The sequence below is a fragment of the Hibiscus syriacus genome, unplaced genomic scaffold (genome assembly GCF_006381635.1).
Source record: "Hibiscus syriacus cultivar Baekdansim isolate YM2019G1 unplaced genomic scaffold, ASM638163v2 tig00000773_pilon, whole genome shotgun sequence".
NCBI classification, from domain to species: domain Eukaryota; kingdom Viridiplantae; phylum Streptophyta; class Magnoliopsida; order Malvales; family Malvaceae; genus Hibiscus; species Hibiscus syriacus.
The window spans coordinates 244,248-388,426 of NW_024061823.1; the positions used below are offsets into that span (position 1 = coordinate 244,248).

General features: G+C 34.7%; 5 protein-coding genes, 2 long non-coding RNA genes, 1 other non-coding gene and 3 pseudogenes across 8 annotated transcripts; 5 read left to right on the top strand and 6 right to left on the bottom strand.

The window, feature by feature from the left end:
• Positions 1–49,808: 49,808 nt before the first annotated feature.
• LOC120217933 lies at positions 49,809–53,822 on the top strand (annotated as a pseudogene).
• Positions 53,823–57,428: 3,606 nt separating this feature from the next.
• LOC120217951 lies at positions 57,429–103,852 on the top strand. The gene is made up of 7 exons (XR_005525205.1): positions 57,429–57,472; positions 57,528–57,598; positions 88,748–88,890; positions 88,996–89,067; positions 89,151–89,210; positions 103,562–103,635; positions 103,725–103,852. It is a non-coding gene; the product is annotated as an uncharacterized LOC120217951 (long non-coding RNA).
• LOC120217955 lies at positions 69,790–72,315 on the bottom strand. The gene is made up of 3 exons (XR_005525208.1): positions 71,032–72,315; positions 70,771–70,933; positions 69,790–70,347 (listed from the first exon to the last, which is right to left on the bottom strand). It is a non-coding gene; the product is annotated as an uncharacterized LOC120217955 (long non-coding RNA).
• LOC120217942 lies at positions 72,319–73,371 on the bottom strand (annotated as a pseudogene).
• A 16-nt stretch (positions 103,853–103,868) lies between the features above and the next one.
• On the top strand, positions 103,869–104,854 carry LOC120217273 (probable LRR receptor-like serine/threonine-protein kinase At5g45780). The gene is made up of 3 exons (XM_039214454.1): positions 103,869–103,937; positions 103,996–104,235; positions 104,515–104,854. Exons 1-3 carry the CDS (start codon positions 103,869–103,871, stop codon positions 104,827–104,829), a joined length of 624 nt encoding a protein of 207 aa, XP_039070385.1. The 3' UTR covers positions 104,830–104,854.
• Positions 104,855–105,355: 501 nt separating this feature from the next.
• LOC120217961 (60S ribosomal protein L11-like) lies at positions 105,356–107,092 on the top strand. Its single transcript, XM_039214992.1, has 5 exons — positions 105,356–105,466; positions 105,567–105,674; positions 105,767–105,809; positions 105,905–106,100; positions 106,731–107,092. The coding sequence occupies exons 1-5, from the start codon at positions 105,464–105,466 to the stop codon at positions 106,927–106,929; spliced, it is 549 nt and encodes a 182-aa protein (XP_039070923.1). The 5' UTR covers positions 105,356–105,463; the 3' UTR covers positions 106,930–107,092.
• On the bottom strand, positions 107,078–108,552 carry LOC120217285 (30S ribosomal protein S2-like). The gene is made up of 5 exons (XM_039214460.1): positions 108,430–108,552; positions 107,924–108,152; positions 107,828–107,891; positions 107,618–107,726; positions 107,078–107,419 (listed from the first exon to the last, which is right to left on the bottom strand). The coding sequence occupies exons 2-5, from the start codon at positions 108,134–108,136 to the stop codon at positions 107,182–107,184; spliced, it is 624 nt and encodes a 207-aa protein (XP_039070391.1). The 5' UTR covers positions 108,137–108,152; positions 108,430–108,552; the 3' UTR covers positions 107,078–107,181.
• Positions 108,553–111,070: 2,518 nt separating this feature from the next.
• On the bottom strand, positions 111,071–112,370 carry LOC120217296 (annotated as a pseudogene).
• A 522-nt stretch (positions 112,371–112,892) lies between these two features.
• On the top strand, positions 112,893–117,227 carry LOC120217307 (premnaspirodiene oxygenase-like). Its single transcript, XM_039214470.1, has 5 exons — positions 112,893–112,969; positions 113,885–114,037; positions 115,828–116,107; positions 116,246–116,524; positions 116,607–117,227. Exons 1-5 carry the CDS (start codon positions 112,893–112,895, stop codon positions 117,225–117,227), a joined length of 1,410 nt encoding a protein of 469 aa, XP_039070401.1.
• Positions 117,228–125,437: 8,210 nt separating this feature from the next.
• Positions 125,438–128,148, bottom strand: LOC120217317. Its single transcript, XM_039214476.1, has 3 exons — positions 126,861–128,148; positions 126,368–126,669; positions 125,438–126,268 (listed from the first exon to the last, which is right to left on the bottom strand). The coding sequence occupies exons 1-3, from the start codon at positions 128,146–128,148 to the stop codon at positions 125,438–125,440; spliced, it is 2,421 nt and encodes an 806-aa protein (XP_039070407.1).
• Positions 128,149–143,983: 15,835 nt separating this feature from the next.
• Positions 143,984–144,054, bottom strand: TRNAE-UUC. Its single transcript has one exon. It is a non-coding gene; the product is annotated as a tRNA-Glu (tRNA).
• Positions 144,055–144,179: the final 125 nt, after the last annotated feature.

Sequence of the window (144,179 nt, forward strand, 5' to 3'; positions counted from 1 at the left end):
TGCTTCCTATGAACTGTGATCTTCATGGTTTCTACTCGATGAACTACTAATGGAACCCCAGATTATCTTACAAACTGGAATATGTTTGATTCAATAAGGAAATTATGGCTTCACATTTATCTGCATGTCCTTTAGCATCACTTGGTAATTCTGTATTACTGAGCTTTCCGAAGCTCACTCTATTACTCACCATTGCAGGTTAAAAGAATTGTACTAGTGCAACCATTGACATCAATAAGGGAGTTCTTCCGGCGTTGCTTGCAGAGGATGGTATATGATTAGGGCATGTAATTGTATTTGTTTATATACGAGTCTGAAAATATGTTTTATTTCTGTATACTGATAAATCATTTTATGAGTTTACATGTTTTGATAAAAAGTTTTAAATTTTCTGCTATTTTTACAGTGGGTCGCTCCGGTGGCCCTAATATGACACTCCAGATCGAATCGGGTTATCTGCATCGGTCTGAGGGGGTTACATTTAGTATAATTAGGTAAAATTAGGCCAATAATCCAAGTTGGTCCAATAGACCGATCTAAATATTATCTTGAGAAATATGATATTTGTAATAGTGTATGACAAACTCGTCATGCCCATATGATGAGTTTGCTCATATATTATTTTTAATATACCCAGATCTATGGCTTCCGTGAGATCTAATTTTTTAATATATTTTTTGGAACTCGTCATGCCCATAAGGCGAGTTCCATTAAAATATATTAATTTTTTATAATTTGAAATGATATATATATATATATATATATATATAAATGGGACTGATCATGCCTGTAGCCATTAAGTGAATGTTGAGCAACGTGCATAATTTTTTTAAATCCAACAAGAACTCGCTATGTAGGCATGACGAGTCCCTTGAATTTTTAAAAAATAAATTTATTTTCTTTATATCATTTAAAAAATTACTTAAGTAATAATTAAAAATAAATACTAAAATTTGAATTTAATAATTTTATTTAGGGTAAACTACAGGGTGACCACCAAACTATTGCCTGAGTTCAATTTGACCATTGACGTTTGGATTCGATAAATCAGACTACTCAACTATTTAAAATGCTTCAATCAAATCACTGACCGTTAATTTTTAACGTAGGAGGTGAAGTGATAGTTAAAAATTTTGATATAATTGCATATTTGATCCTCAATATTTACACATTATATCATTTTAGTCATCATTTTGTTCAATTAAAATAAATTTGATCTCCAATTAAATTGTGACACATGTCATTACTTGATTAAAGAATAAGTCAAATAAGTTATAACTAATATCATAATTTGCACGTACCTTGAATGTCAATATGGGGGGAATGAAAAGGCACTGGTCTTCTCCAGCTCAGTTTTTCTCAAGGTTTTCGACAACTCGTAAATCATCGATCCGCTTAACAAGATTATCATCTGATTTTTTTCATTTCTGCTCTCCCGAGTTAAGGGGTTGAGACACATAGTCAATGTCGCCCCTTCTCTTGTCATCTCGTGGGAAGGGGACTATGTCCTATTGATGTCTTCGGCCAAGCAGTTGTCTGCTCGTGTTGACACATCTACTCAACATTGGAAGCCCATTATCCTCTCCTCTTCACGACCACTCCTTTGTTATTGGGAGATCAACAGTTATTGAATAGTGTTCTGAATTAATTCTTCTTGTTGTTGATTTTGTTGTTGTAAATATAGGTAAGCCTTCTTAAAGGCTTGAAATTGTGCTTGCAAGTTTCTCAACTTAACTTGCAAGCTATCACTACAGCAAAATAGGTTTTTAGCGGTACTTTTAGCGGAGTTTTGAGTTCAAACGCTGCTAATTTTTATACATCTCGTGGCGTTTATTAAAAAACGCCATAAATGTAAAAATTTACTTTTTTTTTATTAAAACGCCACTATAGATTGATTTATGGTAGCGGTTTTAAAAAAATACCGATATAAATCCGTACTTTAGTGGCGTTTATTTAACGTACACCGCAATAGTAATAAATTATAGTGGTGGTTTTTATAAATGCAGCGACTATACAGTATTTTAGTGGCGTTTTAGTTAAAACGTCGCAATTATTCAGTACTTTAGTGGCGTTTATTTAAGAAAACGCCACAATTGTTTAGACCCTTAGGGTTTCCTCTATTCGCTCCCTTCATTCTCTCTCTGTTTTTCATTTTTCTCTATTCCGACTCTTTATTCCTTCTCGCCTCTGCTCTACGTTGCCTTTTCTCTTTTCATTTCTTCCTTTCGCGTTATGGCCTGATTATGAAGCTTTTTCCAAATTGTCCTCATATCTTTTAAAATTTAAGAGATCGATTTAGAATGAAGTTTAGTTGAAGAGCCACTTGTATAATTACCTTTAAAATACATATGTCATAAGTTAGAGGGGTGTGAGTCCCGTGGTATGTGTGTGACCCCAAACTACATCATGATACCTACATATGTGTTGCAAATGGGTTCTCGAGCTTTTTGACATGAATCTCATCCTTGTTGTATTATGATCATGAATATGCATGCCATTTGTAGTAGTATTTCTCTGACTATACTTGTAGGCATGTTTATGTTATAAATGCATAAAGTATAGTAGATTTATTTGCATGGCATTAAGCATGTAGTTCAACCTTCGTAATGTGTTTTTATTCGTAGGTACCTAGGAGCAGTTCAAGGAGGACCATCACCGAGTTAAATTTTCAGTTGTTGATCTTTTAGAGTACACCTTTTGTTTATATTGAGGGAATTTATAGACCTTATGTTTCAGTCGTAACTTTATTTTGTAAAATTATATTTTATACTCGGTTTGTACTATTTTTAGCTTCATGTTTTGTGAACTTAAACCTACTATATTTTTATGTTTACGATTATGTCACTGTGGCTAGTTAGTTTTAAGGAAAATATTTTATAAAAAAGGGTTAGTTACTTCGGTGTTTCTATGTGATACTTGAATCCTTAGTTTGAGATGGGTCATATTAGAGTGTTACAATAAGTGAGGAGAAAGCTAGGGTTTAGGAAAAGGTTTTAGATGAAATAAAACATAATAAAAAGGGGATAAATAGAAAACTTATCCCTAAACTAATTTGGGTTTGCAAAAAGACCCATAATTTTCAAGTGTCATTATTTTTTAAAATAATATTAACAACTATGCTATAGATTTAGATTTCTTATATCCTTAATTTAAAAAAAAATATTAACAATAAATTTATTACTATAGTTTACTTTTAAAGGAAATCAAGGGTTATATATTGGATTTGAAGTTTGGAGGATTTTTTTTGATGAAACGAAAATTAGATTTATGTTTAGGAAAAAAAAACAAGTGGACTAAAAATTTTAGGGTCCAACGATCATCGAATTCAATAGCCGATGATGGTCGGCTATGATTGGTGATGGTGGTGAGTAGAGGCTGACAATGGAAGACTTTGATCGAATTCGTATGTTGAATTGATATTCTATCAAAAGTTTAGATGTAAAATATCTACTTTTCAAGGGTAAAATAAAAAACTAACCCCTTTTACTAACATGACATGCCATCAAACTAATAACATTCAACGTCTCAATGATCAAAACTTAATAAAACGGTAACGTAAGTGACCAAACGTAACTTTTTTGAAGTACAAATACGAAAGGTAAATGACCATTATGATAGTTTACCGTAATTGAAAGATTGAAATAGAATCTTTTAAAATTTAAGAGATCGATTTAGAATGAAGTTATAGTTGAAGAGCCACTTGTATAATTACCTTTAAACCTGTATTTGTTGGTTTAAATTAAAGAATTAGAAAATCAAAATTGGGTGGGTACTAGTCAAAGTCAACATGCAACGGAAGTTGTTGAACGCGTGGAGACAAAGCTCAGGCATTCCATTTTGGACCCTTAAAGCAGAGTGGACATCATTCCATAAAATAATTGAGAATAGAATAACTACAATAGAAGAAATACAACTAAGCAAAGGTCAAACAAGGGTTGTCAATAGGAAATGAGCAGCGAAGGGCTATAAAAGCAATAGTATCCCTTCCATCTTTTATCACCTAAACCCAAGTTTCCAGCACCACAATTTCTCTCTTCTTCATCTTCCATCCATTTCTTATTTGTTACCATTACAAACAGATACTTGAATGGGGAAATACATGGAGTTGTTAGATGCAGGAGTGAGAGTTGCTGCAAGGTTCCATTCTCACTGCCCACAGACTGGTCGCTTATACTATCATCCTCCTCCTAACTCTGAAGGCGACCGTCATCACTGTGACCACAGCACCACCGCTGGCTCCATCGGTCTTAATCGGAAGAACCAGGTTCAAGACGCTCATGTAAACCCCAAGGTCACTCTCGGTGTCAAGGCTACCATGTCGCTTGACTCCCTCTCACTTCATTTTTTATTTTGTTTCATGAAGAAATTGATTCCATTAACAAATTTTGACCTGAAAGTTCAACACCATCTTGATTATAACTTTTTCTTTTGTACGATCGAAAATCTAAAATTTTCACTTAATGATTTTCCTTTCTATATGCCATTCTCTCTTTTCGTCTATTTATAGCTAATTTTGTTTATTTTATTTTACCGTTGTTTGATTCACTTCAATAGAGCTTTGCCAATCAATTAATCCATATAGCCTCTGAGATCAAAAAATTGGATTTAATGCATCCTGAAGAACAAATCTGTTTTCGATGAAGTTATATTACAGTCGGTAATCACTAAACATACAAAACAGCATGCAGCTATTGTAACAACAACTTCAGATGCTGTAATTTTATCTGAAACCTGCTTTTCAGAAACTAAAGATGGCGAACTTGTTGGAAGTGAGAGCAAGAATACTCCCACTGTTCGTTAAGAAAACAAGACATTGGATAGGGACAATAATGGTGTTGAAGGTTCACAGGCTCGAACTATGTATCTTTACAACTGAAGTGATCTCTCTCTTAAAGGTTTCATTGCTCTGTTTAATCAACTCGTTTTGCACTCAACAGCAGCACAACACAAGCATTGATAAGGGATGATATCATAATTTGCACAAATCTTTAGGAGTTGCATGCCTACCACAGAAGCCATTGTAACCATCCAATAACTGGTTATACGCGCTACATTGAACCTCTCCCTGAAAACCACATATTTAATACATGCAGACAGAGTTAACAAGGCAGAGCTAATACCATCGACATGTTAACTCTAGGTATCCTTCTACAGTAACTGGTTTTTATTTTCTCCTAAGTTAATTTGAGCGCAAATTAAAAAAGAAAAGTTAAAATTTTATTTAATAGTAACAAAAAATATGTAAATTAACCGAACCAAATTAGTATATGTTATTTTAACTAACTACAATTAGAGTAATAAAACTATACAAATTGGTTGGGGGTTGCCCTCGCCTCTACAGTATTTGATCTGAATTAGTCGGATAATAGATCGGATTCTAATGATTAATTCATAAAAAAAAGCAATACAACTATGCAAAGTTCAAATAAGAGTCATCAATAGAAAATGCAGCAAAATAAAAGGTCGAAAGGCAGGAAAGGGAGTTGATATTATTACAAAGAAAGATTGGAATGGGGACATACAAGGAGTTGTTGGATGCAGGGGTGAGAGTAGCTGAAAGGTTTCATTCTCACTGCCCTCAAACTGGTCGCTTATACTACCATCCTCCTCATTCTGAAGGCCGCCACCACTCTGACCACAGCTCCACCGCTGGTTTTATCGTTGCTTAATTCATTTGAACAGAGCTTTGTCAATTAATTAATCCCTAATCCCTATTACCTACTGAGATAGAACAAGAATTGCACTCAATCATCAGCACAAGCATTGATAAGACGGCATCGATTCCTGACCAACTTCAATTGGAGTTAAAGAATAAGACAAATAAGTTAAAACTAATATCATAATTTGCACGTACCTTGAATGTCAATATGGGGGGCAGGAAAAGGCACTGGTATTCTCCAGCTCAGTTTCTTTCAAGGTTTTCGACAACTCGTAAATCATCGATCCGCTTAACAAGATTATCATCTGGTTTTTTTCATTTCTGCTCTCCCGAGTTAAGGGGTTGAGACACATAGTCAACGTCGCCCCTTCTCTTGTCATCTCGTGGGAAGGGGACTATGTCCTATGATGTCTTCGGGCAAGCAGTTGTCTGCTCGTGTTGACACATCTACTCAACATTGGAAGCCCATTATTCTCTTCTCTTCGCGACCACTCCTTTGTTATTGGGAGATCAACAGTTATTGAATAGTGTTCTGAATTAATTCTTGTTGTTGTAATTATAGGTAAGCCTTCTGAAAGGCTTGAAATTGTGCTTGCAAGTTTCTCAACTTAACTTGCAAGCTATCACTTCAGCAAAATAGGTTTTTAGCCGCACTTTTAGTGGAGTTTTGAGTTCAAACGCGCTAATTTTTATACATCTTGCGACGTTTATTAAAAATTGCCACATATGTGAAAAATTACGACATTTTTATTAAAAACGCCACCATAGACTGATTTATGTTGGTGCTTTTAGAAAAACACCGTTATAGATCTACTTTAGTGGCGTTTGCGCGTTAGTAATAAATTATAGTGGTGGTTTTAAGGAATTCTGTGACTGTACAGTACTTTAGTCCACTTTAGTAAAAACGCGAGGATGTTTAACTCGATATTCTGCCTTCTTTTGAAATGAGATTCTCAATTGCTTGCCAAGTACACATTCTTTACAAAATTTGCCCTCATAATCCATATCCGACAGCCCGTGTACCATGTTCTTCTTTGTTAACTCTTTTAGACCACCATAATATAAGTGACCAAAGCGGAGATGCCACAGCGATGCCTTGTCTTCTACGTCGATGCGCGAAAAGTTTCTTACACGCTTCTCAAATTTAGTTTGTACATCCGATTTTTGCCTATCTCGACTTGAGCAACCAGACGCCCTTGCTTGTCCTTCAAGTGTAGTATCCGGTCTTTCAAAAGTGCCGAGTAACCTTTCTCCGTGAGTTGCCCCATACTCAAAATGTTTGTCTTGAGATCAGGTACATAATAAACATCTTGGATTGACCCTATCAAGCCATCCTTTTGTAAGTAACAAATCTTACCTCGGCCTTTGACCTCCACTTTTGATGCATCTACAAAAGACACATGCCCATCTTCAATATTTTGCATCTCTTTGAATAGGTACTTGTGACCACACATATGGTTGCTTGCACCCGAGTCAAGGTACCACAGAGTGTCATTGTTGATGTTGAATTCATTTTGAGCCATCAAGAGAAAGCCTTCGTTCGCTTCGTCTTCCAAGGCTAGGTTGGTTGTTTCTTCCACCTTTTTATCGGCTCAACAATCTTTTGCAAAATGCCCCACTTTACCACAGTTAGAGTTGCAATCTTTTGCGTAGTGGCCATACTTGTAACACTTGTAGCACTCGATGTTGGAATAGTTTGATCTGTTGCCTCTTCCTCGACCGCGTCCTCTTCCACGCCAATTTGGTTGGCTTTACTGTCCCTTCTCCTTATAGTACCCTTCATGATTGTCGCCTTGACCACCGCGACCATATCCACGACCTCCACGGCCACGACCTCCACGGCCACGACCTTTACCTCGAAACTTTTGAGAATAGTGTACCTTTTCATCTTTGATTGATGCCTTGGTTTGAAGTTCTTGCTCAAGTGTCTCCTTCTTTTTTTTCTTTTTACGTTGTTCGTGTGCCTCGAGTGAACCGGCAAGCTCGTTGACTATGAGCGTTGCAAGGTCTTTTGATTCTTCTATTGTGCACATAACATTCTTAAAATTGTCGATTAATGATCTCAAAATCTTCTCCACAACTCGTGCATCGGTTAACGCTTCGCCATTACGAATGAGTTGGTTCACCACGGTTTGTACACGTGTGATGAAGTCGGATACATTTTCTGACTCCTTCATCTTCATGCTTTCCAACTCGCCACGAAGAGTTTGGAGACGTACTTGCTTGACTCGGTCGGCTCCTTTCAACACTTTTCCTAAAATGTCCCACGCTTCTTTTAAAGTAGCTGCACTAGCAATCTTCTCAAAGCCCCGACTCGTCAACGACTCTGAATAACATGTATAGTGTCGCCTTATCCTTCGATCGCGCCTCTTTCAACGCCTTGGTTTGAGCCGCCGTATATCTCGCGGTTGTTGTTGGTTCTTCGACCACCTCCTATGCATCTTGAGATCCGAGAAGAGCTTTCATTTGAATGCTCCAGTTCTCGTAGTTCGCCTTCGTTAGTCGTGGTAGCGGCATTTGACCCGTCACATTTGCCATTGGCTTTGATACCAATTTGTAAAATAGAAAACAAATTAACCCACAACTACAATACTATTTCCAAGTGATTTTGTATTTCTTTGAGTTGTATTCAAATGAAATCAACAAGGTCCTTTATATAGACACTAGGTACTACTATACCAAAAACAAAAAATAAATTCTATTAAAACTCATAAAAGACATTAACTCTTATATCTTTGGCCTTTCACCTACTAAAATTCATAGACCTTTTATTTTCTCATTAACTTCTAAATTTAAAGAAAAACATTAAGAATCACATTTAAGTTTAGTCAACAGTGGTGGCTAACACGTTGATTTGGTGAAGATGCTCTACTGCTGAGGATGGAGGAAGACTTAGGTTAAAAAGAAACTTATCTAAATTCGGGATTGCCAGGAGAAGGGTTAGAGATATATGCATCCTATGGCGGCGTTTTTGTAACAAACGCCACTAAGATATGCGTCTATTACGGCGTTTGTATAACAAACGCCACTAAAATATATGTATGTTGCGGCATTTCCTAAAAAATACCACTGTTGATCATTCTATAGTGACGTTTTCAGAAGAAAAAAAACCTCTAAAAGTATATAGCTATTGAAACGCTTTCCCACAAACACCGCTAATTGTGACATTTAGTGGCATTGTTCGTATAAACACTGTGATATGTAAAATGTTAATGGTATTTTTGTGATAATCGCCACTAAAAACGTCGCTATAGACCTATTTTATTGTAGTGAAACCCAAATGGACATTCAAGGTACATGCAAATTATGATATTAGTTATTTGTCTTATCCTTCAACTTCAAATGAAGTTGGTCAAAAACCGAAGTTGTCTTATCAATGCTTGTGTTGTTGTTGACTGCAAAGCTTTAATTCTATCTCACTAGGTAATAGGGATTAATTAATTGACAAAGCTGTATTCAAATGAATTAAGCAATCATAAAATATGATAAGCAAAATCTACTATAAATAGACGAAAAGAGAGAATGACAAATAAAAGGGAAATCATAAGTGAAAATTTAATAATATTTTAGATTTTGAATAGTACAAAAGAAAAGGTTTTAATCATAATCGTGTTGAACTTTGTGGTCAAAATTTGTTTATGGTACCAATCTCTTCATGAAACAGAATAAAAAATGAAGTGAGCGGGGTCAAGCGACATGGTAGCCTTGGCACTAGAAGTTGCCTTGGGGTTTTCATGAGGATCTTGAATCTCATTCTTCCGATTAAGGCTGGCGGAGCCACCGGTGGAGCTGTGGTCATAGTGGTGGCGGCCTTCCGAGTTAGGAGGAGGATGGTAGTACAAGCGACCAGTTTGAGGGCAGTGAGAATGAAACCTCGCAGCTACTCTCACCCCTGCATCCAACAACTCTTTGTATTTCCCCATTCCAGTAATTGTTTGTAAAGGTTTCGACTCTCTCTCCTTCTCTATCAATATAAAAAAAATATCAAATGAGAGAGGACGAAAGATGAAAAAGAGAGAAATTATGGTACTGGATTGCTCCAAAGAGGGAATGAGGAACTTATGGTTGCTGAGAGAATATTAAAAGGAGATTTGCTTTTATAGTCCCTTTCTTGTCTTTCTGACCTTTTTAGTTTGCTGATCATCTTCTATTTATGAATCTTATTTGACCTTTGCATAGTTGTATAACGATAATTGTAGTTAGTTGAAATAACAAAAAATAATTTTATTATTATTTAGTTCGATTAATTTATATATATTTTTTGTTACTATTATATAAAATTTTAACTTCTTTTTATTTGTACTCAAACAAATCATTTTTGTTACTATAAAATATTAGAATTATGCAATGATTAATTTTAGGTTACCAAAGTTCTTGTCTAGCAGGTTTCAAGAAAATTACAGCATCTAATTTTTTGCTCGGCAAATTTTATTTTTTAGAGATTTAAAGTTAAAAACCCGAAACTTAAGTCGTATGTCTCATTAAAAAGCTCTTTATTCGGAGGAAAATAATACAACACAACTAGAAAAAAAATACGACAACTAAACAGTTCAATATACATACAAACACTTTCGAAAACGAATGTTGATCAAATGGGTAAACTTCCAACATATCGCAACTACACACCCCACAAGTGCTTAAAGAAGACCATTACCACCTTTCAAATTTACCAAATCACCTTTCAAGATAAGTGACTCAACGATGAAACAACAAACCCCCAGCAAACACCAAAGTTCACACCAGCTTCTGGCAACAAACGCAAATGGACATGGAGAATGTTGCTCAAGCAAAGAAAGATCGACACCAACACAATGACTGGACATGCCCACAAGATCATATACTTGATAATTCTCAATACCAAAAAATTTCACTTGCCCGAGCTTAAAACCAGGAAGGTGCTGCAGAAAGGGAGCATTTACCATGAATTTCAGTTTATCTTAAATTTCCAGAACAAGAAATGTGAATATTGTATCCGTAAGAATAAACCAGCTTCCTCCTTCAAGATCTTCAATATTAGAAGACGATCAACAGTACAATAAGAAAACGAAAGCACTTTATCGGGCTTGGATCTGAATCGGAAGAAAAATCCCTCCTTCAGACAAAACGATCAACAACAAAAACAAATTCTCTCTATCCAACACCAAGAAAGAAGATAGACACCAGTCCTCAACAAAACACCTAGGTATGGACATATGCCAAACCAGCAAAACTACAGCTAACCCTTTTGATAACTTGTTCACAGACCCTCAACTGCTCTCACTGCAGAACCAAAATCCCATGGAAAGAAACTAGTGAGTAGTCATTTAACCTTGAAACATCATCAACCCCATCACCTCTTATGCGACAAAAAAACAGAAACCTACCCTTGATACTAGTTCCAGATCTGACAAAGACTCCAGCTCGGGCCAAGGCTAATTCGGGAGACATAATGCACAGTAGTAATAATCTGAAAGCATTGAGAAGCTTGCTCTTTCTGGAAATATGTTAAACTAAACGCCTGTCTTAACTAAAGGGAAAACCAATCCAATGGCTCCTCGGACAGAAGACAACATTCACGAGCAACTGGGGGGACACAAGAAACCAAATCCTTCAAACAAAACCCATCAGAAAAGAAGATCCCAAAAACGACTTAGACATCCAAAAACGCAATCTCTTGCTTTCGAAATTGAAGCAAAGAAGAACACCAATAAGATCAAAGAGAACTTACGCCATAACGAAGCACATAAAAAAACAAGATGACAAGATAAATCCTCAACTTTCACATGAACACCAAACCACACTAGAGAAGATGCAACCCAGATCAGAGAAGCACAAAGAGAGCAAAGAAAACTAAATGCAATTAAAATAACCAACTGGAGCGAGAAGTATTTGAAGATCCGCATTACCCCTAGATTTACAATAGTTGTTATGATATTTATAGGCTAAAATAGTTTGTACGATTTAAATTTTCAGATGATAACAACTGATTAATCAGTTGCTTTGATTTTTGAAAAATTAAATCTATCAGTTTCTGAAATTAAAATTCGAACAGTGCAACATTGGATGAACTTAGATGAGATTTCAACTCTGATCAAGTTGTTTATTGTGCCAGTTACAGAGTTAATTACAAGAGTTACAGAGTTAATTACATGGAGTTACAAAAGACTGAGGGTTAATGCACGAACCTGGACAAATTTGAGGCAAAATTCATCCATGATTCCAACAATTTCATACATAATTTTAATGCAAAAATTAAATCAGAATTATATCTGATTTTCATTGGACCATTTTACCCCTGGCGTACAACCTATAAATAGAGAAGCTTTGCATGTTTCTCAACTCTCATCTCTCTCAACACACTCAAAACATCCTAAGCTTTCAAAGTTCCTCTGATGATTCAGAAGAGTAGTATCACCAGCAGTCCACTCCGATTTCGGGTGTACAAAATTTCGGAGTGACCGTGTTAACCTCGGGGGACAATCCTACTGAAGTAGCGATTACACACATAAGGGCTAATTTGTTTCTAAGGTAGTGGTTTCCACCACGACACAGTTTCAGTTGATCTGATTGTTCATTATTATTTATTTATCCTGTCAATGCTAATGTGTGAATTTTGCAGTATACATTTCCAACAATTTAGAAACAAATTCATTACTGCAAAATATCGACACCACTAGGCAAGTTGATTCCTGATTTGTCGATGCACTCAATGGCTTCAATTATCGAAGGTGGTCCTAGCGAATTCTGATTTTCTTCGAGCAGCTTGATCTCGATTACGTGCTACTCAAACCGCCACCATATACTCCGAGGACTACTCCAACTACAATTGCTACTGTTGGTGATGACCTCCACCTGATACTTTTGCTACTACTGTCGAGAAGTATGAGAAAGATAATAAAACGGTGTGAGGCCATATCCTAAGTCACATGTAGAACAAGCTCTTCAACATGTTTCTCAAGGAAAAAAATCCAATGCCATATGGGGCATGCTAGACAAAAATACGGCGATGACGATGTAGTTATCAAAAAGTACGTCATTGATGAGTGGTTGCGATTCCAGATGACTGATGATAAGCCGATTATGGACCAAGTCCATGATTACGAGAATCTGTTCTCTGACATCATTGCTGAAAGAACGCATATGTGTGAAGTGTTGCAAGCCAACGTTCTGATCGAGAAGCTACCCAAGTCATGGTTTGATTACCTAAAAGAGGGACATTTCACTTGAGGTATTGGTCTAAAACAAAAAAATAGAGGAGGCTAATCAGTTAAAGGATAAGGTTACTAACTCTATTGGTAATTTATCCTTTAAAGCTAACTTGGTTGAATCTGGTGTTGCCTTAGGGTCTAAGTATAAAAGGATCGAGAAAAAGGAGAGTCAGAACAAGAAGACCAAGCCGCAAAAGGGCACCAACTTCAAGAAGCCAGAGAAGCCCAAAGCTGAAGAAAAATCAATCAAATGTTATGTATGATGTCAAGTCGGCCACAAAGCTTACCAATGCCAACACCATTCTGACTGCCAGAATGAGAACAAACCACAGCTGTATGTTGCAAAGACTAATGTTGGTGTCATCGTACTGGTGGTTTCAGAGATGAATATGGAGAACAATGTTGAGTGGGTCATTGACACCGTCGCTTCCAGATATTTCTGTGCAACAAGGGAGTTTTTCACCAAATTCGAGGATGGGAACAAAGGTGAACATATGTAATGGGGAACTCCAATAGCTATGAAGTGATGGGCAAAGGCAATGTTTTACTTGAGCTGACTTCTGGTAAAATTTTAGCCCTGAATAATGTCATGTATGTACCTGCCCTGCATAGAAATTTAATAAGTGACATACTTTTAAATAAGACGGGGTTTAAGTTAGTGTTTTAGACAGATAAACTTGTACTTTCCAAAAACGGTGATTATGTTGGGAAAGGTTTTTTAAACGGGGGTTTATTTTTAGAAACTTAACTTAATGAGAATAAAGCTACCACTTCTTTTTACACTATTTAATCTGTTGATATATAGCATGCTAGATTAGGACATGTGAATATTCACTCTTTAAATAAACTGATAAAGATGAATATTTTGTCTAAACTAGAAATAACTAGCTTTAACAAATGTGAAATTTGTGTAGAAGATAATCATGTTAAACCTCACTTTAAGACTATTTCTAAGAGGAAAATCGAATTGTTAGAACTTATACATACTGGTCTAGCAGACTTTAAAAACACTGAAAGTAGTTGAGGTAAACATTATTACATCACTTTTGTGGATGATTGCTCGAGATACACAGAAGCATATCTCCTTATAACTAAAGACGAAGCTGAAAACTTCTTTCTTATTTATAAGGCAGAAGTTCAGAATCAGTTAGATAGGAGAATTAAACGGGTTAAATCCAATATAGGTGTGAATACGTATCATATTTCTTAAAAAAATGTGTGAGAAAAATGGCATAATTCACAAAACTTTCACTCCCTATTTTCCTTAACAGAACAGTATAGCCGAGAGGAAAAATAGAACTTGAAAAGTGATGATAAACTCATTGTCGATAAGTTTTGGGTTGTCTGACAACATGTGGGGGGAAGCTATTCTATCGGTAAATCATATTTTGAATCAAATACCTCACAAGAAATTAGATTCTACCCCATTTGAGTTGTGAAAGGGATATTCTCCAAATCTGCAATATTTGAAAGTGTGGGGGAGTCTAACTAAAGTGGGCTTGCTGGACTTTAAGAAGTCCACCATCATACCTAAAACCATTGATGCAATGTTTATAGGGTATGCTACAAATAGTGTCACATACAGGTTCATGTGTTTACAAGACTACTCTATTTGTGAATCTAGGGATGTCATTTTATTTGAAGATTCTTTTCCATTAAAGAAGCCTAGATTAAATGAGGAACACAAATAAAAAAATTATTATCCACTTTTTCTAGTGTACCTACTAGGTCTTCTCAAGAAGTTGAATTTGAACCTAGAAGAAGTAAAAGACAAAGAACTAAAACATCGTTTGGACCAGATTTCATAACTTTATTTATTTCTGAGATAAATAATTTAGACTCTATTTCTAATCCTATAGGTCAAGTTTTTCTGTTAGATGAGGATCCTAAGACATATGAAGAAGCTATAAGATCGATTGATGCTAGTTTCTGGAAAAACATTATCAATGATGAACTAGAATCAATAATGTTTAATCATACTTAAGAATTGGTTTACTTACCTAGAGGGTTTAGAACTATCAGTAACAAATGGGTCTTCCGGAAGAAACTCAGACCAAATGGTTCTATCCAAAGGTACAAGGCAAGGCTAGTCGTCAAAGGGTTTACTCAAAAATTTGGTCTAGATTTATTCCATACCTACTATCCCGTAACAAAAATATCAATGATCCGTGCATTGTTTGCACTAAACTCCATTCAGAAGTTGCACATACATAAAATGATTGTAAATATTACATTTCTGAATAGAGATCTAGATGAGGAGATCTTGGTAGAGAAGGCAAAGTATGTAGACTCAAAACGTCTCTTTACGGCCTCAATCAAGATCCTAAACAGTGGTACGAGAAATTTTACAATACTATCCTTAGTTTTTGTTTTGTTGTAAATGGTTCGAATGCATGCATGTATTCGAGGTTGTTGGTGTTGATTGTATCATCATAAGCTTATATGTTGATGACATGTTGATTTTCAATACTATCATTGAGTCTATTAACAAAATAAAAGATTTCTTATCTACTAAATTTGAGATAATCGATCTAAAAGAAGTCGATGTAATCTTAGGAGTCAAAGTCATCAGAACTGAAAAAGGGTTTTCATTAAATCAAACACACTATATTGAGAAAGTGTTAAAGAATTTTGACAGTTTTGATGTCGTCCCTGTTCGAACTCCTTATGACCCTAGCATACATCTCTTTAAAAATAAAGGAAGTAACGTTTCCCAAACAAAATATGCTAAAATAATTGGGAGACTGGTGTTTTTAATGAACTATACTCTGCCTGATATTGCCTACGCTATGAGCAGACTTAGTAATATACTCACAACCCAAGTAGTGAACATTGGATCGCTCTTCGTCACATACTTAAGTACCTTAAGGGTACGATGGATTGGAGACTTGAGTTTGTTGGCTATTCTGCGGTGTTAGAAGAATATTGTGAGCCAACTGTGTTTATGATAATGACGAGGTAAGCTCGACGAGTGGGTATGTTTTTACTTTAGGTGGAGCAACAATTTCATGGAAATCTATAAAGCAAACTTGTATAGCTCGTTCCACTATGGAGTCAGAGTTTATAGCTCTGACTTAGCTGGGTAAAAAGTCGAGTGGCTCAGAAATTTATTAGCTGAAATTCTATTGTGGGGAAGATCGACTCATCTAGTTTTCTTACTATGTGATTCACAAGCTGGGATTAGTATGGCTATGAACCAAGCTTACAATGGTAAGAAGAGGCATATTCATATAAGACATGAATTTGTTAGACACTTGATAAGGAATGAAGTACTCTCTTGAGAGTATTTGAAGTCAGAAAGGAACCTAGCAGATCCACTTACCAAAAGGTTAAACCGGAAACTGATCCTAGATTTGTCGAGGGGGATGGGTTTAAATCTCATTGGTTGAGGAATTCATGGTGAATACCCAAATTAGTTATCTAAGTTCAATGTGGTTAAATGAAACCATGGAAATACTCATAGTGTACATTTACCTACCTATCCCTATGACGAGCAATGTACATGCCTAGGTTGAATATACTAACTTTGGCTGAATATTTATTTTTTATAAGTTCATAACCCAGAGTTGAGTGTATAGTCCTAATTGAGAATGACAAAATGAACTTACCGCTAAAAAGGTTGAGTTTTAGATAAACTCTTAATGAATTCAAATCCAAAAGTTTAGAAGATCCTAGTGAGAATGACATATCAAATTCACCAAATTAATAAGGTTGAATATTTATTCTTAATGATTTCTTATCCTAGAGTTTGGGTGGTTCATTTTATAATGAACTTGAAGAAAATCACCATAACCTATTGTGAGGTTGAGCTATTGTAAAAACTCTTAATTATTCCATAGTATGATTTAAGGGTGGTTTATGTTGAGATAAACTTGATGAAATAACCTACGTAAGTGAAAATGATTAGCCACCTTCTATGGAAAAACGTTGGGCCATTTTTCTAGTACACATACTAAAATCCTGAGGTAAGATGGCCAAATATACACTTGTGTATATATATCTTACACATCGATGACTTCGATGGATGAAGGGGTTAGTTGTCTGTTATGAGCTTACCCTTATCTTAGAAAGTTCAAGACTAGTTTCACTTATCTAATAGAAGAAACTAGTTCAAAATACGTTCATTAGTGCTTAAGAAACTAGCTCCGCTATTACTCTTCTCAGAAGATTATATTTTGAGTTTCATAAGAATTTTTTCGCATTAGTGGGAGAATGTTGGTAATGCGAAATACACTATCCCACATTGAGTGGGAATACCAGTAGCTTGGGTATTTATAGTGTGCAAATTTTCCTCCCTTGTTGAGTGATAGAGAATAAGGGGTATTCTCGTGTGCCGCCACTGCTGCCGTCCATCTGTCTCGATTCGGCTTAGCTTGTACATGTGGTCGAGGCCGAGATCGAGCTTGTGACTCGTGGCAATACGTGTATTTGACACGTCCGTGCAGATTCTATCTTTTTGGAGAAAATTCGTAAGGATTTTTCTCAAGCATAAAAGATTTTGAAAGAATTGTTGTTCTGATATTTATAGGCTGAAATAGTTTGTACGATTTAAATTTTCAGAGGATAATAGTTGATTAATTAACTAACGTTTTGATTTCTAAAAAAAATAAATCGGTCAGTTTTTGAAATTAAAATTCGAACAGTGCAACGACAGAGGGTTAATGCACGAACCTGGACAGATTTTAGGCCAGATTCATCTATGGATTGCAATAGTTTCAGATAGAATTTTAATGCAGAGACTAAATCAAAATTATATCTGATTTTAGTTAGACCATTTTTGTTGAAAGAATTTTGATGTTTCGATATAACAAATTAAATTAAAAGATTTTTAATTTTGAAAATGATTTTTCTAAGCATATTCGATATATTAAATCGAATATCAAAATATTACTCAAAGTATTTCAAAGTTCATTTTAAATCCTTACTCAAGTGTAAAATTAAGTTTTAATCTTAAAATAATTTCAAAACAATTTTACAAAATATTTTGAACCATTTCAAAGCCAAAAATTCCAGATTGCTCAGAGGGAATCGATTCCCCCCACGCTCCAATCAGAAATATTAATTGTTTTCACACTTAAACGGCTCCAAAAACTTCATTAATGATCCCCCAACGTTCAGAAGTGATTCAAGGTGTATTTAAGCAAGCTTAGAAGCCATTGATCAATAACAAGAAACATCAAGCAACTAGAATCAAGAGAGAATCAAAGAGAAAGTATCAAACCTCAAGTTTGAGCATTTCAAGCCTATCTTTCATTCAATATTCATTTTGCTTTCAAGAACACTTATTGTGATCAATTGTATTCATTCTTGAGTGTTCTTTTCTTTGTTCTAGAATTGTGCAAACAATCTACCTTGTGAGGATTTCCTTGTAAGTTTGCAAATTTGTATTGTTCTCTTTGGGAGAGAGTGTTCTCAAGAATTTGGGGTATAATTCTTGAGGGTTTGTAAGGTTACTCTTTGTCCTCAAAAGAAAGACAAAATAGTGAATTTGTGGAAAATCCTTAGTGTGGATAGCTAAGGTAGTGGACGTAGACTTTGGTTGAGAAAGTCGAACCACTCTAAATCGCTGTGCAAATTTCTTTCAATTTTCTGCAAAAGCTTCCACCAATATTTTAATTGCCAATTCACCCCCCTCTTGGACATATTCATCAATCGATTAACTCAACAATTGGAATCAAAGCCTAACTCATTTGAAGGTTTAATCTCCTCTTGAGTCGATTCGGGAAGAGTTACATCGATAATCAAAGTCATCAATGGCCTCTACTTTAAACTTCGACTCCGGTCTCGATTCGATGCCCGTCAACAAGCCTCCTTTCTTCAATGGGGTTAATTATGCCTATTGGAAAAATAGGATGATGTAGTTCATTCAAGCAAGTGACATGGGAGCATGGAATGTCGTAGAAGAAGGATACATCAAGCCTCTCACTCATCCACGATTGTGGAGCGAATGAGAGACAAAAATGTTCCAGCTCAACTCCAAAGCCATCCATATCATATTTTGTGCTCTTGGACCAGATGAATACGAAAGAGTTTCATCTTGTATAACCGCCAAAGAAATATGGGACAAACTTCAAGTCACTCATGAAGGTACCGATGAGGTAAAGAAATCTAAAATTAGTATTCTAACGCATAGCTATGAAAATTTCAGGATGAAACCAAATGAAGATATCAAAGCTATGACGGATAGATTTTCAACGATTGTCAATGGTCTCAAATCATATGTAGAGATCATTTCAAATGAAAAGCTTGTGAGGAAGTTAGTCTACTCCATTCCAAAATCGTGCCAATCAAAGAAGACGGCAATCATCGAGTCTAAGGACCTAACGTCCTTAACTCTTGAAGAGCTAATCGGTTCACTCCTCACTTATGAAATGATGCTTGAAGATGAGTTAGACCTTGATAAGATTGAAGAGACACCAAAGGAGAAAGAGAAGAAGAAAAACATTGGAGTTGCTCTCAAATCCATAAAAGATGAGAGTGATTCGGATGAAGATGACGATGATGAGGAAATGGCATTGTTTGCCAAACGGTTCAGAAAAATAATGAGACCTTACCGAGGGAGAAAATTCAAACGAAATGAAGGCCTCAAAAATGAACCAAAAGAGAATGACTCGATCATTTGCTATGAATGCAAAAAGTCGGGCCATGTAAAATATGATTGCCCATAATTGAAGAGAAATGGTCAATCAAAGAATAAGCACAAGGCTCATGTGGCTACATGGAGCGATGAAGAAGGTTCCGATGAAGAAGAACAAGAAGTAGCAAACTTGTGCTTGATGGTATTCAGGGAAGATTCTAAGGTAACCTCTAACTCATCTGATTTTGATGATATATCCTATGATGAGCTATTAGAGGAATATAATGGGTTGGCTTAGGATTATGAGAAATTGTTTTTAAAATATAAAAATGATGTTTCAAAATTGAAAAAAAATAACTCATATCCAAAACCAATAACGATCTTGAAAGTAAAATCAAAGATTTGCAAATCAAACTAGAAGAGTTTGAAAAGAAAAATTTGGATTTGCAAAATTTACTTTCAAATGTCAATGATGATCATCAAAAGAAAATTGATGATCTTAAAACTTCTTTTGATAAAGTTTGAACAAAAAGTTTTGAAAATGGAGAAAATTCAAAATCCAACTTTGTTAGAAAAAGTTTTAAAAACTACAATCATAGAGGTCCCCAAAGAACCTCTAATGGAAAAATCATTAGAAGTATATGGTTTCCTAAAGAGCTCATTACTACTAAACATAAGGATATCATACACAAATGGATACCTAAGGGGACTGGGATTTTGGAAACTAATGGATATGGACCCAAAAGAATTTGGCTACCAAAAATTAGAAATTAATCTATGTTTGTAGGAAAAGGAGCATTGCTACAAGTCATGGGAAACAAATCCAAATTCATGGTACATTGATAGTGGATGCTCAAGACACGTGACCGGAGACAAAAGCCGGTTCATTGAGCTTAACGCCAAAAATGGAGGAGAAGTGACTTTTGGTGATGATTCAAAAGGTCACATTGAAGATATTGGTACTATTGGTAATACCTCTTCCATACAAATTAAGAATGTTTTATATATGAATGGATTAAAGCATAATCTCTTGAGTATTAGTCAATTATGTGATAAGGGATTCAATGTCATATTTGAAACTAATGGTTGTAAAGTCATTGACATTGCATCTAATAGGATTATGCTTGTTGGTCATAGAATAGGAAACATATACATGGTGCATTTAGACTCTATAGAAATGATTATTTTATGCCTAGTTGCAAAGGATGAGCATGATAGTTGGTTATGTCATAGGAGACTAGGACATGCTAGCATGAGTGTTTTGCAACGGTTAGTTCAAGGAGAATTGGTTCGAGGGCTACCTAAACTAAAATTTGATAATGATAAAATTTGTGATGCTTGTGCTAAAGGAAAACAAAAGCGAGTTTCTTTTAAATCCATTAATGACGTATCAACTAGTAGAGTATTACAATTGATCCATATAGATCTTTTTGGGCCAACTAGGACTACTAGCTTGGGTGGAAAATAATATGCATTTGTCTTGGTAGATGACTATTCTAGATATACTTGGGTTTTATTTTTAAGCACTAAAGATGAAGCATTATAACATTCCATCACATTTTCAAAAATAATCCAAAATTAAAAAGGTTACTCTATAACTAGTGTTAGGAGTGATCATGGAATTGAATTTGAAAATCTTGGATTTATTGAGTTTTGTAATTCTAATGGTATTAGCCATAATTTTTCAACACCTAGAACCCCTCAACAAAATGGAGTTGTTGAGAGGAAAAATTGAATTTTAGAAGAAATGGCTAGAACCATGCTTTGTGAAAATAATTTGCCAAAATATTTTTGGGCGGAAGCCACAAATACCGCTTGTTATGTTGTAAATCGAGTAATGATTAGGCCAATTTTAAAGAAAACTCCATATGAAATTTTCAAAAATAAAAAGCCTAACATTAGCTATTTTCATCCTTTTGGATGTAAATGTTTGTTTTGAACAACGGTAAAGAAAACCTTGGCAAATTTGATGCTAAAAGTGATGAAGGAATGTTTCTGGGTTATTCCTTAAATTCTAAAGCTTATCGAGTATTTAATAAAAGAACTTTAGTTGTAGAAGAGTCTATACATGTTGTTTTCGATGATAATCCCCTTCCGAGGAAGGATTCTTGTGTGAATGATGATGTAGGTATTATAAATACAAATGAAGTTAGACATGACGTTGAAGAACCATCATCAAAGGAAGAAACAAAAGATGAGGTAACTCATGATCCTCTTGAGAATCCAACCATTGAAGAAAGGGAAGTATCTTATCCAAGAGAGTACAACTATGTCAAGGATGGTGAGATTATAGGTGATCCATCCAAAGGGGTAACAACTCGATCTTCTCTTAGAAATATTTGTAATTATGTTGCATTTATTTCATGCATAGAGCCTAAGAATATTAAAGAAGCATTAAAAGATGAACATTGGATTATGGCTATGCAAGAAGAATTAAATAAATTTGAGAGAAGTAAAGTATGAACATTAGTTGAAAGCCTAGTAATAAATCTAGTGTAGGTACTAGATGGTTATTTAGGAATAAGCTTGATGAGAGTGGTAATATAGTGAGAAACAAGGCTAGACTTGTTGCTCAAGGGTATACTCAAGAACAGGGCATAGACTATGATGAAACATGCGCTCCCGTTGCTAGGATGGAAGCAATTAGAATGTTATTAGCATTTGCATGTTTTCATGAATTTAAATTATATCAAATGGATGTTAAAAGTGCATTTTTAAATGGTTTTATAAAGGAAGAAGTGTATGTGGAACAACCTCCAGGTTTTGAAGATTCGAAATTTCCAAATCATGTTCTTAAATTGACAAAAACGCTTTATGGTTTGAAACAAGCTCCTAGAGCTTGGTATGAAAGATTGTCAAACTTTTTAATTGAAAAAGGATTTTCAAAAGGGAAGGTTGACACTACATTATTTTTAAAGCATAAAGGTAAAGATTTATTAGCAGTTCAAATTTATGTTGATGATATAATATTTGGTTCTACTAATGATGTTCTTTGCCAAGAATTTTCTAAGTTAATGCAATGTGAGTTTGAGATGACCATGATGGGGGAGCTCTCATTTTTATTGGGACTCCAAATCAAGCAAAGAAAAGATAACATCTTCATCAATCAAGCTAAGTACGTCAAAGATATGCCCAAAAAGTTTGGACTGGAAAATGGCAAACCTCACGACACTCCAATGAGCTCTTCAACAAAGCTTGACTTAGATGAATGAGGTAAATGTGTAGATGTTAAATTATATAGGTCAATGATTGGCTCTTTGCTTTATCTAACTGCAAGTAACCGGACATTATGTTTAGTGTTTGCTTATGTGCTAGATTTCAATCATGTCCAAAAGAATCACATTTACTAGCTGTTAAGAGAATCTTTAGATACCTTAAGGACACTCCTAGTTTAGGACTTTGGTATCCTAGAGACTCTAGCTTTAGCTTGCATGCCTTTTCTGATGCGGATTATGGAGGATGCAAATTAGATAGGAAAAGCACCTTCGGTACTTGTCAATTCCTTGGAAATATGCTGATTTCTTGGTTTTCAAAGAAACAAAATTGTGTTGCATTATCTACCACTGAAGCCGAATACATTTTAACTGGTAGTTGTTGTGCACAAGTTATATGGATGAAACAACAACTTTTTGATTATGGAATTGAAGTTGGTACCATTCCTATCAAGTGTGACAATACTAGTGCTATTTGTCTCACTAAAAATCCCATCCAACACTCTAGAACTAAGCACATTGAAATAAGACATCACTTTATTAAAGACCATGTCACTAAGGAAGATGTAGTTCTATAATTTCTTGATACTTTGCACCAATTAGCGGATATCTTTACAAAACTTTTAGACAAGGAAAGATTTTGGACACTTAGGAGAGAATTAGGTTTGACCAACCTATCTTCACTTAGTGTTTAAAATAATTTTAGCACTTTTAAGACTAAATGAAAAAATGCTTAGAATGGTAATTTTTGATTGCATTCATTGCTATTAGTTAAGGGTAGTTTATGATTCTTGATGAAAATTAATTTTATGTTCAAGTATAGTTTAAAGATTAATCTGATTGTTTGAACATGATTAATTTTCAATATATGAGTTGCCAATACCACTAGAGAAAATTAATTTAGCATTTTGTGTGTTTAAAATCGGATTTTAGCATTTTTGTGCAGAGGGAATCGATACCCTCATGAGGGAACCGATTCCCCCTAGGGGAATCGATACCCCCCTGGGGTTCTGGATTTTAACACGGGCAGAACTCCTAAAAATCTCAAACCCTCTTCTTCTCTCATTGTCGCATTTCTCCTCTTCTACTCTCTCCATATCTCCACTTTACCTCAAAACAATGTTTTTAATCGGAATTCTCTTCAAATATCATCTTCTAAACTTGCTAGCATCATTAAAATCGTGCAAACAACATCAAAATCCACTCAATCTCATCTTTCAAGGTAATTTTTTCTAAACTCTCTATTTCATTGATTTTGAACACATGACTAGTTTTAATTAGTGATCGGGCATTGATTGTTTAGTGATTAGTAACTAGATATTACAACTAATTTCATCAAAAACACAAGAATTTTCCAAAAATTTTGAAATTTTCAAAATAAAAAAATTGTTTTTCAAATTATTGTGTTTTAATTGAATTATGTTGTTGTTATGAAAACTATACATATATTGTTTTTCAAAACCTTATTTTTCAATAGTTTTCAAAAACTTTGCCCATTAGGATTGGTTTAGAGAACCTTGAAATATTGAGGACTCAATTGAGTTTTGGGATTAATTGAATTGCATACATGTGTTTTCTAAATTAAAGGTTATCCATTCTATTCTGATTTCCTAGACCATGTCCAATCCTAAACGTGCTAGTTCATCATCTAGTTGCTCAAACCGACAATCCAACCCACCTCCAAATCCTCATCCTATTCCTGAAATTCCAATTCCTAATCTTAATCCTATTGATCCTAATATGACTATCCAAAACTCGTGCTTCAATCATCCTGGTCCTAGAAATCATCGTTTTTGGTATTATCAATATTTTGACTATCCCTTCTTGTCAAGCTATGATAGATATCGATTTTAAATATCTTCCTCTTTTACAAGAGTGGAAATTTGATAAACTTTGTGACCTTGAACCTATAGTTTACCATCAACTTGTTCGCATCTTTTATTCTAATGCTATTTGTGTCAAAAATCGAGCTCAAACTGAAACCATAGGAGTTCGTTCCTACCTTCTAGGACAATTCTTACATATTGTCTCGGCTTACATAGCCAAAGCATTAGGATTAGATAATGATGGTATATCAAATGAAAAATAGGTTTTAGGTTCTCGTTATAAAAGAAGGGATAGTGCGAGTGTCTTAGACCTTCATGATCGTTTTCTTCATCTAATGATTTCTTGGTGGTTTCGACCATCCGGATGTCGTTACTCTACTCTTCGTGCTTTAGATCTTTGGTGGTTACATTGTTTCCAAAACAGTATTAAAATAAATCTTCCTGAGATTATTTTTGCTGAAATCGTTGAAACCGTAAACTTAGTGCCAAATAAGAAACTTTGTTCCTCTCTAGTTTATTGTTGCATTCTAAGTAATCTATTTTCTAAAGCCGGTCTTAGAGTAGGTCTAGATGCCGTCTTTCCTTTAAAGAAACAAATTAATCTTCTTTCCTTAACGAGAGCGGGATGGATAAAGGATAAGGAAACCGGTGAATGGGTTTGATCTTCTGAAAATACTTCGGGAGCTAGTTCTTCACGAGCTCCACCAGAAGCTGACGACGATCCCGAGCTTGAACAATTAATGCGAGACATCGATGAAGCCGAAGATGAGCCTGAGCAACCCGAGGAGCAAGCACAACAAACGAATCAAATGCCTCCATATTTTCAATCTTTTATGGAGACATTCGATTTCCGATATGCTACCATAGATTCGGCTTTACTTCTATAGAGTCTCATTTATCCACAATGGGAGCTCAACAATTGGAAATTCTTCAGGAGATGCGTGCAAACAATGAAGCAACCAACACTCGTATTAATGAACTCACTCATGAGATGGCCGCTATGCGAGCTCGTTTTCCTCCTCCCGATCCTCCTGCGGATGCTTGATTCTGTGTTTTGCTTTAGTACTTTGAACTTAAAGCTTATTGTTTAAACATTTTGAATGTTTTTGGATAGTTTTCCTTTTGTTATTGGATATTTGAACTTATTTGATGGATTATGGATGTTTGAACTTATATATTTGGTGTGGTTAAATTTCTTCATTCATGCATCATTTACATCATGTTAGATATATGACCAATTTTGCCATGTCACATTGTTTATGAATATTGATTATGAAACTAATTGCTAACGTTTCTCTTGATTGTGATCTTAGCAACTTAAACTATATATATAATCAATTGGCTAAATGATTTCAAAACCTTGTTTAAAATCTTTTACGGGTCTTTTTGATTTAACAAAAAGGGGGAGAAATGTTATTAAAATCTTTTTGAAGAGTTTTTGAAGAGGAGTAGTGTTAAAGTAAGGGGGAGTAGTATTTTTCAAAATCAAAATTCATTTTGAAATTAGAAAATCTTAAAATGTTTTGTTATATCAAAAAGGGGGAGATTGTTGAAAACATTTTGATGTTTCGATATAACAAATTAAATTAAAAGAATTTTAATTTTGAAAATGATTTTTCTAAGCATATTCGATATATTAAATCGAATATCAAAATATTACTCAAAGTATTTCAAAGTTTATTTTAAATCCTTACTCAAGTGTAAAATTAAGTTTTAATCTTAAAATAATTTCAAAACGATTTTACAAAATATTTTAAACCATTTCAAAGCCAAAAATTCCAGATTGCTCAGAGGGAACCGATTCCCCCCCAAGGGAGTACCGATTTCCCCAACGCTCCAAGCAGAAATATTAATTGTTTTCACACTTAAACGGCTCCAAAAACTTCATTAACGATCCCAACGTTTAGAAGTGATTCAAGGTGTATTTAAGCAAGCTTAGAAGCCATTGATCAATAACAAGAAACATCAAGCAACTAGAATCAAGAGAGAATTAAAGAGAAAGCATCAAACCTCAAGTTTGAGCATTTCAAGCCTATCTTTCATTCAATATTCATTTTGCTTTCAAGAACACTTATTGTGCTCAATTGTATTCATTCTTGAGTGTTCTTTTCTTTGTTCTAAAATTGTGCATACAATCTACCTTGTGAGGATTTCCTTGTAAGTTTGCAAATTTGTATTGTTCTATTTGGGAGAGAGTGTTCTCAAGAATTTGGGGTATAATTCTTGAGGGTTTGTAAGGTTACTCTTTGTCCTCAAAAGAAAGACAAATTAGTGAATTTGTGGAAAATCCTTAGTGTGGATAGCTAAGGTAGTGGACGTAGACTTTGGTTGAGAAAGTCGAACCACTCTAAATCGCTGTGCAAATTTCTTTCAATTTTCTGCAAAAGCTTCCACCAAAATTTTAATTGTCAATTCACCCCCTCTTGGTCATATTCGTCAATCGATTAACTCAACAATTTTACACCTAACGTACAGCCTATAATTACAGAAGCTTTGCATGATTTTCAACTCACTCTCAACTCTCACATCTCTCTCAGTACATTCAAAGCTTCTTGAGCTTTCAGAGTGCCTCCGGTGATTCAGAAGAGCAGTACCACCAGCAGTCCACTCTGATTTTGGGTGTACAAAATTTTAGAGCGACCGTGTTAATCTCGGGGGACAATCCTCCTGAAGAGGCAATTACACACATTGGGGCGAATTTGTTTCTAAGGAAATTGTTCCAACCACGACACAGTTTTAGTTCATTTGATTGTTCATTATTATTTATTTATCCTGTCAGTGTTAACGTGTGAATTTTGAAATATACATTTCCATCAACAACTCCCCTGAACAAAAGTGATCGACAACCCTAAACCAAAACTCACAACGCCCATGCTATGCTAGATCCTTATGTCGATTCTCAAGCAAACCACATCATCTAATTAAAGTAACAACTATAACTAGGAATGTGCACGGGTCGGGTTTCAGCCAACCCGACTCAAAAACTTTACACTTTCCACCTGACCTGACCCAAAAAATATACACTCTTCACCCAAACCGAACTTGACCAGACCCAAAATAATTAAAAAATATTATTTTTATTCAATAAAAATAGGGGTTTGATTTTAAAAATATATATGGTATATTATTATAATAATCCCTAAATATATAAGATAAAATTAATTTTTTGGGTTGGTCTGGTATTTTTACTCTAAACCCAAACCCGACCCGAACATCACCTTTAAAAAAACCCGACCCGACCCGATTAAGAACTTATAGATAGATGTTGTTACCTTCTGTTTCCTCAAGGCTAGTTCATTTTGTATTTCTTTTCTTGTCTTCGTGTATGTAACTAATTATTTTTTTGTCCTATAGTTCCAAGACTTCGCCTTGATTAATATGGACCGATCTAGGTTGCACACCTGGCTTTGGTGATTAAGTCTCCCAACGGGATTTTCTACGTACACAATGATTTAATTTGAGATTTTACTTAAAAATATCAAACTGCTTGCCACTTGAATCAACAGCGAAAAGCCTACATAAATAACATGACATGCATATGTTAAGGACATTATCATGCCTACATAAAATGTTGTTTTAGGTTAACTTCAAAATAGTACTTAATTTTTTTTATTAAATTAGTAGTTAAAAATTTTTAATTCTAAAAATTAAAACCTATCTTTTATCACATAGAATAAAAAGCATGCCCACGTGGTAACGTTTTTTGAAACGTTATTCTTTAATAAAGTGTCTTTGCTTATGTAACAGATTTAGAATAACGTTTACATTTGAAAAAATAACTCCTGTGATCAGTCACGTATGTTAAATCATTTTTTCAAAAAGAAATTTTCAAAAAGCGTTGTCAAGTAAACACACATTCATCTTATGTGACAGAAATAAGTGTTATTCTAAAAAAATAAAAGGTAAAATGTGATAGAAATAAGTGTTATTCTAAAAAAATAAAAGGTAAACTATTCATTTAGTACCTATGGTATTTTTTTTTTTTTTTTTTTATATTATTTATACTATCTTTTAATTATTTTATTCAACGCTGATAAATTTGTCACCATTTTATTAAAAACAAGAAGAGCAGTCACTAGGATTTGAACTTGGGCTAGAAGAGTGCTCTACCATCTGAGCTAGCCCATGGAATTAGTTTAAAATGGTAATGTATATATTTAACTTCTATCAACTATAAAATAAAAGAAATTTGTTAGATCTTCTATTCCAACTTAGAATATCTCACAAAATATTCAAGCATGTAATCACTAAATAAGATTAAAAATTCATTTAATACATACCAAAATTATTATTTAACATATAAAAATATTAAATTAAATTTAAATAATTTATCAATTAAATTATTATTTATAATTATTTATTTAATTGAATAATTAATTAATAATATTAAATTAAAATTGATATTCTATCCTGAAAGTTATTTAAGTAATTTTAAATATTATTTATTTTCATAAATAATTATAAATTAGAAGTTTATATTTAAATTTTAAACTAATTATGATACAATACATATAATTTTAAAATAAAACTAATATTGATTTTACAAAATATATAAATAATTATTTAACTATTTTTTATTTTAAATTAAAATTTCTTTCATGTTATAGTTATAGATTAATATAACTTAAATATATACTTTGGCATTTGTCACTATTTGCATGGTCAGCTCAGATGGTTGAGTGGCTATCTATCTCCACGGGAGACATTGGTTCGGGCTCTGGTGAGCGCACTCTCTTGGGGGAGTTTCTGGCTAGTTTTGTCGTCACCATCCTATTAGTGGAATAAAATAATTAAAAGATAATATAAATAATATAAAAAAATTAAAAAATAAAAAGTACTATATCCTTAAATATTTAACGGTGGGTATTAAAACAGAAAAAAATCAAAACGTTAGATATGAGTTTATAAATTTAAAAGTTTAGATATTAAAATGAATTAAAAATAAAACTTTAGGTACTAAATATGTTGTTTACCCAAAAATAATATCTTTTAGTACTATTTTAATAAAAGAAATGAAAAGATATCATTTTAATAATTTAGTCTCAAAACTGTGGAAGTCAACCAAAGAAATCCAAACACGCAACCAGTTTTATCAGTTTACAAGCTTCAGAATCAAGGCATGGACTTGACTCTGAACTACTGGTCAAATTATTAACAGTGAAGTGTGCTTTCGCGGAGTTCAATCCAAATTGGTGTCACGTTAAAAAGGACTCGATATTTTATCCGAGCTGGTAAAAGGCGCAAACTTTTATTTAAATTCAAACGTCTGTTATAAATACCGTCCAAACGTTCGTCCACGGCATGTGGGTTGCAACGTTTATATGAGAATCATATCTCGAGTTATTTTATTGATACAATCATAATTTTAAATTTTATTATTTTATTTATTATAAATGTTTTATTTAGTTAATTTTTTAGTATTAATTTATATTTTAATTTATATCATATTTATTTATTTAATTAGGTGAATGATCGCATATTAGATTCATTTATTCGTAACATTAAGTTAGAGATATCGAGTCTTGTGGAGGTGGGATGGTTAGTCATACATCTTCATGGTTCTTATTCTATAGAGATGTTACATCGTCATTCATCCCTCATCAACAAAATGTAGTTATTACTGCTGCTGTTGGTGATGATGATGAGAGGAAGGAGGAAGAGCAACTTATATGAAGAAATCCTCATCGAAATAGACAGTCACCGCCCTGTGAAATACATTCAAGACGCAGACATCGATAGACTTATTTTTATTTATTTTGTTTCTTAATATTTTTATTTAATTATGGATTTTTTATTTATTTTGTTTCTTAATATTTTATTTAATTATTGACTTTTTATTTATTTTATTATTTAATTGTTTGAATTGTAACTTTTGTATTTAATTTTTTTTATTTTTTTATTTAGTTTGTAATGTTTTTATTTAATTTTCACTTGAGTAACACAACACTTGAGTAGAACATTAATTAAAAGTAAACGAAAATGAAATAACACAGATTGAGATTCATAAACAACCATTACATCGTCACGACATCAACGGTTACGTGATGATAAAAGAGATGAACATTTTTTCTTATTGTGACCTAGATTTCTACAATGTCCACATCTTTTTGTTTTCTTTGGATGTCTCTCGAATATCTATATCACAATGAATTCTGTGGATTTTGGACGACATGCTTCCCTTAATAAGGACAGATCATGTACAATCGAAAGTTAATTCTGAACCCCATCTGAGTCTTTCTAATTACCTTTGGGGGTATTTATAGGGGAGGGAGATGGGTGAATAGTCGAGATTTAAGGCTCGAGTAATAATGGAGTGCACAATTAGGGGTGTAAAATTTTCAAACTCGGCTCGAACTCGAAATCCTGAAGTGAAGCTCGTGAGCAGCTCGAAAAGGCTCGAAATGAAAAAAAAAATTCTTAAACTTAACTCGATTAAAGCCTCAAACTCGAACTCGAACATGAACCTTAAATACATGAAATTTTACTATATTTTTTTAAAAAAATCAATACATAAATATTAATATTATTATTAATTTATTTTTTTAAATAAAATCTTAATATATTATATTTTCGAGCTGCTCACGAGCTTTTCGAGTCGAATATCGAGTAGCTCGTTTTAGCTCGTTAAGAACTCGAGTCGAGCTCGAGATCGAGTCGAGCTCGAGATCGAGTCGAGCTCGAGATCGAGTCGAGTCCATTCGATACGAGTATTTATCGAGCCTTGATCGAGTCGATCTCGAATAACTCGCGATCTGTCTCGTCTCATTTACAGCCCTATGCACAATAATTCAAGGTGAATAATGGAAGGCGCGCCTCATGATACGCGTCTTCCTATACGTATGAGATTTCTCCGCGGGAGGCACACTTCATGAATTGCGCCTTCCAATGTGGCGCCAGCACGGACAGAACCCAACGAAGGCGCGCCTCATGATCCGTGCCTTTCTACTGTGGCACCAGCTCGGATGGAACCCCGCAAAAGCGTGCTTCATGATTTGCGCTTTATCAGAAAGGGTGCTAATTCAGTAATATATGAAAAAATAATGTCTGACATTTAATATTTAGTTGTTAGGATAATTTTTGGGTAAAACGCTGAAGTCTTCGAATAATTAATGTTAGTTTTTTTTTTGTTAAATCTGACATATTTAATGAGTGGACTCATCCCGATAATGATAACACAAAATGGTGGTTATGACGGATTTTGATAGTTTATTCTCTTATTTAAATAGATAATCATAGTTAATAATTCGAACGAACTCAAGAAGATGATAAGCGGTATAGAGAGAGATTGGAACAGAGAATGAGAGTTTAAGATCTGATCTTATCCAACCAGGCATGGTGATTTATACATTCGCCTTTAATATTAATGTTAAACTTAAAGATCATACCTAAACTGACATGATAAATAGATATGATCATTGTCAAATAACAAATCACGTGGAATTTTTAGTGGTCATATCAAGATATTATAATTGGCCGGAGGAAGTGAAACTATAAATATTTTGATTACCGAAGAAGTTTTTTGAAAGACTTCAATCAACGAAAAAGTGATAATGAAGATACGGATATGGGTCAAAAAGCCTCTGCCACCCCTGCCAAGATGCACAACTCCCGAATCAGCACCATCATCGTTGCCAAGCCAACATTCAAGCACTTCACCATAGCACAAACACCGACAATAAAGCAATGGTTGATGGGGGTGATGGCACCATGTCCCAAGATTTGAGACCTGGATGGAAGTTGGATCAAAGGTCGGTTAACTCTCATCCCGTGGGATCAGGCGATACTAAGTAAGTTAGTCTAACATGTCACATTAGTCACATGTTATTGGAATGACGACTTTTAAAGGTCGAGTGATTGTTTTGTTATAATAATAATAATGACTATTCCTTTGTTTTTCAAAACTTCAGTGACGAAACAAGAAACTTACTCTTATTTCATTGACCATTCATGTAGTTCACCCAAATTATTATACTAGGTTTGAAAAGGATTTTAATGAGGCTTTATTTACCTTTAAAAAGGATATCATAGGTCTAAATACATTTAAGTACGCATTATTTTTTATTTATAAGTGGAATATGATCCGAATGGTCTAAATATTTTATTAAAAATATAAAATTATCTAAATAGATACTCAAATTTTAGAGCACTAATATTTTGGTCACCTAAAAACATTGTTTAAATTTAGTCATCCAACTTTTAGGCACTAACGTTTTGGTCACTCGAACAAGTTTTTAATATTTTAGCCAATTAAACCATTAAATTCCTGAATAAATACTAATATTTGAGACACATACGTATGTGTGAACAATATATATTCTATTAATATATTTTTTTTAAAATTATTATAAAATAGTTTACCCTATAATTTGTAGCGTATATTTGTAATTTATAACTTCATAATAAATTAAAAAAAAAGTGCACAATTAAAAGATGAATGTGTTGTAAAATTATATTCATGCAAAAAAAAATGGTACCCAAATTTAGGTGGTTTGAATTAGGGTGTGCAAATTCATATATCGGATTTGATTCGAAAATTTAGATATCAAAAATTTCGGATAGTTAAAATGGAGATCCGAATCCGATCCGAGAAAATCGGATACCCAAATTTTCGGATCGGATATCCGAATATCCAATCCGATTATATCCCTTATTTTATTTAGAATTCATCCCTTTTTAAGTAATGAGTTTCGATAATATATTCGAGAAAAAATCATTTAATAAAAGTAATTTCATTAAACTAATATGTAGATCTAATCAATTAATTGAATTAGAAATTAATTGATTTGATAGTTTAATCATATAATTTTAATAAAAAAATTAAAAAATCAGAAATTTATAAAATTATATATATATTTTTTTTATTAATTTTGGATTTTTAAGATAAAATTGATATTGTTCATATATTGTCTCCTTTTATTTTTAAAAAGAAAAGTATAATTTATCCAAATTTTTAAAATGAAGATTGAATTGCAACTTTCAATAATTATGTGTTAGGTTCGTTGATTATCGATTAAATCATAAAGTAAAAGTTGGACTAAATTTGAATTTTCTTTTCAATTTGATGGTTATATTCGTGATTATATTCGTGATTGATAAGCATGCATAAAATTTCACAGATAAGCATGCATGAAGGCCCATTTTGAAAGGCTGTGGAGGAAAGGCGCCTAAGGGCCTAAAGGGACATTAATTTTTTCGGATATTCGGATAATCCGAAATTTGATTTTTTTATCCGTATCCGATCAGATTATCTAATCCAAATTATAAAAAAAATGGATCGGATATCCAAAAATTCGGATTGAATCACCTGATAAACGGATCAAATCATTCGGATTGAATATTTTTGCACACCCCTAATTTGAATAGAATGAGAGAGAGCTGAATCATTCTTCTTAATTGGAGTCAAGTTGGCGTCTGTAGCTGGCCGCCGTTATGCCTTCTTGACCACACAAGCTGCACTTCACCACAACTCTTTTTTGGGTTAACTACACTGGTGATCACTTATGTTTATGTTTTATCTGTTTTTTGTCATTGATTTCAAAAACATAAGATATGTTTATTTTTATTTTTATTTAATTAATATGTGATCATCACGGGTTAATTGTTGTTAACAATTAACAGAATATGTGATGTTATAGTTGGTATAATCCACACATTTGGTCCTTGTTATTTACATATTCTCTCAATTTAGTCAACTTTTAAATAAATTTTAACATAATATATATATATATAATATTTAATTAAAATATATTTAATAAGCTAATATTTTTTAAGCTAATATATATAATATTACGAATTTAAGTTGAAGATACTAATTTTTCATCCATTTGTTATTATTATTATTTTATTTATTACTATTATTATTTTATAATTATATTATAATTATTTATTAATATTATTATTATTATTTACAGACCCAAAACTGGACCGGCCCAGTTACAAAAGACCAACCCAAATTGGCCCAACTATAAACCCTAAACCCATTTAGGGTTTATATCAATTTCTCTAGCCGACCTCAATCATCAGCCGTTGGATCTAATGAGATCCAACGGTCCCAGATGCACCAGATGAAAACCCTAGGGTATGATACCCTAGGGCAACCACGCGACCGCCGCTGTTTCTAGAAATCATGGCTAACGCTGCTGTCGACACCACTGCTTCAACCAACTGCTGCCAGGTGGTCCAACGCCTACAGTCGACACGCCGCCTCACCACTGAAGCCTCCAGTAGAGCCATTTGCCCCCCACGTCACAGCTGCAAGGTGAGTCACCACATAGTTTGGTGACTCACTGAAAAACCCTCTTAGGACTGGTCCGACGAGAGCCTCATTGAGGCTATATGACCACACCTACAAAGAAAAGAAAAACAGAAGCAAGACAGAGAGAACAAGAAAAAAAAAGGAAGAGATACGAGCAACCATAGACCAACAACAACCCACAACCATAAATAAAATAGAAAAGAGAATGAGCTTACCATCGGAGATCTCAAACGACGACGGAAATCGTAGGAAACCGAAGGTAAAACCCTTGGTTTATTGTAGATCTAGAGTTATCGAGGGATTTTTAGGGGAAATAGAGGCCATATCCGGCCTTAGGATAAGAAAATGGTGATTCGGGGTTATTTTCACAAATTCCAACCACCATGAACGGTAGTCGGCGGTAGAGATTTACGACGGAGCACGGCTGCCGGCTGGTGGCCGACTAACCTCCGGTGAGAGGTTTCTAGAGAGAAGCCAGAGAGAATTGCTTCTCTCAGTTTTAGAGAGAGAATGGAAAAGGAAAAATGAGAAAACCGGCCTAAAATGACCGGTTAAATGGGTTTAAATACCCCTCCCCGAACGACGTCATTTTGGGGAGGGGCCTGTGTGTAATTTACTAAATGTTAAACCCCGTCCGTAGTCCATCAATTTTATAACTTTATATTTTAGTCACTGAATCAAATTTTAGATCTTTTTAATTCGGTATATGAATTTTAATTCCTTTATAATTTGGTCACTGATTTAATTATAGGTAAAATAATCGAATTAGCCATTATGATTTTAATAATTATTATTTTAATTGAACAACATGTTTTAATTTGTTTTAATTTGATGTTCGAATTTTATATAATTTTATTTTAGTCCTTCAAGTAATAATTTGGTAAAATAACATGTTTAGTTCCTGTAATTTTAAATAATTAAATAAATAATTAGGATATCTAATTTTAAAATGTTATAATTTAGCCACTAATTTTAATACTTTTATTTAATTATAAGTCTTATTATTTTTTATATTTAATGTTAATTTTAGTTATTGATTATTTATATTTTAAATTTTATATGTTCATATATTTAATTATTATTATTATTATTATTATTATTATTATTATTAAGTCATGTAAATATATTCATCATAAATAATATTTATCTATTTATTTTATTAAAATCCTATTTATAAATTTAACAAATTACTTTTAAATCATTTTAATTATATTTTAATATTTATTTTTCAATATTAATAAATGACAGTCTTAAAACAATTTGATGTCCATTTTCGAATATTTTAAAATAAATAAATATATTACTTTTATAAATTATATCTATTTTAGATAAATGTTTTAATATTTATTTATTTTTTAATATTAATAAAATAGCTATCTTAAAGCACCCATAAGTCATTTTCTGATATTTCTAAATAAATAAATATCTTATTTATATATAAATTAATAGATTTTCTTAAAATTATATTAATAAGTTTGAAATGATAGGATTATAAATTAAATATATCTTTGAATTTTTAAATTTCTAATAATAGAGACAATTTATAATTAATGAGTACCAATTTTGGGCGTTATAGGGTGCTAATCCTTCCCTAAACGTAATCGACCACGAATCTTTTTTTTTACTAAAATTTTTGGTTATACACAGATCAATTTTATCTTTTAAATTATGTTTTATTCAAAACTATTTTAAAAGATTGTTTTTAGGTATTTGACCCACCTAACCCAAAAAGGTCAATGGCGACTCCCAAAATATTGTTTTTAATAAAAAGCATTTATTTATTCATTTTAGTTTTCCCGCCAAGTAAAATTTCGTGCCCGGGCGAAAACCGGTTACGACAGCTTGGCGACTCTACTGGGGATCTGGTCAAGCTTTAAAATTAATGATAAATCGTCTCTATTAATTATAAATTAAAAATTCATATATTTAAATTATAATTCTTTTTAAAAAATTATATATACTTATTATTTTCATATATTTATATATATTATTTTTTATCAATGTTTTTAGTTTTATTTTCAAAGTATTAAATTTCATTATTTATTTGTTTGTCAAAGGTTTGAACATTTCTCCTCACATACATCACTTGCATTGCATAACATAAGCTTTATAATCAAGTTTGTCCCTTTTAAGTGGGAGTGAAAGCGACGTCTTTGTGAGAATTTATTCTCCGTGTCAGATCTAGCAAGTAGCTTTCGGGGTTCATATGCTCTATATCTTCGTGAGAATTTATTCTCTGTGTCAGGCATAGAGAAGTGTATCCCCTCGAATTGAACTCGGTCCATTTTAGTCTGTGATGGACTAAGATTGAGGATTAGCAACCCATGGGGCACTAACAAGGACAATTCGGGTACCTTTACTCTTAGAACTGAAACTCTACATATAGTAAACCCTAGAAACTCTTCCGATCTGAAGCCATGTTGAAATTTTGTCCAAAATAGGTGTACACAAAGGAGAAATGAATAACTTTTTCCTTTTTATTTATTTATTTATTTATTTTTCTGTTAAATAAATTGTATATGAATTTATATTATTTAAATTATGCTATGTAAAAAGCATGATAAATAGAAATATTTGGGTAGACATTATTATTAAATTAAAATTTTCCTTTATTATGTGAACTAATTCATTTTTTTATGTTTTCTTTATTTTTGTTTGCATATCATCATGAAGGATTAAAGGTATTGATCTTCGAGTTAATCGTCTCATTGGAAAACCTTCATCTATGGATAAAAAGTGTTCAAATCAAATAGTTCCAAACTCAGAAGTAAGACAGTGGGCTGAGAACTTACAGAGACAAGGGGGAGACAGTCTGCAGGATGATTATGTACCCAAATTGGCAAGTTATGCCCCGGTTTTGCTAAAAAGAAATGATATGCAAGAATTGTGAGGCATTTGGGAGAGTTGGGATTAAAATTGAAAGCTGCAATTCTACCAGTCTTACGGGGACATCTCATATTTGCTCTATGTTGAAGTTGATGATGACTTGCTTCAAGCCCTAATTCAATTCTGGAATCCCGGTTATAATTGCTTCACTTTCAATAAAGAGGATTTGGTTCCTACTATAGAAGAGTACACAACTTTGCTATATATAGAAGGGGCTTTGGAAAATCGAATTTATTCAAGGTCAATTAAAACTCAACCTTTCCGAGTTAAATTAGCAAAGATTGCAGGAGTACGAGAGGAATGGGTAGTAGCCCGCACGAAACAAAAGGGCGAGGGCGAAGGCATTTCTTGGACCAACATCAAAGAAATTATTCAGAGTCATCCAGATGATAAAGTAAGATTTGATATTTTTGCTCTGGGTATATATGATATGGTCATCTTCCCAAAAGCATTGGATACATTGAGGCCGAAGTAGTAGATTTGTTCGACCAGCTACCAAATAGGGTCAATCCTGCTTCTGCAATTCTAGTAGAGACTTTTCGATCGTTAAGCGCTGGCAAAAGGCTAGGAGGTGGACGATTTTTGGGATGTGCACCATTATTATATGTATGGATCCGTAGCCATTTTTGGAGGACAGAAAAGGTTTCATACCATCACTTTAGTACGGACTACTCACCGTTGAAAGAGTTTCTAGAGCAAGAATGGCCGAAAGAAGTCACGAAAGATATGTTGATCAATGCCCTTCAAAATCTACAAAGTGACGATATCGTTTGGCGTGCCCTGTGGAAAATTCAAAGGGAATTCTTTTACAAATATGGTGATTACAACTGGGTGATGCTACTCGGTTTATGGGGAGAATTGGATATGCACCACTTCTGGTTATAAAGCAGTACGAGGGTCGTTAATTTGTTCCTGTTACTACTGGATTACATTCGTCTGAGTTCGCTTTTCATAGAAAAAATTACAAAAGAAACATCATCGATGTCGTTACAGCTTGGAAAATAACTTTATGTATTCGAGCCAAAGTAGCGAAGGTAATGTTAACTACTGATTATGAGGAATGAAAGTCTGTTAGGAAAAATGAAAATATTCCTCTACTAGATCAAAATGAGGATATCTCTATGGAAGATCGCATTCGGGTAGTTCCATCAAAGATAGAAATCCTAAAAGCTGAGTTTAAAGAGAAAGAGAAGGTTGGTCGAAAGAGTTAGAATAAATGAGACGAGACAAAGCTATGCTGGACGTCGACGTTGACTTTTATTCAGCACAATGTGCAATGCTGAGGGAAAACAAAGAAAAAGTTGATGGTGAGTTCATAACGTTAAAGAAGAATTACCATGAGCTATACAAATCCCAGAAAGCATCAGGATTGAACAGAGCCACAGTACAGATAACCAAAGAGTTGAATATCGAGAAATGTCGAGTTGAAGATTTGAAAGAAAGAATAGTTGTTTGCTCAAAAGCCTTGAGAAAGGAAAGAAGAAAGTGGAGGATCTTGAGGTTGATAAAAGGGAGTGAATTATGAAACACAAAGCTGAAAGTCATGAGATTATGAATGAAATGCAAAAAGAAAGGGATCGAGCCAAAGAATTAGAAGATATGAAGAATGAAATGCTTGAGGGATTTGAGGATGAGAAAAACACCATGTTCAAGGGATTTGAATCAAAAATGAACAATCTGATTGCCGAACTTGAAATCAGTGGCCAAAGAATTGAAGAGTTCGATGTTGAAAAGGAAAAATGGGAGTTGGAGAGGAAGAATTTCAACACCAGACTTGAAGTAGAGCAAGAAATAGCCAGTACTTAGATACAACGATGAAACAAGAATGTGCAAATCCAGAAAACCAGTCAAAGAACACAAGAAGCACGAACAAAACTTGAAGAGGATTTGGATAAGTCTAGAAACAAAAACTCAGAGTTTAATGCTTACATTTTGTAACTTGAAGAATCCTTATTCCAAGAGAAGGTTCGTCTAGGACCTAGTGATCTTAAAGAGAGTTATGAGGAGAAAGCTTCACTACGAAGACGAATCCAAGATCTTGAAAAAACTCTGCACAGTTGTCAAGTCAGAATCACTGAGTTAGAGCAGACTCTCGAAGGAACTAATGAACAATGGCAAAAATCTAATGATTTCTTTAAAGAAATAAGTGAATAAAAAGGCAGTATGGTATTCGAGGCCATGGTACAAATGAGCGAAGTTTCCAGATACGTTGGGGAGTTAGCTGTTGAAGCAAAGATTATTGAGCATCACGTTGATCCAGTTTCTAAGTATGGAAAGAATATGACCTGGCTGATGAAAGAAATCATAGAGCTTAATAGGAAAGCTATGCCCTATATGTAGTCATGAACTATTATAAAGAAACTTTTGTATGCCGATGGAAGTTGTTCTATGACAGTTAACTTTTTGGGATCAATACCTTTTGCATACATTCATTATTCATTGCATTATTTTCTTTATAGTTTTTTACATTAAGATAAACATTCATTAAATAAAATTCAATAAAATAATATTAAAAGGATTTTCAATCGTAGTTATTCTGGCCAAACGAGAAATTCAACATCACTACGGTACTAGACAAGCTACTAAGAAAATCATGGAGGATAAAATACAACGTCTCGAGGAACAACATAATAAAGAACATGTAGAAATGAGAATGAAGTTAGAGAAAATTGAATCTAGCATTGCAAATTCACAAGACAATATGATGCAGAAAATAGAGGATATGCTCAGGAAGTAATCTACCATTGGAAAAATTCATGAAAATCCTGTACCTTTCGACCAGGAACCTATGTATCCTTTAGGTTTCACACCGGAACCGGTTTATCATTCTGGCATCACACCTATACAAATCCATGCTCGCACATCGGCACTTTAAGAGACTAAACCACAGGAAAATCAACAAGTGGATCTGTGTCTTCAAGAAAAAATCCGTTTATATCAGATGTGAAGATAAGGGAATTTAATGCTGAGCATCTGATTCCAGATTTGAATGAGCTGAATGAGAAAGAAAAAGCCAATGAAGAATTGACCAGACAAATGAAGAGCTTAGAGGAACGAATAAAATTCGTGGAAGTAACTGAATCATTCTATGGGTTTGACGCCAGCGAATTGAGTTTGGTTCCGGACCTAATCCTCCCCATCAAGTTCAAAATTCCGGAATTTGATAGATATGACGGTACTACATGCCTTCGTCCCATATTACCATGTTTTGCCGCAGAATAGCAGGTCATGTGAAAGACGAGAAATTATTAATTCATTGTTTTCAAGATAGCTTGATAGGACCAGCCTTAAAATGGTATACTCAATTGACCAAAGCCAACATTAGATCATGGAAGGATCTGGCAAAAGCATTCCTAGAGCAGTACCGCCATGTTATAGATATGGTCCCTGATAGATGGACTCTCCAAAATCTGGAAAAAAAGAACAATGAAACATTCGGACAGTATTCCCATAGACGGCGTGACACAGCGGCCCAAGTTCAGCCACCTCTATCAGAAAAAGAAGCCACAGTGATATTCGTCCACACTTTAAAGGCTCCCTATTTAAGCCATTTAATGGGGAACGTAACCAGAAATTTTGCGGATCTGGTCATTTCTAGAGAACTCATTGAAAATGTCATGAAAAGTGGAAAAATTGAATCAAGTGAGGGGTCTAATTCCAAAAGACCCTTGTACTAGAAAATAGAATGAAATTAACAATACGAACGCTTACAACAAGATACCTCGAAAAATGTTATGATAACCCAGCCAAGGGTTAAGAAGGAGGAATCAAACACTAATCAAACGGAATCCAGAGGATCTCACAGGGAAAATGAGAGGCCTTCTTTTACACCATTACCAGTACCCTATGCAGAGATCTATAATTCATTGTTAAAGGCAGATGTCATAAGGCCCTATCCTTTGATTCCCATGCAGCCACTATTCCCTCCATGGTATGACGTGAAAGCACACTGTGTTTATCATGACGGAATTACAGGTCACTCTGTTGAAAACTGTTTGGCATTCAAAAGGGTGGTCCAAAATTTGATTAATACTGAAAAATTGAAATTCAATTCACCAGCTACATCAAATCATCCGTTGCCAAATCATGGAGATAAAAACGTGAACGCAATCCAGGAAGAGAATAGAAGGAAAGAAAAAACTGATGTTTCTAAGATTAAATCTCCATTTGATTGGATATTTCAACAACTCTCCCTATCTGGTATGATTCAGCAACAATTCAAGCCAAAGCATAATGAATACGAGAATTATTGTGAATATCATCAAGAAAAGGGACATGGAATTCAATTATGCACTGAATTCAGGGATTTGGTGCAAAAACTGATGAATGACAAAGAGATAGAGTTCTTTGAAGAAGAACCAAGAAAAGAGAAGATGACATTTGCGCATCAGAAGATTCTAGACCTAAACAGAGAACAAATGATCTGTGATCATCACTATGAAATCATCTGCAGTAAATCCTACACCATTAAAGTCAAAAGTGGTCATCACAACTCCTTTACCATTTCCATATAAGGATACCCGCACTGTACCTTGAAATTATACTACCAATATTTCAATGGTAGGAGGATCTGTGTTTCTGGAAAAGTAAAAGAGAATGTACAGAGTATAGATTCAACATCTGAAGCAGTAAGTGAAGTCGGATTCTTTACAAGAAGTGGGAGATGTTATTCTCCCGAGGTATCGAATGCATCAGAACAGGCAAAGGCAAAAGAAAAAGCTACAGTGATACCTCAAAAGGTATTTATCAAGAGACCCGTAACAGAAAAGCAAGTACAAGAATTCTTGAAATTTCTGAAACATAGAGAATATAGTGTGGTTGAACAACTACATAAACAACAAGCGTGAATTTCAATTCTTGATATGTTGATGAATTCAGAAGTACACAGTTTGATAAAAGTTCTTAAACAAACATTTATCCCTGAAGATATATCTTTCAACAAGCTTGATAGGATTGTAGGGCACATAGCCACTGATAATTACATAACGTTCACAGATGATGAAGTACCTGAAGGCGGAATGGGATCAGTGAAAGCTCTGAATATTACCACACATTGTCATGACTATGTGCTACCAGGAGTACTAATTGATAATGGATCTGCTCTTAACTTAATGCCTTTGGTTACATTGCAAAGGATGCCAGTAGATAAATCGTACATGAAGAGTTATCATAACATAGTGCGAGCTTTTGATGGCACTCAAAAAGAGGTGCTTGGAAAAATGGAAATACCACTGCTGATCGGACCAGTCGTATACAATATTGACTTTGTAGTAATGGATATCCACCCTACATATAATTGTTTATTAGGAAAGCCGTGGATTCATTCTGCAGGAGTTGTTCCTTGTCGTTATATCAAAAACTGAAATTCATTGTTGATGGTCAACTGATATGCGTAGGAGCTGAGGAAGAAATCATTGCCTCTGTAACGAGTGATGCTTCGTATATCAAAACCAATGATGATGCTCTCGAATGCTCTTTCCGAGCTTTGGAATTTGTCAATGCAACTTTTATTACTGAGGGAAGCAAAATTCCATATCCCAAATTGTCCGATTGCACCAAAATGACTGTACGACAGACTTTAGGCATTGGAACTAAAACTGGGAAAGGTTTGGGAAAGAATCTTCAAGAAAGTTCAAGTCCAGTAAATATGAAGATGAAGAAAGATCGTTTTGGGCTTGGATTTAAGCTCAACTTTAAACAAAGGAACAAAGAGATGAAGAGAAGAGGTGATGATAGAAGGGCCAGATTGAAAGGAGAAGAAATTCCATGGGAACACATGTTTTTCCCTCATTTGAAGATCACGTTCAAATCAGAATGAATGTTTAATGTAGAACAACAGCTTGTTGATGCTCTTAAAGAAGAAAAGGTTACAAAAGATCAAAACATGGTTGAAGAAGCCATGGGAGGATTATTTATCAACATTATCACAAATGACAACAAGACTGGAAAATACTTGGCTGGGATTCACCCTTGTCTCCCTCGAGAAACACTCAACAATTGGACTGCTGAAGATCTCCCTGTAGTTTTTAGTATTAACACAGAGTAATACTCAGAACTAATCTTTATGTTTTAGGCCAAGAATATAAAAAGTTTTTGTTACCTTGTAAGGGAAGTTGTTAAGTTCACTTAATATAAAATATAAGAAGTTTTCTTAAATTCTCAAATGGCAATCATTTTTTATAATTTACATTTTTACATTTATTATTTCTCATTCTTTATATTTATTTCATAAATTTACTATATCCTTTCGGAAATATGTCCGACTTAAATTTGCAGGTGTCACAATGTTAATAGCATGATTATGACATATGTCTGGAAGAAATCAATCAGTGTGAGGATGAAGTAGAATGTGATGTTCCTACTGAATTGTTAAGATTAGTAGAAAAAAAAGACAAACAAATTTTACCTCATAAAGAAGAAATTGAGACTGTAAGTCTGGGAACCGATTAAGAAATGAAAGAAGTGAAAAATGGTACTACTTTGTCAGCCCAGATAAAAAGAGAATTAATAGATCTCCTTCAAGAGTTCAAAGATATCTTCGCCTGGTCTTATCAAGATATGCCTGGTTTGAGTACAGATATAGTGGTGCACAAACTTTCAATCAGTCCAGCATATAAACCTATTCAACAAAAGCTAAGACGAATGAGGCCAGAAATGTTGTTACAAATCAAAGAAGAAGTAATGAAGCAGATTAATGCATACTTCCTACAGGCAGCAAAATACCCAGAATGGGTAGCAAACATTGTCCAGTACTGAATAAAATGGAAAAGTTTGAATGTGTGTGGATTACAGAGATCTTAATAAAGCTAGTCCGAAAGATAGCTTTCCATTACCTCACATAGACACATTGGTGGATAATACTGCAAGATATCCATGGTTTTCATTCATGGATGGCTTTTCAGGGTATAATCAGATAAAAATGAACCCTGATGACATGGAAAAAAACAACATTTGTAACCATGTGGGGCACATTCTGTTACAGAGTAATGCCGTTTGGATTGAAAAATGCAGGGGCAACGTATCAGAGAGCAATGATAACTCTGTTTCATGACATGATGCACAAAGAGATAGAGTATATGTGGATGACATGATTGCCAAATCCCGAACCGAAGAAGAACATATTCAAATTTTGAGAAAGCTTTTCCAAAGATTGAGAAAGTATCAATTAAAGCTCAACCCCGCTAAATGCACTTTTGGGGTGACATCAGGAAAGCTTTTGGGATTTGTAGTCAGCCAAAAAGGAATCGAGATTGATCCAGATAAAGTAAACACAATTCAAGATCTTCCACCACCCAATACAAAGAAAGAAGTTCGAGGCTTTTTGGGAAGATTAAATTATATATCTCGATTCATTTCTCAATTAACTAACAAATATGATCAGTGTTCAAGTTACTTCGAAAGAACAACCCTAAAATCTGGAATGATGCATATCAAGAAACTTTGGATATTATTAATAAATATTTATCCAATGCCCCTATTTTAGTATCACCAATGCCCGATAGACCGTTAATTCTCTATTTGACAGTCTTTCAAAATTCGATGGGATGTGTACTGGGACAACATAATGAATCTGGAAGAAAAGAGAAAGCCATTTATTATCTGAGTAAGAAATTTACTGATTATGAAATTCGATACCCACCGATACAAAAATTATGTTGTGCCTTGGTGTGGGTTACTCGAAGACTCAGACAATACATGTTATATCATACCACTTGGTTGATATCTAGACTTGATCCTTTAAAGTTTTAATGTAATCACCAACTTTGACAGGCAAAATGGCTAGATGGCAGATGTTATTATCCGAGTTTGATATTGTATATGTCAACCAAAAAGCAATAAAAGGAAGTGTCATAGCTGATTTTCTGGCCAGTCGTGTATCCGAGGATTATTAGTCTCTGAGTTTTAATTTTTCAGATGAAGATTTGTTATGCATATCCATGAATGAAGAAGTCAAAACAAATGATGAATCCTGGAAGCTTTATTTTGATGGAGCATCTAACGCCTTGGGAAGAGGAATTGGGGCAGTGTTAATTTCTCCAGAAAATATCTATTATCCTTTCACAAGCAGACTGGAGTTCTTTTGCACCAATAACATGGCGGAATATAAAGCTTGTTTCATGGGATTGAAGGCAACCATAGAAAGAAAAATTAAATGTCTCAAGATATACGAGATTCATCGTTAGTGATGTATCAATTACAAGGAGAATGGAAACGAAAGATCCCAAATTGTTGGAATACCGAGATTTTATTCTTGAATTAGTGAAAGAATTTGATAAAGTCACCTTCAATTATCTCCCTCGAGAGGAAAATCAAATGGCAGATGCTTTGGCTACATTAGTTGCTATGTTTCAAGCAACTAAAAAAGTTGATATGATGCCGATCAAAATGCAAGTATATGAAATTCCTGCACATTGTTACAGTGTAGAAGAAGAGGTAGATGTCAAGTCATGGTATTATGATATCTTGCAATATATCAAATATCAAAGCTATCCACAAAATGCATCTGAGATTGATAAAAGAACATTGAGAAGAATGGTTGTTAGATACTTTCTTGATGGTGATACTTTGTATAGAAGAAGCAATGATCAAATGGTATTGAGATGTTAAATATTAGCGAAGCCAGAAGCATCATTGAGGAAGTACACAGTGGGATATGTGGTACACATGCAAATGGTCTTTCCATGGCTAGAAAAATAACGAGATATGGATATTATTGGGCTACCATGCACACAGATTGCATTGATTATGCAAGAAGATGTCATAAATGCCAGGTATATGCAGATAAGATTCATGTACCTCCATCGCCTTTATATGTAATGACTGCACCTTGGCCATTTTCTATGTGGGGAATAGACGTCATTAGGGCAATCACACCGAAAGCATCAAATGGAATTGTTTCATCCTAGTGGGAATTGACTATTTTACCAAGTGGGTTGAAACTGCTTCATATGCCAATATTAAGAGGTCTACATTTTACAAATTTATAAAAAAAGAAATAATTTGTCGGTATGGGCTACCAGAGAGAATCATCACAGATAATGCTCTGAATTTGAACAACAAAATGATGACTGAACTTTGTGCACAGTTTAAGATCAAACATGCAAACTCAGTGGCATATCACCCAAAGATGAATAGGGGTGCTAATCATTCCCTAAACGTAATCGACCACAAATCTTTTTTTACTAAAATTTTTGGTTATACGCAGATCAGTTTTATCTTTTAAATTATGTTTTATTCAAAATTATTTTAAAAGATTGTTTTTAGGTATTTGACCTACCTAACCAAAAAGGTCAATGGCGACTCCCAAAATATTTTTTTTAATAAAAAGCATTTATTTATTCATTTTAGTTTTCCCGCTAAGTAAAATTTCGTGCCCGGGCGAAAACCGGTTACTACATAAGTATTTATACACTAAGATACAAAATATATACATCATGTTATCTACTTTAGATCAATCAATGATCTTGGTTTAATAGTTTGATACATGTTTAGTTTCCTAAGTGACCAATGTTTGAATCTTTTTTGCCCCAATTTGCTTTCATTTGTTTTCTTTCAACCAAATGGTGACACATGCCACTCTTTGATTGGTGGAAATTAACATATTAAATTAAAATAGAGTTAGTCCTCCAACATAATGACGACACAAGACATCATTCGATTGAATGATTAAATTTATTTAATTTATTAAAAGTATGACTAAATTGAGATAATATATAAATAACATGGACTAAATGTGTAATTATATCAAAATATTTAATTGCTATTAATGAAAGTTCAGGTGACTACATCTTAACTAAATAAAAACAAAAGTGATCATAATTTATGTTTTAAATAAGCAAAACATAAACATAAATGATCATATGTGTAGTTAATCCTTTTTATTCATTCACTAGTCCTAGTCGATTAGCCGTAGAAATCATATATTATATTATAATATATTAATATAAGAATCAATAGAATTTTGTTTGTTTTCTAACAGAGTTAAAATTATGTTAAGTGATTCATATTTAAAAAAAATGTATTTATCACTGTTATAATTTTAATTGTAGTAAAATTTCAGTAAACAATATAATTGATAAAAATATTTAATACAATGAAAATAAAAAAAAGTTCTATCTTCTTTTTTATTCTTCTTTACAACTTTTATTAGTTTTATTTATCAATCTAATTTTTTTCTTCTTTAATTTTATTTAACCGATGACGACACCGATTTTGATGCTGGTTGTTATCTATAAGTTATCTTTTTATTTTTTAGTTTTTAATAAGAATAATTATATCGTTGTGACATATTTCTCTGCCTTTATGACATGTTTATCTCTGTCCTTGTGTCACGTTTTTCTCTGCCTTTTGGTAACTTACAATTTTTTGCCGTTGTTTTCGTTTATCTTTTTCCTCATGGTTGGATTTAATATTGTCACGACTGATCAAGATGGGCGCTTGTTTGTTATCATAATGATCTTATATGTTTTAGACCATCGGATTGATTTGGATACACTTTTTGCATTCGTGGATAGATTTTCACGTCGCTTGACTCTGATTTGCTATTTGTCAGTGACTTTTAGTAGTTTCATCACCTTTTGTGGTTCATTTGCCGATGCAGTCAGATTTAATTATATTTTTATTTTGTTCGAGCTTTTTGGTTAAATTTTTTAACTTTTTTCTTATTTAGTCTTTGTATAATCTAAGTGGCTAGTTTTTGTGTCAATGATTATAGGAAAATATCATGTGTCAATAACTTTGATATGGGCAATAACAATTCAATCTTACAATATTAATAGTGAAACATTTGAATATTTACTTCGACTTTTAGACATTTAAATAAAAAAATAATTTAAATATTTATTTTAATAATATAAAATAAATATTATATATTATATATTAAAAAAATTAATTATTGCTAAGATACGCTTAGAAACATAATTATTTAAAGGTTTGTTTGTTTCATGTAATTGATTTTTCGGAAAACGTTTTCCTTATTTTCTAGTATTTTATTTGCGGAAAATAAATGGTGAATGTAATTCATTTCCTAGTTTACTGAATTTCTTTACATTTTCTAAAAATTAACTTACGGTATGATTTTTCGTAATTAATTTTACGAACTTTTCCCTTCATATCATAAAACACTCTAATTTTCAACATCATTTTAATAAAATATTAATCATTAAATTATATTTATTGATAATTTTAATAATATAATATTATATTTTAAAGTAATATTTATATTGTTATAATATATAATATAATACTTTTGTTTTAATAATATGTAATAATTATTAATAAAATTAATATTATTTATTAATTTCATAAAATAATATTATTGAATATTTAAAATATACTTCTTAAAATATAATATAATATTCTTATTTTAATATTATAATTTTTAATATTTTAATTATATTATTATTTTAATAAATAATTAGTATAATTTATAATAAATTTATTTTAATAAAAATATAATAGTCTTAATATTTTTATTTATAAAATTATATATATAATATTTTAATAATAATATAGACATAAATAATATTAAATAAATTCTCTAATAATTTAAAAATATTATTATTCTTTTGTTGATAAATAATATTATCTATTATATTTGATTTTTATAATAAATTTTTTTAAAAATATCAATCATTAAAAAATAAATTACACAATATCATTTAAATACCGTAAAATAAATTTTAAAAAATAAATTTAAAATTAAATAATTTATTTTACGAAATTTATTTTTCGGAATCTATTTTTTAAAAACTAACTAACTCTAAATTCGAACTCTAAAAAATAATACTCTCTTTATCATGGAATCATTTAATGGTTGTCCCTTGTTCTCATATGTAATGGGGTAAGGGGAGGTAAGATAGTAGGTTGCTCCTAACATTAGGTTGAGAGTAACTTCCGTAGGAGACCTCTAAATTATGAAATACCCTCCATGAGATTCGATCTCACGACCTCAAGTTAAGAACCTTATGCTCTACCAACTGAGTTGGATGGTCATTTCTTTTATCATGAATCATTTAAAAAGTTCTAAATAAACTTTTATTTAACTATTAAAAAATTACTCAATAACTTGATTGAAAATTGACAGGGAAAAATTCAAAATCCAGTTTGGATAAGAATCGAAAGGGTAGTTTTGGAAGTGTAAAAACCAAAACAGGAGCGAAGAGAACGCAAAGTAAACATATTAGAACAAAAAGGAAAGAAATGGGGGAGAAGAGAGGAAGAAGAAATAAAAGAAAAAAGAAAATAAAAAAAAGGAAACAGAGGGGCCAGAGGAGAGGGTGAAAAAGGAATCACATGGGCATTGGTTTGGTGTCTCTCCTCTGGGTCCTCCTTCCTCCTATTTTCTTCTAACTTCTATTTATTCTTCATCTTCTGCTTGACATCATCACCAGCATCTTCTCCTCTTTCTTCTTCATTTTTCCCCTTCAATGACCGCCAAGTAATCTACCTTTACTCTTTCTGCAATTAATCTTTGGTTTTTCTCTCTTCTTTTTTGAGTTCTGGGTTGCTCATCATGGATAACAACCAGGTAAACTTGATGTTCTTTGCCTATTTTTTTTTCTGATATGGGAATTCGGAAGTGAATAATTGATTTTCTTTTTCTTCTGTTTGAAAATTTCGTTCATGAGTATTTAAAAAAAAACATTTTCGTTGTTTATCACACTGTTATATTTCGGTGTCGGCAGAAATTTTTGAGATTTTTGGATTTTTTGTTTTTTTTTTTTCTGTTTTCCCATGGTTATGAAATGGTTTTTTGGTTGATATGTGTTTTTTTTTTCCATTTCTTTCTTTATTATCTTTTCTGCGGCGATTTTGTTGGTTGAGTTAATCTTGGAGCCCTAGTTGATTAAGTTTTGTTCTGTATTTGTTTCGATTTTTTTGTTTGTGAAATCATCTCTACATTTATGTACTTTTACGTTTTTATCTACTTTTATTACTTGGTTTGTGTGCTCCTTAGCTTAGATGAATTTTTCTTCGGATAAGACTGAACCGAGTATTTTTCATATTGTTTTAGGGGTTTGGTTATAAATTTCTTTTTTTTTGGTTTTCTATCTATAATTTTCTTAGTGGGAAGGACCGGTTCTATAAGATCTCCGTTTTTTGTACTTCTTCAAAGTCTCACTTTGTTTTTGTATTTTGTTGCAATGGTTTCTTATTTATAAGGAAATGTCTGCCCCTGTCGTGGATGGGAACGATCCAGTCACCGGTCACATCATTTCGACAACAATCGGAGGCAAAAATGGAGAACCTAAACAGGTATGTGTTTTCTTGGGATACCCAGATTATTTATATGTTCAAATTCTACTTTATCAATCAATTACTGTTCTGTTAATATGTTAACTAGGAATGATCACGAGTTTATTTTCTTTGCAATTTTATTTCTTTTTTTCATTATTGCAGACCATCAGTTATATGGCAGAGCGTGTTGTGGGTACAGGATCCTTTGGGATAGTTTTCCAGGTATTGAGACATGGTCAAATTGCACTCAATGTTCACTTGTCATTTCACTTGCTTATACATCTTTTTTTAGGCAAAATGCTTGGAAACAGGGGAGACCGTGCTATAAAGAAGGTTTTGCAAGACAGAAGATATAAGAATCGTGAACTTCAGTTGATGCGTGTTCTTGGTCATCCTAATGTGATTTCGTTGAAGCATTGCTTCTTTTCCACGACAACAAAAGATGAGCTTTTCCTTAACTTGGTTATGGAATATGTTCCGGAGAGTATGCATAGAGTCTTGAAACATTACAGCAGCTCAAATCAAAGAATGCTGCTTATCTATGTGAAACTTTACATGTACCAGGTGTGCATCTGAGTCTTTTCCCTGTTTGATTTCTTGTGTATTTTTCTTCTTTATGCTAATTAGAGGTCGTTTTACAGATATTCAGGGGCTTGCTTACCTCCATAGTGTTGTTGGAGTTTGCCATAGAGATTTGAAGCCTCAAAATCTTTTGGTATGCTTTTCTTACTGTTCTATTTTGGGGAATTTCTTGACATTGTTTCTCATGTGATTGTTGGCTTTCTGCAGGTTGATCCTTTGACTCACCAGGTTAAGATTTGTGATTTTGGAAGTGCAAAAGTGCTTGTAAGTTGACGAATAGTTTTGCCTCGAGTTAAATGCTGTTACTGTCATTTGATTGTTTAGTTCTTATTGTGACTTCTACAACCGTTTACTTCACTGTTTCCGTCTGCTTTTTCTCTAGTGTGCTGCTCTTCAGCATTATAATTTTTTGATAACGTGATAACTGCTAAAACTTGTTTAACCTTGTGCCCCTCTTTTATTTATTATAGATATATAAATTTGGAATTTTAACTGACCTTGAATCTTATCCAGCTTGGTTCTTTAACTAGTTAGTGACACCACTTTTATTTAGTTGTTTTTCGTGGCTTCTTTGTAGGATGAGGGGCTGAGGGTAGGAGAAAAAGGATTGGATTAGATCTAAGACTAGTATAACACTTTTATGATCCATGTTTTTGTTTTTTGTTTTTTTTTTTTGTAAATGCTTTGTACTTACTTTTACTTTGTGATCAGGTCAAAGGTGAACCTAATATTTCGTACATATGTTCACGTTTCTATCGGGCCCCAGAACTTATCTTTGGTGCCTCTGAGTACACAACCTCAATTGATATCTGGTCAGCTGGTTGTGTCCTTGCTGAGCTTTTGCTGGGCCAGGTCTGTTTGCTTTATTTTTTTCTAAAATATATTATATCTTTCTCAAAATATATAGCAGTTGTTAAGTTTCTCTGCTCAGTCATGCCGATTTTTCTTGTTTAGCCATTGTTTCCAGGAGAGAATGCTGTGGATCAACTTGTAGAGATTATCAAGGTATGATTTTACTAGTGATGGTTGAAGTTATTTATTTCATTATATAATGAATCTGCTTCTTACAACTCCTCCTACAGGTCCTTGGTACGCCCACCAGGGAAGAAATTCGTTGCATGAATCCCAATTACACCGACTTCAGGTTTCCACAGATTAAAGCACATCCATGGCATAAGGTTTGCCTCTTATTGTCCTTTTATAACTTTGTCATTGAAATGATTGGCAAATGTCATGTTTGTATTGCTTTCTGACTATTTTGCTCATCAAATATATACTATTTTTCTCTTGTACTTGGTAACTATAGAAGATTTGGGTGTTTCTCCACCAAGATTTCTAAGGGCAGAAATATTTTGATTGATTCCGTGTAACGAATTGCATTATTGTTATAAATGTACTTTTGATTGCTTTAACGTGTCTCATATGTATCTAGGTTTTTCACAAAAGGATGCCTCCCGAAGCAATTGATCTTGCTTCACGACTGCTGCAATACTCACCAAGTCTTCGCTGTACAGCGGTGAGTTAAAAGTTTATCCATCTTTTCGTTGTAATTTTTCCATTTTAGACTTGGAAACTACGTGCAATCCTTCAATTATTGCTTTAGCTCTTCCAATATTTTTGTTTTAGTGATGAACGTTCTCTATTGCGACAGCTCGAAGCATGTGCACATCCCTTCTTTGACGAGCTTCGAGAATCTAACACTCGCCTACCAAATGGGCAACCCTTGCCACCACTCTTCAACTTTAAACAGGAAGTATGTTTTCGAATCTCATTAAATGTTTTGTATGCTATTATTCTGTACCTTGAATTTTGTTTATCGTTCAAGATGGTGCATTGTTAGCCAGTCATCTGCGCTTTTGGCAACAGTTATCCGGGGCCTCACCGGAGCTTGTTAATAAGTTGATTCCAGAACACGTGAAATGGCAAATGGGGTCGCAACATTTCATGCATCCGGCTGGGACATAAAACCTCGAAAGCAGTGTAAGAATCGATATATCTCATGGTTGATGTATGACGAAGACGAAGCAAAATCTATGAATAACCACTGTTGACCGAGGCCTGTCCAGCACCATTTTGTACTCTACCAAGACGCTTACAGTCTCTGGCAGCCGGGTGGCCGTCTCTCTCTCTCTTCATATTTCTACTTAAATTCTGCCTCTCCTGCTTAATCTGAGTTCACATTTTGTGAAAATGACCTTTTTTGGTCGTGTACATGTAACATGTTTGATAGTAAAAGATGAGAAGACTTTTTAAGGTGGACAATACCAGAAAGCTACTAGTGAAGAAAGGTCCCTGAGATGTGGCTGGAGGTTTTTCGGGTTCGGGTGGTTATAAATCGCAGACGATTATTCGTACTGTTTGTGCCAAGTAATGTTATTACTCTTTCATGTTTAGTTTGATCGTACAAGTTGAAGTTTTTGAATCTCAGGCAGGTAATACTGGGAAAACTGGTGGTTTAGCCGTTGATGGAATATAATTGCAGTCCCCACAGAAGAGAAAGGGTTGTCAAATAATGATGGTTTTTGTCTATTGAAGATGCCCTTAGTTCCCCATCCCATGCGTTAATAGTTACGTCTTCTTTTCGCTCCTAAGCCCCCTCTTTCTAATTAAAGAATCCAATACCATGAATATAAGATGATTAAGGCATAATTATGAAATTATTCAGGTTATTATTTATTTTAATTTTAGAGAATTGGTTTTTTCCCTTTAAATTAATAATAATATTTACTTGAGAAATAAATCTAATTTGATAAGATAATTAAATCAATAAATAAAAATTAACAATTTAATAAATTATATAATAAATAATTATTTTAATTTAAAGATTTTTATACCATAAATTAACAAAAATCAATATTTTAAGTTATTGTATTTAACAACCAACTGGACCAAAATTCCGAACTTTATGATAAATTAATTTTCCAATTTGTGATGGATGAAGTTCATAATTAGTGGCAATTGTTCACTCTTAAATAGACAATAATTATTAGGGTAAATTACATCAATCATAATTGAACTTTACTTATCTCTTATTTTATTCATTGTATTTTAAATCCGTTTAATTTACTCATCGAACTTAACATAATTAGCATTTTTGGTCACTGGACCGTAAAATATTTAACGATATTAAAACGTCGTAAAAAACAAAATTTTCATCAAAACGATGTTGTTTTGCAATACATAACAATTCATTTATAATGTCGTTTAATGAGAACACGACTGGGTGATAAAAAATGTTAATTATGTTAAGTTTAGTGAGAAAATAAATTTAAAGTATAGTGAGTAAAATAGGATAGAGAGTAAGTTATGATTAGTGTAATTTACTCTAATAATTATTTGGAAAATATCGGTGAGACGATGCCGTTTGGTGTGGTGGGAAAGAAATAAAAAAAAAAATCACGGCGACATGGAAATTGGCGCCAGTGTTACAAGTTAATTATCAACCGTTGAAATAATTTATTTCCGATAATCTGAACGGCCTAAATTCCTACAAACCGAAACACGAGATAAGCTCATCAAGTCAAGACAAAGCGACAATCCTGTCATTTGCACACATCTCGAGGGCTTACCCCATTTCAAAAGCCAGTCTCCTGCACTTTACGATTAAAAATTCAATCTTTATTTATTCAATACCCAAAAGCAAAAAATGGAGAGTCCAAAGAAGGGGAAAAAAAAAGATTGGGAGTTCAACACCGAAACCCAGTCTTTCCCTTTGTCAGACGAAGATTTTGGCCTTGCTTTCTTAAAGTCAAAACCTACTGAAAAAGCTACCCTTTTTAAAGTCTGGGCTTTGGCTCCCTCTCCCTTTTGTCGCTGCTTTTTGTTTAACTTTCAATGGCGCTGCACTTATTGTGGATTGTTTTGTTGCTTTTTCGTTGGGTCCATTCTCTACCAGCTGGTGACAGTCTCCTCTCCCCAAAAGGAGTTAACTATGAAGGTGGTTTTTTGGTTCGGGTCCTTAGTTTCTGAGCCATACACCATTGATTAAGAATGTTTAAGTTTTTGTTTCGGGTGGTCTTGAAATTACAGTGACTGCTTTGATGTTGGTCAAAAGAGAGATGAAAGATGATAGGCACGTTATGGACGGCTCGGATATTAACTCGGTTGATCCTTGTACTTGGAATATGGGAACTTATGTTGTGCGGTTAAAAAATTGTGTGACTGTTAAATAAGTGATCGATTAAAATTTAGATCAATTATGTTATATCATTTAACCGAAAATATTATTAAGTACAATAATATATTAGGTAGCGTTTATATTGACATATTTTCTAACTAAACATATATATTTAAACCGGTAATATTATAAATTTACCTATTACATTATAATTATCGGTTTTGATGTTTTTGGGATTGATACAATTTTAAATGTATCGACACTTTATACGTGCACCTCGTTGTGCTTTTATTTTGGGAAAAAAGTATCGACACATATTTAAAGAGTATCGATACATAATGTAAATCTATTTGCTAATTAACCAGTATATTTTTATCAGTTATATTATAAATTTACCTGTTACATAATAATTATCGATTTTGATGTTCTTAGGATCGATACTTTTCATAAATGCATCGATACTTATGCGTGCACCAGTTTGAATTCTTTAACCATAAGTTTATGCTTTAAGAAACTAAAACTAACCTAACTTTATCCTATGAAGATAATAAGAATATATTATAAGTTTGCGTTGAGAGATGTCTGTTTCTGAGTTTTTGTTTTTTGAGAAATCGATAACATGGTGGTTTTCCCAATGTTATTCTTTTGTTACTGTAAAGTTTTTATTCTTTTCTTACTGGGTTTTACTTAAAATATTCAACTTTTTGTATTAAAAAATAAAAATTCTGAAATAAAAATGACCACACAAGCACACTTTTTTACTACTAGTTTTGTCATTTCGAGATCGATTTTGTCATATTTTTACCTGTTATATTGTTATGGATCGATACATTTTTATAAAGTATCGACACTTTATTGACGTTATAATTTATTTTCTTTTAAATTTCAAAAGTGTCGATACTTATAATAAAGTATCGACATTTTCAACATATTCGGTACCTCTTTACCGGTTTTGTCATTTCGACCGATTTTGTCATATTTTTACATGTTATATTGTTATGGATCGATACATTTTTTTAAAGTATCGACACTTTATTAGCACTATAACTTATTCTCTTTTAAATTCAAAAAGTATCGACATTATCAACATATTCGATAGCTCTTTACTGGTTTTATCATTTCGAAACCGATTTTGTCATATTTTTACCTGTTATATTGTTATGGATTGATACATTTTTATAAAGTATATACACTTTATTAGCGCTATAACTTCTTTTCTTTTAAATTTTAAAAGTGTCGATACTTATAATAAAGTATCGACACTATCAACAAATCCGATAACGTTTTACCTGTTTTGTCATTTATAGACCGGTTTTGTCATTTTTTTACATGTTTTATTGTTATAGATCGATATATTTTTATAAAGTATCGACACTATCAACATATCCGGTAGCGCTTTACCTGTTTTGTCATTTATAGACCGGTTTTGTCATTTTTTTAACTGTTATATTGTTATGGATCGATACATTTTTATAAAGTATCGACACTTTCAATATATCTGGTAGCGCTTTACCTGTTTTGTCATTTATAGACCGTTTTGTCATTTTTTTACCTATTATATTGTTATGAATTAATACATTTTTATAAAGTATCGACACTTTCAATATATCCGGTAACGCTTTACCTGTTTTGTCATTTATATACCGGTTTTGTCATTTTTTTAACTGTTATATTATTATAGATTAATATATTTTTATAAAGTATCGACACAAACCGACAAGCTAAGTTTGCCGGTTACCAAATTTTTTAATATTTCTTTATGATTTCACCTATTACATTATTATTACTCGATATTTCATAGACTAAATTAAATTTATCAAATATCTTTTAATATCTTATAATATTATATATTAACCATATATTACTCTGCCTTACATGAGACAATCCGTGCAATATGGTTGCTTGTTCTGCTGAGGGTTACGTTATCTCACTGTAAGGATATTACTTGTTTTCTTCTTTTATTATTATATAATACTGTTGTTGATAGGGAAATGGCCAGTAAAGGGCTATCAGGAGTGCTTTCACTGAGCATTGGGAATCTGAGTCACCTAAAACAATGTGAGGTCCACTGTCTTTTCTTACGCTTTTTATGTTGGGTTAGTTGAGAAAATCGTCTCAGTGACAAAAATATATTATAATATACGATTTTAATTAATTTTTTTTGGATTTATCAAAATGATCAACAAAATTGTAATGCGATCGCTAATTCGCAACGCGATCTCCATTATCACAAATTCGCATTGCGATAGTTAGAAATCGCGTTGCGATGATCTACAGTGTCGTTGCGATTTTCCCAATTTGCAATTCGAATAAGTAAATCGCAACGCGAATTGGAAAAATCGCAATGCGATACTGACTATCGCAATGCGATACTTACTATCGCAATGCGATAATACAAAATCGCAACGAGATACTGACTTTCGCAACGCGATTTACATAGCGCCATTCGTATTAACGCGTATTTTTTTTTCAAATTCCAAACACGAATTTTTTCTTAATAAATCGGAAACTGAACCGTCCACAGTAATCGCAACTCATAACCTCAAACCCAAAATCACAACACTCAGTCCCATCTCCATCTCTCACTCTCTACGGCGAAATCCGTCCCCATCTCCGAAGATTTCCGTCCCCATCGCCGGCGAAATCTCTCACAACCATTCACAGTCAAAAATCCCTCACAATCATTCAGAAATGGAAAATCAACCTCAGAGGGTTAGTTTATTTTATTTTTATTTTGAAATTTTTGCATTATTTTAGGTTTTTCATATTGAGATTGATGATAAGTTTACTGGTAATTTTAATAATAGATTAACCATTTCACTTAGATTTCTTATTAAATTCATTCGATTGCTGCCAATACTGCTAAACTGTTTAGCCTGTGAAGTTAGTATTTGTCTTTGTTTTGTCTTTTGGTTGAAGTAATGCAGAAGAAGAATAGTTTCGAGAATGAAAATCGCAACGCGGAAATAACTATCGCAACGAGAGAATCGCAACGCGAAACCAAAATCGCATTGCGATTCTCTCGTCGCGATAGTCATTTCGCGTTGTGATTCTCTCGTTGCGATAGTCATTTCCGCGTTACGATTCTCATTATCTCGTTGCGATTTTCATTTCAACCAAAAGACAAAACAGTGTTGCAAATTTTAGTTTCAAGAATAAACTACTATTTATATTTATTGTTTTTGGTATATCTTGACAGTGTAGTTTTTGGTATATCTAACTTGGTATGTTTATTGTTTTTGTAGAAATTTTTTTCGGCTTCATTGACATTAAGGAATAAAGTTAGCCTAGCCACTACAATTGCTTCGAAGCTTTCACCTGCACAAAGAAAATTGTTTGAGGAAACCTACTTCGGGCCATGGCTGAGAGTACAGCATCCGGGTGGAGATGCTAATTTGACCCATTTGTGGCTTCAGACCATGACTAGCGATCTACCCGACAGTATACAACGTGGTGAGGAAGAGATATGGTTTCATTTTCCACCGGCGCATACTTGTTTTGGGCGGAAGGAGTTCTGCTTAATCACTGGTCTACGATTCGGACACGATGATGTAGGCCGGTACACTCGTCATATCACCCGCCCATCATGGTTATCCAGGGTTTTTCCTGATGAGTCAATAGAGAAGCCGAACTTACACGTCGACGACATGAAGAAATTGTTTAATAAGAAAGATGGTTTTACTCGGATGAATGACGTCGATGTTGTCCGAGTATGCCTTCTACTACTTTTGTATGCCGGCTTTTTAGGCAGAGAGGCCAGACAACCTATTCCTCAGGAGCTAATATTATTGGTAGAGGACCTAAATGCATGGAATCTGTTTCCGTGAGGTTCGTATATATGGAAAGCTACCTGGACTAAGTTGTCGTCTGCCTTTGATGACCGCAAAAATTTGCGGGGCGATGGGTCGAAATACACTTTGTCAGGCTTTGTTTGGGCCTTTAAGGTAAGAATTTCTATATAATTTTTTCAAAATTATAATTAATTATTTAACAATTACTAATGTTTGTTATATATGTTTGTAGATTTGGATATTCGAGGCCTTTCCCGCCATGAAGACATATGCAATAAAAACTTCAAATGATATTCACAGGGCTATTTCCTGGAAGAGGAAACGTCTGTTGGATTGGGAAGACTTAATACCATATGCGACAATAAATAATGTAAGTTAACAAAAATACTATCATATATAAAAAAGTTATTAATAGTAGACGTTTAACTTTGTTTGAGTTTTTATATTTTTAGGAGGCCAACATTCCATTAATGAGACTGACACCCACGGAGGCTGAGCTTGCCACTGATTGGTGGCAAGCTAGTCAGCGTTTTCTTGATGGCACGAATGATGAGCAGCCTCCACTTCCTCCACTTCGAGAGCCATCACCTCACCCAGAGCCATCACCTGATCGACCCGACTATACACCTCTACAACGAGAGCCATCACCTATCCCGTCACATCATCGAGCCTCTTCTCCACCATCACCTCATGATAGGCGACCGACAAAGATACCACGACTTCTATCTCCCTGTTCTCCACCTCCACGGGGATGAGTCAAGGGAGTTACGTGATAAGGTAAATGCCTTGTGTGAGGAGATCGGTACTCTACGCGATAACGATGGTGCATGGCGTGTGGAGGTGTCTACTTTACGTGGTGAGGTTGCCGCTCTACATGAGATGGTAGTATCGTTGCATAATGAGGTTCACATACTCTACGCAACGAGGTAAGTTTAAGATTTTCCATATTTAACTTGATGATAAATTTACTCGTAATTTCACTGAAATTAACCATTTCACTTAGATTGCTTAGTAAATTTATTCGGTTGCTGCCAATACTGCTAAACTGTTTATTAACACTGTGAAGTTAGTATTTGTCTTTTTGTTTTGTCTTTTGGTTGAAGTAAATTTATTCGGTTGCTGCCAATTCTGCTAAACTGTGTATTCTTTAACACTGTGAAGTTAGTATTTGTCTTTGTTTTGTCTTTTGGTTGAAAGTTTGAAATATATTTGTCTTTGTTTTCACTGTTTAAATATCATGTCTGTTTATTTACTGATATTTGTATTTAATTATTTAGCGGACCGATAAGGTGGATGCTTTACGTCGGGTTTTTCTTGCAAGACAGAGTTCACGCATCAGACGGCGTGCACGTGCTATTAAGTCTCCGTATACCCCAATAGTGCGAAGACACTGCAAGAAGAAGCCCGACTCGCCTGTCATCCCTCAAGAGTCCACTCCTATCGTTGAAGAGGCCCCTATCATTCCTCGAGAGTCCCCTCCCACCGTTCAAGAGGCCACTGTCATCGTTGAAGAGGTCCCTCCCACCATTCAAGAGCCCGATTCACATGGCGTCATATGTAGGATTCTTGAGAAACCCTCTGACGTGCCGGACATGATGGATTCAAGTTGGCTCTCGTATGAGTTACCGGCCAGTACCATACCGGTATCTGAAGTGGAGAGGAAATAACTACCGGACACAATTCTGGATAACACCCTTTGGGCTAAGACCGCAATTGATTTTTATCTACATGAGCGGAGCCAGGGGTGTTTCACTGACATATGCAAGCTCAACGATGATATCTATTTGTTGCTTGATCGATCTTGGTGGGGCGTATTATTAGGGGTCGAAGACAATGGCTATTTCGATGGAGGGGTAAGTCTTATATTTTTCTTATATTTTAATTTGATTATTTTTTTAAAATTTATGTAAGTTACTAATATATGTCTTTTTTTCTAAAACAGCATATCGATGCGTGGGTGTCACGTCTTCTAATAATTAGGAAACTTAAGGAAAATAAAAGAAATACACGATATACAATTATGCCGACGTCTTTTAACGCTGCTCACTTGAAGAATCAACGAGATGAATCATTTGCGTTGGGCAATGGACAAGCTAAACTTTATCCTGCATGGTGGGAGGTCGATAAGGTTAGTGTTTATTTTAGATTGAGTTTAAAGGTATTCATAAATAAGTGCGCAAATGAATGAATTATTACTTATGATTGCAGGTGTTTATCCCTGTTTTGGAACGTAAACATTGGCTTCTCGTCGAGCTTCAGATCCCATCCCTTAAGGCAATAGTATATGACAGCATGATAAATTACATATCATTGGCTGATTTAAGAGATATTATTAAGGGATGGAGCTCTTATTTGGCTAAATTATTGAATGCGATAAATTATTGGACTCGTTCTGGGAACAAGAAGCCAAAGAAGCTCAATATTACAGTTAGCAGAGACGAGACCGCACCACAACAAACGAAAGGACCAGAGGGGATTGTGGTCCTCTCGTATGCTTGGCGTTGGACCGTTTGATCACAGGAAGTATAAAGTATCTACCTCCCACCGATAGAGATAGAGCTGCAGTAGGCTTGTGGTTTTGGCATTATATGGCTAGATCGATATATACGAGACGCTGCCTACCTGCATCCGCGTTATAAAAATGTCCATAAACAATTGGTATGTTTATAGGCTTGTGGTTTGAAAATGTTTGGTTAAGTACCTAGAATTCAATAATTTACTGTTTGTAGGTTTTAGATGTGTAGAAAGTGTTGTTTGAGCAAATGTTTGGTTTATGCAGGTTAATCTCAGAAGTGAGCTACATGAAAATGATGTATGGCTGCAAAAGTTGATTCAATAGTAGATGAGGAAATAAGAATTATTGCTTATTTTTTGATTGTTTAATTGATTTGTAAAAGGTGATTTGTAAAAGTTGATTTGTTTAATTGATGTTAACATAATTCTTATTTGTGCTTGTTTAATTGATTGAAATGTAATGGTTGATTTTGTTGATTTCAATCTGCATTATGTTGAAGGCAAAAAGTACTATCACAATGCGAAATGAAAATCGCAACGAGAGAATCGCAACGCGAAATGAAAATCGCAACGCGATTCCCTCGTTACGATTTTCATTTTGCATTATGAAATTCGCGTTGCGATTTTCATTTCGCATTGCGATTCTCTCATTGCGATTTTCATTTCGCATTGCGATAGTAATTTCCGCGTTGCGATAGACATTAAGATGATTGCCTATTAAGTGATAACAACTGAACATATCATAGCAATTTTCAAACTCAAGTTACTAATACATGTCTAACTGAAAATGTTAAAAGTTCACACACATAAAATCTACATAATACAACGTTTGCTTTTAAAAATCACCTAAGTTAACAGTCCCAAAAGGTGAAGCCAGTTGTGATTGGGATTTTAAAGATGATTGCGATTTTGATTGCCTTTTTCTTGACACCATATGAGCTTTGGATTTTGATGATGATCCATATTTTGGTAGAGGAAAAGATGATTGTGATGGCACTGGTGATCCACATGTCAACCTTGTATGACCATTTTCCTTGCACCGACTACATGTCAATCTCTTCTTCTCTTCACCCTTAGACGGTATACGATCGTGACTTTTTGGTCGGCCAGGTAGCCTTCTGTCCATGGCTGGTGGCAAAACTGTTTGTAAGTCATCTGGTATGTCCCACTCAGAAGGATGTGGAATAGGGTAGACAATCTCGGCATAAGTCTATCGATATACTTCTGTAGTGTAGCAATCCATAGCGTATGTGCTTGAATCATCTTGGTTTAGATGAAGAGCAACTTTTTATAACATGGCCACACGGATAACCAGATGTTTGCCATTTCATACAACTACACATCCTTGCATTTAGATCGACAAGCCCATTTAAGTATTATCCAGTACTTCAAACAAAGTGTTTGAACATGGTTCAACTCTCCATGACGTTGACTTCACAACACGTTTCGTTATCTTTTTTCAGTCCATGGTGTAACACGATGTTCCAATGTTCCTGTAAATTTAAATAAATAAAACTTAGTAAAATATATGATAAGTTACGAATTCAAAGAAATAATACCTGCATGGTTTCTTTTCTTGTAGTATCACTGTTGAATAGAGGCTCGAAAAAACTCCATTAACATAGTAATGGGTAATTTCCGGGAATGACGACTTAGAGCGTTGATTGATTCTGCACTATTAGACGTCATGAAACCATATCTTGCTCCAAGTTGATGTACTCTTGACCATCTTTCAAACCCGACATCTTCTAGTGTTTGAGCACACTGAGGCAAAACACGTCTTAAACAGTTTATATGCTTATTGAAATCCACTTCCCGATAAGCTTTTACAGCCTTCCAGTATGTCCATTTGTGTTTTTTTATACCAGCAGACCTTGATTTTAGATTTCTATACAAATGAACACCACAAAGTCCATGAAAAGCATCTGGGAAACACCTTCTAACAGCGTTGTCAATTGAGTTTGCCCTATCGGATATGATTGTCAGATTGCTAATAGGACCTATGCAATCCCTAAGATGCCCCATAAATCATGTCCATGAACCAGAGGTTTCAGATTTGCCAACCCCGTAAGCTATTGGCAATATCCCATTATTAGCATCCATGGCTACTGCTAATAAGTTTACTCCAAGGTATCGACCTTTCAAATGTGCTCCGTCAACTATAATAACTGGGCGCATGCAAGTAATAAACGACGAATCTATAAAATAATATACACAAGAATATAATCATTTAAATGTGAAATGCATGTAACTAACAAAAATGAGTCAACATAATTATATTGATTTACTAACCGCAACACCAATGGCGATAAACAGCAACTCAAAGCGTCCATCTCTATCCATTTTGATATGAGTTACCGACCCAGGATTTTTCAGCTTTAAATTGTGACAATAAGCCGGCAGTTGGGCAAACGATGCTTCTGGCGACCCCAACAATTCCAAGGCATAACATTTGGCTCTCCAAGCTTGAGAATATGATACTAATCTTGAACCGAGCATTCATGTCAGTCATAATTTCATGTCCCCGATATACCCTGCCATTCAAAAACATTAACTCAGCCAGAAAACCACCCAACACCTTTTTGTTTGCCTGTCTATGGTGAGGAAAACTTGGGTTCTTGAACATGTATGTTTATCAATAAAAGTCCTAACTTGAAACATTTCGCATCTTTATCCTCTTTGCAATCATACGCCACGTACAGTTTTTGTCAATCATACACCTTGTTTCGAAACGATCTTTGCTTGATTTGTTAACTTTTAGTTGATAGCTATCTTCCACACATTTCGTATACAAAGTTATCTTCAAGTCTTCCTTTGTATCAAAACAATCATCTTTCTTGATACGAATAACTTTTGTGTAACAATCAACTGCTTTCTTTATCAACTCTTCTTCCGGTATCTGAAGTAATTCTGGCATATTCCAGTTATACTCCCGTGGCATTTTCTTTTCTTCGGGGACTTTTTCTTCTTCTTTTTCTTCTTCAGGATTATATGAATTACAGAATGGATGTTCAACATGTTCATTCACAGTCGTAACTTCCTCCTCATTATCATCAACAACATCTTCCTCGGCAACAGCTGTTTCATCATCAAAATTCGGGAATTGACCAATATCAAAATCATTACACGCAGAGTCTGTTTCTTCTTCTGAAACATCATCAAAATTCGAGTATTGACCAATATCAAAGTCCGGGTATTGACCAAGATCAAATTTCGAATACTGACTAGTACTCACAATTTTTTCTGTTGGCTCATCATCGTCTAATTGGTCAATACGAAAACCGGAATTTGGTGCTGAAAGTTTATTGGGATTGGATTAGAGAAAGGTTGTGGGTTTTGAGGAAAAACTTAGTTGATTACTACCGCTATTGACCCAACAATACTACTTCTAGGTTCAACAACATACAATGTAACATCATCACTTGAAACACTAATGTAAGCAATGAATCGTTCAACATCTTCATTGTCGGTTAACAAATAAACTTTACCATTTCTCTGATAAGATAGCCTAAACCCACTTAGGGGCTCTAAATTCAATTTCTTTGAAACACGTAACATTAGAGTTTCATAAGTTAACTTTTTTAATGACAGTTTTAGTTGAAGATTCATGGGTAAAGGCATATATTGTAAAACACCATGAACATTCTCCTATGAACCTCCAAAACACAAATCTATCTAAACATGATCAACATTAGATGATTTCATGGTTGTAAATTAATTTACTAAACAAACGAGCTGCGAAACTAAGACCTGTTGCCGGATGGGGAAGGATGTAGGAACGGATGTCACCAGAGAGAGTGAAAGATGGAGATGGAATGAGTTGCGATTTAGGGATTTAGGTTATGAGTTGTTGCTGCTGCGTAGATATATACCCAAAAAATTTGTGTTGCGAAACTAAAACCTATTGCGAACTTTGAAAATCGCATTGCGATTCTGTATTATCTCTTTGCGAAAGTCAGAATCGCATTGCGAAAGTCAGTATCGCATTGCAATTTTGTATTATCGCATTGCGATAGTCAGTATCGCATTGCGATTTTCCCAATTCGCGTTGCGATTTACTTATTCGCATTGCGAATTGGGAAAATCGCAACGACACTGTAGACCATCGCAACGCGATTTCCAACTATCGCAACACGAAATGCAACGCGAATTTGCGATAATGGAGATCGCGTTGCGAATTAGCGATCGCATTGTGATTTTGTTGGTCATTTTGGCAAATCCGGAAAAAGTTGGTTAAAATCGTATATTATAAGGCATTTTTGGTCACTGAGGCGATTTTCTCTAGTTTAAATATATAAAATCTTTTACAAAATTTATCATTTTTTTATCATTATATTTTTTTCTTTTTTATTAAAGGTTTTATCATTATGTTTAAATATTTTATAAAACTTATTATTTTTTTATCATTATGTTTTTTTATTTTTTATTAAAACTTTTTTATCATTATATAATAATGATGTTTTTTAATTTTTATTAAATTTTTTTATTAAGATCTTCATTATTAAAGTTTTTTATTAAAATATTTTTCATTTATTTCTTCAACATGATAATAATTATTTATTTTTTAATTTTTGTTATCTTTTTTACTGATTTAATTATACATACATGTATAAAAAGCAAATATTAAAACATTCATTAATAAATAAACTAGAATTACAATAAATTAAACATTACATAATTACTTTGATAGGTCAAAAGTTTCAGGAATATAAAAATAATATTCACGAAACTCTTCCTGACGACTAACATATGGGTCTTCCTATGCAGATGCAATGTTACTTTTATATGTGATCCAAAGTGGATGAGTCATCGGCAAAGGACAACCTTCGCGTAATGCCGCTTTAATATAATGGTTATCATTCACATGTGCAATGAAGATTGTCCCATGTGACTCTGATTGTGGTGGACTGGACCAAAGCGGGAAAATCGTAGTACAACCTCCGACGTTTCCTCTATTAGCTAGACTTATAACAACTCTATTGTATGCAAAAGCAATAATCAATCTTGTGTTTGGCATTTCCATCTATTTTCCAGCTAATTGTACGGTTTTATAGATTTTTTTATAACATGTCGTTCCAAATATATACTTATACTTTTGCTGGTTAACATCTAACTCTCGCACCAAGTCTGACCGAATTCGAGGCCATTGATCCTCAGATAGACCAAGAGCGACAGCGACTGATCAAAATTCGCAATTTCCGTCACCTATTACATCTTGTAAACCTGTAAGATAAGGACGCAAAATTTTTGGAAGTTGTTTAAAAAATCTTTCCGAACCAGGTCTGGCAAACGACTGGATTACATATTAACTGTGTCTCACGGGTTCTTCGTTTAAATCCTGGAACAAGTCGCGTGCGCTTGTTACATATGAACTGTGTCTCGCCGTTTCAATATTTGTCGGTTCCAAATTCAAATCTATATCAAAAAATCTGGTGGAATAACTACTTTTACCAGGATCTTGATTTTTCGGATCAACACACTTCTTCTTTTTTTGTTTCTTCAAGCTTTCAAGCTTTGCCGCGAGTTTTTTTTAACTTTTTTCCTTTGAAGTGTTTTTTCGGTTATGAAGATGATACATGGACCCAAATTAATAAGAATAAGAAAAAAAGGTTAATGTGAGATGTGAGTTAGACCACTATCTTGAGGATGATGCATTACCAGAGAGTAGTGCATTTAACATGCTTCATTATTGGAAAATTGATTTGAAATATCCAACTTTGAGAAAAACAGCTAAGGATATTTTAGGCAATCATGCATCAACAGTGGCCTCTGAGAGCACTTTTAGTATGTGGAAGGGTAGTGAGTCCCCATCGTTCGAGCCTTCATGCTGACACAGTGGAGGCACTTATGTGTATTCAAAATATGATCCATGGACATTATGCAAGTAAATATACTTTATTTTATTATATACACGGCCTTTACTTTATTATGTAGAATAGTATGTTAATGTGATTATTTAGAATCATATATAGGAATTTTAATATTGTAATTTTGAATTTTCGGATGTCTTGTTTGATATATGATTTCAGAAGATTCTATTGAGAATGCACATGCATGTGCTACTATCTTGGAGGATTTTGATGTGGAAAACGAGAGAAGTTCATCAAGTGTAGTGCTTGATGCAGATGCTAACTCGGTAAATATTCTTATTCTCTTAATTCTGACTTTTATCCCATTGAAAATATGTTTTTTAATATTGGTTTATCCCTATTGATACAAGGATGGAGAGGACTTTTGAGAAGTGATAGTTTGTTGATGAAGATTTGAAGATTATATTTGGTATACAAGACTATACATGATGCATCTATTCACTTGAAAAATGTATCACAAACATAGTGCACAAGACTATATAAACTGTGTTCCATTTTGTTTTTGTTTGAATTTGATGAAAATTTATTGTTCATGTTTTGGTTTCTATGAATAATTGAGTATCAATGTTTGGTTTCTATGAATGTTAGAAGAGTTTGAGCTTAGGATGTAAAAATATGTTTTGTTCATAGTATCATTGTTGAAAACATTTTGATGTTTCGATATAACAAATTAAATGTTAATTAATTTTAAGATTTTACTATATATTCGATTCGAATATGAAAATTATTACTCCAAGTTTTCAAAAGTCTATTTCAATCCTTACTCAAGTGTAAAATTAAGTTTCAATCTTAAAATATTTTTGAAACAATTTTTACAAAGTATTTCGAGCCATATTCGAGCCAAAAATGAAAATAATTAAGTATGGTATCGATACCCCCTACAGGGTACCGATACCCCCTATAGGGTACCGATACCCCTGTGAACATTTTGGTTCCGAGAATAACCGAATGCTTGAATGGTATCGATACCCTCACAATGGTATCGATACCCCTATGTAATGGTATCGATACCCCTATGATGGTACCGATACCCTAAGGCATATAACAGTCGAAATATTTGAATTTTACACTACAGGTACCGATACCTATGAAGGGGTACCGATACCCCCACGCTCCAAGCTGTTTTATTAATTGTTTTCACACTCAAACGCTCCATTGACTCCACTAATCATCCCCAACATTCAAAATCATTTAAAGGTGTATTTAAACAAGTTTAGAAGTCATTGATCAACAACAATCAAGAAGAAATCATAAAGAAACAAGAGAGAAAGCATCAAACACCAAGTTTGTGTAATTCAAGCCAATTTTCCTTTCAATATTCATTTTGCTTTCAAGAACACTACTTGTACTCAATTGTATTCATTTTTTAGTGTTCTTTTATCTGTTCTAGAATTGTGCAAACAATTTACCTTGTGAGGATTTCCTTGTAAGTTTGTAAATTTGTAATCTTCTCTTTGAGAAAGAGTGTTCTCAAGAATTGGGGTATATTCTTGAGAATGTTGAAAGGTTATCTCTTTAGCCTCAAAAGAAAGAACAAATTAGTGAATTTGTTGGAAAATCCTTAGTGTGGATAACTAAGGTAGTGGACTAGACTTTGTTTAAGAAAGTCGAACCACTCTAAATCGTTGTGCAAATCTTTTCAATTTTCTGCAAAAGCTTCCACCAAAATTTTAATTGTCAATTCACCCCCTCTTGGCTGATTCCGTCGTTCGATTAACTCAACAATCATCCATTTCTCATCCGCTCCACCCGCGGATGATGGATGGAGCGATATGGATGAAATTTTTTGTGGGTGATAGATGGTATGGATGGAGATTTGGACCGTGGGTGATGGGGCGAATGAAGCTCCACTTGACCCATCTCCGATCTATTGCTAGCCCTATTGCCAAAGTTGAGAGACTGGTCACTCCATGCAGACACAAAGCTTTCTTTATAATTATTCAGCCATTGTTCATCCAAATAACTTAAAACACCTGAAAAGTTAAATAAAATTAAAATATAATTATTTGATATGAACTATTAAAAAATAATATTAAAAATTAAAATATGTCAAATATAAAAAATTACATGGATATTTCCTCAATACTAATTGAAGTTGCTTGTAGTTCTCCATGTACGATATCTACATCGGAGAATCTTCTAGTAACTTCCACATCGAAAGGAAAAGAGTCCCAATCACGTTACGTCTTGATTGTTGGCCTGCAATTCTTCAAAATATTTTGGCTAATGTGCCATCTACAAAGTAATCGAGTAGCATTCGGAAAAACTTTTTTGCATGCTTTCATGAGAGCCAACTCTCTGTTGGTAATTATAACACGTGGTAGCATGCACTCATCTAGTGTCAACTTTAAACACTCTAACACCCACTTATATTGTCCATCTTTTCTTCACTTATAAAGGCAAAAGCTATGCAAAATGACATTCTTGTAAAAGTTACGCCAACAATCTCAACAAAAGGCATATTATACTTGTTCGTCTTGTACGTAGCATCTATCATCAACACATGTGGGAATGCACGCCATATCTTAAAAGATGTCAGATGAACAAAAAATAAAGCTTCCAGCTCGTTCATAACATTATTTGTAGAAAAGTCATGAACATAACCATTGGAGTGTAAAAGAGACATAAGAACCTGCATTCAAATTTTCATAATTAAATTCCACTTTGATTATTTGAAAATAAAAAGTCAAAATATAAAGGAAACATAAAAGATCTGTAATGTTTTACTTGCATCGTACTTTTCCCAACTTATAAGGACTTGCGAATTTTATATTGTGCATTATATATGTCTTTAAGTGTTGACACATTATTTTCATTTTGCGACTTTAATATCGATCGAATGTCACGTGGTGGCACTTTCTTCTTTGTCATATCTTCAACCAATCGATATTCATCTTTAGCAATCGTCTCATATATGGATGCCCCTCCATATGTTGTGCAGGAAGATGATTATGTTCATCACATATTATACTTATCAACCAACCATTATATATACTTGAATACTTTCCTATCAATTGGAATGAACAATTAATTTTTCGGGTAGCAGAAAACTTACTTTTTTCCTTCGGTTTATATTCACAACCAAGATCACACATAAGCGTGACTTCATACAAAAAACCACTTGTATTCGTGTATGATCTTTGAGTTATTATGACGTAACCAAGAGAGCGTCCCTTGCTTTACGCCCAATTTTTTAAATCTTCGTGAGAGTAAAACACCTAAAATTCAATTTATTTTCATTTATGACGACATTTTCTTGCAAAATATATATAGTAGTAAATAAAATAAAAAAAGTTATAATATGTGATTGTTTTACCTGATTAGAGAAAAAAGGCGACGTCGATGTAGAAAATTCAGCACCATTTGAGTTGTTCATCGACCCTCCCTTGGTTCATATATGCTCTCGTCTTTTTTTTTGTTGATAGTGGTTCCTTCAATATATGCTCCTCTATTGATGGTGAATTTTTGCAGGGTATGGGTGTGGTGAGTGGAACAGGGAGTGGTGAGTAAGTGGGAGTATGAGTGGAGTTTGCTTGGTTGTGGTGCTAGCGTGGGAGACATGGGTGGTGCGCCAACTTTTTGCAAAAAGCAACTCTATAAATAATTGTTTGACCTGGTAAGTTTAGTAAATGGTGCCAAAAGCTGGTTTGACATGATACATTTAGTAGTACTTGACATTTATCATGTAATGGATGATTGTTAATAGATAGTGGATTTTTTGTGGGGAATTTATTTAATAGTTAGTGGAGAAAATGATTGTTTAATGGTAATGGGTAGTGGATGAAATGATAGTTTAATGGTAGGTTTAGTAAATCTTGGTAGCTTTAGTAGTACCCTGTTAATTCCATTGCTAATTTCTTTCAGTGTTGAAATCCAATTGGTTGTTTTATAGCAATCATTATTGGATACTACTAAAGCTACCATGATTTACTAAACTTACTATTAAATAATCATTTCCTCCACTACACATTACCATTAAACAATCATTTTCTCCACTACCCATTAAATAAATTCCTCACAAAAAATCCACTATCTATTAACAATCATCCATTACATGATAAATGTCTGACACTACTAAATGTACTAGGTCAAACCAACTTTAGACACCATTTACTAAACTTACCAGGTCAAACCATTATTTATAGAGTTTTTTTTTGTAAAAAGTGGGAGCACCTCCTATGTCTCTCACGCTAGCATCACAACCAAACAAACTCCACTCATACTCCCACTTACTTACCACACCCATACCCTATAAAAATTTACCATCAATAGAGGAATATATATTAAAGAAACCACTATCAACAAAAAAAAATAAAAAATAGAAAAAAGAAAAGATGACAGCATAGGGCATTCATACATGGGGGCTTAAAATCCAACAGAATAAAAAAGAGCCCAAAAACAGGGAAAAGGTAAAGAAGTGAGAAAAAAATGTATTTTGAGGGGTAATCTTTCTCCTTCATGGGTCGTAATAGTAAGAGAAGGTGAAAAAAATTATTGAGGTACAACTACTTTCTAGAAGAGACGGATGTGATATTTTATATTAGAAGAAGAATTTATAATATTTTATGTAAGATACAATTATAAAACTCAAGGAAATAAAAATATATTATCATTAGAAAATTAAAAAATATCTAAAATAAATGAGAATTTAAAAATTTTAGAGACGCTTCATCCATTACTGCTTACAGCACTAACCCTTCTAAAGAGACCAACGGTAAGGGTTAAAATTAGGGCTTTCTCAGAAATGGCTTTAGGGTTTATTGTCCCAATCAATTTCAATTTTGTTTACCTTTTTCAGTAATTATTCAAGATATCTAACAGTTTTGTTCTTAAACCATCATCATCATCATGGCAATGGAGGAGTTTGCATGTATATATCGAAGTAAAAAAGAATTACCGTAAAAAGCTCTTAGTTAGAGCTAAGTAGGACAGGCTGCTGCTTCGATGATGAATTAGCCTCGTCCTTCACGTTGGGTTTAATTTGAATCTTCTTCTTCTTCTTCTTGTATAGAATCCCTCTGGCCTTAGCTTGACACTCCTTCACTTCACGCAAGAAAACCCGAATCGCTCCGTTTCCGAACGGGTTATTCTCCTGTGACCCGCCGTGTTCTTCGTAAGCAGCTCTTAGTCGTCCGATGAGTGCATCGAGGCTGCCCCAAGCTTGCCTTAGTGGACAAGTACAAGGAGCAGGCGGGTCAGGTTGTCCGAAAAAGGCACATCCATGTAAGTGAACCTTAGTCTTCCCGAACTGATCGATATATCGAAGAAAATCGAGAACGTGGTTGCAGTTGCACTGCGATATCGCAACTGGTGGTCTCTGGTTCTTCAAATACTGCCCGAAATTGTTCAAGTCTCGGCGTTTCTGCGACTCGTACCTGCTCAAAGGAGCAACCGGCTTATCGAGCTGCTGTTGATGGTGGTGGAATTGGTTGTTTCAGGTGGATCGCGACGACCCTTTACCGGAATCTTTGGCTATATCACCTGACATGATTAACCAGAACCGATCTTTGTTTCCAAATCAACTCTTTGGGTATTTTTGCTAATAAATGATGAAGGAAAAAGGAGAGAATAGTGCAGTGGTGAGAAAGATGAAAATCACACCTCTGGCGTCTAACTGAGAAGACATGGTATGGGCCCTCTATGAAGTTGCTTTTGTTCCTTTTTTCTCCATTTCCTCATTTTCTCCATTGACACTAACATATAATTTATTTAATTCATTGTTTCCAATATATAATCACAGTATGTTGTCCAATTCAATAGTGCCATCATCTTCATTTGAATTATCTTCCCTATCACAAGGATAAACTACATAAATAGTCATTGCAATATTAATAAGTTTATATTTTTCTCACTAATGTTTTAAAAGCAACAAAATAATCATTAATGTTATGAAAAATAACAAAACGTTTCCTCGGTCATTGAGATCCGTCAAATGACTAATTATAGTCTAACGCGATGGATGATGTGGCTCAGTGGTTGGGCATGGACATGGTTACCTCTTACAAGAGGTCCCATGATTGATTCTCCTTCTTTGCATATGAGGTTTTTATATTAGGTACAACTAAAGCTACCAAGATTTATTAAACCTACCATTAAACAATCATTTCCTCCACTACCCATTAAATAAATTCCCCACAAAAAAATACACTATCTATTAACAATCATCCATTACATGATAAATGTCGGACACTACTAAATGTACCAGGTCAAACCAGGTTTTGGCACCATTTACTAAACTTACCAGGTCAAATCATTATTTATAGAGTTGCTTTTTGCAAAAAGTGGGAGTACCACCCATGTCTCCCACGCTAGCACCACAACTAAGCAAACTCCACCCATACTCCCACTTACTCACCACACCCTGTTCTACTCACCACTCCCATACCCTACAAAAATTCACCATTAGGGCTAACAATGGATCGGAGATGGGTCGGGTGGAGCTTCATTCCCCATCACCTGCGGTCCAAATCTCCATCCACACCATCCATCACCCACCAAAAATTTCATCCATATCCGCTCCATCCATCATCTATGGGTGGAGCGGATGAAAAATGGATGATACTATGAACAAAACCTATTTTTACTTCTAAGCTCAAATTCTTCTAACATTCATAGAAACCAAAAATTGATACTCAAACATTCATAGAAACCAAAACATGAACAATAAATTTTCATCAAATTCAAAGAAAAACAAAATGGAACACAATTTATATAGTCTTATGCACTATGTTTGTTATACATTTTTTAAGTGAATAGATGCATCATGTATAGTCTTGTACACCAAATATAATCGTCAAATCTTCATCAACAAACTATCACTTCTCAAAAGTCCTATCCATCCTAATATTTTTTTTTCTGTCCCTTTTTTCCCATATGTATGGGGTAAGGTGGAGGTAAGATAGTAGACTGCCCCCAACACCAGGTTGAGAGCAGCTTCCATAGGAGACTTCCGAATTATAAAATGCCCTCCGTGGGACTCGATCCCACGACCTCAAGGTTAAGAACCTTGTGCTCTACCAACTGAGCTGGATGGTCATTTCCCTCTCCATCCTAATATCAATAGGGATAAACCAATATTAAAAAATTATATATATTTTCAATAGGATAAAAGACAGAATTAAGAGAATAAGAATATTTACTGATTTAGCATCTGCATCAACTATCAAGCACTACACTTGATGAACTTCCCTCGGCTTCCACATCAAAATCCTCCAAGATAGTAGCACAAGCATGTGCATTCTTAGAAGCTTCTAAATCATATATCAAACAAGACATCCGAAAATTCAAAATTAGAATATTAAAATTCCTATGTATGATTCTAAATAATCATATTAACAGACTATTCTGCATAATAAAGTATATTCTACATAATAAAGTAAAGGCCATGTATATTAAAGTAAAGGCCATGTATATATATGGATGGATGGATATATTAATGGGTGGATGGATGCTACAGGTGATGGGTCAAAAAAATTTCATCCATATCCGACCCGACCCATCACCCGATCCATCCATCACTCACCAATCATCCGTTTCACAGCGGGTTTTCATCTATTTATTCGGGGCGGGTGGGTGGATAATCCACTCACCCATGGATAATTGCCAGCCCTATTCACCATCAATAGAGGAGCATATATTGAAGGAACCACTATCAACAAAAGGAAAAGAAAAGATGAGAGCATATCTGAGCTAAGAGAGGGTTGATGAACAACTCAAATGGTGCTGAATTTTCTACATCGACGTCACCTTTTTTCTCTAATCAGGTAAAACAATCACATATTATAATTTTTTTTAATTTTATTTACTACTATATATATTTTGCAAGAGAATATTTTCATAAATGAAAATAAATTGAATTTTAGGTGTTTAAAAAATTGGGCGCAAAGCAAGGGGCGCTCTATTGGTTACGTCATAATAACTCAAAGATCATACACAAATACAAGTGGTTTTTTGTATGAAGTCACATTTATGTGTGATCTTGGTGGTGAATATAAACCGAAGGAAACAAGTAAGTTTTTTGCTACTCGAAAAATTAATTGTCCATTCCAATTGGTAGGAAAGTATTCAAGTATATATAATGGTTGGTTGATAAGTGTAATATGTGATGAACATAATCATCTTCATGCGCAACATATGGAGGGGCATCCATATGCGAGACGATTGTCTAAAGATGAATATCGATTAGTTGAAGATATGGCAAAGAAGAATATGCCACCACGTGACATTCGATCGATATTAAAGTCGCAAAATGAAAATAACGTGTCAACACTTAAAGACATATATAATGCACAATATAAAATTCGCAAGTCCTTACAAGTTGGGAAAAGTACGATGCAGGTAAAACATTACACATCTTTTTATGTTTCCTTTATATTTTGACTTTTTATTTTCAAATAATCAAAGTGTAATTTAATTATGAAAATTTGAATGTAGGTTCTTATGTCTCTTTTACACTCCGATGGTTATGTTCACGACTTTTCTATAAATGATGTTACGAACGAGCTGGAAGCTTTATTTTTAGTTCATCCAACATCTTTTAAGATATGGCGTGCATTACCACATGTGTTGATGATAGATGCTACGTACAAGACGAACAAGTATAATATGCCTTTTGTTGAGATTGTTGGTGTAACTTCTATAAAAAAAGTCATTTTGCATAGCTTTTGCCTTTATAAGTGAAGAAAAGATGGACAACTATAAGTGGGTGTTAGAGTGTTTAAAGTTGACACTAGATGAGTGCATGCTACCACGTGTTATAATTACCGACAGAGAGTTGGCTCTCATGAAAGCATGCGAAAAAGTTTTTCTGAATGCTACTCGATTACTTTGTAGATGGCACATTAGCCAAAATATTTTGAAAAATTACAGGCCAACAATCGATTGAATGATCTTGAGTTTAACTACTCAACATGTGGTTGTCAACTTCGTAAGAGTTGTGGACTACCTTGTACTTGCGTACTTTTAGCGTACTTAAATTCCGGTCAATTTATTTAACTAAAATCATTTGATTATTTGGAGGCCTTAGTTTTTTAGAAACTAAAACTTGTTTTTTCAGGTGAGGATATTCCTTTGGATTTAATTGATATTTTTTGGAGGACACTAGATGTTTCATGGTCAACACCCTTGGAAAATGAAGATATTCAATGCGACGATGAACTGCACATTTTCAAAGAAGAATTCAAAAGGCATTCCAACGCTGGAAAGAAGAGTTTCTTAAGAAAGCTAGGTGATATATTCAATCCAAGCACAAATCTTATTAGAGAACCCGTAGTTAAAAAAAATACTCGCAGGCAGCCAAGCTTGAAGAAACAAAAAAAAGAAGTGTGTTGATCAAAAAAATCAAGATCCTGGTAAAATTAGTTATTCCACCATATTTTTTGATATAGACTTGAATTTGGAACCAAAAAATATTGAAACAGTGAGACGTAGTTCATATGTAACAAGCGTACGAGACTTGTTCCCAGATTTAAACGAAGAACCCGTGAGACACAATTCATATGTAAGCCAGTCGTTTGCTAGACCTGGTTCGAAAAGATTTTTGAAACAACTTCCACAAATTTTCCGTCCTTATCTTACAGGTTTACAAGATGTAATAGGTGACGGAAATTGCAGATTTTGATAAGTCGCTATCGCTCTTAGTATATCTGAGGATCAATGGCCTCGAATTCGATCAACTTGGTGCGGGAGTTAGATTTTAACCAACAAAAGTATAAGTATATATTTCGAACAACAGGTTATAAAAAATCTATAAAACCGTACAATTAGCTGGAAAATGGATGAAAATGCCAAACACGGGATTTCTTATTGCTTCTGCATACAATCGAGTTGTTATAAGTCTAGCTAATGGAGGAAACTTCAAAGGTTGTACTACGATTTTCTCGCTTTGGTCCAGTCCACCACAATCAGAGCCACATGGGACAATCGTCATTGGACATGTAAATGATAACCATTATATTAAAGTGAGATTACGCGAAGGTTGTCCTTTGCCGAAAACTCATCCACTTTGGGTCACATATAAAAGTGACATTGCATCTACATGGGAAGACCCATATGTTAACCTTCAGGAAGAGTTTCGTGAATATTATTTTCGTCTTCCTGAAACTTTTGACCTATCGAAGTAATTATGTAACGTTCAATATATTGTAATTCTAGTTTATTTATCAATGAATGTTTTAATATTTACTTTGTTGAGTTAATCGATCGACAGAATCAGCCAAGAAGAGGGTGAATTGGCAATTAAAAAATTGGTGGAGGCTTTTGCAGAAAATTGAAAAGATTTGCACAACGATTAAGAGTGGTTCGACTTTCTCAACCAAAGTATACGTCCACTACCTTAGCAATCCACACTAAGGATTTTCCAACAAATTCACAAATTTGTTCTTTCTTTTGAGGCCAAAGAGATATCCTTACAACACCCTCAAGAATATACCCCAATCCTTGATAACACTCTTTCCCAAAGAGAAGATTACAAATTTGCAAACTTACAAGGAAATCCTCACAAGGTAAATTGTTTGCACAATTCTAAAAAAAAGAAAAGAACACTCAAGAATGAATACAATTGAGTACAAGCTTGAAAGCAAAATGAATATTGAATGAAAAATAGGCTTGAAATGCTCAAACTTGAGGTTTGATGCTTTCTTTTTTATTCTCTCTTGATTCTAGTTGCTTGTTGTTTCTTGTTTTTGATCAATGGCTTTTAAGCTTGTTTAAATACACCTTCAAATGATTCTGAACGTTGGGGATGATTAGTGGAGTCAATAGAGCCGTTTAAGTGTAAAAATAATTAATATTATTGGTTGAGAGCGTCTCATACATCGATGCATACCGTAGGTGCATCGGTGCATCAAGTGTAAAATTCAAATATTTTGATCGTTGAACTCTCAGTGCATCGGTGCACTAAGAGTGCATTGATGCATAAAATGCATTCGATGTTTTGAAAAAGCCTGAGTGCATTGATGCATCAAATGCACTAAGTGCATCGATGCATGGTATGTGCATCGATGCATAAAATGCATTCGATGTTCAATTAATTCCATGGTGCATCGATGCATGGATTGGTGCATCGGTGCATCACTTTGAAAATTTGATTTTAGGCTTGATTTTGGTTCAAAATACTTTGTGAAAATTGTTTCAAAAATAATTTAAGTATGGAACACAAATTTACACATTTAGTAAGGTTTAAAATTGATCTTGAGAGACTTGGAGTAATAATTTGATATTTTAGTAATTAAATAAAATATACTTAGAAAATCATTTGTAAAATATTAAAATTCATGTATACTTAGTTTGTTATATCGAAACATCAAAATGTTTTCAACAATCTCCCCCTTTTTGATATAACAAAACACTTGAGTAATTTTAAGATTTTCTTTGAAAATAAGTTTTGAAATTACTCCCACTTACTATAATAATTCTCCCCTTTTAAAAACATTTTTACACTGACATTTCTCCCCCTTTTTGTTAAATCAAAAAGACTCGAAAATTGATTTAAACGAGGTTTTGAGAAATATAGCCAATTGATTATATATATATATATATATAGCTTAAGATGCTAAGATCACATTTAAAAGAGGGATTAGCCATTAGTGTTCATAATCAATATTCATAATAAAATGTAAAATGGCATAATTGGTCATAATGCAACTAATTGGTAAATGATACAAAAATTAATAAACATGAAGCTCAAAGTGAAAATTCAAACCAATATATATTAAGTTTAAAATCTATAAAACATCCAAATCATATCTCCAAACAAAGTCAAACAATCCAAAGAAAACAATAATCCCCAAATATTCAAAATGTTTTAACGAGAAAAGTTCAACGAAGATCCAAAATAAAAAAGGTCTACTCGTCCATAGAGGGATCGGGAGACAGAGGAGGAAATCGAGCTTGTATCTCGAGAGAGAGAGCATCCATGCGTGCAAGCATCTCCCTTTGAAACTCTATTTGTCGAGCTTCCAAAGTGCCTAAGCGTTGATTCACTGCTTCGTGAGTAGCAGTCAAGTGGGATTCGATGGAAGCATACCGTAGATCAAATGTCTCCAAAAACAAACGAAAATAAGGAGGCATTTGATCCTCTTGTGGAGCTGGTTCTGGTGTAGGCTCATCATCGGGTACGTGATAATCTATGTCTCGCATAAGCTGTTGAAATTCAGGATCATCGTCAGTAGTCGGAGTCGGAGAAGGAGGAGGAGCACGAGAGGAGCTAGGAGCAGCTCGTGATGAACTAGCTCCCAGAGTTTGCTTGCCAGGTCTAAAAACCCATTGACTGGTTACCTCGTCTTGTTTCCAATCCGCTTTCTTCAAGGATGTGAGATTGATTGGGTTTTGGAGAGAAATAAGATTGTCAAGAGAGACATCTAGACCGAGTTTGATAAAGAGATTGCTAAGAAGACAACCATAAACTAATGTTTCAACATGTTTGGACGGGATAATGTTTACGGTATCGACTAGCACACTAACGATAATCTGTGGAAGATTTATTTTGATCTTATTCTTAATACAATACATCGACCATAAATCCCTAGCACGAAGAGTGGAGTACCTACCCGCGGATGGTCGAAACCACCACGAGATCATTAAATGAAGAAAACGATCATGATGAGATCGAAGGGTACTAAAACTAACGTTTGGGAGATATGGATATTCCACAGTTTCTTTTTCGTCATATACACTATTGTCATCTAACCCAAATTTTGAAGCTATAGTTGCAGAATCAATAAGAATATATTGTCCTAAAAGGTAGGATCTAATTACTATAGTTCCACATTGAGTTTCGTTTTGAATACAGACCGCACTAGAATAGAAAATGCTGACTAATTGATGAAAGACGACAGGTTTGAGATGAAACAATTTATCAAACTTCCAAGTTTTAAGAATTGGGAGGTATTCAAAATCAATGTCAATCATGGCTTGAAGAGAAGGAATACGCTCTTCCCGAATTCTATAGGATTGGAAAGACTCCATATACCTATGGTACAAGTCATCTCTACGACGTTTAGGCATGTTGAAACAAAGTCCTATAAGACTATTAGGAGAAGGAGGAACGGGATTTGGAGGTTGGTTTGAATGAGAACGACTCGATGAAGTTCTAGGGCGTTTGGGATTAGACATGGTTTAGGAATCGGAAAAAGGAAAGAAATAAATAACATGCAAATTGAAAAACATGTATGCACAATAATCAATCCCAAAACTCAATTGAGTCCACAATAATCAAGGTTCTCTAAAACAATCCTAATGGGCAAAGTTTTGAAAACTATTGGAAAATATCATTGGAAATATTACAATACATATAGTTTTCATAAAAACAATATAATGAAGTCAAAAACATCAATGATTTTTGATTTTTTTAATTTCGAATTTCAAAGAAAATTTTGAAAAATTATGTGTTTTTGATGAAATTTGTTGTAAAATCTAGTTTAGAATCATCATATAACCAATGCCCGATATAATGTTCATCCTAGAACTAATCAAAACTAGTCCTAAGATAAAAAATTGATAAAATAGAGTTTTTAGAAAAGTTTACCTTGAAATTTCGGATTGAGAGGGATGTATTGATGTTTTGCACGAATTAATGATTGAAGAAGGATTAGGAGTTGAAAAGCTCGAAGATTCCGATCAAAAACAAGGATTTGGAGCAATTTTGAGAGTAGGAAAGAGAGAGGAGGCGAACGACTAAGAGAGTTTAGTTTTAGGTTTTGAAATAAATGAGAAAATAAGCCTTTTAACCTAAAACCCGACTGATGCATCGATGCATGACCCAGTGCATCGATGCACATTCAAGGCGTGCATCGGTGCATAAGCAAGATGAATCGATGCACATTCAAAGGGATGCATCGATGCACTGTTAAGTGAATCGATGCATTAAGCACAAAAATGTCAAAAATCCGTTTTAAACACTCAAAATGCTAAATTAATTAGCTCTAGTGGTATTGGTAACTCATATATTGAAAATTAATTATGTTCAATCAATCAAATCACTCCTTAAACTACATTTGAACATAAAATTAATTTTCACCAAATAACATAAAATCCCCCTAACTAATAACATAGAATTCAATAAAAAATTATTATTATAAGCATTTTTCATTTATTCTTAAAAGAGCTAAAATTATTTTAAACACTAAGTGAAGATAGGTTGGTTAAACCTAATTCTCTCCTAAGTGTCCAAAATCTTTCCTTGTCTAAAGGCTTTGTAAAAGTATCCACTAATTGGTGCAAAGTATCAACAAATTCTAGAACTACATCTTCCTTAGCGACATGGTCTCTAATGAAGTGATGTCTTATTTCAATATGCTTAGTTCTAGAGTGTTGGATGGGATTTTTAGTGAGAAAAATAACACTAGTATTGTCACACTTGATAGGAATAGTACCTACTTCAATTCCATAATCAAAAAGTTGTTGTTTCATCCATAAAACTTGTGCACAACAACTACCGACTGAAATGTATTCCGCTTCAGTGGTAGATAATGCGACATAATTTTGTTTCTTTGAAAACCAAGAAATCAACATATTTCCAAGGAATTGGCAAGTACCGGAGGTGCTTTTCCTATCTAATTTGCATCCTCCATATCCACATTAGAAAATGCATGCAAGCTAAAGCTAGAATCTCTAGATACCAAAGTCCTAAACTAGGAGTGTCCTTAAGGTATCTAAAGATTCTCTTAACAGCTAGAAAATGTTATTCCTTAGGGCATGATTGAAATCTAGCACATAAGCAAACACTAAACATAATGTCCGGTCTACTTGCAGTTAGATAAAGTAAAGATCCATTCATTGACCTATATAATTTAACATCTACACATTTACCTCTTTCATCTAAGTCAAGCTTTGTTGAAGAGCTCATTGGAGTGTCATGAGGTTTGCCATTTTCCAGTCCAAACTTCTTGAGCATATCTTTGACGTACTTAGATTGATTGATGAAGATGCCATCTTTTCTTTGCTTGATTTGGAGTCCCAAGAAAAATGAGAGCTCCCCCATCATGCTCATTTTGAATTCACTTTGCATTAGCTTAGAAAATTCTTGGCAAAGAATATCATTAGTAGAACCAAATATTATATCATCAATATAAATTTGAACTACTAATAAATCTTTACCTCTATGCTTTAAAAACAATGTAGTGTCAACCTTCCCTTTTGAAAAACCTTTTCAATTAAAAAGTTTGACAATCTTTCATACCAAGCTCTTGGAGCTTGTTTTAAACCATAAAATGTTTTTGTCAATTTAAGAACATGATTTGGAAATTTTGAATCTTCAAAACCTGGAGGTTGTTCCACATACACTTCTTATTTTATAAAACCATTTAAAAATGCACTTTTAACATCCATTTTATACAATTTAAATTCATGAAAACATGCAAATGCTAATAACATTCTAATTGCTTCCATCCTAGCTACGAGAGCGTATGTTTCATCATAGTATATGCCCTCTTCTTGACTATACCCTTGAGCAACAAGTTTAGCCTTTTTCTCACTATATTACCACTCTCATCAAGCTTATTCCTAAATACTCATCTAGTACCTACAGTAGATTTATTACTAGGCCTTTCAACTAATGTCCAAACTTTACTTCTCTCAAATTGATTTAACTCTTCTTGCATAGCCATAATCCAATGTTCATCATTTAATGCTTCTTTAAAATTCTTAGGCTCTATGCATGAGATAAATACAACATAATTACAAATATTTCTAAGAGAAGATCGAGTTGTTACCCCTTTGGATGGATAACCTATGATTTCACCATCCTTGGTATAGTTATACTCTCTTGGATAAGATACTTCCCTTTCTTCAATGGTTGGATTCTCGAGAGGATCATGAGTTACCTCATCTTTTGTTTCTTCCATTGATGATGGTTTTCCAACGTTATGTCCAACGTCATTTATAATGCCTACATCATCATTCACACAACAATCCTTCCTCGAAAGGGGATTATCATCGAAAACAACATGTATAGACTCTTCGAAAACTAACGTTCTTTTATTAAATACTCGATAAGCTTTAGAATTTAAAGAATAACTTAGAAAAATTCCTTCATCACTTTTAGCATCAAATTTGCCAAGATTGTCTTTACCGTTGTTTAAAACAAAACATTTACATCCAAAATGATGAAAATAGCTAATGTTAGGCTTTTTAATTTTGAAAAGTTCATATGGAGTTTTCTTTAAAATATGCCTAATCATTACTCGATTAATAACATAACAAGCGGTATTTGTGGCTTCCGCCCAAAAATATTTTGGCAAATTGTTTTCACAAAGCATGGTTCTAGCCATTTCTTCTAAAGTTTGATTTTTCCTCTCAACAACTCCATTTTGTTGAGGGGTTCTGGGTGCTGAAAAGTTATGGCTAATACGGTTAGAATCACAAAACTCAGTAAATCCAAGATTTTTAAATTCAGTTCCATGATCACTCCTAACACTAGTTATAGAGTAACCTTTTTATTTTGGGTTACTTTTGAAAACGTGATGAATTTTTCTAATGCTTCATCTTTAGTACTTAAAAATAGAACCCAAGAATATCTAGAATAGTCACATACCAAGACAAATGCATATTGTTTTCCACCCAAGCTAGTAGTCCCAATTGGCCCAAAAAGATCTATATGGATCAATTGTAATACTCTACTAGTTGATACATCATTAATGGATTTAAAAGAAACTCGCTTTTGTTTTTCTTTAGCACAAGCATCACATATTTTATCATTATCAAATTTTAGTTTAGGCAACCCTCGAACTAAATCATCTTGAATTAGCCGTTGCAAAACACTCATACTAGTATGTCCTAGTCTCCTATGCCATAATCAACTATCATGCTCATCCTTAGCAACTAGGAATAAATTAGTCATAACAATAGAGTCTAAATGCACCATGTAAATGTTTCCTATTCTATGACTAACAAGCATGATCCGATTAGATGCGATGTCAATAACTTTACAACCATTAGTTTCAAACACGACATTGAATCCCTTATCACAAAATTGACTAATACTCAAGAGATTATGCTTTAATCCATTCACATATAAAACATTTTTAATTTGTATGGAAGAGGTATTACCTATAGTACCTATACCTTTAATGTGACCTTTTGAATCATCACCAAAAGTCACTTCTCCTCTATTTTTGGCGTTAAGCTCAATGAACCGACTTTTGTCCCCGGTCATGTGTCTCGAGCATCCACTATCAAGGTACCATGAGTTTGAATTTGTTTCCCGTGCCTTGTAGCAATACTCCTTTTCCTACAAACATATATTAACTTTTTATTTTTGGTACCCAAATTCTTTTGGGTCCATATTCATTAGTTTCCAAAATCCTAGTCCCCTTAGGTATCCATTTGTGTATGATATCCTTATCTTTAGTAGTAATGAGTTCTTTATGAACCCATATACTTCTAATGATTTTTCCATTAGAGGTTCTTTGGGGACCTCTATGATTGTAGTTTTTAAAACTTTTTCTAACAAAGTTGGATTTTGAATTTTCTCATTTTTCAAAATGTTTTGTTCCAACTTTATCAAAAGAAGCTTTAAGATCATAAATTTTCTTTTAATGATCATCATTAACCTTTGAAAGTAAATTTTACAAATTTAAAATTTTCTTTTCAAACTCTTCTAGTTTGATTTGCAAATATTTGATTTTACTTTCAAGATCATTGTTGGTTTTGGATATGAGTTTATTTTCATTTTTCAATTTTGAAATATCATTTTTATATTTTAAAAATAATTTCTCATAATCTGAAGCCAACCCATTATATTCCTCTAATAGCTCATCATAAGATAAATCATCAAAATCAGATGAGTTAGAGGTTACCTTAGAATCTTCCCTGAATGCCATCAAGCACAAAGTTTGCTACTTCTTGTTCCTCTTCATCGGAACCTTCTTCAACGCTCCATGTAGCCACATGAGCCTTGGGCTTATTCTTTGATTGACCCTTTCTCTTCAATTGTGGGCAATTATATTTGACATGCCCCGGCTTTTTGCATTCATAGCAAATGATCGAGTCCTTCTCTTTTGGTTCATTTTTGAGGCCTTCATTTCGTTTGAATTTTATTCCTCAGTAAGGTCTCATCATTTTTCTAAACCGTTTGGCAAACATTGTCATTTCCTCATCATCGTCATCTTCATCCGAATCACTCTCATCTTTTGTGGATTTGAGAGCAACTCCAATGTTTTTCTTCTTCTCCTTCTCCTTTGGAGTCTCTTCAATCTTATCGAGATCCACCTCATCTTCAAGCATCATTTCATGAGTTAGAAGAGAATCGATTAGCTCTTCAAGAGTTAATGACTTTAGATTCTTAGCTCGATGATTGTTGTCTTCTTGGATTGCTATGATTTTGGAAGTGAGTAAACTAACTTCCTCACAAGCTTCTCGTTTGAAATTATCTCTCCATATGATTTGAGACCATTGACAATCGTTGAGAATCTATCCGCCATAGCTTTAATATCTTCATTTGGTTTCATCCTGAAATTTTCATAGCTATGTGTTAGAAGACTAATTTTAGATTCTTTTACCTCGTCGGTGCGTTCATGAGTGACTTGTAGTTTATCTCATATTTCTTTGGCGGTTGTACAAGATGAAACTCTTTCATATTCATCTGGTCCAATAGCACAAAATATGATGTGGATGACTTTGGAGTTGAGCTGGAACATTCTTTTCTCTCCTTCACTCCATAATCTTGGATGAGTGAGAGGCTTGATATATCCATCTTCTACAACATTCCATGCTCCCATGTCACTAGCTTGAATGAAATACATCATCCTATTATTCCAATAGGCATAGTTAGCTCCATTGAAGAAATGAGGCTTGTTGACGGCATCGAATCGAGACCGGAGTTGGTGTTTGAAGTGGAGGCCATTGACGACTTTGATTATCGATGTAACTCATCCCGAATCGACTCAAGAGGTGATTAAACCTTCAAATGAGTGAGGCTCTGATACCAATTATTGAGTTAATCGATCGACGGAATCGGCCAATAGGAGGGTGAATTGGCAATTAAAAAATTGGTGGAAGCTTTTATAGAAAATTGAAAAGATTTACACAGCGATTTAGAGTGGTTCGACTTTCCAACTAAAGTCTATATCTACTACCTTAGCTATCCACACTAAGGATTTTCTAACAAATTCACTAATTTGTTCTTTCTTTTGAGGCCAAAGATATAACCTTACAACACCCTCAAGAATATACCCCAATTCTTGAGAACACTCTTTCCCAAAGAGAAGATTACAAATTTGCAAACTTACAAGGAAATCCTCACAAGGTAAATTGCTTGCACAATTCTAGAACAAATAAAAGAACACTCAAGAATGAATACAATTGAGTACAAGTAGTGTTCTTGAAAGCAAAATGAATATTGAATGAAAAATAGGCTTGAAATGCTCAAACTTGAGGTTTGATGCTTTCTCTTTGATTCTAGTTGCTTGTTGTTTCTTGTTTTTGATCAATGGCTTCTAAGCTTATTTAAATACACCTTCAAATGATTCTGAGCGTTGGGGATGATTAGTGGAGTCAATAGAGCCGTTTAAGTGTGAAAACAATTAATATTAGTGGTTGGGAGCGTCTCATGCATCGATGCATACCCTAGGTGCATCAGTGCATCAAGTGTAAAATTCAAATATTTTGACCGTTGGACTCTCAGTGCATCGGTGCACTAAGAGTGCACCGATGCATAAAATGCATTCGATGTTTTGAAAAAGCCTGAGTGCATCGATGCATGGTCTTGTGCATCGATGCATCAAATGCACTAAATGCATCGATGCATGGTCTTGTGCATCGATGCATCAAATGCACTAAGTGCATCGATGCATGATATGTGCATCGATGCATAAAATGCATTCGATGTTCAATTAATTCCATGGTGCATCGGCGCATTACTTTGAAAATTTGATTTTAGGCTTGATTTTGGTTCAAAATACTTTGTGAAAATTGTTTCAAAAATAGTTTAAGTATGAAACACAAATTTACACATTTAGTAAGGTTTAAAATTGATCTTGAAAGACTTGGAGTAATAATTTGATATTCGAGTAATTAAATCGAATATACTTAGAAAATCATTTGTAAAATCTTAAAATTCATTTATACTTAGTTTGTTATATCGAAACATCAAAATATTTTCAACATACTTTTTTATACATGTATGTATAATTAAATCAGTAAAAAAGATAACAAAAATTTTAAAAAACAAATAATTATTATCATGTTGAAGAAATAAATGAAAAATACTTTATTAAAAAACTTTAATAATGAAAAAGACCTTAATAGAAAACTTTAATAAAAAAAATAAAAAGACATCATTATTAAACAGCTTTAATAAAAAAATAAAAAAATAATGATAAAAAAATGGTAAGTTTAGTAAAAGATTTGGACATAATGATAAAAAACTTTAATAAACAAATAGAAAAACATAATGATAAAAAATAATAGGTTTAGTAAAAGATTTGATATATTTAGACTAATCCAATAAATAATTATTACCATGTTGAAGAAATAAATGAAAAATACTTTAATAAAAAACTTTAATAATAAAAAAGACCTTAATAGAAAACTTTAATAAAAAATAAAAAGACATCATTATTTCATAATGATACAAAACTTTAATAAAAAATAGAAAAAATAGAATGATAAAAAAATGGTAGCTTTAATAAAAGATTTGGACATAATGATAAAAATCTTTAAAAAAAATGAAAAAAATATAATGATAAAAAAATGGTAGGTTTAGTAAAAGATTTTGTATATTTAGACTAACCCATCAGTATTTTGTGGGAAATTAATGTTTTGTTAGTGAATAGTGCCTCAGAACTTGGAAGTATTTGCTTGTGCAATTTGTGCAATGGGGGATATTTCTTTGCTGAACTATGTGCCAGAACTGGTTCTCAGATCCTTGTTTTTGTTTTGTTCTCTTGAATTCAAATCAATATTCACTAAGTTATTATTTGTCTCCAACTTGTTGTGATATTGAGAGAAAGTCATTGTATCGATTATCGAATATGTAAATTCTTGAGGATCTTTTTCAGACTCATTTATATGTTTTCTGTTTCTGTATTTTATAGGCTGTTGCAAAACAATAAGTTGTCAGGTCCCATTCCTGATGAGATAGGGAAGCTCCCAGAGCTTCAAACACTTGATCTTTCTGGTAACCAGTTCGTCGGAGTAATTCCAAGATTTTGGGCTCTCTAACTCATCTAACTTACTTGTGAGTTGATTCGAAATTTATGTTGGTGCAATCTTATAGCTTTTTGTTGTGTATGTGTGTTTCCTTAATATATGCATTCAAAAATCTTATCCATCCTTTTTTCAGGCGGCTTAGCAACAGCAATTTAACTGGACCTATTCCTGGAACCATTGCGAATCTCACTGGTCTTTCGTTCTTGTACGTATTCCTCGTGTCACTGGATTTCTAGTTCAGACTGCTGTGAAGTGATGATATTATTAACTTCTATGATATTGTTGTAGGGATGTATCCTTTAATAACCTCAGCGGTCCTACTCCAAAAATCCTAGCAAAAGGTTATAGGTAAGCTTCCTTGCAGAAAGAAGCAATTTTATTCCATATCAACAAGCCTAATCTCGAATGCTCTCTTTCCTATTTAGAATGATCTTTCTGATAAATCATTTTTGTTCACGTCAAGCTCCATGTACTTTTTCATTATGTAGTTGTTGACACTAATTTTTGTCCCGTTCTCGATACTAATTATATTTATTATTAATATATATATTATTATTATATTATTATTATTATTACAAATAATACAATAAAAATGAAGGTCCAGTTACATCAATTTCGGTGGCCCAAATAATACAACAAACTTGGAGCCCATTTTACAAGATCAACCCGGTCTAGGCCCAGACCCGGTTTAAGCTCAGATGACCCAAACTCGATTAGGGTTTTCACATCTCATCTCAGCCGCCATCATCTAAAACCGTTAGATCTGGAGAGATCCAACGGTCCAGATTCGTACAATAGAAACCCTAGGGTTTCACTAACCCTAGTGGATATTTCAGCCGCCGCCTCCAGGTGCCCCAACTGGTGACTACCACGACGCCGCCGCCTCTAATAGAAGGATCCAGAAGAAACAAGGAGAACCGCACACCTCACCCTATGGTGAGTCACCATTGTAGATCCGGTGACTCACCAAAATGAACGATCGTCCAAGATCTTTCGAGGGCTATAAAAAGCCTTGATTTCCCTATAAAAAAGGGAAGGGGGTGAATGGCAAGAACGGGAAGAGAGCAAACAATACCAACGAGCAATAAACAAACCAAAAGGAGAAGAAAAGAAAGGAAATCTTACCTTCATCGAAGCCTAAACGTCGTCAGAAAAGTTGTTTTACCGAAGGTAAAATCTTAGATCTAGGTCGTTTTGAATTTTTTTAGAAAAAAATGAGGGTGGTTTCAGGTTTAAGGTGTTTTGATCTACGTTTTGAGCTATTTTGATTTTTTCCGACCATGAATAGTGATCGGAATAGTGACCGCCGGCATGAATAGTAATTGATGGTGGCCGAAATATTAACCAAAATAGTGATCGGCCGGTGATCAGAGTTCCCTCCGGTGAGAGAATTTAGAGAGAAGTGAGAGTTTCTCTCTCTTTAGAGAGAAGCAAAATTGAGAAAATGAGAAGAATTGGCTATTTTGAGCTAAATTTGACTTATTTATACCCAAATCAAAACTACGTCGTTTGGGAGAGAGAGTTTGTGTGTACGTTTAAGATTGATAAATCACGTCCATGATCCCTATGTTCTGTAATTTTTCATTATAGTCACCAAAATTAGGTTTCTATATCTTTTAATTTTGTTTTCGTATTTTAGTTATTTTTATTTTAGTCATTACCCGTATATTATATATATATAAATAATATTTTAGGATTATTTACACTTTTAATATATATATATTTTATAATAGTAATGTTCGATCTGAAATAATTAAATATTATTGTTTTCAATCTTAACTTTATTTTATATTATTATTTTGAAATTTAGAATGGAATTCCAATATTTCTTTATTTCGATTGAAGTAAGAATCGATTGCTTTAAGGTATGATAGATCGATTCTTCTCGATAGGAAATAATTAAATATTTTTATCTTTCATCCAAAATTTCAAAGAACATTATTCTAGGGGATCTTAAATTAAGTTAAACTCAAACTTGTACATTTTATTGCAAAGACAATTAATTAATCGACTAGGTACCGATTTAGGGCGTTGTGAGGGTGAAAATCCTTCCCCACAAGTAATCGACTCCCGAACTCAAAATTTGGTAACGCATACCCCAAGTTTGTCTTTTTAATTAAAATTAATATTTTATTAAAATGACAAATTTATTTTTGGGTGTCCAATCACACCCTAATCAAAGATTAGTGGTGACTCCGCAAACCACGTTTTCATCACAAATTTATCACTAAAATCATTTTTGAAGCGGGATCACCTCTTTCCCCATCGGGTCAGAGGCCGTTTCGACAGCTTAGCGACTCCACTGAGACCTGTTTTTAGAGAGTCAGGCCACTAGTCGATTAATAAATTGTCTTTGCAAATAAAATTGCAAGTTCGTTCTAATTTGGTTTTTGATCCAGTTTTATTTGCATTTTAACTCTTAATTTTCTTAACCACTAAATAGTTGTACTAATCTATTTGCTAATTTTTCAGATTAAATAATTGTTCAAGGTATTGAGTTTTCTGTTCAGTGTTGTGTGCTTTGTTTTAGTTTTTCCTCACACACTGCACAACTGCATTTGCATAACATGAGCTAAAACCTCACTCCGTCCTATCTAAGTTAGAGTAAGTAACTACTCCTTCGTGTGGTTTTCACCTCCGTGCGGGATAGTGAAACTCTCTTTGGGCTCACGCCTTATGATTTTCGTGAGGTTTTCACCTCCGCAATGACATAAGGAAGTGTGTCCCTTCGAATTGAACTCGATTCGAAAGTCTGTGATGGGCCAGGATTGAGGGCTTTGTAGTCCAAGGGGGCACCAACAAAGGACAATTCGTTGACCATTTTTTACCTTTAGATCCAAACCCAGCATATAATAAAGCTAGAACTTGAGTCTAGTCAGAGCCTCACCCAAATAAGTCTCGTAAGGTTAGCACACAAGGAAAAGCATGTTGCGTCTTTTAATTTACTTGATATTACTTTATTTTTCGAACAAATGTACGCGAACTAGAAATCATGCGGTTAGGTTTATTTTTCCAAACAAAGCATGGAACTATAAAGCATGAAGTTAGGATTTTTATATAGATACCATTATATATAGGATATTTTCTTTCCATTAATTGGTACTAACCATTTTATTTTTATTATATTTATCTATTTTAGATATATTTTGTTTTACTCTAACTTATTTATATTGATTTCTTTTGTTTGCATGGCATGATCATGACACGATTAGAAGGTGTTAATTTAAGAGTGATCGTCAAAATAAAAGATTTTCATTATGGATAAAGGGTTTCATGATCAAGTAAACTATAACACAGCTAGGGAATGACATCCTAAGAAAACTCCGAGGATAGAAGAGAGTTATGTGCCCAAAGATCGTATTTCCTTTGAGGAGTAAAAGGATATACAAGAGATAAGAGAGCAAATGACCAAGATGATGGATAGAATATATGTTTTGGCCAAAGGAAAAGAGACTCATGCACAAAGAGAGAGAGCTCAATGAACCTAATCCTGCAATCTCAGATATACAAGGAACTTCTGATTCTAGCCAATTTGAGAAATCAAGCACAATCATCATTCGTATCAACAAGTTGTCTGGAGACCCCAAGGAAATGGTGACAACTATAGAAGTCCAGAGAGATGAAAAGAAGTTATGCAATCAGAAATCATAGGTATTTAAGAGTCTTTTCCCAGCACTGGAAACTCAAGATCGATCCAAGACGAAAGGTGATTCTCATTTTAATGATATCCCTATATCATATAAGGAGTTGTACAAGAAGCTACTAGAAGCGCGAGAGGTAGCTCCACACTATGTGAAACCGTGGCAACCTCTATATCCGAATTGGTATGATGTCAATGTTCATTGTGAATATCATGCCGGAATTCAAGGACATTCCATTGAGAATTACACCTCTTTCAAGCATCGAGTTCAAAATCTTTTGGATTATGGAATTTTAGAGTTCAAGGTAAAGAAACGACCTAGTTTGGTTACTGATTATCCTACCAGGTTGATATCAAATGTATTCAAAGGTAAGAGTATTAGTGAGAGAATCCAAAAGAAAGAAGATCTATAGAAATATGAGGCTCAATTTCATCATTTGAAAATTAAAAATGATAAATTGAGTACAGAAATGGATACCATACGTAAGGATTTCCAAAAGATTAGTCAAACCTTTCAAAAGGCTAGTTTAGGAAATACCCCAGAAGAGTGGACAATAGGAGTCACTAAACTGAAGAAAGATGTTGAACACTAGAAAAAGAATTGCAAGGTGCATGAGGACGAGCCAAGAAATTCTCTAATGATTTGCATATTACAGAAAAAATACATGATATAGCTGTTAATGATTTGGGAAGATGTCAAGCCAAAAATCAGATTTTGAATTTGTCCATAGCTAACATGGAGGCTTCATATCAACACCATAAGCATGAGGTTGATGCTGAGCTAGAAGTCACTAGAGTCAGGAACAATCAATTGATGAGGATGGTAGATACTTTTGAAAATATTGCCCAAAGATTTCATAACAACAAAGATTTTCTTATGAGGAAAAATGAATAACTTCGTTTACAGCTCCAAGAATTGACACATAAGAAGGAGAAAAAAGATAACTTCATGAAAGAAGATATGATCCAATCAAGCCATTTGGCTCACAAGTTGATTGATCTAGCTAGCTTTGCAAGAGAATTGGGGCAGATGGACAACTCAACACTCGAACATGAGTGGAAGTTAACTTGGCTTTTGAGAGAGATAGAGAAGTTAGGAGTTAAAGCTATTCCTCATGTGTAAAGTTGTTTGATGTATCAAAACCTTTATGTTCAATGAAAGTTGTTTTAAGATGATCACTCTGGAATGACACCTTTTGCATACATGCATTTGCATCACATTTGTTTATTTAAGCATTTTACATGCACTAGTTATGAAAACATGAAAATAATTTATGAAAGGTTATGTGACAGTAATATAAAGATCATTTATTCATACTACTTCCTCATCATCATGAACAAACAACTGGAAGCAATGGAGCAATCTAATGAGAAATCACAAGATCAATTGCAAGAGTAGTTGGTCGGGTTACAACAAGATACGAGAAATCTGGCATCAAGTTCTCTACAAGCCGTATCAAATCAAATGATCTAGGTGTTGGCACCACAAGCTGCTGGTAAAGAGAAAATAGAAGGAAAAGGAAATCAATCTCATCAAACTGATACATCAAGAGTGATAATTTACCCTAGAGCATCTAACTTAGACATAGGGATAAGCCTCGTAAATTTTGAGCAATTTGAAGACGAGTTCAAGTGGTTGAATGAAGCCATTAAGGATATGAAGGTTGTCAATGCCTCTCATAAGGAGTTAGAAGCTAGAGAACTCAGTTTGGTCCCTTATTTAGTCATCCCATATGAATTTAGGGTGCTAATTTTGAGAAATATGATGGCACCAGTTGCCCCCTAATTCATTGAAAATGTTTTGTAGAAAGATGGAAGGGTACTTAAATGATGATAATTTGCTAATTCATTTCTTCCATGATAGTCTTGCCGGTCCAGCTGTAGTATGGTATAATCATTTGAACATATAGCAGATCAAGACATGGGTCAACCTAGCTGATACTTTTTTGGGGCAATATCGATATGTTAAAAGTTTAGCTCCCAAACTTAAAGATCTTCAAATGATAAGGATGAAAGCCAATGAAAGATTTCAAGAATATGCCTTAAGATGGAGAGGAGTGGCAGCACAAGTTCAACCTCCTATGATAGAAGAAGAGATATCATATATGTTTCATGATTCTTTTCCATCTCCTTTCTATGAGTTAATGCTGGCAAGTTCGAGGGATGGATTTAAGTATCTTGTGACAAGTGGAGAATTGATTGAAAATACAATCAGAGAAGGAAACTTAAAAGTCACATCCAAAAGTCCACCTGATCAAAAAGAGAAAGCTGATGATGTAAATGAATGTCACATCCAGAATCCATGTAACTGCAAAAGAAAAGGAGTAATTAGTCATTCGAATCGACCAAAGAAAGTCCTAAGATCGAAAAATACTTTGAAGGTGTTCCAAACTTCTATCTCAGAGATGTATCCTCATTTGATTAAAAGTCATTACATCGCACTGAGGCCAACAAAAGTTCCACCAAACTCTTCTACTCATAACTATGATGAATATAGTGTTTGTGATTTCCACTTGGGGGCAGTTGGGCATTCTATAGGGAATTGTAGACCACTGTTAAAAGAAATAGAAATGGTCATTGACAAAGAAGTCTTGACAAGAGAAATGATCAAGAAGTGGGGGGCAAATGAGAACAAAGACTCTGGCCCAATTATACATCCCATATTCTAAGAGTAATACGGCATGTTAAATAAATAAGTGGAAGTTGTTATCTACCACTGTTCTACTTCCTGTTTTCAGCATCTTGTTTGAACTTGTTTTTTTTGTCTTTTCTAAACCTTTTTGGTTATATAAATAAATTTGTGTTACTTTTAAGGTTATGAGCAAAGAATCAAATTTTAATCTTGATATTTTTTAGTATCAAGTAAATTAAATATTATTTTAATTTTTTCAAGAGTCATGGATCTGTGGCAAGTGGTAAAATTAGACCTTTCAAATCTCATACAATGGCAGAAATACAAATACTTGATCTATTTTTGTCTTTACCGAAACAAAATCCTGACATTACATTTATCTGAGACTCTGAAGTAATGTCTCTACCTATTTTTGAGACACCAAATCCATATGTTTACTGTCTCGGGTAAAGTTGATTGGTTTTCCACCATATACACGACTTCAAAAGTCACACCTTTTTCCTTCCAAGTACAAAACCGTCATACTAATGAAACCAAAAGACCTCAAAAAAACCAAACTTTCAATTATCTGTGAATCTTTCTACAAGAAGAAACGAGATAGGGCATCATGGACTAACTTGTCGAAAAGAATTTCGAGTAATTGGGGCATGCTCGAAGCAAGAAAAAGAAAAAAGGAAAAAGGGATTGATTTAAATAAATATATCATGCATTAATTACATTATTTTCATGTAAATAAAAGTTAATTCTGAATATTCATCCCCTTTGGATATCTCTTTTCACAAAGACTTCTGTGTATGAAATGAAGAACAAGATTCTTTCATTTATTCTTCGCAAAAGGAGAAAAATATATCCATTGTTATCCCCATTTGAGCCTGAATGATTTTTCTTCTGATTCAACCCTAACCAAGGATCACCCTCCACACTGGGGGGCAAGGTGAAGAATATCTACTCACAGGAATAAAGATTTTCAATCTAGTTTTATTACGAAGACAAATGTCCATAAGTAAAGAGAATTTTGAACTACAAGGTAGGTCAAATACAAAGTGCTTGAAGATTAATCCAGCCAAGAATAACAAATGCAAGAGAAAAATGAGGTACTCAAAGCAATTGAAGTCTTATACTCATCCATCAAAAAAATAAAAAAATAAGAAAAGAAAGAAAAAGAAAAAGAAAAAAAGAAAAGAAAAGAAGAAAAAAAATTGAATCAAGATGGGTGACTCATTGAGCCTCAAGCTACAAGGTTGATCAAGTGCAATTAGTTCAAAGATCCATATTTAATAAGAAGCACAAGAAATGCTAGAGATATAAGAAAATGAAAACGAACCCAAAAATTGGCAGTCTAGAGGGATCCAGAAAAAAATGATGAAATACAAGTAGCAAAGCAGATCCAAGTCAAGCAAGGCAATATTGAAGGCATCAGAATGAATTGATCCTTGGTTCAATTACCCTTAAATACTTGTTTGGGCCTTTTTATCCATTTCTTTTGTAACCATAAGCCCTGGCCTACGTTACGTACCTGAAAAGTCCATTCTAATTATACATGGATTTCTATGTGAAAGATACTATCTTCATATTTCATTCCGCCTCTCAGAATTGAATTTTTATTTGCAAAAATTGGCTTTTACAATCTTTAATGCATGATATGAAAAATGATAAAAGAGGGGTTCAAGATATAAAATTTCTAAATAATATCTTGAAACCAAAGGAGGGTTTGAGTTGAAATCTTGAAGTTAAATATTGAATGGTGCAACAATTACATAAGAGAAGATCTTAAGCTTTTGATGAAGCACCGCACATCCCAAAGACGTTCCTGAAATTATGGAATCAAAAAGTATCTCTATGAGATGAATACAACAACCATTTCTTCAAGTTAGTGGACGCTCAAAGAGACATATATACTAGATCAATCTGAAAGAACTTACCTTTCCAGAATCAACTTACACCTTAAATTAGTCAATAATTTTGACACTTGCCATAGGACTATGATTTTTTTATTTAAAAGTATAGTTGATTTATTTGATATTCATTAAACTCATGTTTTATGATTTGATTCAATTGTGAACCTATAATGGGCAATTTTTTTTATAAAATTCTTCAATTATTTGGTAAAGAAAAGAGGAAAAACATTTTCAAATAGGATGGTCTCAAATGAAACAATCTTGAAGCAAGTTGATGACTATTCTACCTCTATTATAGAAAAAGAATGAACAATTCCAGAATGATGAAGCATTTTATATTTTTTGAAAACAAGTGGTCTGAAAGACCTGAAAGTCTGGAGAATTGCACTTGTAAACACTCTTTTGTGACATTATCAACAATTCATCAAGAAGGATTACCCTATTTAAAAAGGGCATATATCTCAGTACATAGCAAAAAGGGCAAGAATACGACCAAATCAAGAAGGAGATAATCACCTCATTCAGAAGAGACACATATCTTGGACATTTCTATCAGAAGGATTGATTACTTCTTAAATGTTTGTGGCGACAACATGAAGAGAATCCCTCAAGTTACTTAACAACATTGTTGTTTAGTAACAATGGAATGAGAGCGTTCAAGATTAAGATATTTGGGCACGAAGAGAGCCACAATGATCCAGAAATGGGGCATTATCAAAGTTGTACCTCGTGGGAATCATGATATTCAAATTCAATGGACATTGAGAATGAACCGTTAGACTTGAAGGTTGGATGTATTTTTCAAGGTCCATATTATCCATCTAGGGCATCTTGAAGGCTCACACCAACATGAAAAGGTTGGGATATTTTAAAAGTCCATTTTAACTAAAAATAGAATGTTGGGACATTTTGAAGGACCATTTTTATGTGGGGCATTTTGAAAGCTCATATCAACAAGAAGCAAATGTTGGGGCATACTGAAAGCCCATTTCAATCAGAAATAGGAATGTTGACCCATTTTGAATGTTCGTATCAACAAATATTGGGATATGATGAAGGCCCATATCATCCTGTGTCAAGCAACACCAAACGAACAAATATTTCCAATAATACAGAAAGGTATGAAGAATGAAAATAGTGAAATAGTGATAATGAAGATGACCATATATGATCATTTTATTCATCATACAGTTGCATTATATTGGTAATTTCACCTACATTGATGTTGACAAGTTAAGGCATCCCACTTGTATTCCCAATGAGCTTTGTTTTTAAGTGATGTCATACAAAAGCTCTGAATGCTATGCAAAGAGCTTCACTGAGAAATTTGGGCAGAAGTCACAAGAAATAAGGAATGTGTTGTCAAATGTTCTATGAACCAGTAATTATGGTGCTAAACCAATGTTACAATCATATGGTATTCCCATTTGTTGACCCAAGATGAAGGTTATCCGCTACAACTCCATGGGGTAAAAATGAGAAATGATGAATATTGCTTTTCACAGAAAGAAGGGCATTGAAATTTTCAAGAAACTAGTGGAGCCAAATAAGATTGAACGATGGACTGTTGCTTAAATGTCTCAACATGATGTGGTACAAATAGTCTTATTCGAGATCCAATTAGATATGGAGACATGAAAGGAATTAGGATAAATTCTCATTGTGATGTGTTTCAAGATTCAAATTAGAACATATGTTATTATCATAATTAATCTCTGTCAAGTTTGACATAGTTACATCTACATTCTCCAAAGATAGATTCTCATTTCAAAGATAAAAGCTTTATTGGATTTCTACAAAAGTTCATGAGAAGAAAGCTGGTTTTATTAAGGACAAAATGGGGACACTAAGGTCATAATTCTTACTGCAGCAGAAGTTCCATAAATGAATCATCTCTTCTGAGACTTTTAATGCAAATGGAGGCAAAAAAGACACAAAGATATAAGTTGATCAGATGCTTCTTCAGAAATGAAAGCTTGATAGCATAAGTTGCTACACTGATATCTGAGGTAAACCCTGGAAATGAATGATCAAGTGGAAGAAGATTGAATTCACCACTTTAGAGTCAAACGAATATTGAATCAATATTCATACATTCATAAGAACATCATTTGCATAATAGAAAGGCATTACATTGATACATTTGATTGCATTCAAACACAAGGTTTTTACAGGTCTTCGTATGAAAAAAGAAGATTCATGATGACAAATACCTTACAAATGGAAGGTAGAATTCAAATCCCAAATGCATGAATCACGTTAGGAGAAGTAAACATCTAAAGAATAGATAGAGGCAATCCACAGAGAAAACATTATTTTTTTGGGCATGTTACCCAATCAACAAGTTGTTTTGGAAAATGAGAATTTTTTTCCAAAGTTTCTCATTTAATCTTTTCTAAAAATGAAATTTTTGAAAGTAAGAAGCTTCTTACCCAGTAAATTATTTCCCAAAAATTTGTAAATCCTTCGGGTCATCTGTAAGTCTTTAGAGCATGATGTCTAAATCATTCGGGTCATCTGTTAGTCTTTCGAGCAAGATGATAAGTCCTTAGGGCATCCGTCAAACCTTTGGGTAGGATGTTTACATATGATTTTCGCATGAAAATGAGAAAGCGATTTTTTAAGTTTCTCATTTAATGTTCTAAAAAATGAAATTTTTGAAAAGTAAGAAGTTTCTTACCCAGTAAATTATTTCCCACAAATTTGTAAATTCTTCGGGTCATCTGTAAGTCTTTAGAGCATGATGTCTAAATCCTTCGAGTCATCTGTTAGTCTTTCAAGCAAGATGATAAGTCCTTAGGGCCATACGTCAAACCTTTGGGTAGGATGTTTACATGTGATTTTCACATGAAAATGAGAAAGCGATTTTTGAAATTTCTCATTTAATGTTCTATAAAATGCAATTTTTGAAAAGTAAGAAGTTTCTTACCTAGTAAATTATCTCCAAAAAATTTGTAAATCCTTCGGGTCATCTGTCAGTCTTTCGAGCATGATGCTTAAATCCTTCGGGTCATCTATAAGCCTTTCGAGCCAGATGACAAGTCCTTAGGGTCATCCGTCAAACCTTTGGGTAGGATGTTTACATATGATTTTCGCATGAAAATGAGAAAGCAATTTTCAAAATTTCTCATTTAATGTTTTAGAAAATGAAATTTTTGAAAAGTAAAAAGTTTCTTACCTAGTAAATTATTTCCCACAAATTTGTAAATCCTTCGGGTCATTTGTCAATCTTTCGAGCCAAATGTTTAAATCCTTAGGGTCATTTATTAGTCTTTCAAGCAAAATGAATAAGTCCTTAGGGCCATCTGTAAGACCTTCAGGCAGGATGTTTTTACTCTTTATTGATTTCCTAAGAAAGAGTGGACAAAAAATTATTGTCTTTTTATCTTTGCCCTATTCTTGTTGACACAAGAATGAGCAAAGAGGGGCAGCTGTCGACACTAGTTTTTATCCCGTTCTCGTTACTAATTATATTTATTATTAATACTATTATTATTATTATATTATTATTATTACAAATAAACAATAAAAATGAAGGCCCAGTTACATCAATTTTGGTGGCCCAAATAATACAACAAACTTGGAGCCCATTTTACAAGATCAACCTGGTCTAGGCCCAGACCTGGTTTAAGCCCAGATGGCCCAAACCCGATTAGGGTTTTCACATCTCATCTCAACCACCATCATCTACAACTATTAGATCTGGAGAGATCCAATGGCCTAGATTCGTACAACAGAAACCCTAGGGTTTCACTAACCCTAGGGGATATTTTGGCCGCTGTCTCCAGGTGCCCCAACTGGTGACTGCCACGACGCCGCCGCCTCCAACAGAAGGATCCAAAAGAAACAAGGAGAACCGCACACCTCGCCCTATGGTGAGTCACCATTGTAGATTCGGTGACTCACCAAAATGAACAATGGTCCAAGATCTTTCGAGGGCTATAAAAAGCCTTGATTTCCCTATAAAAAAGGGAAGGGGATGAATGGCAAGAACGGGAGGAGAGCAAACAACACCAACGAGCAATAAACGAACCAAAAGGAGGAGAAAAAAAGGAGATCTTACCTTCATCGAAACCTAAACGTCGTCGGAAAAGTTGTTTTACCGAAGGTAAAATCTTAGATCTAGGTTGTTTTAAAGTTTTTTAGAAAAAAGGAAGGTGGTTTCGGGTGTTTCGATCTACGTTTTGAGCTATTTTGATTTTTTTTGATCGTGAATAGTGATCGAAATAGTGACCGCCGTCGTGAATAGTAACGGGCGGTGGCCGAAATATTGACCGGAATAGTGACTGATCGGTTCGGAGTTCCCTCTGACTGATTATAAGAGAAGCAAAATTGAGAAAATGAGTAGAATTGGCTATTTTGAGCTAAATTTGGCTTATTTATACCCAAGTACGTCGTTTGGAGAGGGAATGTGTGTGTAATTTTAAGATTGATAAATCACGTCCATGATCCCCATGTTATGTAATTTTTCATTATAGTCACCAAATTCAGGTTTCTATATCTTTTAATTTTGTTTTCGTATTTTAGTTATTTTTATTTTAGTCACTACCCGTATATATACATATATATAAATAATATTTTAGGATTATTTACACTTTTAATATATATATTTTTATAATATTTCGAATTATAACCAATAATTTATATATTTTTTAATTTAATCCTATATTATTATTTTGGTTATTATTTAATTGCAACTTTACTTTATTTTTATTATTACCTTTTATGTTTAAATATTTTAAATCTAATATTTATTTATTATTTTTATTACATATATATATCCTAATAATATATATAAATGTTTAACATATACTAATGTTCACTAAAAATAATGACTAATTAAAATAATAATAAAAACCCATAGTGCTATTATTATTAATGAAAAGGTAGAAGCATTATAATTAAAATAATAATAAAAACTAATAGTGCTATCATTATTAATAAAAAGATAGAAGCATCATAATTAAAATAATAATAAAAACCCATAGTACTATCACATATGTATATTATAATATATACTAATGTTCACTAGTTTTTTTTATATTTAAATTCCACGTTTTTTATTAATTATAATAATTTTAATTTTGGTTTTTTTAAATATTTATTTTATTTCTTAACTTTTTTTAAAAAATAATCATAATATCTTATGCTAATTAATTTAATTAATTTTATAATTTAATTAAAGAATAATATTTATTTAGTTTTTTAATATATAACCATTAAAATTTCTTCACATTTACTTCATATAGCATTAATTGCATTGTATATATATGTGTTTATACTGTATATACGTTTGTATTTATTGCTTAGAATTAAAATTTTTAATTTGTTTTATATGCATGTTATTTGTTCCTTCATGTATATATATTTGAAGCATTTATTCATAAATAGATTTTGACATAAACATTAAACTCGAATCAAAATAATTTGATTAAGAATAATATTCGATCATTTTAATATTGTCGTAAAGTAACTGTCTTAACGTATAAGAAAGTTATTTTCGATAATTTTAAAACGAAAGTCTATCCTGTTAAGTGACACCTATTAAATTGAATTCATTTTTAAAATTAAGGGATTGAGAAAAAGATCGTATTCTTTTAATTAAATTCATCAAGAAAAGACTGTTAGATCGAATCTATGGTCTCGTCTTGCGATATTTAATTAGTTGAATATCCATTTTCTCATTAAATGTTGGTAAAATAAATAATTAATCAATTGTTTGATATGTTTATTTATTTATTTATTTATTTAACTTTGGCATGTGTTTTCAAAGGTTTTTTAAAAATAGTAATGTTCGATCTGAAATAATTAAATATTATTGTTTTCAATCTTAACATTATTTTAGATATTATTATTTTGAAATTTAGAATGTAATTCCAATTTTTCTTTATTTAAGTAAGAATCGATTGCTTCAAGGTATGATAGATCGATTCTTCTCGATAGGAAATAATTAAATATTTTTATCTTTCATCCAAAATTTCAAAGAACATTATTCTAGGGGATCTTAAATTAAGTTAAACTCGAACTTGTACATTTTATTGCAAAGACAATTAATTAATCGACTATGTACCGATTTAGGGCGTTGTGGGGTGCTAATCCTTCCCCACACGTAATCGACTCCCGAACTCAAATTTGGTAACGCAGACCCCAAGTTTATCTTTTTAATTAAAATTAATATTTTATTAAAATAATAAATTTATTTTTGGGTGCCCAATCACACCCTAATCAAATATTGATGGCGACTCCGCGAACCACGTTCTTATCACAAATTTATCACTAAAATCATTTTCGAAGCGGGACCACCTCTTTCCCCATCGGGTCAGAGACCGTTTCGACAGCTTGACGACTCCACTGAAGACCTTTTTTTAGAGAGTCAGATCATTAGTCGATTAATAAATTATTTTTACAAATAAAATTGCAAGTTCGTTCTAATTTGGTTTTTGATCTAATTTTGTTTGCATTTTGACTCTTAATTTGCTTAACCAATAAACAGTTTTGTTTGCAAGTTTGTCTTTTTAATTAAAATTAGTATTTCAGGGAATGACTTTCTTTGCACTTCTTCGTATGAACAAAGTTGCACTGGCGTTTTAAAACCATTAAATGGTATGCTGATGAATCTATTGAACTGATCTCATTTTGCCATGATTCGCTTCACTGGTACCAATATAACATGTTTGATCATCTAATGGCAGGCTCAGTTTCATCTTCTAGAACCTGTGGATACCACCGTTGGGGGTTGTCTGTTGCCATAGCAATCAGTTCCGGGTTTGTGGTTTCTTTGGTTCTGCTTGTTGGTTGGGTGCATTGGCACCGATCTCGTATTTTGGGAACATCATATGGTACTGCCGAATCTCAATGTATTGCCCTTGGAGCTGCCCGTGGACTTCTGTATTTACATGAGCAGTGTAATCTGAAAATTATTCACAGGAATGTGAAAGCTGCAAATATTTTGCTTGACGAAAGTTTCGAAGCTGTGGTAGGGATTTTGATCTTGCTAAGCTCTTAGATAAAAGGGAATCGCATGTCACCACTGCTGTGCGGGGTACCGTAGGACACATTGTCCCAGAGTATCTTTCAACTGGGCAGTCTTCAGAAAAAACAGATGTATTTGGATTTGGCATGCTACTCTTGGAATTCATCACAGGACAAAAGACATTAGATGCTGGGAATGGACAGGTTCAAAAGGGAATGATTCTTGACTGGGTAAGTAATTATCGAGGCTGTCGAAGCATGCATCTTTGTCGCTGCCTGTTCAAGTGCATTCATTTCTTAGAGGAAGCGATAGATTCCTTACGCTTGCAGAAAACATTGTAAATCATACTTCAGGTTTTAAAGTAATTCGTGTGATCGTTGACACAATGGATGTTGTCCTTGTTATAACAACAGCCGGCAATAACTCGTGTCTTTCGGGCTGTGATGCTATTTTTCTCCTGCATCTATTTGTCCGTGTTTAATTTTGAAGATATCCTATGATTGATGCAGGTTAGAACATTGCATGAGGAGAAGAGATTTGAAGTGCTAGTGGAAAGGGATTTGAGGGGATGTTTTGATCCAATAGAGTTGGAAAAAAAAGCAGAACTGGCTATTCAGTGTACTCTGTCGCAACCCCACCTTCGTCCAAAGATGTCTGAAGTTTTAAAGGTCCTTGAAGGTCTTGTGCAGTCGGGAACCGAGGAATCACAAGGTGGGTCAAACCTTTCTGAGACTAGGGAGTGGAGGTTCTCCAGGAATTATAGCGACATTCATGAAGAGTCTCCCTTCATCATTGAAGCAATGGAGCTTTCCGGACCTCAGTGATCGGAAGTACAATATGCCCCATTCCCATCTGTCTGTAACCGGTCGTTGCACCCGAGAGCTCGTATTTATACATTATTCTTTTGGCCCTACTGTCACTGGGGAATTGTAAGGTCCAGAGTCATATTAAGGGACTCTCTTAGAATTACTTAAGATGTCAAGGGACACAAAAGAGCACGACTCAATTTACCTCGGTAGTTAAATGAATCGTTATTATTCTTAAGTATTATGTGTTCGATCTTCAGTGATTACAACAGAATGATTAAGGTTCATTATCAAATGGATGAGAATATTTAGAACATATACTATTTTTATAATCACGTCAAAAAGACATAAAACCTCAAATTATGAATTTAATCAATTGTTTTCTTTTTGTCTAAATCAGCATAAACACCCACTTTGCGGGTTGTCAATAACAATATATGTTCTTCAGTCGATTAGACAAGACCTTTGCCTTTAAATTGGTTCTGATTCAAACTTCGAGTAACTATTTTGGGCCCAAAAATGAAAGTGCACATGTAACAGAAATAAAACCCTAGCCCTAAACTCTCACCCCATTCGTTTTTAAACTCCAATCTCTACAAGCAGGTGTCTTCTTTGTCTGTACGCCGCTGCTCCCAAACTAGTGTACTTCACCATGGTACCTCTCTTTCTCTCAACCTCATTTCTTGGTTCACTCATCTTTTCCTCTATGTCTAATTGACTTTTTCTAATGTTAATTCTTTTTATGACTATGAAAGGCATCAGAGAAGAAGCTATCGAACCCAATGAGGGAGATTAAAGTCCAAAAGCTTGTCCTCAACATCTCTGTCGGTGAAAGCGGGGATCGTCTCACACGTGCCGCCAAGGTAATCAACCCAAACCCGAAAAGTGAAACCTTTTTCCTTCTTTTTTGAATGGTTTAATTAATATTAGTTTGATCCATCTTGCTCTTGTTTAGGTTTTGGAACAACTTAGCGGTCAAACCCCTGTCTTTTCCAAGGGTAACATTTTTCAACGAAATGATTCCGTTTTAGTTTCCTTTTCTGGTTGGATTGTGTTGTTGATGAAACTCGAAATGTGGGTTGGATGTGAGCAGCTAGGTACACTGTTAGATCATTTGGAATCAGGCGTAATGAAAAGATTGCGTGCTATGTTACTGTTAGAGGAGAGAAGGCTATGCAGCTTCTTGAGAGCGGCTTGAAGGTTAAGGAGTATGAACTTTTGAGGAGAAACTTCAGTGATACTGGATGCTTTGGATTCGGTATCCAGGAGCACATTGATCTCGGTATCAAGTATGTTCTTATTGTGTCTCTTTATCAAATTTTGTGTTCCAATTGGAGTTTCTACGTTTGTAACGCTTTTTGGAGACTCGTGTTTGAAACTCTATGATTGAAATTGAAGGAATATAACAGGACAGTGTTCTGAGTTTTTTCATAGGTTTGGATCTTTTGTTGTTATTTGAACTTAAATGGCAAAGCATTTGCTTTTATCTTGCAATGATTTATAGGTTGGGCTTGGGTTAGGAGTAGGGTTGATTAAAACTCAACTTGACTAAAAAAATTTTAAATTTGAGTTGAGTTATAAAAGAGTACTCGAATAACTTGAATTTTTTTGTTTGAACTCGATCGAATACTTGCTGCTAGTTAGGATGTAAGAATGGTGGTATATGAAATAGCAATGCAACTTTTAGCTGGGTTTAGTTGTTTAAAGGTTTGTTGTATCGTGGTTTGAAAACTAGCTTAACCCCAATTTAGTTAGTCTTAGAATTACTTGAACCTGGTTGGGATGACTGGGAACTTGTGGATATCTGTGCTTATATTCTCACTGATAAATTCATTATGTTGCAACTTGCATTCAATATTGATGCTATATATTCCATGAAGGAATAAATTACAAGTTTACAACTCTTGTCGTCTTTCTAGGTATGACCCTTCGACTGGTATCTATGGTATGGACTTCTATGTTGTCCTCGAACGTGCTGGATACCGTGTTGGTCGTCGTCGCAGGTGCAAGTCTCGTGTTGGAATCCAACACCGAGTTACCAAGGAGGATGCCATGAAGTGGTTCCAGGTCAAATATGAAGGTGTCATCCTTAACAAGTCTCAAAATATTGGAGCTTAGGAATAACAGTTACGGTTGAGTTGTTTTGAGTTTTTGTTATTTGATTTTGAATTATTTTCTGTATCAGTGTTTTTGTTTTCGGAAGAGATGTGGTTGATTTGAAAATCCAAAGTACCTTCTCTGTTGGTTTAATAACTCAATTAATATATATCCAATTGGAGAATGACTGTCTTTACCAGTTTTTTGAATTGGAACTGCTGAAAATAAAAATGAAGGATCAGCACTATTTGTCTACTGGAAAAGGGGTAAAACCTAGTTGCTTTTCTCTAATGGAATCAATAATTGAAGAAGTTCACACTTACTCAATTTGGAGTAACCCTTGATTCCTCTGGCTTTTGCTAGTTCTTTCAACTTTGAAAGCTTCAGTTTCTCAATGTTTGCTGATGCCGACCCCTCGGTTGTAGGTACCGCTTCAAAGTTCTCAGGAGTCCTTGTTCTTGGGGCTGTTGGGTGTAGAATTGGTGACTTTTTCATAAAATTAGATGGTGGCCTTGATAAATTGAAATCCTTATTTAGTTTCTCTATGTTTACCAACTCTGATCCCTGTCAGTCGCCATTGATCCAATGTTCCACTCAGGAGTTTTGGTTGTGGAATTGGCTGCCACTGATTCAATTTTCCACTCAGGAGTCTGTTCTAGGGGCTGTTGGGTGCGGAATTGGCGATTTCTTCATAAAATTAGAAGGGGACCTTGATAAATTGAATTCGTCCATTTCAGCAGGAGCCTTCTCCTTAGCTTGCCTTTTCTTAGGGTTGCCACTTCTCCATCTCAATGCCTTGGTTCCAGTGTCTGCAAAATCTGTAAAATTCGTCAGTTTTGGCCGTTAACATGTTGACATGTTTGTTGGTAGTATTAATACTTTTAAAACTCTATGGAATTGCACAACCTAACAGTGTTACCTTGTAGGTTATTTCCTGATTTGTGAAGAACATCCATAACTGATTCGGTTGGGACTTGCCATTTGATGAGTTGAAACTTTTATTTTAGCCCTCTGAGTCTCGGGCAATTGAAGATTGTATCTTTCTAAACAAAGCAACTATCTCTTCCCGACTGGATGAGTCGGGTGGTTTAATGCCATTACTCGATTCTTCGCTTTCATCATTCTTTCTTCCTAAGGCATAGGTAAAACCTTTCCTACAACGGCTTCCTTTTGTGTTACCATCAGATTCTATGCTTGAAATACTTGGCTTATGCGAGTTAAAGGGCATGGATTATCTGCATTCTCTGCCAAATTAATATGCTGCATCAAGAGATCATCCCTCAGATTCATGTGCTCATATATGAAGAACATAACGCCACTTCCTTCAATAAACTAACAAAGTAATGAAACAGTATGCGAACCAACATGGCAAGGTTATTGCTTTCAAGCACAAAATATCCATCTCTTCCTATGGCTGACTTCAAATGTTTATTGTCATATAGCAGAATCTTCGAATGTAATGGGGAGATGTGTTTTAAGAGGAATATGAAATGTTGAAAAGCCATGGCCGAAGATGATTACCTGTGAGAGAGAGAACAGGGTTTCCCAGCTTGAGTAATTGTCTGTTGAAAGGGAAAGAATAAGCTTAATGAGATGGAGATTGAAACTAAAGAGCAGCAGTAGCAGCAGCCATGTTTCGTTTGCAAAGCCTTCCGGATTCCAAATGCAATTGTATCACAAACTATATACTGCAAATCATTCTGTTTTTTTCCCTAAAGTTGCTAGTCCACACTTTTTCAGGAGCGTGCACATCACATACCAAACGGATTATCTAACTGTTGGCTTCTATGGTTGAAATTTTCCTAGGACCGTGGCTGAAACGGCACTAAACTTGTCTCTTTTGCCTCTAAATCGAAACACCTTTTAAGAGAAAATTCAAATCCAACAATGGTTTCTTTATCCATGACCATTCTTCAAAAAAGTAACACTTTCTGTCTCCATTCTTGAGTTCTTGCTGTACTCCACCAACAAAAACCATTGACTACCAGGTTACAGATTACAATGTCAAAAACAGTCAATTCTGTCAAATGGGTAATCTTCACAATGACCATGGGATTTGCTTTGCGTGTCTCAAGAATATGAGGGCTCAAAGGTTCTATCTTTTTAGGCACCTTGTGGATCTTTAGACCAAGGTAAACAATGAATATCCAAGACAGTCAATTAAGTAACTGAGAATGAATAAACAAGATTTTGTATAATTCAATACACAAAGGGGTTTGAATATTCCATTCCTTCGTAGGAACTAGGGACTTGTGGATATCTGGAAAAGGGCATTTTATTGGGAATAAGACTGCAGATATATAGGGTCATACAACTTTGGCATTTGGGGCTAACCCTCAAAAAGTACCTTAACGTTACTTTTTGTCTAAAAAGTTCATATACACAACAATGGAATAGAGGGGTAAGAACCCATTGATTCATTGGAACAAGGCAGCACCGGCAGGCAGGGTGTTTTTTTAATGGTATGGGCTTCACATTTGTACTTTACCATACCCTTTGCTCTTTGGTTTTTGGTGATGGAGAGAAAAACAACACAAAGGCTCATAACAATGGCAGTATACTGTAAAAGTATTGTTTCCACTCGATCTATTTTTGATGGAGGTTGAATAAATAATGACTATAATGATTAGTATCACTTGGTTTCTCGATCAACAGGGTTTCATCACATGCCTTCCTTCAAGAGCTTTCTTGATTTGCATTTCTCCAAAATCTCAAGAAAGATGATATAAAAAGAAAAGCTTGCCATGTATAGGAATGGAAAGCTGCTAGCTTTGGTAGAGGGGCCATTGCTAGACCAAAGTACAAAAGGGAAGATTTGGTATGATAGATCCATGGAACCTCAAAATTTAAGGCTTCATCAAGCCATAAACTATTGCAGGATCCATCGAACAGTTTAATCCTTTCCTAATGAGTTGTCATTGTTACCCTAATAATAATTTAACACCTATAAGTTCATCCACCATCACCAACTTGGCTTGTAGTGTTGATCTGAGTCAGGGATTCAAATAGCGGCCAGATAGTGTTATAACAGTGCTATATCGTGGTCGCGGTGGCATCCTAGATCGCTATCGCGGAAAATAGCGGTGTGAAGAGGAATCACATCAATAATCACGGGTCGCAATTTAACGGATAGCGGACAATCGCGGTAATAGCGGACCGCTATTCAACTATTTTTTCGCTATTTTATTTTTAAAAAACCAGTTTTTTTAATAAAAAAATCAAATCATTTGGAAAAAATTCATGACCGCAATACCCGTAATGATTCCAATTATATCCGCAACAACGATAAACACAACGCGACTGAAAACATGACCGCAACCACCATTTAAATCCCCGCTTGTACTCATTATGTCTTTCACAATAGCAAATAAATTATCCAACTATGTTACTTCTTGTTGTACCACCTCTGGATTGCTTCCGCTAACCGTGTTTATGCAGCCATTATCCACCTCTCACATGGTCTCCGGAATTTCTAGAAATCTACCGAGTACCATATATTCTTGATAGTTAGAGTACTTTAGTTAACCGTTGTTTAATTCCATCACAACTAAATCCATTATATGATAGTTATCTACTTACCTTACCGACCTACAAATAATCACCGTCACTCTAAGTATGACACAATCACATCTCTTCCATCAACACTTCTATTACTTAGATTTGAGTGCAAGTATAGAAAATAAATATATATGGTATAATCAGGTCTTTTGAAAATTTTTATATATTTAAAGAATACTTTGAAGGCTATAGAGTCAAAACATAATTGACTAACCGGCGTACCTACGTTACCAAAGACAATGGTATATTACCTTTTCAGTCAGCACCCTATGAAGGATAACCTAAGAAGTAAAGCACAATGAATTACCAGAACGGATAAAACTGTGAAAATGGTGTGAAAACTACAAATGTGTGAAGATCAAGAAGAAGAAGAACAAAATACAGTAATTACTTTGCATTGCCCTCACTTCATACAACCATTCAATGACCAAGAAGAAAGCAGTAAAAAGTATCACACCTGTTCAAGCTGATTCGCCCTCCCCCTCCTCGAAGTTCCACCAAGTGTATCGGATATCGATGACGAATAATATGGAAATGCTAATCACCAATTACCTCTATTCTACGAAGAACCTAACCAATAATCAAAAGTACTTTTCCCCCTCTTTCAACCACACCATTTTGAGAGAAGAACCAAGAGAACAATGAGGAAGACAATCGAGGACAGTCCAATTGCTACACCAAGAACAATCTTGTTTGGCCCGTGATGATGTTCCTTTTTCTAACTTGTATGTCAGCACTACCACTGTCGTCGTCGTCATAATCCGAAGACTCACTCTCATTGTCTCTGGAAGACTCCTTGAAAGGCGACGGTGATACCGGCAAACCATGCTTATCACAAGGAACAATCCCAAGGTTCATTTTTGATGAAAAAACAGAGTGATTGTAACACAGATTTCCATTCCCACCAAGCTTGACAACATCCAATCTCTTTATGAAACTAGCATTGAAAGGCAACACCCCATGAAGCTCGTTATTCTCAAGGTTCAACACTTTCAGCCCTTTCAACTCTGAGAAAAACTTTGGAACTGTCCCGTTTAGCTGGTTGTTACTCATATCAACATGAACCAAGCCTGGAATAGCTGACATGGAATCTGGGATTGACCCAGAAATGAATTGGAAGCCAAAGGCACAATCTTCAACGATGTCAAGTCGCCAAACTCGGTGGGAATCACCCCATGTAGCTTATTTGAAGAAAGATTCAAGACTTCAAGGTCTTCCAGAAACGTAAGGGAAGTTGGTATCTTTCCTTTGAGCTTGTTGTTGGATAAATCAACATGAGTAAGATTCAGAAGCTGGTGCCTCGGAAGGGAACCGGAAAGATTTGCGGGAGAAATGGTGAGAGTCTTCAGCTTATGCATGTTCCCGAGGATTACATTAAGTCCCCGAGTGTTGATCGGAGTGTAGGAAACTGTGAGATCAGCGAGGTTAACGAAACGCGAGAGCCAGACGCCGGTGAGGCGGTGGAGGGAGTGAATGCAAGAGAAGGAAGTCAAGGAAAGAGAGAGATCGGAAGGAAAGCAGACAGGGGATGCGTGACAGCTGGTGAAGGGAGAGAAGAGAGGGAAGAGAGTGACTTGAGAGCTGTGGAGGTGAGGGAAAGGTTGGAGGAGCAGTTGGAGAGGTGGAGGAAGATGAGGTGGCGGAAAGGCTTGGAGGTGTCACAGACGGTGGCGTTGTGAGGGGAAGGTTGAACGCAAGGGTCTCTTGCGGTGGGGATGTTGAGGGATTCGAGAGCCCGTATTTGTTTGGGGTCTAGAGGAGGGAGTTTTGGTGGTGGGTGGAGTAGGGGAGAACGTGGGGGTGGCTGGTTTGGTTGCATTTGCGGTGGAAGCGGAGGAGGAGGTGGTGGTGATGGAAAGAAGAAAGAGGAGGTGGAGGAGGAAGAATGACGACGGTGTTTTCATGTGGGAGAAAGAGTGTGTGAGAGAGTGGAAGCAAAGGGAGAAGACAATACATATAGAAGAGAGGAGTTAAGGAGGGAGGAAGGGTGGGGTTTGACGGTTCGTGAAGACCTTGCTGATTACGACTTATGATCAATGTTCAGGTTATCGACTTTCCTTTAAATAAAAATATTTCTATAATGTCTAAACATTATACTCGCAAAATCAACGAGATAATGCGTTGAATTTTTTTTTTTCACGAGATAGTGCCATCGACAGATTAATTGCTCAGATAGTGCCCTCTACAGTCCCGGGGGTAGGTCGCCATGCACACCCAGCGACCTACGTAGGTCGCCAAAGGTCGCCATGCAGTCCATGCTTGGCCTGAACAATGTTGGTGGTTTAGACATGGCCCTTTCCTTCTACCCTGAGTGTGCAAATGATCCCATGTCTCATTACAAATTCGTCCTCGCAATTGAAGCATTTGCCAAGCATGGATTGAATGGAGTCTCTGCATGGCTGTGCATGGCGGAATGACAACGTGGCATGGGTCTGGGCAAGGTTGGAGTCTCTGCATGTCAACGTGGCATGGGTCTGGGCGAGGTTGGAGTCTCTGCATGGCTGTGCATGGCAGCATGCATGACTGAAAAACTACTCCGATCTCATTTTCTATAATCTATCCATTATAATGGACAATCGTGAAAAAGTTGTTGCTCATTTCCTTTCCTTTCCTTTCCTTTATTGTTTCTTTCTTCGAATCAATATGTACGTGGAAAAATGTTGTGGAATAATGCTCTGTACGTGTAAAAAAATAATTTCTTTAAACAACAATAAATTAAAAAAATTAAATTTATATAATCTAATATATTATAATATAACTTAAACTAATAAACTATTTCTTTATTATAATATAATTTAGTTAAAATAACAAACTAACAAACTAATTAAGCACTAATTAACTTTTTTAATATTTTAACTTAAACTTCAACAAACAACCTAATATACGTTTAAACACACTAATAAATTAATTAAATATTTTTTACATTTAATAACTTAAACTAAGAAACTAATTAACTAATTTTTTATATAATCTAATATATAACTTAAACTAACAAATTAATATAATATAACTTAAACTAACAAACTAATCATTTATACTAACAAACTAATTAACTAAATTTCTGTTTTATCCTAAACCCTAAACTAACAAACTAATTATTTCATAATTTCATATTAATAAACTAAATTAAACAATTAAAAATTACCTCACGAACATGTTTGAGCCTTTATCTCCATTTCATCTTCTTCTTATTTTCCTTTTATTTCCTTTCTCTCGCCAAATTTTCTTTCTTTCTTATGATTCTACCCTAAACCCCTCATATCCAATATATAATGATCTTTCAACGGTTGGTAAGCTGCAATCAATTTGAGCTGTATAATTCACGTTGAAGGCTGTAAATTTTTCAACCATTGAACGCTGCAATAATACAACACTAATTACTGCATGCAACAGCTGATTTTATGCTGCACCAATACAGCTATGATAACAAGAGTGGACAGTCTCGAAGCTATGGCATGAGGGAGCAGCTATGGCTCGAAGCTAGGGCACGAAGCTATCACACTTTGCAGCTCAAATCATGCTGCAATAATACAGCTATTACAGCTGCATGCATGAGGTCTCCTGAGCAGATGTAAGAGGAATCACGCGAGGAGCAGGAGGAATAGGTTCTCCTGAGCAGCTGCAAGTGGAATCAGATGCGAAGAGAGGATTGTATGGCTACCTATCCTGCATGGCCCAACGTTGGACGCCGGCATGCATGGCGACCTATAAGGTCGCTGGGCGTACATGGCGACCTACCATCTTGGTCGCCGGGATTGCTTGGCGACCTACAAGGTCGCTGGGAGTGCATGGCGACCTTGTAGGTCGCTTGGAGTGCTTGGCGACCTATGGTTGGGTTGTGCATGTCCCATGCACGACACGATCCTCGTCGGAAGCCACGTCGTAGGTCGCCCGGAAGGCATGGCGACCTACGGCCAACTGTGCAATTCACCCTACTTCATCAATTAATCTTGGGAGAACGTTATTTCGTGAATTATTTATTTCCAAAGCATTATATCGTGAGTTTAGCCCCTTATAATATGATATTATTTTGTTGAATCTTACAACTATTAAAGGTTATAAAATAGTCACTCGACTATTTATATATATTATAAACTCATCGTTCTCTATTAAAAATTTGATGATCATATGAACTTGATGTTAACATATTGACTAAGATATGATAAAATTTGATATCATAACTATTTGAGTTGTATTTTGTGGATCGACACTCTATTTACATTATGTCGTTGAGTTAGTGCTTGAAACATTGTATCGCCGAGCTAATGATTGAAAGCAACAACAATGCTAGTAGACATCATTAAAATATGATTTTATCATATCTTAGTCAGCTGGTTAACGTACAACTCAGATGACTGTCAATTTTTAAACATATGAATAGTCGATTGATCATTTGGTAACTTTTAATAGTCGAGGGACTTAACAAAATAATTTCTTATAGTGAAGGATTATTTTGTAACTTTTAATAGTTGAGAGATTCGATAAAGTAACAACCTATAGTTAGGGGACCTTTTACAGAATTTATCCTTTTGTCATTTATGACTTGAAGGTTAATACACGTTATTTTAAGGATTCTGTATAAAATAAAAATAGTTCTTTATAATTTGAAGAGTTAATTGCATCACACTACTCAAATTATGATCTCCATTTTAAATAAGTTCTTAAACTTTTAATTATTTCAATTTTATCTTTAGACTATGACTTTCTTTCTAAATTACTCTTCAAACTTTTGAACATTTCAATTTCATCTCCAAACTATGATCTTCATTCTAAATTACTCCCCAAACTTTTTTAAAATTTCAATTTCATCCCAAACTATACGTATATACTAATCGCATCCCTTGTTAATAAAATCGTTAGGCCAATTCATAAATAAAAAAATATATAAGATTTTAATGTCATTCAAGCATGATTCACATTTGTTTAAATGATATTGGAAACTTAAATGATAATTTCTAGCAATATATGTTACACGTGTTATTTGAAGCTTTTAAAGGAGAAATCTGAGAGAATTTTTCCAAGGTTAGAGGCAAGAATAAATTAGTGGAGTGAAGTTGGGAAAGCACTCACTTTTTGATGATTTTTAAGCTTTAAGTTTTGGTGACTACCATTCTATGACTACATTTTAAATTAATGAATAATTAGGGCTTGTGAAATTAATAAATTAATGAATATTCAAGTTGCAGCTGAGTTGTCCGTGTTTATTTTCAAAGAACACCCTTAAAAGGATTTTTTTTGAAAGAAGCGAAGAACTTATTCGTTAAGAATTTGTGTTAATGTGGAGCTTTTTAAAGGTTATAACACAAATTTATTTGATCTAACCTGTGGTCTAACTCAATTGATGAAGATATAAAATAAAAGTAAAATTGAGGATGAAGAACTTAAGCTCGGTGAATTGTCGCACGTTGTTGTTTCTTCGGCAGAGGCAGCTAAAGAAGTGTTGAACACGCATGATATAAAGTTTGCCAACAGGCCTTATCTCCTTGCTGCAGAAATCATACTGTATGATGGTTCGGATATCGCTTTTGCTCCCTACGGAGCTTCTTGGAGGCAGCTTCGAAAGTTTTGCACATTGGAGCTGTTGAGTAAGCAACGTGTGCAATCATTCCGACCGATCAGAGAAAAGGAGGTATCGAATTTGGTTAGTTCCATCTTGTCTAATAAAGGATTAGAAATCAACCTTGGGGAAATGTTGTTCGACTTATCGTATAACATCACTCTGATGACTACTTTCACAGGGTGATGCAAGCAATACGAAGCGTTCCTTTCGATTCTGCAGAAAGTTACGCAACTCGGATCCGGTTTTAGTATCGTCGATATGTTTCCTTCCGTCAAATTACTTCATGTGATCACAGGGATGAGAGCTAAACTCGAGAGGTTGCACCACGATCTAGACGCGATGCTCGAAAGCATCATCGAAGAACACAGAGCTTATAACGCGAGATCGAAGAAGACTGACGATGAAATAGATGATCTAGTTGATGTTCTCTTGAATCTGCAGGATCATGGAGGCATCGAAGCTCCCTTAACAAAGGACAACATCAAAGCTGTTATCTTGGTCAGTAGTTTGATATCTCTTCTCTTTCTTGTTCATAAGATGTGTTAATTATGTACTTTAACGTATTAGAACTTGTTTTCAGGAACTTCTCCTGGATGGAACCGAGTCATCTTCGGTTATAATAGAATGGGCCATGTCGGAAATAATTAAAAACCCTACAATCTTGAAGAAAGCACAAACCGAGGTAAGACAAGTGTATGATAGAGCAGGGAATGTGGATGAATCGAAGCTTGACGAATTGAAGTATTTTAAACTAGTGGTTAAGGAGACTCTAAGATTACATCCTCCTGGACCTTTGCTACTTCCAAGAGAAAACAATGAGAAATGTGAGATCAATGGGTATGAAATACCAGCCAAGACAAAAGTGATCGTTAATGCATGGAAAATTGCAAGAGATCCCAAGTATTGGGATGAAGCTGAGAGGTTCAATCCAGAGAGATTCATCAACAGTTTAGTGGACTATAAAGGGACCAACTTCGAGTATATTCCCTTTGGTGCTGGAAGAAGAATTTGTCCTGGCATGTCATACGGTATGGTTATTGTTGAGCTCTGCCTTGCACAGTTGTTTCATTTTGATTGGGAACTCCCTAATGGGATCAAAAATGAGGATCTTGACATGTCCGAGTCCTTTGGTGTCTCCTTTAGAAGAAAAACAAATCTGCATCTCATTCCCATCCCTTACTCTCCACCATCTGTTCACTAGTTATATCATCCACGATTGCTTCTTAAAGCCTGTGAGGAGATTATCAGATCACATTTCACCAAGCAGGAGATGATTCCTATTCCTAAGTTTGTGTTTAAATGGAGTTTTCTAAATTGTACATTGTGAAGCGTGTTGAAAAGATTAATTTATGGCGTGTTTCGTTGGAGAAATGTAATGTTTCATGTAAGAGGATTTCAGGAAAATAAGATTACGGATGAGATGTATTGTTTTTGTACATTAGCTTGTTTGTTACATCCCCAAATCAATACCGTCATTTATCAGTTCTTCATACGCTCCGGTCACCGGTCGTTCTTCATTTCTTGTTACCAATGGCTGTTTTCTCATATGGTATCGTTTGTTAAAAGATCCTGACGCCGTTTTTTCTTCCACTGCTTCACTGTTGATTGACGATTGAGTTCCTTTCTCTCGTGCCTTTACTGTCACAACGAGATTGTTATTCCCCCGTCATTGTTGTTGTGGAATTCGGGTTAATTTCCACCAATAATAAAAAATTCACCTTGAAAACTATTATCTAGGTGACTAGTGTGAAAACGATTGTTCTAAAAATCACCCCAAGGTAGATTCCCATGAAAGAGGAGGGGTCACAATGGTCCCTCTTAAACCCACTTTCCTTAGACAAAACTACCAAGACAAGTAATTTTAATAGGACAATAATTAACAACAACTATACCCGATAATAGCTATTAAATAGACATAAAGAGAACACCAAAATTTAACGAGGTTAGGCCAAAATTATGCCTACGTCATCGAACACTGCTAAAATAATATTTCACTAATAGAGGAAATATTACAAAGAGAGAGAAATAATACAAATAACCTTTAATATAGAAGAAGTATTATATTTGTGGGATACAAAACTAAGGAGGAGGAGAGCTCTATTTATAACAAAAGAATTTCCCCTCCTCCTTATACACAACCAATGTGGGATTTTGCCAAAAACCAACAAATCTCCACCTTGGCAAATTCCACACACATATCTTAAAAATCCAATCTTCAGTAGTGTCTGCAAATTCATCTTTCAGTTTGTAACAATATTGACCAAGTCTAAACAATGTTTAAACTTGACTGTAGTTACCACTTTTGTCAATATATCAGCAGGATTCTCAGTGGTCCGAATCTTTTGGATTATGACTCCACATTCTTCTAGAATCTCTCGTACAAAGTGATATCGAACATCGATGTGCTTCGTCCTTGCATGGTAAACCTGGTTCTTTGCTAAATGAATAACACTCTGACTATCACAATGCACTTTGATGTGCTTCTGTTCCATTCCCAATTCACCAAGCAACCCTTGAAGCCAAATTGCCTCCTTCACAGCCTCTGTAACTGCCATACTCTGCTCTGTAGTAGACAAAGCCACTGTTAACTGTAAGGTGGACTTCCAACTGACTGGTGCCTTTACAAATGTAAACACATAACCAATAGTTGATTGACGCTTGTCCAAATCACCTGCATAGTCTGAATCACAATACCCAACTACACACTGACCATCTTGTTTGTCCTGCTGAAAGACTAAACCAACATCTACGGTGGTCAGAATATACCGCATAATCCACAGCTTGCCAATGCTCCTTTCCAGGATCATGCATATACCTGCTCACAACCCTAACTGCATGTGAAATATCGGGTCTCGTACATACCATTGCATACATCAAGCTACAAACATCACTTGCATACGGAACCTTTGACATGTATTCCCATTCTGCATCATCCTTAGGTGACATGGATGCACCGAGCTTGAAATGAGGAGCAAGAGGTGTACTAACTGGTTTTGACTTCTCATTCATGACAAAACGTTTTAGTACCTTCCTCAGATATTATTTCTGAGACAAACAAAGCCTCCCCAATTTATTATCCCTTGATATCTCCATGCCTAGAATCTTATTCGCTTCACCAAGATCCTTCATCTCAAACTCCCTGTTCAATTAAGTCTTTAGTTTCGCAATTTCTGTCTAACTCCTGGAAGCTATCAGCATATCATCAACATAAAGAAGAAGATATATATAGGATCCGTCTTGTAGCTTGCGTAAATACACACAATGATCATATTTACTTCTTGTGTACTTCTGCCCTATCATAAACTTGTCAAATCGCTTGTACCACTGCCTTGGAGATTACTTTAAACCGTACATCGAGTTTTCTAATTTACACAACATCTTTTCTTTTTCAGCAACTTTGAATCCATCTGGCTGAGTCATGTAGATTTCCTCATCCAAGTCTCCATGTAAAAATGCAGTTTTTACATCCATCTGAACTAGTTCCAAATCCAACTGCGCTACCAAAGCCAACAAAATTCTGATGGAGGAATGTTTTACAACTGGAGAAAATACTTCATTATAATCAACTCCCTCCGTTTGAGCGTAGCCTTTATCCACCAATCTTGCTTTGTAGCGGATGTTATTCTTGTCAGGAAATCGATATTTCTTTGCATATACCCACTTGCATCCAATTACTTTCTTTCCCTTCGGAAGACTAGCTAGTTTTCACGTCTGATTCTTTTGAAGGGATTCCATTTCTTCATTCATGGCGATCCTTCACCTTTTATGTTATGAACTTTGGACTGCTTCATTAAAAGTGGCAGGAACACCATCAATTGCAATTGGTGATGCAAAAGAGACCATATCAGCATAATGAACAGGTTGTCTAATGGTCATCTTTCCCTTTCTGAGTGCAATTGATTCATGTTGCTGTGGAGGTTCTTGGGTCTGAACCTCTTCTTCATCTGACTCTTCTTCTACCATAGGAGAGTCAACATCAGTTTCTTTACTGGCTGGGACAATTCTGCTTCCTTCAAACTCCACCTGTTTGGGAGTTCCATCTGTCTGCTCCAATTTTTCTAAAGTCACTTTTCTCACCATGGTAGATTCATTAAAGGTAACATCCCTGCTGAAGATTATTTTTTTTGTTTCTGGACACCAAAGACGATTGCCTTTCACACCATAGGTGATACCCATAAAGATTTCCTTCTTTGCTTTTGGATCCAGCTTTGACTCCTTAACATGGTAGTATGCAGTGGAGCCAAACACGTGTAAGGAATCATAATCTGTAGCAGGTTCTCCAAACCATTTCTCTAATGGTGTTTTACCACCAATAACAGTCGATGGTAAGCAGTTGACAAGGTGACAAGCATAAACCAAAGCCTCAGCCCAAAATTCTTTGCCTAACCCAGCATTAGACAACATACATCGAACCTTCTTCACTAATGTCTTGTTCATACGCTCTGCCACCCCATTGTGTTGTGGTGTAGATCTGCAGTGAAATGCCTGACAATACCTTCTTTTTCACAGATTTTCAGAAATGGATCATTTTTGTACTCTCCACCATTATCTGTACAGAGACGTTTGATTTTTCTGCCTGTTTGAGTCTCCACCATCTTTTTCCATTTAAGGAAAAATTCTAGCACCTCATCCTTTGTATTCATTGTATACACCCAAACTCTCCGGGAAAAATCATCAACAAAGGTAACATAATAGTGTGTTCCTCCCAATGAAGTTGTCTTGGAAGGCCCCCATACATATGAATGAACATAATCCAAAATACCTTTAGTATGATGGATTGCTATTCCAAATTTCACCCTCGTCTTCTTCCCTTTGATGCAATGCTCACAAAAATCTAATTTGCAAGCTCGAGCACCCTTCAATAATCCTTGATCTATCAGTAATTTCAAGGATTTTTCACCAACATGCCCCAAGCGCATATGCCATAACCTGGTTGCTTCTAACTCTTGTTCATCAGTAGAAGCTGCCACTGATGCTGTCCCAATAATTGTACTACCCAGAAAGTAATACACATTGTTTCTTTTTCGGATTCCTTTCATTATCACTAGTGCACCATAGATAATCCTCAAAATCCCATCTTTTTCCCTCACTTCTAAACCTTTTGACTCTAAGGTTCCCACAGAGATGAGATTTCTCATTAAATCTGGTACATAATGGACACCTGTTAAGGTTCTGATTGATCCATCTTGATTCCTCAATCGAATTGAACCAATCCCAAGTGTGTCAAGAGGGGAATTATTTGCTGTGTAGACAATTCCACCTTTTAGTTCTTTAAAATCAAAGAACCATTCTCTATTGTGGGTCATATGGTGGCTACAAGCTGAATCTAACAGCCATGAACTGGAACACTGGTTGATGGAGTAGCAGCGAATGCGAAATCTGATATGCATCATCATACAACCACATTTGATTCTAAGACAACCTTTCCTCTTTCAGGTTTGCCTTTATTCTTTAGCATGGGACATTCTTTCTTCCAGTGCCCTTTTTCTCGACAAAAGGCACATTCATCTTTGCTCAATGTGGACTTTGACTTCGATCTGCCTCTCATTCTTTTATTTTGACTCTTCGAACGACCTCTAACAACAAGAGCTTCTGCTTCGACACTTGTGTTTTCTTGTTTGTCTTTCTTTTTCAATTCATAACTATACAAGGCATCTGTTACTTCACTGAGACACATCAACCTTCCATGAAGTAGAGTAGTTTCAAGATACTCAAACTCATCAGGAAGTGATCCCATCAACATCAGATCCAATCTTCGTCTTCAAAAGTCACGTCCATATTCATCACATCAGTCACCAGCTGATTAAAACTAGTAATGTGATCATTCATAGTGGTACCTGGTAACTATTTGAAGCGGAACAATCTTTTTTCATGTAGAGCTGTTCTGACCTCTTTTCTTCAAAAATTTCTCCTCTAGTGCCTTCCACAATTTACTTGTAAAAGTTCCTTAGAAAATGCATACTTCTACTCTCTAGAAAGACACGATCGAATAGTACCACATGTCAATCTATTGATCCTCTTCCATTCTTTCTCCTCAACATCATTAGGTTTCTCTCCTTTAATAGCAATGTCTAGACCCTGCTGAAATAGGGCATCTAGAACCTTACTTTGCCACATGCCGAAATGACTGTTGCCATAAAAAATCTCCACTGCCAAATTGAAGATGAAGAAGTTGTTGACGACGATGTGGATGTTTTTTATGTCGTCTGCCATTTCTGCTACAAATTCTATTTAATAAATGTCAATGCGGAATGTCAATTAGCCCAAGGAAATTTTTTTCTGATGTGGAAGATCAGCCTAAACCGCAACCACAGCATACTAAAATAAACCAAGAGCTCTGATACCAATTGTTGTGGAATTCAGGTTAATTTCCACCAATAATAACAAATTCATCTTGAAAACTATTATCTAGGTGACTAGTGTGAAAACGATTGTACTAAAAATCACCTCAAGATAGATTCCCAGGAAAGAGGAGGGGTCACAATGGTCCCTCTTAAAACTCACTTTCCTTAGACAGAACTACCAAGACAAGTATTTTAATAGGACAATAATTAACAACAACTATACCCGACAATAGTTATTAAATAGACATAAAGAACACCAAAATTTAACGAGGTTAGACCAAAATTATGCATACGTCCTCGAACACTACTAAATAATATTTCACTAATAGAGGAAATATTACAAGAGAGAGAAAAAATACAATAACCTTTAATATAGAAGAATGCTTATATTTGTGGATACAAAACTAAGGAGGAGGAGGCTATTTTATAACAAAAGAATTTTTCCTCCTCCTTATACACAACTAATGTGGGATTTTGCCAAAAACCAACAATTATTGCTACTCCAGAGTTTGTAGATCCTGTCGATTTCGATTTCATTGTTGTTGTTCTGTTGTTTCCGTTACTAATTTCTTTTGCTCTAATATGTTCCTTTACTTCTGTTGCGATCCTCCCCATTGCTCTTGTCACACTGTTGTCGAAACGATTTTTTCTTAATGGTGAAACAACGGTGAGATTTTAAAAACCACATTAATTCTTAATTATCTCTTTTTAATTTAAAACAAATGCGATTTAAAAGACCTCTCATTTCGAAAATTTTAGATTTCCTTTACGATCGAAAATACAATTCAAAGAGTCGCCACCATCTTTGATTAGGGTGTGATTGGGCACCCAAAAATGATGTCATTTTAAATAAAAATTAATTTTAATTAAAACAACAAATTGAGGCCTGCGTTACCAAAATCCAAGTTCGGGTCGGTTACGTGTAGGGAAGGATTAGCACCCCCACAACGCCCTAAATCGGTACCTAGTCGATTAATTAACGTCTTTGCAATGAAAATTTACAAATTCGAGTTTAATTTGATTTATAATCCCAACACAAAACACATGCGAATTTTATCATACTCAAAGCACCAATTGATTAAGTTAAATTACCCAACCATTAGAAAGATAAAGAATATTCGATTATTTAAAAATCGAGACCAGATCTTAAACAGTTATAACAACCTTTTCTCGATAAACTTAAATAAACATTTTTTTTCTTTCTAAATTTAAAAGTGATCATTCAATTTTTATGTGTTACTAATGGATATACTTTTAATTTAAATAGTTAAAAGCAGATATCTCAGTTAAGACAATCCACTTAAGACAATTTTAAATTAAAGGATATACCCTTAATCAATTATGTAATAATGTCGGGTTATGCTCATGAGGATATCATATACGAACTAAAATGTCATGCATTCAAACAAATTTCTAGTCTATAAAATATTCACATGCATTTATGGTTATCTATTTTACAAAGGAAATCTTAAATTCTTATATTCTAAGATTATTAAACCTATCATACTCCTATTAATATGTTACAAGGGCTTTCATGCTAAATAAATATACGATATATGAATACATACATTAACGCATTCATTAAAATAAAATAAAAACCTACTGTGAATAACCCAATCTTGAATTTAATATTACCATAAAGGATGAAAAGCTAAACATCAAATTATTAACCAAATACGAATTGATTAGTACATCACCAAGTCTGCCATAGGACTAAATTGTCAAACATCAAAACTCACAGTTAAATGCAAAAATAAACGAAAATGAAAAAACATAAGCTGGTGACCAAACAAATGCGCGTGAACTAGTAGAACCGAATTAAGAAAACAGAAAGACTGACTCAAGGACTAAAATATAATTAATTAAAAGATACTGGACTTCGCACCTGATTACTCCCTAACGTCCTAAACACGGATGATGATATAACTCTCAAAACGTCACCGTCTCGTCCCATTCCAAACGACGTCGCATCACTCCCGGACTCAAAACGCTGCCGTTTTGGCTCAGTTCTAAACGACGCCGTTTTGGTTACTGGATGATAGATACTTAGGGTAAAATTTTTACTTGGTTCATTATCTCTCATCCTTAACCGACCCTCGCCATTCTCTCATCCTTTCTTCCTCAAGGCTTCGCCAAGAAAACCCAAACCGATCATCTCCCCTCGCTCAGGACCTAGACTCGCAAGCCAAACCTAAACCTCATCGAGGACCCTCCTAAATACCTAAAATCAACATAGATCTAAGGTCAAAAGAGGTTACCTGAACGACTGGTGGTGGTTTTGGCCCTAAGCGATGTGAGTGAGTTTCTTCAGACGAATAAAGGTACGGGTTCGTTTTCTATTTTCAGCTTTCACTCTCTGGTTCTGAATGTTTTCTTTGTTTCGTGGATCTCTCGTTTGCTGTGGTTAATCTTTTTTTCTCTTGCTTTCTGTTTTTTTAAATAAGATAGATGTCAAATTTCCACTTTGGTGGGCGATAACATCAGCGTTGCCTAGATATCACTGCATTTAATATTAACTAATGGGTTAATTACAAATTTTTTGACTCAATTTTCTTCTATTTCCTATTATGGTCTCTAAAATTTTAAAACTTTTTATTTTCCTATTTTAGTCCCTCAAATGTTAAATCATAAATGGAAAAATGGTACGAAAGTTACGCTTGCCGATGTGGATTATTTTTATCGACATGAAATCCATGTATCATCCACAACATTTTTTTAACTTTATTTTCTTTTTTTAAAGATGAAAGTTCTATAGTTTCATCCAAGTGATATGTCGCCACTGCAATCATCGACGACTTCACCTCATTACCCGTACCACTATCAATTTAGATTTTACCTAGATCACTTTAAAACTCAATTATATCCGCAAAACTCATAAAATTGCAAACCATTATGATCTATATGTTCACCATATGATCAACGTGGAATTAAGATAGTCAATTCACTTCTTCTTTATCTACCACCCATCATTAATTTTTTTTTTGGATAAGTAAGTTATATTTCCATCCAAAAAGAAACAGCCAAAGCTGCTACAAAACGTTACAAACAATTATGAACAAGCAACAAATTACAACCTCAAATCAATATAACCATGCCTATACAACTTGATATTTACCTCCTCCAAAATCCTATTTACAATGACATCAATTGAACGAATCAAATTCCTATGATATCGATGGTTACGCTCCTCCCAGATAAGATAGAGAAAGCCAGTCCACAACAACTTAAGGGCACGAACTCGAAGGGTTTTTCCCCTGAGGTTTGACAGTAACCAGTGAAGCTGCTCGTCCCAGGCGCGAGCCATAAATGAGAGACCATGAGCGTTCAACACAGCTCCCCAAACGCCCCTAGCAAAAGAACAGTCAGCAAAAAGGTGGTCACGGGACTCCATTCCAGCACCACACAAGCCACAAACATTGTCAACAAGCAAGCCGAACCGAGCAAGCCTATCCTTGGTAGGCAGCCTATCGAGAATGACCATCCAAGAGATTAAAGAGAATTTGGGAATATGGCCAGGAAACCAGATTAACCTGTGCCAGCTAACTTTATCTCTACTGCCACGGATGTTATCCCAAATCCACTTACCATTGATTAAACTCCAATTAGCATAGGGGAAGAACAACCCCCTAGCCTCACCCCTCAACTTCAACAGTTTAGTTAAGATCCAGCTAAAGTGAGATTTGCACTCAACCTCCCAGAAACTCAAAGATTTAAAGCAATATTCCTTGATCCATGCAATCCAAAGCGAGCCCTCCCCAGCCAAAATGTTTCTGACAAGCAGCGGGCAGCAAGCTCTACTCCAAACCACAAGGTTTTTAAGCCCCAGACCACCCTCCGATTTTAAGGAACAAACCTGGTTCCAGCCAACACGGGCGCCCCTAGTTGGGGTGTCACTGCCCTTTCAAAAGAAGCGCATACAAAGCCTTTCAACATCCCTGATAATCCCTTTAGGAAGGATGAGCTGTTTGCTCCAGTAGTTGAAGATACCAAACAAGACAGTTTTGATTAACTGCAGTCTGCCCCCAAAGCTAAGGTTTCTATTAGACCATTGGTTGAGCTTGTGCTTGAGCCTGGCCAACAGAGCTGCACAGTCCTTACCTGTGAGCTTTCTAGTCACAAGAGGTACACCAAGGTACCTAACAGGAAGATGCCCTAGTCTAAAACCAGAAGCAGTACAAATCTGATCCAGAACATGAGAACTCAAACCACAAGCAAAGAATTCTATTTTCTGGGCATTCAACTTGAGGCCAGATAACTCATAAAACTTCTCTAAGGTGCTCAATACTCCCAAAACAGAATCTAGGGAACCATGGCAAAATACAAGCAAATCATCCGAGAAACAAAGATGAGTGAGAGGAACTCTTTTACATTTAGGGTGAACTTAAAAATTCTCTGCTTAGTAGCAACGTCCAAATGGGAAGACAACACATTAATAGAAATGATAAAAAGGTAAGGAGATAGGGGGTCTCCTTTCCTAATTCCCCTAGCACCCTTGAAAAACCCCACTAGGCTCCTATTTAGAGAAACAGAGAACATAAGAGTGGTAATACATCCTTTGACCCAATTACAAAAGATAGGAGGGAGCCCCAAAGCCTCAAGAACAGAAAATAAAAATCCCCAATTAACAGAGTCAAAAGCTTTTTGTAAATCAATTTTTATGGCACACATAGGGGAAAGACTTTTCCTTGAATAGCCCTTAACAATTTCCTGAGCTAACAAGGTGTTATCAACTATGTTCCTACCCCTAACATAGGCAGACTGACTCTGAGAAATCATGGCAGGGAAGAAAGGCATTAATCTATCCACCAGAATTCTAGTAATAGTCTTGTACACCACAGAACAACAAGATATTGGCCTAAAATCTCTAGCTAAACAAGGATTAGGGGTTTTAGGGACCAAAACTAAGGCAGTAGTGTTGAAAGCTGGCAACATAATAGAAGATTGAAAGAAGTACCTCACAGTAGAAATAAAATCTGCCCTAACAATGTCCCAGACAGCTTTGAAGAAACCAGAAGTGTATCCATCTGGGCCTAGACTTTTGTCCTTACCTTGCTTGAACAAGACCTTTTTAATCTCCAAACCATCCACCTCCTTAGTGAGAGACACTGCAGCATCATTAGGCAAGGAGTAAGGTAATAGATCCTTAAGGCTCTCCACAGAACAACCACTAACCATGGGATCAGCAGATCCAACAAGATAAGTGAAGAACCTAACTAACTCTGCAACCATCTCATCAAATGACTCATAGCACTGACCCTCTTCACTCATAATAACTCTGATAGTGTTATTCTTTTTATTGGACTCAACCTTCTGATGAAAAAACCTGGTATTTAAATCACCCTCCTTTAACCAGTGCCTGTAGAACTCTGACTCAGCAATTTCCAGGTCAACCAACTCAGCTTTGAGAATTCTTTCATCATTCATCCTCCTCTGACCAACATGGGACAGGTTAAAAAGCTGTAACTGCTCAAGATCGGATCTCTTGGACTTAACTCTACCAGATATGTCAGAGAAGAATTCCTTGTTAAAATCCTTAAAACATGATTTAAGCCTCTTTAATTTCCTTAACAAACACTGCATAGGGTTCCCATCACAATAGCCCAGCCAGGAATTCACAACAGTGCTCAGAAACTGCTCATGGCCAGTCCAACAATTAAAAAACTTGAAAGGCCTAGGCTTCTTAACCATGACCCCTTTATGTGACCAAAGCAGACCCAGACAGTGATCAGACACGCCTTGAGCCTTAAATTTAACAAAGGACTCAGGGAAATCCAGCATCCAATGAGGGTTGACCAGTATCCTATCAAGCTTTCTAGCCAAGAAAGAGTCTTCTTATCTGTTAGACCAAGTAAACAAAGGACCTAGAAAAGGATGATCCATGAGTTCAAGATCATCCAAGCATTCCTGAAATTCCCTCATATCAGGAGTATAGTGCACTCCTATAATTTCAAAGTCAGAACTTTCCTCTGGGCTAGCAGTAATGTTGAAGTCGCCCCCAATCACCCAAGATAAAGGACCCAAAACATTCTCTACAGACTTCAGATGGTCCCAAAGACCTCTCCTAACAACCCCATTATTGCTACCATAGATGGCAATAATACCAATTCTATGACCATCGACAGTGCCAAAAATAGTAATGGCCTGGTCACATTTCCTCAACACAGAAAGTGAAAGATTCCTCCTCCATAAGACCCAAAGTCTGCCTCCTTCAACATAATCATAATTCTCAGCCAAATACCAATCACTAGACAAGGAGGAGATAAACTTGGCAGAGCTATCTCTCCTGATCCGAGATTCCATAAAGCATATAACATCAACATCAAAAGAAATCAGTCTCTTCAAAACCTTTATTTGCTTTAGGGGGTTATTAATCCCCCTAACATTCCAAAATCCAACAATCAACAGGGAAGAGTAGAAGGAGCACCACTAACAGAGCCAAAGCTCACCCCAGTACCTTTGACTTTGTCAAAATTTTCATTTTTCTTCGATTTTATCTCATTGAGTAGAACATCCACCCCCAAAGAAGCTACACGAACCTTCTTAGAACCCTCTGACAAGTTATCAACCTTATCATAAGAGCCAACAGCTTCATTTTTCTTACCCCTAACCTTCTTTTTAATTGAATCTTGAAGAGGAGGGAAATCACCAACCTGGGAGGCAGTAAACCCAACATCCTCAGTTGAAAGACTAGTACCACACTGGCTAAAGACCACCTGCTCCTGCACACCAGTAGAAGCAGTCAAAGCAGCAGATTTATTCAAACCAGGAAAACCATTAATCATAGCGGAAGAAGTTATTCTATCAACATTAACCTCCTACAAAGATTGCACAGAGGTCTCAATGGAATTCCCCACACTCAGCCCTATTTTAATCTTGGAATTACAGTTACTCTTAAGAGTAGCCTCACCACTTGAACTGCCAAGAACAGCCATGCAGCTAGGATCAGGCACAGGCATATTTGGGTCAGAAACAGGAGCAGCTAAGTTAGATACATAATCTGCAGAAGAATTAGAAAAGTCCTTTTTCCTCCAAACTTTAACATCTCTAGGCTTCAGAGAGTGTCCAACCTCCATACATGAACTGACATGGTGGCCAAACACTTTGCATTTAACACAACTCTTAGGTAACCAAGGAACATGAACTCTGATTCTAACAGAAGACCCATTCAAAAGCACATGAATCAATTCAGGAATAATCTCACCAACTTCAAGCTCAACACACACCTTGGCATATTCCAGTCTCGTCCTAGAAGCAGTTATGGAATCCATATACAGGGGAGTGCCTATCGCACTAGCTATGTAACTGAGGCCCTTGCGAGTATAAAGCTCCAGAGGAACATTTTGAAGCTGAACCCAAACCGGCATACAGGACAAATCAAAACTAAGATTCTGAAGACCTGGCTCCCATTTCCTTAAAATTAGGGGTTTGTTCTGAATATGCCAAGGGCCGTTATCCAAGACCCAGTCCCTCAGATCAAGATTCAAGAAAGAAAAAACATAAAGATTAGGGCCAGCTAAACTAACCTTAACCTGCAAAGAATTTCCCCAAATCGATTCGATGATTCGTTGTAGCGAACTGAAATTGGGGGCCAAATCAATGAACTGTCCCACTAAAGCGAGATTCCAATCAGCTATGCCTTCCTCTATCACGTTAGAAGGGGGCTTGACGGTAGCAACGCCATCCTGAAGATTAGGGGGAAAAAACTCGAGAGCCTGCTCTTTTAAACCCACAAACAGTTTCCGCCAATCTAAACTCCGCGACTTTGAACCCATGAAAAAGAACAAAGAACAAAACTAGAAAACTGAGAATAGAAAATCGAAGAGGAAGATCAGAAGCGAAGAAGAAAATCTGGAGAGCCATTAGGCCAGCTAACGTGCGCCCAGAGAGATTTCATTTCCTCCTTGATTATATTCGTTAACCTTCATCATCATTAAAATTTAGAAGAAGCTGTTTCATTATAAAAAAAATATCTAAAAGAATTTGAAATTAAGGATTTTTTCATTGTTTTTAATTTTTAAAAGAAAAAGGTCTAATCATAATGTGGCTAAATATGTCAATAAATTTAAAATAGGGGTAAAAAATTGAAAGATAAAATTTATAACTTACTCTTAATTAATTGATTATTAAAAATATTAATTAATTAAATATAGTTTATTTTTTTATTATTTTATGAACCACGACTCCTTTATATGTCGTTTTACGATTTTAAATAATTCGATTCTTCAGAATATTCGAAATCAAAGATACCATAAACGTAGAGACTAAAGGCTGGGTAAATCATTGGTCGTTTCCCAAACAGATAGTTTACAGTTTATCTAAAACTAAGAAAATAGATAGGTGGCAAAAATCATGTAAAGTTCACATGAAAAACGAAACACAAAACTTGGAACTATGAATTCAAAGATCTTCTTCTTCCTCTGCTCGTCATCTGACTGTAGAGGCAACAGTATGAGCCCACCATCTAAGGCTGTCTTTCATGTCAATCTCATTACCTAAGTCTGGAACTCTCCAATTCATCAAGGGATTATTTGGTTTTCTTCTTTCTGAAACTTTCCACGCTTCTGAAAGATAAGGCCTTGCAACTTTATCATCGTCACTTTCATGAGTATCTTCTTCTTCTTCGGGCTCTTTCTTTCTTAATCTTTGCAGCCCTGGAATTATCTCGACCAACCTCGGATCCTTATTATCTTCCTCTGAGAAAACAAAGCCAAGATCCATAAACCCTTTTAGCTCTTCAAATTCCAAGTCCGACAAGCTCTTACTTTTGCCCTTCTTCTTTCTCGTAATAATCTTCATATAACTACAACTTCCTTGCGAATCTTCTTTGCTATTCCTTTGCCCGACATGGTTTTATGGAGATTCGGTGAGTGGAGAACCGAGTCAGGTGAGAAAGAACCACAAGAACTTATAATGAAGCTTGTTCTAATTAAGCTCAACTGATTGCTTATTGATCTTGAATGCTGAGAAAAAACTGGTTTCGATGAGTTTTCTTCGGTTTGGCGATGTGGGTTTGGTTCGAAGCTCGTGGATGTTGATTGAGATGATCGGTTCTTGAAGATTTCCATCTCGAACCACCATGAATCGAAGAGATTCATAATCTCATCTATCTCCATTAAAGTCAGCTCAAGAAATAAAAAAAGTCTCGCTGAAATTATAAGCTTATGGTTTCATTCAGACTGTGACCCTAAATATAGATCAGAATTGTGACCATAATGCCCTTGAACACGTACTTAAATGAGGAAAAACTCAACTATAGGACGGGTATATGGTAATACAATAAAAATAGTATTTAACGTTGCATTAATTAATATTTGGAAATAACCATCCAGCTCAATTGGTAGAACACAAGGTTTTTAACCTTGAGGATCGAGTCTCATGAAGGGTATTTCATAATTTGGATGTCTCCTACGAAAGCTGCTCTCAACCAGCCTACTATCTTACCTCTCCCTCACCCCCATTATATATGGGAACAAGAACATCCATTTTTTAATTAATATTTGGTATAACTATTAAATTGTCGGACTTTACATGGCTTAAAGAAGAAGCAACTTCCACTGATCACAGTGGTTTTCTCTTAAAAACAAGAAAGAAGAAAAGTCAATAAACTTTGAATTATTGAGGGTGGTGAAACATTATCGTAGAATTATTTTAGGAAACCTTTTCTATTTAATATATAGATTATTTATATTTAGAATTTAAATATAATTTTGAAAATAAAATTATTCAATAAAATAGTAAAAGGAAATACGAAAAAAAGGAGACATTTAATCTTTTTAATTATATTTTTCTATTAGCGTTATATCAACTCACTAATGTACAACTAAACAGTCTGAACTGGTTTAATGAAATATTTTGCTAACATAATAGTCTCATGACACCTAATAATTTTTACCTTTTAGTTCTAGAGCTCTAATTCCATGTAACACCCTAGATCTTATTGGGCCTAAAGAGTCGCATTAGGCTACCAAGGCAACCCCTGAATTTCAAAACCTGTTCGTTCTCTTGTAAAACATACTCAATGGTATCATATAACATACAAAACAATTACTAAAACATTTTGCAAACCAGAGTTCCATGACACATAATTTTAAAAAAATACATCTTTAGACTTATAACACAAATATATAAGTAAGGTTCTATGAATACATATGCCCACTAAAGTTACAGTACAATACTCTGAAGATGATGGAAGTCTTGCTACGACGATACTCAACGAACTGCCCAAGCTACTGACCTGCCAACAAAAAACATTTGAGGTTGAGCTTACAAAGCCAAACAGTATAACTGCTAATATAGAGCATCATTACGAGTTTCATAAACATAAGCTAAAGATGGGTACTAAGTACTAGGCACATACATGATCTTGATCAAGTGTTACCTACTTAAGGCTTTATTGATTTATCACTGAAGTAGGAAACTCACGCTTCCCTTAGTCCTTATACAAGGGCCTCACCATTAGTATAACTTTATCAGGTCTATACTTAGACTGATTGCAACCGCTTTGCATTATCTAAATGCAACTCTAACTCGACAGTGTACTATGTATATGTAATGCTTACCAGTATCTGGTCTCACAAAGCCATCAGACACTAGAAATTGCGGATATCACGTCTATCTAACCCACCCTTCACGAGTGTTAGGCCTCACGCCCAAATTAGTCATCGAAGTACGAGTGCCTCGCACGCTTACTGTGGTGTATCAGGGTAAGGACATCACACATGCCAACGCACCCCTCGCGAGTGTTAAGGAATCGACACATAGTCAGTCGTAAAAATGCCTCACACACTTGCTTTAGGTGTTCTTTGATATCCTATACCATTAGACGATTGTCATTGCCTGAACCAGACTAATGTGAGTATAAATGTATATCTAAGGCCTAGAGGCCACACAACATTGACATTGCTAACTGACTCCTCGTGAGTGTTCGGGCCTCGCGCTCTCACTAGCTCCTGAAGTGGCCCACGCACTTACAATGCAACTAAGGTAACCTGGGAATACCATAGCGCAACTGGACTCACCAAAGTGAGGCCATCCTCTCACTATTTCTAAATCTGACTTGCTCATTGTGCCGCTAGTCGATACATCCCCTGTAACGATCCTTGTTCCACTATCCAAATTACTTGTTCGATTGAAGATACCTCGACGTATACCAGTTAGAAATATTACATCTGTTGTAACCCGCATCCACGAGTGTTTCTAGGTATATGTTTAGGCATTCATGTCCCTCACGGACTTAATCTTACTATTACGGATCGTCCTTATAAGTATCGGTACCTTAGGGACAAGTATCAATATCCCTATGAGTATGGATACCAAAAATGCATTCTATTTTTGAAATTGAGGTCTAGTATCGATACTGCCCCATGAGTATCAATAATGTAGGGCCAATATCGATACTCCCCTTGACAATGTCAATACTCCCAGTTTGAAATCTCTAGTTTTTACCCCAGTTCATACAATATCGATATTGTTCATCCCAATATCGATATTTTGGTTTCTAATCAAGTGCTAAAGCTTTAGGGAGTTAACTAGGGTCTTAAAGTAGCATAAAAATGTTTTTAAACCAAAATATGATTTGATCATGATATCAAATATAAACCCTAAAATACTTAAATACTCAAATCATAGCAGAACTTCATACTTATGATAATCTTAACACTCCAAAGGATTAAAAATACACTACATTGGTTTTAAAACCCGAAATGAAACCCCTTGCTTAGCCAAAATCATTTCCTTGGTGATTTTGGTGAAAACTCCCACTTTTCTCTTTAACTATAAAAACCCAAAGCTTTAATCACTAAAATGACGTTGCTGGAGGAATTATGAATGGAAATGAATGATGAAAAAGGCTTAAACTCTTACTTTGGCTTTGACCTTTGAAGAGGAGAAAGAAGAAAATATGAAGAAATTAAGAAATGAAGGGAAGAGAATGTGAAAGAAATAAATAGGTTCAACATTTGAAAATAGGCTAATTGCAGCTTTGGTCCTTCTTAAATTTTCCAGCATTTTAAAAATCCCTTTTTGGATAATTAGGCTCCGAATAGGCCCAATTAAACTCAACTTGGCCTAACGACCTAAGGTTATAAAATTCACGTGGTCTACTTATCTCTCGGGTAAACCCGAATCTACTAGCCCTTAATTTAGAGTGTTACACCCTAAGTGAACCTCCCTTTACTCAAATAAGACATCTTAATATGTTGAGTCATTTTTATTGACTGCATAAGACGTACATTATGAATTGACATAATAAATTTCAAGTTGACCTATCCATATATCCTGTTTATGACCATTTCTCAATCTACAGACTCCATGTGATCATAAGAACATCAAGTATATAAGAAGTTTTTTTATCTCTCCTAAAAAGGAAGTCCTCTCATAATACTTTGATATTCTTTTCTCATCATTCCTCGTTATAATCATCACTCTTATCTCCAACAATTGAGATCATCGGTTCTTTACTCAAATTAAAAAGGACGGATCTTCACACACGACTAAAATCCTTTTTCATCAATATTGGACATTAGCATTTTGGTGCAATGATCTTAGACCACATTTCTCGATCAAAAGAGTCGATCCAGTAGTCAAAGTTAAATAACCAGCTTCGTATTTAGATCGAAAAAAGTTATAAAGAAGATGACAGGAGAAAGTTACTTCTATGAGAAGTGGCCTAAAAGGGCACACATTAAAATTTTGGTGAACTTATCACGGAACGAGAAGAAGGAAACAAAGCAAAACGTCTTCGTTAAATAACGATGTCAATAAACACAAGTGAACGTCTCGAACAATCAAGATCCAAAGAGCACCTCACTTTAAAAGGTTAAAAACCCTACCCTACTATTATTTATTTGTTTCTCTATAAAGTTTATTATTGTTCCTTTTCCTCACTTTATATTTATTTATATGATGTTACGTGTAAATTAATTATTAAAAACTTTAATTATTTATAAATTTTTATAAATATGATGTTTTTTTCATTTTCCAGTATTTCCTCATTTATATAATCAAAGAATTTTAAACAGTCAAATCTGTGTTTCTCTTAAATATTATATAACGATTTATAAATGGATCGGTAGAGTGGAGTGGGACTTTGTTCGTAATATGATGAAATCCATCGGCTTTGATAGGAAATGGATCGATCTTGTGATGAAGTTGTGTGCTCTGTTTCTTACACGATTTTCTTAATGGAATGCCTGGGGAATCTTTCAAGCCTTTTTGAGGTCTTAGACAAGGTGACCCCCTAATCCCATACTTATTTTTGTTCTGTGCAGAAGGTCTGTCTTCTATTATCCTCAAGCTCGAGAGTCTATTATTATTCATGGTGTTAAAGTTGGTAGAAGTATTCCCTTGATCCATATTCTTTGGGGAGGCCTCTAATTTGGTGCTTCAAAAAAAAGAACTCATTACCATTTATGAGTCTGCTTCTGGTCAATGAACTTTGAGAAATCATTAATTTACTTTAGCAGCAACACCAATCATCCAGAGTCTTATTTGTGATTACCTACAATGGTTGGGAGAGATAAAAGAGCGTCCTTCGCTAGCTTACGTGATAGATAAAACCAACAAAAGGGTTGACAGTTGGAACGTGCGGTTATTATCTATGGGGGAAAAGAAGTCTTTATCAAAAGTGTCCTTCAGGCTATTCCGGTCTATGCAATGCAATGCAATGATTTCTTCTTCCCTTAACTTTATGCCATGACCTGGAAGCTATTCTCTGTAAATTCTGGTGGAGGAATGGCAATTACGAAAAGGCATCCATTGGTCTTGATGGAAAGATTTATGTCATCCTAAATCGGTGGGTGAATGGGCTTTAGAGATTTGAGAAAATTCAATATTGCAATTCTGGCTAAACAAGGCTGAAATATTTTATCTAACCAAATTCTCTATTGGCTTGTGTTCTAGAGGGCAAATATTTTCCAAAGAAATCTTTCATGGAAGCGGACTTGGGCTCTCACCCTTCTTACACATGGAAGAGCATTTGGTGCTGTCGAGGCTTACTTCAGCAGGGTATTGGATGGCGAATTGGGACTGGCTCCTCAATCAACATTTGGTCGGATTCTCGGTTACCTGGTTCTGGGAATGGTAAGGTATTAGTCAATTCGATTAATACTCAGTTTACTTATGTTTCAAACCTTATTAATCACAATACTAAAGAATGGAATGAATAAGTTATTCACTCTCCCTTTAATTGTGACCAAGCTGCGCAAGTTCTTAGAATTCCTCTACCCTTTTCCAATCAAGCAGACTCGATTATCTGGAGGCATGATCGTAGTGGTTACAAAACTCTGTTAGAGGCTGAAATCTATCCTAACAGTGCTTCATCTCAGTAACAACAAAGTATGGCTCATCTATATGGGTCAATATGGTCTCTGGATTTACCTTCTAAGGTAAAGACCACAGCTTGGCGTTTTATCAAGAACTATTTCCCTACAGCAACTAATTTGATCAAGCGAAAGTTAAATGTAAACCCAACTTGCAATCTTTGTAACAAAGGAGCAGAGTCAACTTACCACTTCTTTTGTGAATGCTCTTTCACCAACCAGTTTTTTCGGAGCTCAATGTGGTTATTCCTCCATCCGTTACAGAAAAACAATGGCTTCTCTGGCCAGCGAACCTCTTCGAAAATCTGCAAAATCCACTCAAGTAAATTATCTCAACAGCCTCGTGAACTTGTCTGCTTCATCCGCAGCTATTTAGCCGAGGTGACAGCAAGTAGAGTGCATATAACACCCTAAATACCAGGTTAATAGATTCGGGTTTTACCATTGGGCTTAAAATGTTAAAATAACTTCAACTTAAATATTTAGGACAAGAATGTGATTGGGCTTGTAGGAAAACCCACAAGTTGGTAAAAAATGACATTTTTTGGTTTGAAAATAAGGTTTAATAGTAATTAAAGAAGGTGATGTAAACTGGTTGAAAATCAGTAGCATATCTTCTCTCTTTTTCCCCCACCTTTGTCATCTTCCTCTCTCCTCTCCTCTCCTCTATTCTTCATTCTCAAATTTGTTAAAGGTAATACTTTATTTGGTAGCAAAGGTATCAGAAAATCTAAAGATAAGGAAGGTAATGTACACCCTTAAAGCTTCTTTTCTAGCTCAAAATCATAAGTTTTGGCTATGGTGGTAAACTTGGGTTTTTGAAGGGTTTTAGTTCAAGGACTTAGAAATGATTCTGAGTTGTTCCTAAATGATTTGAAACGTGTTTCTAAACATTTAGAGACTTAAAACGAGATTTTTGATCCTTTGTTTGCTTTGGTTAGTGAAAGAACGTGGTGAGTGTTCACAAACTAAGAGCAAAGAGAAGTTGGTTCTTGGTGACCCTTGAAGCCTTTCATCATCCTTTAATGAGGTAACACATAAGTAACTCCCCCTATCATATGTAAGCCATGAGTCTATGTTTGCTTGCTTGTGGGTCCTTAGGTGCAAAGTGGGTATTAATGGTAGCATGCTTAATTGATGATTTTTTTATGTTAAAAATGATTAGTTGTGATGTTAAATAGCTCCATAAATCTTAACAAACCTTTGGTAGCCTTAAGGGGGGCTTATGAGAGCTTGGGGAAGCCATTTTCTTGCTTAAATAAAGCACCCAGAACTATCGGTATCGGTACTGTAAGAATAATACTGATATTGTTCTTATTATAGGATGAAAATAAGGTAATTTTGAGGGTGAGTATCGATAGCCCTTCAAGGAGTATCGATACTCAGGGTCTGGTATCGATATCGAAGGAGTAGTATCGAGATCGGGGATACTTTGAGGTTTCCATAATGCTATTTTGGTACTCATGGAGGTATCGATACCATAGAGGGAGTATCAATACTCTCCATCGGAGTATCGATATTGGAAATTAAAATGAAACATTGAAGCTAAAATTGATATCGATACTAGGGTCAGTATCGATACCCTAAGGCCAGTATCGATACTTACAAGCTTAGTATCGATACTGACGGACTGTTTTGGACAGAAAACCTTGGCTAACTTCGGAAGCTTAAGAAGGGGTTTATGGGGGCATCGAGGGTTCTTAAATAAGACTACAAGTGATAATAACATTTGAAACCCTTATGAACAACATCATTAAATTACATGTCATAAAACTAGCCTTTGTTTGACGCTCGGGAAACAACAAGGACACTCGGGTTACTTGAGTGTATGTATATACTATTCGAATATGTGAACAGAGATATTCCGATTCTCTTCCCCAATGCTATGGCACTTTTGTATCAGTGTGAATGCACTTTAGTATCAGTTCTGTGGCACTCTAGTATTAGTGCTATGACACTTTCGTTATATGATGATAACCATATTATGATCCTTATGTTACTATGATACGTATCCTTATGTTATGATATATGCTTATTGCATTATGTTGCATCATGACTTAACTTGCTAAGCATTTGTAGTTAATGGATGCATGTAGTATAGAGGAGTATGTGACACTAAGTTTGTAGCTCAGTGTTCGGAATTGTTTTCGTTCGCAGGTCAATAGGTGCCAGACTCGGGAGCGTATCGTCAGACTATCGGATTCCATATATCAGCAGCAGTAGAGTATGTCTTAACTATTATAATGAGCATGTATTATCATAAACCTTTTTTGTATTCGAGTCATAACTCTTGGATTATTATATATGATAATTATTTTGGGAGCTCATGGACTTGTAAACTTAACTACTATTGTCTTATTTTGTTTTAAATGTGATGAACTATATTTTGGAAAAGTGAATGTTTTAAGAAAAAAATGAGGTAACTACTTCTGTGGTTCCGTGTAATGTCCAAACCCTTCCGACTTCGTTTTATTCGGATTTGGGTGTTATAGTGTAGCCATATGGTCATGCTTCTCCTTCACCACCCAAATGGAGCTCCCCTCCTTCGGGTATGTTGAAGACCAATTTTGATGCAAGTTTTGATGATTTAACTAAGACATCAGTTGTAGGTATCAGCATCAGGGATTCAAACGGTTTGATTATGGGTGCGAGTACTCACCCTCCTTTGTTCCAAATCCAGAAGCAACTGGAGCCAAAGCATGTTCAAACAGTCCTAAATACCCACGAATTTGGGTTTCAAAAAGCCATTTTTGAAGGTGGCTCAATGAATCTAATCAACAAAATGGCAAGCTCCACGACTGATTTTTTCTAAATTCGCACCCTCATCCAAAATGTGCACTCCCTCAAACGTCACTTTGAGCTTATTTCCTTCAACCACGTGAGAAGAAATCAAAATATCCCAGCCCATCTCCTTGCGAAAATGGGCAGAAACTTCCCCTCGAACATGTTTTGGGTTGAGGAAGCACCGGCTGAAGTAGAAGCCGCCGCAACCCATGATCGTTGGTGGGTCGACCCACCGGATTGATTGGTGGTTCGTCTTCAATCTTGGATTTGGAGTTCCTTCATCTTGCTCCGTTGTCCCCTGGTTTGATCTGCATACGTAAGTCTATCTTCTCCAGTTCATCCTCAGAGCTCAAGCCCAGATGAAAATGTGTTGATCTTCTCTTCCCCATCAGTTTGTGGAAGTGTCTGGAAGCTGTCTTTCTTTCTGCTTTCACTCTTTGTTCATTGTTTTGTTTTTGGCCTGTTCAGTTACCGATTAAACCCTTTCCCGTTTATGTTTTATTTACTGGACAACTTTTCATTTATAATATGATCAACATTCACAGTAAAAAAAAAAAAATCAATTAGCTTAATCATATAAGATTCGGCTCATCTTTAATTTAAATTTTTATTATTGAAAAAATCTAGTTTTCTCTCGTTGTGTGTCGCTTATCTCATTTCTTTTTCGTTTTTGTTGATCGACATTAACACTAACTCTAATATTAATTGTCGATCGCCGATATTCTTTATTAACTTTTTCTTTTATATATAATATCTCTATTTTCTTTTTTTTTTTTATTTTCAATAAGTCTATCTGTATGGTGAGTTTTCATATGCCTTTATTTCATGTTTTCTTATGTTTTTTGATATGTTTTTTGGTTGTTTGACATTTTTTCATTTATCTTTTTTCTAAGGACTGATTTGGTATGGTCAAGACGGATCAAAATGACGCTTATTTGATATCTTGTTGATCTTCCTTGATTTGGATCATTGGATTGGATTTGGATTCCCGATTTACATTCGTGGATAACTTTTCACATTGCTAGAGTATGGTTTGCGATTTTTCGGTGGTATTTCAATAGCTTAATTCCAATTTGTAGTTTGTTTTCCGATGCGATCAGATATGTTTGAATTCTATCTTTGTTCGAATTTCTTGGTTAGATTTTTAAGTTTTTTTTATATGGTCATTATATGATCTTAAGTTGCTTGTTTTGTTTAAATGATTATAGAATTTTTTTTAATTATATGCTTAATTTACGATTGTGATTGTAAATCTTAATTGTAATTTCGATATTTCCTATTTTAAATAAAATCAGTTGCTTCTTTAGAAAAATCATATAACATCTAAAAACTATTTAAAATGGTAAATAAATAAGTTATATCTTAAAATTTAAGAACCATCTATTCATATATATATATATATATATATATATATATATATATTAAAAGCTATTATTATATTAGTTATAATTTCTCATTTAAAAGCAACAATGGTAATGCTGTGTTTTTTTTTAAAAAAAGGTAAAGCTAGGTGTTCGATTCAATAATCAGGTTGAAGCGGAGTAGTTGAAGCATAGATTTAAATAGTGATCTATTATTATAATAACGACCGTTATATAGTGATAAATATATTGTTTGAAATCATTATTGTACGATCTTGATACCTAATATGACTACAATAACATTCACTATTACCGCAATGACAATAACATAACGTAACCGAAATATGATCGTAATTTAAATCCATGAGGCGAAGCGCTGACCAGCAACGCGTGGTTCACCAATTTCCATGAAGTTTCACACGCTATTCATTCCACGAGTTGACATAGCTTTTTGCTAAAGGTTTCTTATTTTTAAAGAAATAAAATAAACCTTTGCTAAAGGTTTCTTCTTTCCCATGCTTTAATTTCCGAGAAAATCATGTGTGGCTGTACAAAAGAGATTGGTGTTAAGGAATCATGTAGTTGCATGGCAGAATTGCTGAGAAAATCTCCTTTGGCAGTGAACTTAGTGTATCTGTCACATCACATGCCTCGATGACAAGTTTAGCTGATTTCCAAAAGAGATTTGCCCAGGATGCATCCATGCATGCTGGTTCCAACGTCCTTAGCTTCACCAATCCATGCATTCCAAAATAGGGCCTATATACTGTTGATGAGGAATTATACTGGGAATTTCATCTCAAAAAGAGAGTTTCTCGTATTTTCCATACAAGCACAGTATATTTAAGGCACATCCAATTGTTTAGATATCTGTAGAAAAGTGATCCTTCAATTTCCCTTTGGATTTTCATCCATGATTCCTTTTACTAGGATCTAATTAGGGTTTAATCAAATCAACATTCAAGGGTTAAAATGAAAACCAAAGGACAACACATCACGTTTAGATTTTAATTTGGTACCCGCCATTAAAAAAATCAACAAAACCGTTGACGTGACATTTTAATTTTTTTCTAATGATTACGTGACATTACCTTAATAATAACACGTCAACATCAACGTTAAATTTTTAATGATGAGATACCAAAATGAATCATAAATTGTAGTCATAACATTCTTTTGATTCCGACTTCATTTTCTCCCAAGATTAAGGTCTAGAAAATTATACAACAGAAAAGCAACAAAGAAAACACAAGCCTGCTTACTGTTCCAAAGATCTGCTTGAGACCTGCCACTTCCAGTTTTGATCCGCTTTGAGAGGTCCCAGTTTTGATCCGCTTTGAGAGGTCCAAATCAAAATATAGAATCTGGAGGGAAAAGATCACGACAAAGATGAAATAAGTAGTATTATTTAACCCGAAAAATCAAGGGCAAAAGATCATTGAAATTGTGGTGTAAAAGAATTGAAGGGCAAATCTCCTTGGCAGAGAGTACACAAACCTTGTGCTCTACAAGTACAATTGAAGTGTTTGAATGCCAATGGAGACTTTTGCCCTGTAATGCAACTGCACACATAAGCCAGTTCCAATTCTCCTATATTTATGCTCTCCTTGAACAAAAGCATATTCAATGGAACAATTCCTAATGTTGCTTGAATGACATGGTATCCCAGCTGATTGTGCAATTGTTGAAAGACTACACCTTTTGTTCTGCATGTGGTGAGAGAGTATCCCTTTTGTAAGACCCTATTCAACCAGCCATGGACCCTCAAAAGTTTTGATTCAGAAATCCAAACCTGCATTTTTTAAGCTGTATTTTGTGCCAAAATCAAGGCCCACATATAATTGATATGGACTTTTGGCCCTTAAATGCTGTGTGTTCTAAAGGATAACTTGGATTGGTTGTAGTTTGTTTGTTTATCATGTGATTACAGGACTGTAGACACTGTTATAATGGAGAGCTATAGAAAGTATTTCAGCTTTTTGATAATTTTACAGAGTTGAGATTCTTCATTTTCCACCAAAACAACAGATCAAGTATCCACATCTATTGCATCATATATGAACATTGGTTACGATAATTGCCTTCCAAGCAATAGATTGCTGCTTCTTTGATATGAACTTCACAGAAGAGCTATTAAAGAACATATTCCACTGCAAAGCTATCAACGAAGAGCTCTTAGGTAATCAACACATAGATCTTACAGAACATAACATTGCATTTACGTAATGTTACAGTGAACTTCAACATAATATTTCTACTTAATCTCTGATCAAACCCTATTTAAATGCAAAGAATTGTGCTCAAGAAATGAGCATTCCCAGCTGCTAATGGTCCACCTGCAGAACATATTATCGATGTATGATTAGGGCTGGCTGTATGAACTAGATTGCGCATCCCTGAGCAGTCTTGCATCTCCAATTTTTCGTACCAGGAACCATGTGCAACCTTCCTGGTTCATGTTCATCCCTTCTTGAACATGTTTGAACCTTGAAAAATCTTACTATCTACAAAAAGAAATTCATTTTCATCGAATACTACATGACGTTAAATATACACCTTCCCATTTGGTGCAAGGCATTGATATCCTTCGTGTTGTGGTCTGTGGGCTGTAATCAAGGAATGTACACCATTATGACCTGAAATCTAATTTATGTTGCAGAAACGGTCTTTAAGTTAGGAGAACACCAACATCCAAATCATGCAGTCATCTCAAAACTCATTTGATTCAAACTTCTCCATGTCTTTCAGTCTAAACAAAATACCATTGTTCAACAAGCCCTAGGCAGTCATCCCAAAGGACAACTTGGATTATCTTTCGCTGCTTGTAATTTGAATGTTTATCATGTGATTACAGGACTGTAGGCACTGTTAATGCAGAGCTATCGACTACTTCAGCTTTCTGATGATTTACAGAGTAGAGATTCTTGATTTCCTACCAAAACAACAGATCTGGTTTCCTCATAAGGATTTCACAGAAATGTGATCCCACAATGGCTATAGCACCAGGCAAAGGCCCTTCCTTGCGAGGTCACAATTCACAAACAATGAGAAAAAACACCATTAAGGAATGACTGAAATATGCTTCAACCATTTTTGTATTATCTCTTATTTATTAAGATAAAAAGTTCAGAGAAAAAGTAGTTAAAAAAATTCCATTGCCGGGAATGAACCCGGGTCTCCTGGGTGAAAGCCAGATATCCTAACCACTGGACGACAATGGATTGTTGTTGCAATAGTTCAAAAGTATATATTAGAACGTATTACTGATATAGTGACTGAAAGCAATTATAAATGTATAGAATATATCAAAGGAATGTAAATAACATCATTCATTAGAACTTTTTGT

What these genes read in the sequence shown, in the direction of transcription:
- LOC120217961 (XM_039214992.1), top strand. An exon ending in AACCCCTGTCTTTTCCAAGG is followed by an intron (nt 105,810 to 105,904) that starts GTAACATTTTTC and finishes GGATGTGAGCAG; the next exon opens with CTAGGTACACTGTTAGATCA. An exon ending in CACATTGATCTCGGTATCAA is followed by an intron (nt 106,101 to 106,730) that starts GTATGTTCTTAT and finishes TCGTCTTTCTAG; the next exon opens with GTATGACCCTTCGACTGGTA.
- LOC120217273 (XM_039214454.1), top strand. Translation starts at nt 103,869, where the DNA reads ATGGTACTGCCGAATCTCAATGTATTGCCCTTGGAGCTGCCCGTGGAC. An exon ending in TCTGTATTTACATGAGCAGT is followed by an intron (nt 103,938 to 103,995) that starts GTAATCTGAAAA and finishes GCTTGACGAAAG; the next exon opens with TTTCGAAGCTGTGGTAGGGA. An exon ending in AGGGAATGATTCTTGACTGG is followed by an intron (nt 104,236 to 104,514) that starts GTAAGTAATTAT and finishes TGATTGATGCAG; the next exon opens with GTTAGAACATTGCATGAGGA.
- LOC120217307 (XM_039214470.1), top strand. Translation starts at nt 112,893, where the DNA reads ATGGGTCTGGGCAAGGTTGGAGTCTCTGCATGTCAACGTGGCATGGGT. An exon ending in ATGAGGTCTCCTGAGCAGAT is followed by an intron (nt 114,038 to 115,827) that starts GTAAGAGGAATC and finishes ATAAAATAAAAG; the next exon opens with TAAAATTGAGGATGAAGAAC. An exon ending in ACATCAAAGCTGTTATCTTG is followed by an intron (nt 116,525 to 116,606) that starts GTCAGTAGTTTG and finishes ACTTGTTTTCAG; the next exon opens with GAACTTCTCCTGGATGGAAC.
- LOC120217317 (XM_039214476.1), bottom strand. Translation starts at nt 128,148, where the DNA reads ATGCTGGATTTCCCTGAGTCCTTTGTTAAATTTAAGGCTCAAGGCGTG. An exon ending in CCTAGTGGGGTTTTTCAAGG is followed by an intron (nt 126,670 to 126,860) that starts GTGCTAGGGGAA and finishes ATGGTTCCCTAG; the next exon opens with ATTCTGTTTTGGGAGTATTG. An exon ending in GACTGCAGTTAATCAAAACT is followed by an intron (nt 126,269 to 126,367) that starts GTCTTGTTTGGT and finishes TTCTTTTGAAAG; the next exon opens with GGCAGTGACACCCCAACTAG.
- LOC120217285 (XM_039214460.1), bottom strand. Translation starts at nt 108,136, where the DNA reads ATGCCCTTTAACTCGCATAAGCCAAGTATTTCAAGCATAGAATCTGAT. An exon ending in AATCTTCAATTGCCCGAGAC is followed by an intron (nt 107,892 to 107,923) that starts TCAGAGGGCTAA and finishes TTTCAACTCATC; the next exon opens with AAATGGCAAGTCCCAACCGA. An exon ending in ATCAGGAAATAACCTACAAG is followed by an intron (nt 107,727 to 107,827) that starts GTAACACTGTTA and finishes CGAATTTTACAG; the next exon opens with ATTTTGCAGACACTGGAACC.